The sequence below is a fragment of the Silurus meridionalis genome, chromosome 17, assembly GCF_014805685.1.
Source record: "Silurus meridionalis isolate SWU-2019-XX chromosome 17, ASM1480568v1, whole genome shotgun sequence".
Lineage (NCBI taxonomy): Eukaryota > Metazoa > Chordata > Actinopteri > Siluriformes > Siluridae > Silurus > Silurus meridionalis.
The window spans coordinates 12,628,087-12,730,525 of record NC_060900.1 but is presented as its reverse complement, the minus strand read 5'-3'; the positions used below and the strand labels follow the sequence as shown (position 1 = coordinate 12,730,525).

Genomic DNA, 102,439 nt, shown 5'->3' with positions numbered 1-102,439 from the left:
CAGGACCGAACAGACCTTTAGCGGGTCGTAGGCAGCATCCATGACGCCCGCTTGTGTGTCACCCAAGCCTGACAGGTTGAGCCACAACGCTCTCTCACCTGACACAGTTAAACCCATCACGCGCCGCAGCCCTGAACTGCGCCTCGTGAAGAGCGGAGAATTAGGTCGCTCACCACACAGATCTCGCCCCAAAGTACCGGGTTCGGTACTCCCGTGTCGAGCTGTCGTCCCATCTCCTCTAAAATCTCCGCCTGGTACGCGGACAGCAAAGTCACCGCTTAACGAGCACACTGACTGCGCTGCGTGTTTGTACACCCTCTGATGGATGGACGCCGTCAATCTCGATTTTCCCAGGCAGCGCAATTTGAGAGGAGGCAGATATGGAACGCCGATTCGGATGGAGGTGATAAGCCACTGAAGGCTCCACGGCTGGGGGTCCGCCAACCCCAGCTCCTCCATCCCTTGAATCTCCAGCTTGAGCACCCTTTTGCGGGAAGCTTGCTTTTGAAGGGCTAGACCAGTAGCGAGACATTTCCTTCATGCAAGCTGGCACGGCGGGCAGGAGCTGTCTAGCGGCGGGTTGAGCAGGCGGCAGCCTTTTCCCGTCGTAAAGGTCTCTAACAGCTCCCTCCGCGTCCTGGGCCGCGGGCCAAGCTAGTCCTAGCCGCGCGGCTCGTTTGCATACCTCGTGCAGGTTACCTTCGCCTGTGAGGTTGCATCGCCCGCGCCTGGGGTCTCGACTGTTGGGCCGGAAGGGACCACTGTCGCCCTCATCCTCGCCCTCCATATCCAAGTCGAGGAGGTCTGAGTTCGCGTCTGCGTCCTCGTCGCACGGTCGCTCCTCATCCTCCGCGAGGAGGTTATCAAACAGAGGCGGCATGACCGCGATTCGCCTCCATCAGGTCCGCCCAGCTCGTGGAAGCTCGCGGCTGATGTTCGACGACTGTAGACCTGTAGGCGCCGGACAGGCACGGGTCCTGTTAGTTAGCCACCGCTACTCTCAGCCGTCTCTCCAGATGTTTCACCGGCAGTGACGCGCAGTGAGCGCATGCTTGAGGGTCCGCGAGCGACGTTTGAGCGTGCTTCGGGCCCATTCACGTGATGCACATCGGGTGAGGGTCCCTGCCCGAGATGGTCGCCCACATGATGATGGACACGGGCGGATACAACCTCCTGATCTTCGACTCATTCCCTTTGGTGGGGGGGATGATCGTAGACATGGCTGAGTACGGGGTTAATATTAGACTCGTCACAACACGTTAGTCCGCCGATGTTCGCAGGGTAGTTAGCCCTCTGAAGGCTTCGCCTTGACGCGCTAAGCCTGCAATAGCTTGACGCTACTACGTCCCTACCGTGTAACTTAATACACAGCAGGTTGGAATAGGAATAGCTCGCCTCGACGCGGACGCTATTCCGTGATGTCGCCAGCACGATTCCGCACGACTGACCTCGCTCGGTGGCGGAATCCAATGACGGCCCGCACGATGAACAGTTAAGCGAAACCAGCCGAGAACTGGAAGTGCTGAGAGAGCTAAGTGTAGTCCCTCACGGGAAGAAAGCGCGAATGATGTTAGAAGGGGTCAACCTGAGGGATAAAGGTGGGGCGGAGCCTGATCTCAGGTCGACCTGTCTGTCAAGACAGACGTGGTGTCATTAGAGCTTCCGTAGTTGGTCACGCCCAAAGCGATTCCCATAGTGAAACACCGAGCGAAGTTAGAAAAAGAACCCACAAAACGCCACCCAGAGGGTAAATTGTGTAAAACATGGCGGATTTGGTGTTTGATTTGAGACTTGGCGCAGAAATAAAACAAAGGTTTACTGATTAAAAATATTTTTCGGTGGAGTTTATTTATTTATTTTATATCTAAGTAAAGAAGGGACGTCGCGAATAAGTGTATGTTTTGCTGGAGGTTTTAATTTCGCCTCTTTTATATTTAGTTATTTATTTATGTATTTAAATTTTTTTTTATGGTAAAAACAGAAATAACATTTAGTGCCGTTTACAATAATATTAATTTTGACCAATATATATATATATATATATATATATATATATATATATATATATATATAATTTTTTTTTTTTTTAATAAAAAACAAATTAAAAATGTTGTCACCTAATGAATGTATCCAGGCTGAAGATCCACATATCACATATAGAACACAAGCAGAGAAAAGATGATGATGATCATGAATGTGTCTGTTCTCAGTCATGTTTACATCACTGACTCCCTCTGTCTCATCCACATTAACCCCAAACTTCTTACTGCCTTCTGCTTCTTATCTTCGTAAAGAGTGAGAGTCAGGACTTTATACATTTGAAAAAGATGCGCAGTAACAGGAAATCGGTTGTTCGGCTGAAATCGGCGCGCAGTGAAAATAAAAAATATATATTTCACCAAATCAATGGATTAAAACTAAAGTAACGAGCCGGTTTTGAAAATGTAAGAAGTAAAAGGTACAGATATTTGTGTAAAAATGTAATTAGTAAAAGTAAAAAGTTAAAAATAAAATAGTGGAGTAAAGTACTGATACCAGAAAAATCTCCTTAAGTACAGTAACGAAGTATTTGTACTCCTTTACTTCCCACCTCTGCCCAAAGATACACTATACACAATAGCACTTCATTAAACTAAACCATTTTCACATGATGAGGATTATACAGTTTTTGCTTACCGTGATGGTTTCTCACCTTTATCCGTGACACCAGTGTCTTTTCTTTTCCTGCTGCCGGTGACCATGTTACTCTCCACCATTTTTAGGCAGCGGCTGTTATCCTACCGGCACGCAAAGCCGTAACTTGAGCACCTCAACTACTTATTTACCCTACACTACTTTTCATAAATATATATATATATATTGCAAGGGTGAAGCTGTTTTCCCCTCAGCTCTATTTCCTTTATGAAAAAGCGAGGAGGGTTATCACTATTTTTGAAAGTATCTTTTTAATGTACCTAATTATATTAGCCACCCATGTTATTAAAATAAATATATTGCTCTTCTTCTTCTTTCGGCTTTTCCCATTAGGGGTCGCCACAGCCGATCATCCGTCTCCATACCCCCCTGTCCTCTACATCTGCCTCTTTCAACCGAACTACCTGCATGTCTTCCTTCACCACATCCATAATCCTCCTCCTTGGTCTTCCTCTTTTCCTTCTTCCTAGTGGCTCCATCCTCATCATTCTCATACAGATATACTCCATGTCCCTCCTCTGCACATGTCCAAACCATCTCAATCTCGCCTTGTCTCCAAAACGTCCTACATGCACTGTCCCTCTAATAAACTTGTTTCTAATCCTGTCCATCCTCGTCACTCCCAACAAAACCTTAACATTTTCAGCTCTGCTACCTCCAGCTCCACCTCCTGTCTTTTACTCAATGCCACTGTCTCTAATCCATACAACATCGCAGGTCTCACCACTGTCCTTTAAACTTTCCCTTTCACTCTCGCAGATACACTTCTATTAACACAAATATATATATTGCTGTTAAAAGGGTTTAATAACAAATGCATGTTTTATGTTAGCAGATTTTATGTAGCACCATGTGTTAGTGGTTTATTTGTGTATTTTGTTTCTATTTTGGATACATCACACTTATCTTTGTCTGTAATATGCTGCAATTTTTTTTTCTGTGTTTCAGTGAGTTTGTGAACGATAACCCACATTACTTCCTGTTCTACTCTGTTTAATATATTGAAATTTTGAAGTTAATCTGAATGAACTAATTTTTTCTTTCCTTTGTAGGTGTTGCAGTGCTGGTTCTACTGTAAGAATGGCCCAGTTGGAAAAGGAGCCTAATAAAAGAAAGCTGCTCTGCTTGACAACAGTCTTGTAGACACATTTGGGGGAGCACCCGGATGAACAGGGTTACATACATATAAATGTGTATTTTATTTCGTGAAAATAGTGTAAACCGGTTGATCAAAGCCCACTCTGAAAAACGGATAATTCCAATGTACATGTAACTGTGCATCTGGCAATAAAAAAACCCTTAAACTTAATGAATGCTTATGTATTTGTTGTATATACAGTGTATTTTAAATGGCACTTCTGTGCTATTGTTATTAGACTTCCAACTCTACTTCAAAATATGATTTCTTCTTCTAGAATAATGTGTATATTATTTCAAGAATTTTAATAGAGATTATGGAATTATCTATTATATGAATTATCTGCATCATTTGTGACCTCATCAGGATGGGACCTTTAAGTCACCCAGTGATAGAAGAGACATTTCTTTTTTGGAAGCCTGCAACAAGAATATACTTTATGTTTGTTGTTAGTCAAAAAGGCTACATTATTAAGGGGGGGATCCTCTTTTATTTATATAACTATTATCAAAGGATACATCACTGATAAAAAAAAAATAATATAATCAGTGTTTCATCCTTTAATTTGCCCCGTTCTCAGAATACACACTCAGTGGGAAACAGAATACTGGACATAGAGGATAAAATGAATACTGGTTCATCCAATTGCTCATCAAATAAAAATCAAAACTTGGCATAAGCAGTACATTAACATTGGAATAGAACTGCATAAATTAGAAACCAATCTGGAGCAGGTTGAATTCTTTTTTCAGAAATCCATTTTTCATACACTTTTTGTAATTTCATCTTTGAAGCTAACAATATTCTCTAATAAATCATAATGGATTAATGGGCAATCTTGATGGGCTGATTTGGGCATATCATGTGAGGATGGTCTCATCAATTTCTTCATTGGAGTCAGGCAGACCTGAGATCTTCTTCAGCGATCGGCGAAAACACTCAGACAACAGCTCATTACTGGCGGAGTCTAAGATGGCACTGATGCTCTGAAATAATCATGCACACACATGAACAATTATACACTTTACTGACTCTAAGCATAAGCAACATTTTGAAAACTGTTAATAAAACTACTATTATAAATCATGGTAATGAATTACATCAACTGCAAACTAATACCAAATGGAGGGAAAAAAATGTAATCAAAATAAAAAAAGAAAGAAAAAAAAGGTGGATTGCCTTTTGCTTTGATAATGGCCTGATTTGTATAGAACTGTTTTGATAAGCTTATGCAGTGTTACATATATTTCTGTCCAGAACTGCATTCATTTCTCTCAAAGATATTTAATTGATGATAGGAGAGTCAGATAGGGTTCCCATGCTTCTTAAAAGTACTTGAATTTCAGACACGTGGATTCAAGGCCTGGAAAGTACTTGAAAACAAACAAAGGTCCTTATAAGTGCTAGAATTTAATTTAAAATACATTTTGTTTAATAGAATGGTGCTTTAATCTTGTTAGTAAATGATCTTTAGGAGTCTGTCTGGATGCATTGTAATGCCCTCACTACTAGAATATTTGTTTTTTGATTTTTAAACTTTGCATTGCTAGCAGTGTTCAAGTTTTTTTTCTGTCGCGGTACTTCACCTTGATATTTTACTGGCCAGGGGTTGGACATTTGAGCTGTGAATCTTGTTGTGTCCGAAAGGAACATACTTTTATTAAGAAGTATAAGACGCCGTATTAACACCGTATTAATAAAGCATATTAAATACAGTCAAGCATAAGAGCCCAAAATATGAACGCAATGCACATTGAGCTCATATTCTGTGTGTGTGTATATTGTGTACTGAATTTGTAATATCACTGCCTTTAATGCATTATAGTCACACTAAGCATTTTATTTAAAGCATTTTCTGTTTTCTACAGGAGGAAAACGTATGTATAAGCATTTTGCATACTTTATTTAAATATTACTATGAAAATTAAATGCAATGTATTTAATTCAGTTATTTTGATCAAGACTGCTGAAAACATTCTATATTTATGAAACCTACACATTCAAAACATCATTACTTATAATTTTTTTTTAAGTGTAAATGAAACATTTGGAACTGTAAGAGGTCTTTTCTGCCGATATAGATGATGGGGTGCGAATTTGGTAGGTGCTTGATAAAATAAATAGTACTTTAATGGTGCCTTGATCTGGTGTTTATGAAAGTGTGACTGCTATGTAAACTTTTCTACAGCACAAAGATTCTCAATGGGGATAACACCTGGCCCACAACTTGAGCCCAAAGAATCCTGGCATTGCCACATTGGAATATATCCAAGGAATCAGGAAGAAAATCCATTCATGGAAAAACCTGGTCATTCATTATATTCAATTTTGTAGGCACATAAAATCGCTGAACTTAGACCTGACTGAACTAGATCTGAACAACTGAAGCAATCCCAGATCATGACACTTCCCCCACACGCTTGTATGGTAGGCACTAGGCATTATGGGTGTATCTGCCTCTCTTTTACCCTGGTGACCACATAATTTTCTATTGCTCCAAAATCTTGTTGGTCCCTAGCAAATTTAAGCCCTTTTTTCTGATTAGCCTCACTGAAAAAAAAGCTGTCTTAAGGCTGCATAGCTTTTTAGCACCATTCCTTGAGTTGTCTTCCTGTTACACATAGACATGTTTAGCACTGTTTCAAGGAATAGAAAATCTAGGTAGTATCCTAGGGTACAATCAGCTGGCGCCAGAAAGCGCTCTCTGCCACCGCCAGCGCACCCACCCATTTAAATGATTTGCCTGTTAATATACAGCATATGTTTACATACTTGAACTGAGGCAATTTTGCAATGATTATTAAACGTGTTTAACCTTTTTATGAAAGGTTGTAAATGATTTGTATGGTATGGGGGTGAAGCATTGTGGTAGGAGGGCGGAGCCATTTGGGGAGGGCCATAGAACTTTCACCTAGGGTGCCAAAAAAGGCTAGAAACGACCCTGGCCTTGTTTATTTATTGGATTCATGCAGATCACGCTAATCTTTCAATCATTTTTCTCCTCGAAGATGAAGGTTCACCACTATCCTTCCAGGTTTTAATAATGTGTTGAACAGTTCTTAACCCAATTTGAGAGATTTTAGCCTTCTAATCTCCTATGGTTAAATCTTTTTCCTAAAAAAGTGAGAAGCTATTAATTTTATTCTTTGGGTTAAATAACTTGTTGCAGCTGAAACCTATTAATTACTGCAGTATTTATCTGATGGAAGGCTTCTAATTACTTAAGTAAAACCAGGTCATAATCTTTTTTTATTGTAATACACCATCAGAGGGGAATACTATAATGCACATGACAGAAGAAACACTAATTTCAGCAGGTGAAAGGGCTACAGAATTGTTATGATGAGCAGCCACAACAAACACTCACATTTTAATATTAGTGTAGCTAGTGAGTTATTTTGTGATTGTATTTTGAAATAGTTTTTTTGTAGACTTGAGGGGACTGAAATAATGATAGAATATTGTCATTTGAAAATCTGATCAGTTTGACTTTCATCTTATTGCATTTTGCATGAGATTTGCATCTAAGCAATACTTAAATTCAAAAAGCATTATATTTAAATGGATTAAAACTTTACTATAGTCACTATGTGTTTAAGGAATGTACCTGCATGATGGTATCTCCTTGGCGGAGTTGTAGCAGGTTGACAATGGTGTGTTCGCTCTGAGCACGAACACTGGTGTTCTTGTCTTTGGTGTTGTCCAGCAGGGCTTTGATGATTGGTTTAATCTGACTGGACTCTAGCACTGGGGTGTCTGATTCCTTCCACACCCACCACAGCACTCGCTCAGTCACCAGACGAATATCACTTGACTGATTCTGCAGACTCTAGGGGAGTATAGTATAGCAGAGAGATTAGCAGTAAGAATTTACTTGATTTATAATGAATCATGCAAGATTTCTTTTTCCTAATGGTACAAAAAATTGTTACCCTCCATTTTTCCTAATGGTACAAAATAAAATTGTTACCCCCATTTCCTTCATTATTATTGTTGCGGCAATATGAAGCGCTGATAACACAAACTACAGATCCCATAATGCAGCACTTCAGCTGCCTTACCGAATGCTAGACTACCTCGGAACATTCCAGCGTCAATCAAGTCGAGCTTCTGTTGATCTATTTAACCCTATTGTACAGTTATTGTGAAACAGCGCCTCACAGTGGCGAAGAGAAAAGTGGATTCTGAAAACAGAGCCTTTCAAAACCAATGGGATTCTGAGTATATGTTTACTGACACTGCCAGTAAACACGCGTGTCTTATTTGTGGAGCGAATGTGGCTGTAATTAAGGAATTGAATTTAAGACGGCACTACGAGACAAAACATCAGGACAAGCTGAAAAACCTGAATGCAGAGCAGAAGATACAGAAAGTAGAAGTGTTAAAGAAGAATCTGACATTTCAGCAGATGTTTTTTACCAGAACAAAATCACAAAGTGAAGCTGGTGTGAAAACAGAGCCGGTTATTTACAGAGGAAGAGTTTCTGAAGAGCTGCATGATTAAGCTGTGAGACATCTGGTGTTTGACAGGAGATATTTTTATGGAGACCAAAATATTAAAAGTTATTTAGGCCTGCGACCTAAAGTGTGCTTTGAGTTTTGTCCCCTGTGCAATTGAGTTTGACACCCTGATATAGATGAATATCATTAATTATTAATAATTACATATAATTAAACTTAAATTGAGCAAATTTGTTATTTCAGAATTGTGTATCAAACTGGTAGCCCTTTACATTAGTCAGTACCCAAGAAGTAGCTCTCGGTGTCAAAAAGGTTGGTGACCCCTGTTCTATACAAAGCAAAGCAGAATGGTTTACATATTTTTCCTTTTAAAGAAGCACTTTGATGAGAAGACTAGACACTAATTCATCTAAATTAAATCATTTTAATTATCACAAATAAAAGCAACAATATTGCAAAAACTATGCATAACAAATATAGGGCTTTCAGTTTACTGTTGCTTTATTACCATTGCAGACTGTAGCACTAACCTTGACCAACTGAGTGATAATACGAGGTGAAACAGCAGCATCTCCAGCTGATCTGAGTTGGTGTCTCATGAGGTAACCCATTGCTCTAATCCCACTGCAAGCTATGGGAATCTACAGAACCACCACCACACACAAGAAGAAAAATGGTCAGACAAATGTGCAAAATGTGTAAGGTAACATTTCACTGTCAAATACATGAGTGTGTAGATGGCAGCAATAATAATGAATAACAACTTAGGAGTTAAAATAAAAATAGGAGATAAACTGGAACGATTAGCATTGAACAATTGAATGAAATAGTTTATAACAACAAGGTTAGAAAAATGCATCTCTGCTTTGTAAACTACTGAATACCACTGAACTACAATGTACTACTGAATAATCATCACCTAAATATAATTTGGTACAAGTTTTTAATAATGGAAATAAAATAGCTAGTGGCTGTACAGTGAATCTATTGTAAGATATTCTTATCCGGATCATATATGTGCAAAATCATTTCAATAGTACACAAAATACACAAAGAAAAATGCACAATGCAGAAAATAATTAGCAGGAGGACATTACTCTGTCTGCAGTGGCGCTAGATAACACAGCTTCCAGTACGGTGGAGCTGTACTCTGGAGCACACAGCTGCTCAGGTGCAGATTTCACAGCTATAGCAAGAGCCATGGAGCGGCCATGGCGGACCATCCAGTCCACTCCTGACATATCAGCTATGAGAGATTTCACATTAGTCAGTAGAAATGCTTACATACAGAGTGCACTAATGCGATGCTTCATTTTAGCCTAATTTTGTGTTAACTGAAAAAGAATACAAAAGATGCTGACCATCACTGAATCAAGACCATGTGACCTAACAATATAACATAAGAGTGCTTTCCTGAGTGCATTTGGTTACAAACAGTGGGGCTCAACGGAATTCAATGGGGGCATGGGTTAAAAAGAAAGTACAAACAAAAAATATTTTTTTTTTTTACTTCTTAGGCTTATACAAAAAAGGCGTTATACAAAACTTAATCTGTGTTTGAGCTTACCGAGGACATGCTGTGACAGAACAGTCCTCAGCTCTTCTTCAGACAGGAAAGCACACAACACACCAACACACCCTGCAGAGGCCATTCGGGTAGCATCCCACGCGCACACACACACACACACACACACACACACACACACACACACACACACACACACACACACACACACACACACACACACACAGTAAAAGTTTCACAAAAAAAAAAATTAAAAATCATTTAAACATTAAACACAAATTTCTCCCTGCAATATTTGTCCCTGCATAGCAGGGGATTGATAAATTTAGTCCAACAATTTCTAAAAAATAAAAATAAAACAAATAAAGTTTCAAGTGCAAACTGAGCAACATTCCAGAAGACTCTGGAAGTGAATGAAACGACATTCCTCTGAAAGATATTCACACTTTTAATGAGAATTTTAGACAAAACTATCTAACATGTCAGTCTAAAATCACCAAGTGTATTTGGGTTGAGGTCCATGAACTCTAATGGACACAGTGTTTTATTTACATTATATGTATTATGTTCATTAACCTCTTTAATGGCCCTTTGTGTATGGGAACACTGCCTATAGTACGAGCAAACGGAGATACGAGCGACCTTGCTCGCAAAATTTTACCGTTTCACGAGCAAATTTCGAAGGCACGAGCAAACCCACAAGGCTGGTTCCCCGTTTTTGGCGGAGGGTCGCATCAGTCGCTTAGTTGATGACGTATCACTCGGTCGCTCTCGTTGTTCAGTGCAGCAAAAACATAACTATTTTTTAGTTTTATATTTTTATTTCACTAGAAATCTTGAAAAATGTCTCCCAAGAAAATCAGTAATGGTGCTGTGAAACCGAAAGTAAATAGAATTACCATGGAAGGTTATGGAGGTTATGAGCGTGGTGCGCGTCTCACACTCGCAATCAACCACTACCACATGAGTAAGTGTTAAATTATGTTTACATTATGGTAATTTGCTGTGTATTTGTTTGTTAAAATAGGCTACAAATACTTTTTAAGTGCAGAAATAAGCAATCGAATAAGATCTCGGAACGGATTAAATCACTTTTACATTCATTCTTATGGGGAAAATCAGTTCGAACATAAATGGACTTGCCATATGTACATATGCACCAAGTCAAGAATATGGTAAAGAATATCTCATACGATCATACCCGCATCACTATAATATTCCTCATAAAGTAAGAAACAGACTGCTCCTGCTGAGAGCATGATTATGTCGATATGAAGAACCTCTTTCAAAGTCCAAGTTTCGATGGACCTGTACATTTTTTTTTTTCATGCCACTGTGCATTTTACCTGCTTAAATGAATCATGCATGACACCTGTCTGGAAACAACAGCACGCATTTATTCAAGTGTTCCATGTAATTTGTCAACCATCTGCATCAAGCTTTTTATTGGCTTTGCTTTGATGTGTTTCTTTAATCATGCCATCCTTATTCAAATCAACAGAAATGTACTAGAAACAATTCATTATCTAATGTAACCTACTAAGGTTCATCACATGTATTTCTTAATTTCTCAATACTCGAGTATAAATAATTATAAGGTAGTCTGTTGATCCTTCGTAGAATAAATTGTGTGTACTGCTTGAGAATTTAAAGATCATACAGTTTTTATGCATGCTGATGTGGCTACATGTAAAAAAAGTAAGTTTTTTTAATCACTTGTATATCTGTCACATATATTCCTATAAAAGAAAATCAATCAGTAATTGCCAAATTACTGTAGTCCTTAACTCTGTGTTTAGTCCTAAACTCTGTTTTCTGTTATATAGCTTTATGTTGTTTTATCTAGCCCCAGGGATCTGGAGGAACATTGTCTCATTTCACTGTGTACTGCGTCACCTATATCTGGTTGAAATTACAATAAAAGATTCTTGACTTGACTTTATATTAAAGACAACAGCAAGCTGTCATACCTCATCATGTCCCAGCATGCCTAGCAATGTGGTGGTGATATTCTTCTTGATGGCAGGATCAACTTTAGCTCCAGCACCTTGAATGACAAACCTCAGGGCTTGCAGCATTGTCTCCCTGCAGCACAAGTCAAAACATTAAGACGTGTATAGTGTTTAAAACACTTTCAACTTTCTCTAAAAGACGGTCTGGTCTGTCAACATTTTTTAATTGCTAAACCAAACATGTAGCTTTATTAGCATTTTCAATAACTAAAAGACACCTCCTCAAAACAAATTAATAGTGGAGTTTGAGAAGTTGTAGATTAGAGGTTAAGCTGTTGGACTTCTGATTGAGTTTGAATCACCAAGCTGCCAAATCAGGGCCCTTGAGCAAGGCCCTAAACCATCAACTGTTCAGTTGTATAAATGACATACAAGTTTCTTTCCCTAAAAGTGTCTGCCAAATGCCATAGAAATAATAAAAATTGTTAAAAAACTGCCTTTATATATTTATATTGGAAAAAACCTCCCTGCTAAGCAAATTTATGAGTTTATTTATTTCTAGTGTACCTGACGCCTGAGTCCTCTGCATTGCGAATGGCAGAGAGCTGCTCTGTAAATAGTGGGTCCACTTTTGTATGAATGGAAACAAGTTGTCCCAGAGCCTCAGCTGCTCTGAGCCTCACAGGCCTACTCGTGTCCTGAAGGGCCTTTAGAAATGTGGTCTGAAGTTGTGGGAGAAACGGCTTCAGCAATATGCCCACCTACAGAGAACAAGATATTTACATTAGATTAGATATATAATTGTCATTGTGCAGAGCAAAAGTACAGGGCCAGTAAAATGCAGTTAGCATTTAACTAGAGGAGCAAACAGCAATGTATATAAACAAATGAATATAAATATTCCTATCCTATCATCCGTTATACATAATTTGATTCAATTCTCAGACTAGGTTAGGTCCACGGACTGCAACATAAGGTTAAAGTAAAGACCTTGCGAAGCAGAAGGGTTAGGGTCTCAAGCAGCGCCGTCTTCACAGTCCAGGCAAAACGATCTCCGAGTATACGAATGAGTGGCCCAGTGATATTCACAACAGAAGGCCGCAGAGCCTCAGCAGAGGTCAGTTTGATGACAGCACCTAATGCACGAGCTGCTTCCTCCTTCTGCTCTGGGCTTCCTGTCAGCACGCCCTCTCTCAGAACAGGCAGAATACATGTCACTCCCTGGGGAAAGAAAGAAAAAATTGTGAGTACAAAAAGTTCACTCAAAACAAGACTCAAAAGATAAGTAATAATGTTGGTACCTTTTTGGGCAGACAAAAGCCAGGCAGATGTTCACCCTTGACTTCAGATGCTGCTGAACGGATATCTCTGTGCAAATCATCAATCAGAGTCAGCTGACTTCCGGCATCCAACTTCTGTGTACAACAATTTGTGGGTATAAATGTAAATTGGGTGAACAAGGCAGATTCTTTCTACCATCTATCATTGGGTGTGGGTGCAAATGTGCTTAAGATGTTCATTTTAAAAGCATTTTCAAATGAAGCTTTAAATATTATGAATAAAAGAATGTTTAATGTCTAAGTTAACATTTTGTTTTCTGGAGCCTTCTGAGCAAGGACATATCAACTGCTTATTACAAAAAAGACACGAAGGATCCCCTGGCTGATTTTTGTTTCCCCGCACCTTGGTAATGGAGTTGATAGTGTCCCAGCTTTGCTGGAGCACCTCAGGGTTGGAGTCATTGAGCAGGCGCACAAGACCAGAAAGTAGTGTGCGTGTGTGGACGCTGTAGTCAAGCCGTGTTCGTGAGAAGTAGGCATTTAAAATGGTAACAGATGCCTCCCTGAGTCCGGAATCTGCACCCCGTGTTGCCTCCAGCAGGTCCTCGATGATGATTCTCTGACCCACTTCGTCTTCAACGGACAAAACAACAGTCTGGCAGTTGCTTAACTCCTGCACAGCAAAAATTCAGCCTTATTACAAAAAAAGTTATGTACAGGTCATTCAGCTTTATAAAATCCATAGTAAACTGTTAAGACCAAATATAAGTATAAAGACACTGGGTAACAATTTTTAAATTTCACTGAACATTTCTTTCATTTTAGACTAGGAAATGTCATTTATTAGATTAGTTTCCTAACTTGATATGATAAATATTACCAAATAAAGCTACATGAATATTTATGGTTTTTTTAAATATTTTTTTTTTATATATATAAAAAAAAAAAAAATAAAGCAATTTTCTGCTCTAAGGGTACCTGAGGTCCCTCCTCAGTTCCCAGCTTTTCTTTGAGAGATGAGAGCAATGCAGGCAGTATAACTCCCAGGTGACGTGTCAGAGCATCACCTGTCACAGCAGACAGGAAGGCAAGCACGCGTGTATTCACTGGGGGAGAAGTGAGCTACAGAGAAGGAAAGAGTAAGCCAAGAAAAGAAACATTTAATTACAAAGAGCAGGCACAATACACCACATTATTACAGTTTGTGACTGGTAACAGTCAGTCTGGTTTTAATACAGATGGTGCGAGGTACTGATTAATCAAGGGACAAGATATATAAAAAAAAAATTTGATAAGAGCGACAACCTTGGGCACCAGGTAAGGCAGCACTGATCGACTCTTCACAGCCATTACTTGCTTCAGTCCATCAAGAGCAAACTCAGCTGTTTCCTCGTCTTCCTGCAAACCAAAAAGCAATTTATCTCTTATTAAGGAAGAGTGACTTTTGTTATGCGAGACAAAATGCTTTAAAAAATAAAATAAATAAATATATATATATATATATATATATATATATATATAAGATATTTGAAGCCCCTTTTTCTACCAAAATGAAGCTCATTCTGCATCACAGGACAGCTCTAAGACAACTCTCAACACACTGGCATAAATGAGCAAACCATAAGCTATTGTTGTTCTGATGTGACTGATGAAGTCTCCCACTTGATGGCTTGCTTTTTTATCTGGGAACTCACAATCGTCCAAACAGGACAAATAGTATTCTGTGTCATCATTATCAGAACTTTCCATACTTGAATCCACTAGAAATTAGAGGTCGACCAATTATTCTTCACTGATACTAGGGTTACAGTGAGGGCTAGTACATATATATTGATATTTGTGGAACCATCTGCAAAAATCCATACCGTTTTTTTTTTTTTCCCGGCTTGCATCCGTGGCTGGAGCGACTGAGGTCTGCTGTCATTATGAGAGCGGCCTCTAGAGGTAAATCACTGACACCACGTGCTGTTCGTTTTTTACACACGAGACTGCTACTATGTTGCATTTCATATTTGTAATTTATTAATTATGATTTTACCTAATTAATATATTCATATTTATTTAATTTTCATGATTCAGTACTTTTTGATGTATGTAATAAAGTTCAGTATTATTTTACATGGAGTGTTATGTTTGTTTTTTATCCAGTATTCATTTAATCCATCGGCTGATTAATCAGTTATCGGCAAGTACGATCGGTATCGGTAAACTGCACTAAATCGGTCGACCTTTATTAAAAATGAACTCAAACTGCCTCACTTTACCAATCATATTCAGAATATTTATTTTGAATTATTATAGAAACTCTATAAAAAAATATTTGGATTTCAGATTCTAAATATATATAGAGAACCCCAGTCTTAAAAAAGATGTTAAAATTGTTGCCATGTGTACACTGAAAAAAATGTATAAATATAAAGGAAGATGAAAAGGGGCTTGGAAAAAAAAGTCTTGGCCTCACCAGTTGCTTAAGCAGAGCAGGGAGGATGTCATCCAGTGCTTGGTGGCCAATGGTGGCATGTAGCTGTTCAAAGGTTTTAGCTGCAGCTTCACGCACATCCTCTAATGGATCACAAAGAGCTTTACGGACTGTAGGCACTAAGGACTCGGAGAACACCAGCACCTGTTAAGCACACAGAAATACCACTAAGCACTGTAATTCAAAATAAACACTAATAAAATTTTAAAACTAAAAAGACTGTGCTACATACAGCATCTTTGCTGGTGGATTTCATAATTTCGCTGAGCCCGATGCAGACACCCTGCCTCTCATCACTCTTCTCAGAGCGCAGACCATCCTCCAGTATAGGGATAATTTCAGGAAGGATCTTCTCCCCAAGCTTCCTTACTAAATCTCCTAGAGTACGAGCTGCGATCTGGCCAAGGATAAAGAGCATCTTTTAAGTACTTCAACTAGTGACTAACACACTTTCATTGAATTAATGATATTTGTAAAATGAACAAAATATCTCAAATAAACTATCAACACTTAATAGAATATAAGACCTTAAAGTACAAAAATATAATGGTGTGTACCGTTCTCTTGTCAGGGCAGGTGGAGGCCAGGAAGCCTAGCAGAAGGGAGAAGAGTGTAGGCAGGATTTCTCGAAGTGTACGTGGTGTGTTGGACACCACAATCTTCCAGACATGCAGAGAGGCCTGTCTTACCACAAGCTGTGTATCTGAGCGGCCCATATAGAGACCAGAGAGCACACGGTTTCTTCTCTCTGCTCCCAGTGCGCCAATAATGGCCTGAAGAGCACAATAAACATTTTGCTTACAGCCATGAACTACCAAGGAATTAGTTCTGACCACAAGTTATCTTGAACACGTAATTTAGATTGAGTCTTTTTTTTTTCTTTTTTTCAAACAGGAGTCTTTAGAATCAGTGCTTTGTACTAGCAAACTAAGTAAAGTGGTTTTCTTTTTGAAAAGATAAAGCATTTGGAAAGGAAGCTGCTGCATTGTCTGTGCAAAAATGTGTCCTTTGTCTAATTAAAAGTGAACAGTGAAGCAATTGGTTTAAAATGGAATGACTTATAGGTGCTATAACGTAAGTGGCATCTGAACCTATTAATTTTCCTGAGGGTTTTATTAAATGGTGGCAAAAGTAAGTCAAACCTCTTGCTAGCACCATAAAACCAAAGTGTGTATTTCCTTACATAACGAGTGGTGATATATATCTTAACTGATTATCTTTTGAGCTGCTTTTCATCAGCTTAAAAAAGGTACTTAATGTTATTTTATTTTTTCTCTACCCAATCACTTGGAAAATGTGGAACAGTTAAATTCCCAAAATTGTACAATTTTAAAACTACAGAAATTGTTGGTGATGCAACTTAAAATAAATGAATAAATCTAATAATTAAAATAATACATTTTGACTTATCAAACATGGTGCATGTACCTTGTTGGACTGAGCTGTTCCAAAGTTGTCATCCTCAGAAGCAGTCTCTGTTGTCATCTTCCCTGAAACTCCTGAGATGTGGAAAAGCAGGTCTCCTAGCAACTGCACAGAGCTGAACCTGAGGAGGGAGATATTGGCAAATTTAAAATATGCCGTGAACAATGACTTTCTTGGTAGGCTACTGTTTAGATACAAGCCATGCAACAGGCACTGCCTTCGTTAAAGCCTGTGTAAAGTTCATTATTTTCAATGTAGGACCTGCGGCTTATAGACAGGTGCCGCGTATTTATGTTCAAAATAAAAATCTTTGTAAAATTCAGCTTATATTTGGGTGCGCTTAATAGTCCAGAAATTACGGTACTTAAGGAGCATTTGTGCCACCACTAGCAGTCTGGTCAGTCAGATTACTTAACACCCTGTTACCTCCTAATGCTTAGCTGGCTAGCCAAACTAGCACAACAAAATGTACTACTGCTAGTCCACCAAAAGTTTGTGTCTCATGTTTATTACTTATTGTCCTGAGTATTCATTTTATATAAGGTGTCCTATACTGTGTCCCCTCAACAGTATTATAAGAGTGAGGCAATTTTGTCCCTCACCTGATCCTCCAGAGGTCATCAAACAAGCCTTGTTCCAGCTCAGGCAGCAGCAGGGCAATAGCTGTCTCGGCATACATACTGATGATGCGCTGACCTGCTCTCAGTGCTGTATCTCTTACATACTCATTTTCATCAGCCAAAGCCTGAATACACAGAGAAAGAAAGAGAAGGAGACATTACTTTTCTTTTAACAAAATATGCCTTTCTATTAAAAGCTTTAGCAGATTCAGAAAATAGAAGAAAGAAGAAAAAGTTCTCATCTCTACATATCTGCATTGCTAGAGAACTACAGCATTTTATTCTTAATATTGTTCAGAGAGATTAAAAACAAGGGATACAGTGGAGTTTAAACATTTCTGATTAGCTCTCATCTCTTTAATGAATAGTTGTCTAAGTATGTTTAGTTTCCATACTCATAAGGATATTGATTTTTAAGAAATCTAATCTATCCATGATAATACAATAAATGTCTTTTGGTGAGCTTCTGGTCAGAGTAAATTAGATTGGACATTTGAGAAAATAAAGTGTATTACCTTAAGGATGCAGGGAATAATCGGGCCTACATAGGGAGTGAACCGTTCACCAAAGGTGAGTGGGAGATAGATGAACATCATGATGTAGCCATCGCGCACATGAGAAGCGATGTCCACTTTGCTTGCTGTCTGAACAACATCAGGCATCAGTTTGTCCAGCTTCTCAACACCTAACCCAGCCATCACCTCTGCTAGACCTACAAGAGAGAGAGAGAAAACTTATTTTAGCTTCATTATTATACTCAAAATTACTTCATCATTAATAAAAACATTGACAGCTCAACAGAAATACTAAAATATAGAGAAGACAAAGAAAAGCAGTAAAAGAAATATGCAATTATGCAAGATGAATTAGTAGCTGTTATCATATAGACAGATTTAATAAAGTAGCTTTTTCTAGAAGTTGTGGTAGTTTTCATCATCCACTGTGGCCATAAATAAACAGCATGTAATTGCCATTAAAGCAACCAAACACAGTTTGTTACATTTAAAATAGATTTAGAAAACTGGAGCAACGTGGTTTATAGTATAACATCTGGCCAACATTGAAGAAATCAGTATTGCAAAAGAGGGAACCATACAGACTCTCTTATCTCATAACTCTTAAACACTCTCAAACATGTTTTGCTAGGTCTTTGCTGTTAAAGTGATTCGAAAGATTGTTTCTCTCACCCTGTGCAGCTCCAGAGCGATCCACAGAACTCTGCTCAGAGGCTAGAGTCTCCATCAGCCATGGCAGCAGATCATCGAAGCAGGACTCACCCATGCCCTTGACCATAGCTCCAAGTGCTTTTGCTGACACGGTCCGCACCTGCCAGAGCAGAGAATGTGCACTCTTAACAAGGGCCAGGACAAAACGGTTCTCTGGTGATATAAAATGTATATGTATGTATACAAGGTTTTTTTTTCTTTTTTTAATAATACTATAAAAAACCTAGATACACGAGGGACAGAAGGTGTATGAAGATATATGCAGATGATATCTCCAGATTAGTCAATAAAGCATGGATAACCTCTGGTACAGGATCCAGCAGGGATGACTTGAGCCCCGGAATCACACTAGGCAAGTATGGAGAGAGATCCTGAACCAAGCACAAAATATCAAATAATTAAACAGGATTCACAAGCTTGGACAAACTAAAAAAAAAAAAAAAAAAAGACAACCATTTTTTGCTTAATACATGCTTAACAAATTAACAAGAAAAGCTAGAATCGAGACATTTTGAACAGCATCACATCAAAATGTTATCAGAGATCATGAGCACACCTTCTGGTCAGTGAGGGAATACATGTTGCCGATGATCTGTGCAGCCATTTTGCGTGTGTCTGTCGACCGGTCCTGAAAAGCCCTCTGGACAATGGGCATGATGAGAGCCAGTGAGGGAGCATCGATAAAGTGCACAAACTTGGTCTCAAGCAAAGTTTGTAGACAGTGCTGGGTCTTGTGTGATGGGTCCGTCAGAGCATCCAGTAGAATGGGAGTGATTGCTAAGAACCCAGGGAAATAAGTTAACAATAAGAGATTCCACCACTTATTAAACATAGAAATATGAAAAATTATGCACAAATCCATTAGAGTTAACTCATCACCTGTTTATCTCCTTTATATGTGAAAAAGTGTCCTGATTTCTTATTTTTTTTGGCATGTTTTTCACACTTTTATTCAAACTAATTTAAATATTAGTAAAAGATAACAAGTGAACACAAAATGTAGTTTTTTAATTGAAGGTTTTTATTTTTGAGGGAAACAAAATCCAAAACTACATGGCCCTGTGTGAAAAAGTGTTCGCTCCCTAAACCTAATAACTGGTTGGACCACCCTTAGCAGCAACAACTGCAATCAAGCGTTTGCGATAACTTGCAACGAGTCTGTTACAGCGCTGTGGAGGAATTTTGGTTCATTCATCTGTGCAGAATTGTTGAATTCAGCCACATTGGAGGGTTTTCGAGTATGGACCACATTTTTTTAAGGTCATGCCACAGCATCTCAATAGGATTCAGTTTAGGCTGTTACTTTTATGCCAGACAAAATGGGACACACCTTCTAAAAAGTTAAACTTTTGTCTTGTCAGTCCACAGAGAATTTTCCCCAAAAGTCTTGGGGATCATCAGTTTTCTGGCAAAACTGAGACGAGCCTTTATGTTCTTCTTGCTCAGCAGTGGTTTTCGTCTTGGAACTCTGCCATGCTGACCATTTTTGAACAGTCTCATTCTTATGGTGGAGTCATGGACACTGACCTTAACTGAGGCACGTGGGGCCTGCAGTTGTTTGGATGTTGTTGTGGGGTCTTTTGTGACCTCTTGGATGAGCCGTCGCTGTGCTCTTGGGGTCATTTTGGTCACTCATGGGAAGGTTCTCCACTGTTCTATGTTTTTGCCATGTGTGAAAAATGGCTCCCACTGTGGTTCACTGGAGTTAAAATGCTTTAGAAATGGATTTATAACCTTTTCCAGACTCCAGATCTCAATTACTTTCTTTTGGTCTACTTCACTTTGTCAGGCAGGTTCTATTTAAGAGATTTCTTGATTGCTCAACAGTGTGGAAGTAATCAGGCCTGGGTGTGGCTAGAGAAATTTAACTCAGGTGTGATAAACCACGTTTTTAACAGGGGGCAAACACTTTCACACGGCCATGTAGTTTTGGATTTTGTTTTCCCTCAATAATAAAAACCTTCATTTAAAGATTGCATGTTGTGTTCACTTGTGTTATCCCTCACTATAGTTTAAATTAGTTTGATGATTTGAAATAAAGTGTGACAAACATGCAAAAAAAATCAGACACTGATGAGCAAACTCTTTCACACCACTATATTTATTTATGTGCATTGCACAATATGAATGAGAAAAGATGCTTTAAGGGCTAGGGAAAGTGTGGAGGATGGCATTAGGAGCCAAACCAGAATGATAGAGGAAAAACATTCAAGAACAGGAAGCTCTTCCACAAGCTGCTGCCTATATTTAATTATCTGATAATATGCCTATTTTGCTCTTACCTTGGATCTCTGGGTTACGGATTACAGAGCCAATCTGGCGCAGAGCCTGCTGCCCGGCCTTCTGCACTTTGACGTGCGAGTCTGTGAGAACTTCAGTCAACTTGGGCACAATGCTGGGCAGACATGATGACAGCTGTTTAGGGGCACAAAATGCCATTGCACCAAGCAACTCCACTGAACCTGCAGAGCACAGAAACACACCCTGATTTAAAAAATGTATTCTTCGCATAAACTTTTCTACTATCCATAAATATTTAACGGTTAAATCACAGCTTGTGGGGACAGACAGAGCAATCACAAAGTTATTATTTCTAAGTCTATCTTTACTTTGCTGAAGGCTGCTCATATATCTAGAAGTTAGAATTTATATTATATATATATATATATATATATATATATATATATATATATATATATATATACACACACACACACACACACATATGTGTGTGTGTGTGTGTGTGTATATATATATATATATATATATATATATATATATATATATATATATATATATATATATACACACACACACACATGTATATGTATGTATGAGTGTGTGTGTGTGTATATATATATATATATATATATATATATATATATATATATATATATATATATATATATCTCTATATATATATATCCACACACACACACACATACATATATATACACACATACATACACATTTTATATATATATATATATATATATATATATATATATATATATATATATATATATATATATATATATATATATATATAATGCCCTCGAATGTATTGAAACTGCAACGCCCTTTATTTTATTTTGTATTTTTCTTTGATAATTTCTGGATATTTACAGCTTATTTAATTAAAAAAAAAACAGGTGATGTCACCATCTAATGCTTGTGCTGAATATTCCTTTTCAATCCCATAGCATGATGTTCATGTTGGTTTATTCTTGTTAACAACATAGAACCTTTAAACCAAGAACTGATAGACTTTACATATTTTAAGAGGGTACTCTTAAAGAACAAAAATTACCTGTTAGTCATATGCTGGATAAATGGGTAGAAACCCAATTTAAACCCAAACGTCTTTAATGTGTAACACAACAAAACAAAACACTAACCTTGCCATTGCTAAACTTTCAAAAAAGAATATAGGTGGTTGTAAGGATCACAGAGAAAATCTAAATGTTGAATTCAAACCTGCTTTGGTCCTCCAGGACTCTTCCTCTAGGGCTACAAGAAGAGATGGCAGGACCAACTTCACACCATGAGCACTTAGATTGCGCATTACAGCTTTGGCACAGTCATCTGCTGCCTGGGAGGCAAAGAAGAAAAGAACAAGACCAGGTAAAAACTGGAGAAAAAAGACAGAAAGAACAAGGAAAGCAGAAAGATACACGTTTGTGTATACCTCTCTGACATACTGGTTCCCATCTCCAAAGCAGAGGAGAAGGTGGGGCAGCACGTGTACTACATATGGCTCGAAAAGTTTCCCCAGCATGTTGCACAGCATTTCAAATGCAAACAGGGCACCTGAAAACAAAGAACATAAACTAGAACGGTATGCACAAAAAATAAGATAATATTTATATACTGCTATATAAATTCAGGAGAAAATTTATATTTAAATAAATAATTTAAATGGCCAGCAGCAGGGCATTTCCTGTTTGTTTGGACAAAATGTTCTAAATATTTGATTTTTTTTGTGAAGATTTATGTTTTTATGTATTTGTTTATTCAATTCAGCTGTACCTTGGAGACAAATTGATTACATTGATGCAAATAAAAAAAAAGATCTATTTTGAAAACCTTTATAATTTTACAAATACACATTTTAGCATTACTATTATCATAGCAACTATTAGCATCACTAATTTGTGTGCAATTTCCTTAATAACCAATCATTTATTATATTCAAATCGCATACCACAATAGCCCTTACTGACCAGTTTATTCTAAGGTTATCTGTACATCATTTTTATACTTTATCATGCATATGCAGATGAGATTTAAGAACTATATAAAATACCTAGAAATCGAAATTTGAGCACTCACCCTCTCTGCGTCTAGCATTCTTTTTGTCTTGAATGGCATCAGTGAGCGTGGTCATAATGTCCTGCTGTTTGAGAGAGAGGATGCCCAGGCCCTTTACTAAGCCGGCTAAGCCATAGGCAGCACCTTTCCTCTCTGCGTACTTGTCACTCTCTAGCAGCAGCTGCAGTAGCTTGCGCACCATGTCACCCGCATCCTCCTTTATAGCAGGCACCAGAGGAGGCAAGCAACTGGCCACAGACTCCTGGACCTGTAGAAATGAGTCACATGCTGCTTTGACATTCTGATCTCTGGTAATTTCCCCATTCCAATATTTAGACAAAAGTTTGGACTAGCACTTTCAAATTATTTACAATGCTCCACACAATTCTCATAGTAGGGGTGTAATGGTACACATATTCGTACCGAACTGGTTCAATTCAAGGACTTTCAATTCTGTGCACGTGTACTGAAAGCAATCTGTGTTTTATGTGCCAAACATAATTAAAAGCTGGGTTCTCTAATGAACATATTAAGTGATGAACTGCAAGTTTGTTTAGTTTCTGCCTCGCACTTTGAGTGCAGTGTCACTGTGGCTACTCACTCTGTACCAGAAACATGATTTGTAATGCACATGTGCAAAAAAACTCGCCAACGTTTTTTACGATATGGATTCTTTAGTGCTTTAAGTCCAGCTTCAAGAATATCTCTTCAAAGGACAAATTTCTGAGAATTCTGCACATCAAGTATGGAAGGAATGAATTCATTAATAAATAACTCTCTCACCAGTTTCTTAAATGAGGAACTTATTAAAGAATGCTAAAATAAGTCAAACAGTTAAGTAGAACATATCAAGAGAATTAAATATAAAATGTAAAATACACACACATATACACATCTGTATATGCACATACACTTATACTGTATACACATTTACCCAAAAGGGGTATAACAAATGTGAATTAATTTGATTTCTCTATGTATACAATTTATTTAATCAATTTAATTTGTGCCAATTTAATTGTAATTTTGGATTGCATTCATTTGATTTATTCGCTTTTATATATATATATATATATATATATATATATATATATATATATATATATATATATATATATTTTTTTTTTTTTTTTTTTTAACAAAGCAGCACATTTAATTTAAAATTATTATAAAAAATATAAACTGCTGATGTTCACAAATGTTAATAATAATAAACAACGTTAATAAAAAAATGAAAAGCGATTTTGTTTTTCAATTCTTCCTGTTCTTATCTGTAACTGAAATTTTTACTTAACAGTGACTTAAAAACTGAAGTACACATCGAACCATGAATTTTGTGTACCGTTACACCCCTATCTCACAGTCCATTTAACTTTGTTACATTTTTGTAACCTGCTAGTAAGTTGGCAACAATAATGTTAAGTTTGTAAGTAAAACAGCAAATACTAGCTGCTCTAATTAGCATATTGTTCCAACCCTATGATTTATTTGTGATTTAAAACTACAATTCTGGAAAAGAGACATTGTTAACCTGCTGAGAGGGAGTGGAAAGGGCAGTGATGAGCTTGGCGACTATGGGCTTGACTTTTGGGTCACTCTTGTCCAGATGTTTAGCCAGTGAGCCCATGAGGATGACCACACTCTGACGCACTGAGTCATAGCTGGCATCCTGTGGGGCGTTCTTCAGAAACTCCTCAAACACGGGCAGCAGAGAGTTCACATTGTCCTAAAATATTTACACATTTTTACATTAAAATCTTTTGGCCATAGTCTAATAATAATAATGAAGAACATTTATAGTAAGTATAGCATATACATTTACATCAAGAATTTAAAGAACTTGCAGTATTATGTATACAGTGTTAAGTTTGAAAAATCACTCTTCAAATCGTTTTGTTCCAGGTGCTAATGTTAACAGTTCAGATAAAAAGACGAAGGAAAAGTCAAGTGGGAAATTTTGGATGGTGAGATACCTTGCCATGGGTGTTGAGGACAGACAGTGCAGCATCCAGCATGCTTTGCCTCACTTCACTGTGTCTGTCGTTGAGAGCATCAGGTACAAAAAACAGAAAGATGGGAGTCACCTGATTCTCTCCCAACCACTGAGAGAGCTTATTGAGAGCCAGAGCTATCCCGCACCTGCAGACAGGAAATGTGTCATTCCAGTGCCCATCTTTGCAGACAGGAATAATATTACTCAATAAGCATTAGCTTTACCTTGCTTCCCACTGGTCAGGAGGTGCTTCTGAGATTACTCGTCCCAAAGCATCCAGGACTGGTGGTGGTCTCTGCAATTTTCAAGGTAAATGATGTGTTACGTATTGACCAATGTTATCTATTCTAAAATAATCAAGACATACAAACATCAGCCACAACATTAAAATCACTGACAGGAAAAGTGAAGAATACTGATTATCCTGTCACAATGTGAGTGAAAAATATTGCACAGTAAGAATGCTTTTAATAATAACAAATTGGAATGTAAATAAACAGAAACAGCAAATATATAAATATTACCATGAGTATCGCCACATTACTGTCTAGCGTCCAACGGTCAAATAAAAGACTTGCATTTTACAATTTAAAACATTTAGGACACTTAACCATAACACTGTAGTTTTGAACATCTCATTCCACTGCAAAGTAAAATAAAATGTATTCTTGTCATTCTGGAATAATCCCCAGACTGGGCCTTATTTAGGCAGAAGTAAGAAAGACAAAGCCTTACATAAAGTTTCTTCTGGTAAAGCTCAGTAAGCTGGGACAGAACAGTAGCTGATTCTTCCAGGTATTGGCTCACAGCACTGGATAAAGCCTCGGCTGCAGCTGCCCTCACTGTTTCCTCATGGTGTGTTACATCTTTGATAATCAGTGGACACAGCTCAGGAACCAGCTCTAGACACAGAGTCTGCCACAGCCTAGAGAAGTCAAAATATGCATAAAACAACAGAGTGAGAACAACCACAAAAAGCATTTAAAGAAGAAAAAGAATGGCTGAAGTATTACTGTCTGATTAATGACAAAAGTAATATAAGCTAAGAAGACAATTTCTTCATTTAAGCTGGTAAACTAATGCAGCTTGTAGGGCAGATATGAAATGATGCATGACAACTATAAAGAAATTGTATCAATGAGATGGAATAAAGACTCTCAAGAAGTCATTCATTCATATTACATACACAGGGCCGTTTCTAGCCTTTTTGGTACCCTAGGTGAGATTTCTATTGTCACCCCAATGGCCTTGCCCTCCCAACACATTGTTCCACCCCCACACCATACAAATCCTTTGCAACGTTTCATAAAAAAAGTTTAAATGTTTTTTTATGATAATGAGCCCCTGATGGTATTGACATGATGATTAAAGACTTTTAATGCAAGTAAACATGGACAATGTTCCCAGGGGGGTGAGGGTGGAAGGGCAGAGTCAGTGTTGACAGGTGCCCCCCAGCTGGTTGCACCCTAGGCAACGGCCTAGTTTGCCTATACCTAGAAATAGTACTGGCACACTCTAAAACACATACGTTTGAGTATCAGGGCATTTCAAACATGTGCTTATGAAGATGGAGAAACTAGCAGATTATAAGTACACTATAAGTACACTAGATACAATACAAGATAAGTGAGGTACATAGTAGTTCCTGAATTCTACTTAAGATTACACAGTACCTTTCAAAATAATTATTAGCATACCCAAATTGAGCAAAAATCTTTGTATATTATGTAAATTAATACTGAATAATGTTGTACTACTCAAACAACAGAAGAAACTATTTATATAAACAAATTAGTTATCTTAGTAATATTTATTAGTAATATAAACCCTTCCCCCCCAAAAAAACAAAACAACTTAGTTTTCCTTTGCTTAGTCCCCAAGAACACTGTCACACAGTCACACAGAATTCTACCACATATATAGTGCCTTCCAGAATTCTTGTCACCCGTTATTTAAACTTACAAATTAACTTATAAAAATATAAAGGGACTTAAAATATTCTGATCGTAGAAGTGGAGTAAGATCCCACTACATGCGTCTCTAATAGTTAAACATTATTAAATAATTTTAATAATGGGCTCAGCTATTGAACAAAATTTAACATAACTTGACATAAATAAATAAAACGTATTTATAAAACTATCCTGAATACTCTGAATCACATGCATACTATTCATTAGTGTCTGGAGAGAACTGTGAAATGTGTAGATTTTTGAGAAATGTTAGACAGTGATGTATATAAGTGATGCATTTTAATGTGAATAGAAATTACTAGACTGTATGTATCTTCATATGAATCAAAGCACCTCAATAAGGCAAGGAAAGCTACAAGAAGAGTAAAAAAAATGGGCCATGTAATAACTGGGATAACAGTATTGGTTCCTTTGATGCAAATAATTACTGAATTAAATAAATCACTAGCATCGTCAATGCAGCTGTTTAATATATTCAGGGATTTATTCTAAGGCTGAAACAACTAATCGATAATGAAATTTGTTAATGAATGCCATTATTGATTAGTTCAGCTGCTCAAGTTACAGGTTAGTGTGACTAAGATAATACAACCGCTCGCAAAATGGAGCAGAGTACCGGGTCAACCAGCAGCAGTAAAAAATTAAATGCAAGGCATGGGAGCATTCTATATTAAACGCAACAAAAACACTGTAACCTGCAAGTTATGCAAAGCAGAGCTTGTGTGACATGGAAGTCATGCACAAGCACATGAAAAGAAAACGCAGCAGTTTCAGATAAAGGCAAAATATCAGAGCACTGTAAGCAAAACTGTAGTTAGTCAAAGAAACTTAGAAATATCAGAGCTGCTCAAGTTACGGGTTAGTGTGACTAAGATAATACAACCGCTCGCAAAATGGAGCAGAGTACAGGGTCAACCAGCAGCAGTAAAAAATTAAATGCAAGGCATGGGAGCATTCTATATTAAACGCAACAAAAACACTGTAACCTGCAAGTTATGCAAAGCAGAGCTTGTGTGACATGGAAGTCATGCACAAGCACATGAAAAGAAAACGCAGCAGTTTCAGATAAAGGCAAAATATCAGAGCACTGTAAGCAAAACTGTAGTTAGTCAAAGAAACTTAGAAATATCAGAGCTGCTCAAGTTACGGGTTAGTGTGACTAAGATAATACAACCGCTCGCAAAATGGAGCAGAGTACAGGGTCAACCAGCAGCAGTAAAAAATTAAATGCAAGGCATGGGAGCATTTTATATTAAACGCAAGGCATGGGAGCATTCTATATTAAACGCAACAAAGAACACTGTAACCTGCAAGTTATGCAAAGCAGAGCTTGTGTGACATGGAAGTCATCATCATTTGAAAATGGTTTAGTTTAATGAAGTGCTATTGTGTAAACTGTTTGTAACTTCGGGACAGTCGCACTGTATATGTTCTGTCGCAATTCGCGAGCATCAGGTTGCGCAATGACCTTGCATGCAATATAGTGATGGATTCAATTAAAACAGTGCAAACAAAACACTAAACCTAAAAGCAGCAAATAACTGCAGCTGTAAATGATCACATTTCTAGTCACTGTTGTGGTTTCCAGTGAATGCTTATGCATTTGTACAAGAATGCATTTTTAATTTTTTTTAATCCAACCTGTTACTTTTACATTTTCCCGTTCCACTCTATTTTTATAGCATTTGTCTACCACAACAGTTAGATTATCTTTTTTCGAACGTGATTTACTGTGGTTTCACTACGTTCAAATTACCAATGTTTGTATATTTAATTTATGCATATATATATATATATATATATATATATATATATATATATATATATATATATATATATATATATATACACACACACACACACATACACATACACACACACACAGTAATTTCCGGACTATAAAGCGCACCCATATATAATCTTTGACAAAGATTTTTATTTTAAACATTAATAAGCTGCACCTGTCTATAAGCCACAGGTGTCTACACTGAAACTAATGAATTTTACACAGGCTTCAACGAAAGAGAGTGTCTGTTACACGGTGTAACGGGTGAAATATGTTGTGGCTCCTTTAAGAGCAGAGCGGCATTTTGGGAATAGGCTGCCGCCGCATTTTTCCGGTATTACTGCATGTGTGCAAGACCGAGGATTATGTCCTTATTATTTTCTGATGCTTATTTCTAAGTTTCTTTGACTAACTAGTAACGCTGTTGCCAAGAAAAATAAAAAAGCAAGAGTTTTGGAAACCTGTCTGTGCTTATATGATTTCTGTTGCAACTGTTAGCGAGCTCTCCCTTCACCCAGACTCAACGCACTACAACAGCTTGTATCTAAACAGTAGCCTACCAAGAAAGTCATTGTTTACTGTCTTTCTTCTTCCTTTCATAACTATTTCTCTCGGGAGTTTATCTTTTGGCATCGTCGTGCATTTAAAAATTGCCGTGCTGATATATATTTATATATATTTATATATATATATATATATATATATATATATATAACTTTCAGCTTCTCCCATTAGGGGTCACCACAGCGGATCATCTGTATTCGTGATCAACATGTTCGATATACAGTGGAACCCACTTATCTCGACCTCGGTTAACTCGATAACCCTATTAAGTCGACGTTTTTGAAGTGGAACCGCCAAATTCTCGCTTTGTCTAAGCATTTTTTTTATCGGTTATGTCGACACTGTGCAGCCGCAGAAGAACTTTGCGAAAGTGGCGGAAAAATCAAGCCTTACAGATGCTACAGGTGTTGTATTGTATACTAGTGAATCTCTGCTGTTAGTTAGTGCACATATGCCTTTTGTTGTTAAATGTTATGCGATGAACGGGAGGCGAAATCCGCTTGGTAGGAGCACGGCGCGGAACGTGGGATGAGCAGCAAAAGCATAGAATTAACACCGGCAGGATCGGTGTTAACAACGACCGACGTGAACCAACATATACCAACAATAACGGACAGTGAGAGTGTGGAAGATTAAATAGGAGCTGGTGATGATGCTAAACGAGCACCATATGTGCGCGATTGAAGCCGGGAGCTTCAGAGAAAGCGGCCAAGAAAGCACCTGACACGCTGAAGGGGGCGTGGCAGGTGGATTCCTGACAGTTAACAAACATGTATGTACATTTTTATAGCATGCCATCATCAAACAAATCATGGCAACGCTGTTGTGTAAAAAACCCCTCCAAATACACGTGTATGCACATTCTCATTTATTAACGCACATCATGTACATAAAGAAATTTCAAGCACGTTAATATATTGCCGCCATATTGATTTTTCGTTTATCTCGATCATCGGTTATCTCAATGCTTTTTGGCGACCCTCTAGGACATCGACATAACCGGGTTCCACTGTATATGCTTTTTGCATAATTTATGCAACAAGCAGATATATATAATTTAATTATTATGCAAAATTGAATTAATTCTATATTGTATATTATATTTACAAATTATCTAAATGTTTTTTTCTTTTATTAAAAATCGTCAAAACCATGTTGTATTATATTTAATATTGAATTTTTAGAGGCATACTTATTAACCTGCCATCTGCTAAATACAATACAAAATCTCACATGCACTCCACAACAAGCAACTGTAAGCTAAATGTCTTAATTAAAGATACCGTAATTTCCGGACTAATAAACGCACCCAAATATAAGCCGCACCCACAAAATTTTACAAAGATTTTTATTTTGAACATAAATGAGCCGCACCTGTCTATAAGCCGCAGGTGTCTACATTGAAACTAATGAACTTTACACAGGCTTTAATGAAAGACAGTGTCTGTAACACGGCTTGTATCTAAACAGTAGCCTAGAAAGTAATTGTTCACTGTCTTCCTCCTTCCTTTCACAACTATTTCTCTCGAGAGTTTATCTTTTAGCAACATCGTGCGTTTAAAAATCACCATTGGTGAAGCTTTTCTCCCGATGCCGTGCAGCTCAGAACACAGGTGAAGTGCGTTTTTTCATGCCCGGTTGTTTTCAGCGTGACGAATGATTCGCATTTCCTGTTGACAGTGCGAGTGAGCGGCAGGTCAAACGTCAGAGGAACATCATCCATATTTATGATGTGGTGCGGCCCGATTCAGTGGGAGCGCATCTGATTTAATATAAAGAGTTTCATTGGTTCACCTGAACCCGTTCGGCAATTTCATTGGTCTAATGTTATGGGGTTCAGTTTTTTGGCTTGAAGCTTGTGAAACCGGGAAAAACCCAGGAAAAATCTATATATTAGCCACTTAATTGTTTAAGCCGCGGTGTTCAAAGCGTGGAAAAAGAGTAGCGGCTTATAGTCTGGAAAATACGTTAGTTTAACTCAATATGTGGCTTTTGCTTTTTTTTAAGTACACTTTTATGCGCAAGTGCCCTGGATAAAGGTTTTATATAGTTATATAAGCAAATCATCTATAAAAAATTTATAATTATTTTTTTTTTTTATCTGATTCATTAAATTATTAAAATAATCGTTAGTTGCACCCCTTATTTATTCATTACTTTTTTAAAAAGCATATGCCGTAAAATAAGTCCACTCACTTGTCTGCCAGTGCGCTGCCTTCTTCCTCTACATCAAATCTGGACACCCAGAGTCTTCTGAGCACATTTAGACCATCTGGCTCAGCACTATCTGTGGGCAAAGCCAGCTGCAGTGCCAAAAGTCCCTGTGCGCACACACACACACACACACACACACACACACACACACACACACACACACAAATAAAACAATAACTAATAGCTTTGGTTTCAGACATACTTTGCATATAGTCACCAAACGCAATCATTTGAATTTATCCAGATTGTGCACTAGCAAAAAAAACTTTTTTGTTTTCTTGTGCATGAAAGAAGTTTACAAACTTATGTAAGACATTCTTTTTATATTATTACAGACTAAGCAACATTTAACTGAATGTCATTATTCCAATAAGTCTATACACTGTTTACTGAGCCTTTCAACAGTTGGTAAAATTCCAGCAAATTGTGTCGAGCTTTTAGTAACTGTGGGAATTGAATTTAAATTTATTTTGGTTAAGGAATTGTTTTCGTTGGACTTAAACTGTGCATATGCTTAGCACAGTTTCCTTTATTAATATTTATATGACAGCTCTAAGGTGCAGCTCATTTTTACTTCCAGAGCAGAGTGATATTTGAGGAAATATTATAGCAAACATACCCTTAGGGCTGCATCTCTAACAGAAAAGCAAGGAGAGAGCAGTGCTTCTAGCAGTACATCAATCTCAGCTTGATCAGCCAGTGCACAGCCCTCCTGCCCTCCAGCACTTGCACAAAGAGCTGTGAGACAGCCTGATGCCAACACCTATAAAACACATACACATAAAAAAAGTAAAAAAATAAACCACAAATTAACACATGACAGTGATAGATTCCACTACTGCTTACATATCAATATGATGCTAGGAACTCTACATACCTGCAGTCGTGGTGTGGCAGTACCAATCACTTTAGTGAGCAGCAACAGCATGTCCACACGGGGAAGGAGCTCTGGACCATCCTGACAAATAAGTTGAACATTCAGGATTAAATTTACACAACATCAGAAAAGAAATTTTCTCCATGTTAACTGTATGTCAAATTTTGTGAATGCAATGCCATAAAATTATGTATTCATATTATTTGCTATTATTATTCATTAGTTTTTCATTATTAAAAGCCCCAAATTTTTTTTTTTAATCTACTGCAGAAACTCCTGCCACTGAGTCTACCTCATCAATGAGATCATCACTGTCATCATTGCTGGAGCGCAACTGAGAGTGTGTGTGAATGATCTCTAATGCATGTGTCAGCATGAGCTCTGCCTCCTCAGATGTGCCACTGTTTAAAGTAAGGATGGCCTGCAACAATGGGAAACAAAACGAGAAAGCTGGTGCAGACAGAGGGCGTGTATCTGAAAAAAGAAATAAAAAACTTTAGCACAGTACATTAAAAATCTTTCTTTTAAAATACAAAAATTTCTATATTTCTGCAATGACATGTTCTTAAGTATTAGAAAGACCCTGTATTTCGTTGTTGTGTACCTGTACTATGCAGTGACAAAGTTCTAACTACTTGTCTGTCTGTCTATTAGACTTTAAAACCTAAAAGTAGATTAGAACCCAATTAAACTAATGTAACTGAATATTATAATTCAGTGTTTTATTTTAGGAAAAAGGTCCAATATTAAACATCTGCAAGTATGTGAGCCATTGTGTTAAATATTTGGTATCACTCGTTTTTTGCAGCAATAACGAAGTAAATGGTTCGGCCAACTGCTGCTCAGTGCTGCACATAGGCTTGTATTTGACCCAATTTGCCATTACAAAATAGCTTCAACTATAGGATATAGGTGGGTTTCCTCACGTGAACTGCATGCTTCATTGTCTTTATCAGCATTTTAATTAGGGTTAAGGGACGTTGACTTAACTAATTCAAAACTTTATTATTAACCATTCTTTAGTAGAGCTACTTTTGAGTTTAGGGTTGTGGTCTTGCGACTTGACCAACCTTATATTGAAATTCATTTTGCTTACAGATGTCCCGCGGTTTTTCTTTAGAAATTACTGGCAAGCTGTCCCAAAATAATAATAATAATAACAACAACAACAACAACCAACTTATTGGACCAATAAAATATTCTGATTGTTAAAACTAAGCAAAAATAAAAATATAAATAGGCCTAAAGCCTGATAAAACCACCAGTACTTATTTGTACTAGTACTTAGTTAGTACAGTACTTAGTTCTTATCTAATACCTACCTAAGTTCTTAGTTCTTATTCTAGAATGCTGTATTTTTCTTTCTCCAGAAATTGGCAAAAATATACATTTTGCATTTATCAGTCACAACACTTTTTTTTTTCCAAAAGCCTTCTTGCTTGACCGTGTGATCTTTGGTAAATGTGTCGGGCAGCTTTCAAGCAATGTACACATTTGTACACAATCCTGACTGTGCATTGGTTGAGTCCAAACGTTTTGTTTTCAATCAATGGGATGACAATAAAATGTGAGTGAGCACTATGTCTTATTTAAAGAAACAAAATCTCAGGGGAAAAAAAAAAAAACAAAGAACAAAACACTGTTGAGGCTCATTAGGCTGAAAAACGTTGCAAACTATGTCTCAACTCTAATTTCATCTTCATATTAACTACTAATCCAAGAAGTTTACTTACTTTTGCCAAGATATGTAATATTGGATCATTTTCCTCATTAAATAAAAGATAAAGTACAGTATAATAATTGTTTCATTTGTATTATTGAGTTGTGTCTACTTTTGAAGAACAGATTGTGTCTACATTGTATGATAAGTGACTAATGGAAAGAATCATCTCTTTTTCTTTAGTTAGTGTGGGTGGTCTCACCAGTTTTTCCCTCTCTATGTGGGACTGTGTTTGTGTACAGCAGCTGGACAGTTCGATGTGTAGCTGTGTTTAAGTCCTCCTGAGACCACGCTGGGTCCAGCTCACATTCCGGCTTCAACAAACGTAAGGTCACGTGACCCACAAGAAGAGCTAGACAGTCAAAAAAAACCAGTAAGACTACCAAAAGGAACACACAGCTCCACACGTAAACCTGTAAATGTAAAACTTGTACAAAAAAAAGTCTAAATAAACAAATAAATATATAAACTTGTCTGTCCAACAAAAAAGGCTATACTTTGCTAATAAACTATTAAAAATTTAGAATGTGAGCTCTTACCCATGAAGTGTAGTTGTTTCTGCATGACACATGTGCCTATATTCAGGAAGGTTTGGTGCACATGAGGAGCAGCTAATGGTGAGTGCAGTAGAGGCTGGAGCGCATGGAGGACTCCAGGAATGTGGTGAGAAATCTGAGGAGGGTGCCGAGCCATTATGGCCTCCAAAAGCCCCACTGTGCACTGCAACTCCATATCCAACTGAAAAAGAGAGAAATAAGCTCATTAAGAACACAATCTATGCTCACAGTCCACTTTATCAGAAACACTTGTACATCTATATAGATATATAACCAATCCCTGTAATGGGTAATACAGAAACATTTAATACCCTGATATCACTGACGTTCTTTTCTGCACTATATATATATATATATCTCATTGTACAACCCTAATTCTAACAGAGTAAAATTTAAATAAAAAACAGAATGCAATGGTTTGCAAATCTCTCAAAACCATATTTTATTCAGAGAAAAACATAGAATTATCAAATGTTTAAACAAAGAAAACAAAATTTTAAGAAACATGTATGGTAATTTTGAATTTGATTGCTGCATGTCTCAAAAATCTAATAAATTTCTTTTGTTTAAACATTGTTTTCTATGTTCTATTGTCAATTACATTCTATCTTTATTTACATTTCAAAAATAATCCTGAATTTTTTTAACTGGGAAAACTGGAGATTTTTTTAACTGGGAGTTTTCGCCTTGCTGCTGTAGTAAAAGATAAAAAAAGAAATTCTGATTAATACAAAAATATATCTGACCATCTAATTCATTTATTATGAAACTTTTACCGCCTAATTTTTCTCACCCCCTGCAGTTTCTTCCGTATAGCGGACTCCTTCTCCAGTTGGTTCTGCATCATTTCCCTTTGTTTGCTGGTTAGTTGCACCTCATCTTTAATTCCTTTTTTCTTTTTGATTTCCTAAACAGAAGCAAAGTAAAAATAAGCAAATCTTAACAAATAAAAGAGAAAAACTTGATAAAGTAAATTATATTCAGTCCTAAGAATCTTACCTCTTGTAGCTCAAGTTCGATGATCTGGTCTTTGAAGGAGTATGCCTTGTTTTCTCTCTTCATATTGCCCTTTTTCGTGCTCTCTTGCTGGGCACTGAATGAGCATGATGGGATGTAAAGGGTGCATAAATATATTATATACATACATACATACATACATACATACATACACGCGCACGCACGCGCACGCACACGCACGCACACGCACGCACACACACGCACACACACACACGTATACCGGATTTTCCGGCCTATAAGCCACTACTTTTTCCCCACGTTTTGAACCCCACGGCTTAAACTACAAAGCGGCTAATTTATGGATTTTTCCTGGGTTTTTCCGGGTTTCACAAACTTCAAGCCAAAAAACTGAGTGACATAACATTAGACCAATGACATTTCCGAACGGAAACGAAAAAACGCACCTCACCTGTGTTCTGAGCTGCACGGCATCGGGAGAAAAAACTTCCATCGTGGTGATTTTTAAACGCACGACGATGCCAAAAGGAAAACTCCCAGAAATAGTTGTGAAAGGAAGGAGGAAGACAGTAAACAATGACTTTCTTGGTCAGCTACTGTTTAGATACAAGCCGTTGTAACGCGTTGAGTCTGGGTGAAGGGAGAGCTCGCTAACTCCAGTTGCAAGAGAAATCATATAAGCACAGACAGGTTTCTAAAACTTGTGCTTTTTTATCTTTCTTGGCAACAGCGTTACGAGTTAGTCAAAGAAACTTAGAAATGAGCATCAGAAAATAATAAGGACATAATCCTCGGTCTTGCACACATGCAGTAATACCGAAAAAATGCAGCGGCAGCCTATTCCCAGAACACCGCTCTGCTCTTAAAGGAGCCACAACATATTTCACCCGTTACACCGTGTAACAGACACTGTCTTTCGTTAAAGCCTTTGTAAAGTTAATTTACTCATAGACAGGTGCGGCTTATTTATGTTTAAAATAAAAATCTTTGACAAATTCAGTGGGTGCGGCTTATATATTGGTTCGCTTAATAGTCCGGAAATTACGGTATATACATATACGTATATATTTATATATACACACACACACACACAGACACACACACACACACACATCTATATTTATATCTATATATATATTAAAAGTCTTTATACAAAAAAGATTTATCCCAATTGTCTCTGCATTGCTTCCCATCCCTTACCCCATGATGATGCTATTGTCAAACAGCACTCCCTCTGGTGTCTTCATGATGGCATATTCTTGACGTGTCACCTGCTTTAGCGCTGGATTGGACAGCCTCTGGATCACATGGTCCATTACACAAGAAAGCAGTTTCCCAGGAGAAAGGACTGACAACTCCCCAATGGCATTTCTTACAGCCTAGCAGCAGAGAGAGAGGAAGAGAAACAAACTTTTTTTCTTTCCACATTCATACAATTGATAAGCAACAGAAAAACACACAAAAAATCCTTTGTTGTTTATAGGACCATATGACAATGGGAGTCACACCTGGTTGTCAGCATTCCCCTCCAGCAGCAGGGGAACGATAGATTGTATATGTTGGTCAATAAACACTGCAGCATCCATCTTCAAGCTGGACAACAGCAAAGGCCACAAATCTGGTTTGGTAGCAACTTTGTAAAAGAAAAAAATATATAAAATAGTCACCTCGTGATGGTAGAATAACAGTATAAACAAGAACCACAGAACAACAAATGAACAAAGCAGATCATATAATGTGTCAAAGGTTTTACTAAATAATTTTACTTTTTGTCACCAATACACAATAACACAATTCAAATAAGTTTTTAATTTGCTTGTTTATAAAAGTTTGGGAGGACCACAATTAAATTCTGACACAAAGAAACTTTATTGTTTAAATTGTCCTTAAATACTAATTGAAAGATTGTGTACTACAGTTATTAGTGTTCTAAGCATGTATTATATGCACTATAAGCATATATTGTATTATAAGCATGTATTATATGTATTATATATCGAGAACTAGGTGTGTGCAAAATGATTTTAATGCACTCTGCAGAGACACAATACTCCACTTTGCTGTGTATTATCCATCTTACACCAGATATTTGCATGCCATTAAGTTGAATTCAAATCTGTAATTGATGTTTGCAGTGGAGAACTGAGAGAAAGTAGTGCCATGACATTTATTTTTATGGATTTAAATATTCATAAAAAAAAAAAAACTTTAAAGATTTTTTTTTTTATTAAAAAAGTGTGTATGACAAATGTGTGTGCATTACATGATTCTGTGTTGCTTCTCTTTTACTAATAATGAAAGGGTTATTGTGTTAACTGTGTGTTATTATTATTTATGTTATCCTCTCCAGTTCAGGAAATTTATCTTTTGCAAAATGGTTTAAACAAAAATACATTTTTTATATATATATATATATATATATATATATATATATATATATATATATATATATATATATACACACACACACACACACACACACACACACACACAATGGCTGCCAAAAGTTTAAAAACACCTATTTTTTGACACACATATGCATGTTCCTTTGTTTAAATGCAACAAACTTTAATCGAATGTCGATTTACTTTGACCAAACAAAAATATAAACAAGTTTGTTCAGTATTCGTTTTCAACATATGTATATATAACACCAGGCTCAATATTCTCTGGTGTGCAGCCTGTTCAAACAACACCTGGGGAAATCAGTAGACGGGACACAATCATGACGTCCTAACTGGTGATGATGGCAAAATTCCCTTCACTCACATTGTCACAATTCTTATAAAAGGCTTTCACAACGAATGCTTGCTGAGCACCACTCCACTGCTCCATTATAACTAATGGCAAGGAGTTCTAACTGAGCTCGCATTGGTCCAACCAACTGCCCACACCCCAGGGTCGCCAAAGATCCAAGACCCTAGATCCAAAATTTCCTGTTTCCCCGCGTCACCCTGAACATTTCACTGTGGTATAATGTATACGTGAGAAGAATAAAGCCCCTTACGTTATTTGTCTCTCAAAAAAAATACAACTAGGTGTTTCCAAACTTTTTAAAGGCACTGCAATAAATACAAATACAAACACACACGTCTACACGAGCACAGCCTTACACCTGCATGCTCATAAAAGTAACAAATATACATCAAATACAGTAAACAAACCAATAGATGGGTGGTGGGCTACAGTGATTATATCTAGAGCCAGTTTCTCAGCTTCGCTGGTGTCATTCCACTGGCCTGCTCCTGCACACAGCACTTTTAGAGCCTCTAAAAGGATCCAAGGATGGATATATAAGCGGCCCAACTCAGTCAATTCTCCTGTTTCAGTATGAAGAGCCTCTGTGGGCAAAACCTAAGAAAGATTAACATAAACAATAAAGCTAAATTAATTATTAGGAACCTCAATGGAAAAAAACTAAACTTTTCTTTCTGCTAAAGAAAAACTGAGACCTTGTGTTTGTTGATGATGAGAGACAGTTCTCTCAGTAGGCCATGGGCAAGGCCAGAGCTACCCATTGAAGAAAGAAGTTTCTTTACAGACTGATGGGCACGCTTCCGTACTTGATACACTCGACACACGAGCACAGCCACCATAGCCCGATGGTACATCCTACAGAGAGGGGGGGAAAAAAGCCTGTCAAAAGTTTGCAAATATCTAGTCTTTTATTATTTTTGAGGAAATAATAAAATTCATTTTCAAAAAACTGTCACCTTCTGCAGTAGGTTTTGGATAAAATACGTGTAGCAATGTCACATTCTACTTCAGGTTTTGTTTATATATGGAGAACATGCTAACTCATTAAATACACATAGGTTTAATGTTGGCTTAAAAAGGAATAATAAACCAATATGACTACCATTCCATAATTCATAGCCATGAAGTTCTGTATGGAATGCGGCTAATTGGAACCAACTTCGTTATATAAGACAACGACAACGGTGTTTCTTGTATGCTTTATTTAGAGAGAAAACGGACAGTGAGATTGTTATCCATCAGACCCAGACACTGGACCTAAATTTAATTTAACTGCTCTGGGAAGAACTGGACTACAAGGTCAGTAAGAAATGGCCAACTAGAGAATACCACCTTTGGCAGGTTTTACAAGAGGCAAAGCAGTTCAGCTGAATGCTTGGAAAAACTGTTTAGATTCCAAGAGTGTATATGTTTTTACAGCAAGATTTATACCTTTCTCTAGACAAAGTAAATCTTCATACCATTAAAGTACCTAGTTTGACACATGTAAAGATGTCAAACAACACATACTAATTACGTCACTCAGCTACTTTATTAGGAATACATGTATACCTGCTCAGTGCAGCTGCAGTGCAATAACGAAATCTGGCAATCATGGCAGTAGAGCAACAGATAAAATCATGTAGCTCTAAATCGAAATCTCAGCAAATGTTTATTTCAAACATGAAAATCTGGGGCGAAACATGCCATCTGACTTTAATCGTGAGGCTGGTTTGAGAATTTCATTAAATATTAACCATTCATTTGCACAAATTTGCTTTAGCATTCTTTTAGTATGTAGATATAAATATATTTTACCTCAGTCACAATAACAAAAAAACTTCTAAAACAATTCTAACATTACTATTCATACTCATTCTAGTTATTAGATTCGATTCGATTCAACTTTGTCATTGTGCAGTTATAGAGACAAAGAGAGACAAATGAAGGGAATACTTAGAATACTGATGCCTGTCTATCAAAATATGCATGTTTGAGCTGTAACAGAGTAAAACTCACTCAGCCTTCTTGTTGTTTAGTCTCTGTGGATGGTCAAGGAACAGTCTTTCACACAGCTGCAGTATAGTGCATAATGCTGAAAAGAAAAAAAAAACCACACATATTAGTTTTAACATACTGGAGTGGCATTCCAAATGATCAGTGGTTGACTGAGAGACACCAACCTTCGTCACTGGTCTGTATAAGAAATTTCTCAGTGGTGAAAAGAGTTTTTTTCTCATCCAGAATCAGGTTCCAAAAGGAGGTCAGTTTAGATTCTGCAAAAACATCAAGCCATATAACTATCCAAAGCCATAAAGTATCAAATCAACAGGTAAACAAAAAGCAACTTCAGATTAATCAATTTTAGAACAATACCACATACTGAAGCGAGATTACAGCTAGATCTTCCTCAAAAAGACGGGTAAACTAAATTATTATGGTCTGAATTCCCAAACTCAGAATTCCTCACCAGGAATTGAGTCCAACATGGAGAGATGACATAGCAGTACTGAAGCTGCCACAGCCTCAGACAGAAGGGTATGCTGGGAGCTCTGAGCAGCTGCTTTCTCTACTGTTTGGATGAGAAGAGGAACAAAATCCACAGCCTGGGCCAAAGTGTCTCCTAAATAAAGAGTTTAAACACAGAGCAAACGTGCCAAGAAAAATTAAGTGTAAGTGCTTCAGCAACAATCTAAAACTTGATCGTAGTAGTTTTAACAATAGCACTAAAACAAGTTAAACCAAGGACACTAAGCAAAACTGATGACCTTTGAAAGTTTTGAGCATGGCCTGCAAGTACGCATGGCGCACAGCAGAAGTAGAGGACTTCAGCGTGAAGGCTTTCTTAATCCAGTCTCTTATAGGAGACGGAACCTCCTTATTCAGACGTGCCATCCAATGAGACATCACCGACACAGCATGCACCAGTGTTCCCTCATGTACTATCACACAAAAACACAAAATAAGCAAGATATTCACAATCATATTTTTACTCATGCTTAGCTACTCCTAAGTCAGAGTGGAGTAGTTGCTCACCCTCCTGCTGCAGAAATGGAATAAACTGCAGAGCCACACTGGAACTGAGGGATTGGCTGGAGGACCCAGAGACTGCATGACAGCTACAGCTTTTAACCCCTAAATACACAAACATTCTAAAATTAAATGAATACATTGAAATCAATATGTTCATATTATATATTATAAATTGAAATAAGACAAAGAAAGGCTTATATGTAGCTCACATTATATGCTCTAGTCACAATTTGCTACATTTTACAATTTCCTCATTGTCAAATTATCAAATCTGACAATTTGATATCAATAATTGTATTGTAGAAATGCATCAAGTGACAAAAAGAATACAGAATAAAACTAATGAGCCTATGAACAGGGGATTTCTGACTATTAGAGGCAGGCAAGCTACACTTTTCACAAAAAATCCGATTTGCGATTTAAATCGATTTTTCCCCCCTGCTTGAAATCAATCTGCATATGACAAAGAAAATGTTCAAAAAAAGTTTTAACTTTATTTAATAAAGTTTATTTACCCTTCTGGCATTATAACTCACTTTGGTTTAAAGTGCAATCAGAAACAACAAGCCAAAAATACAAGCTGGTAGGCCCTGCCATTGTAAATTGTGAAAATAGAATGTAACATAACATAAGCAAACCTACAAAGAAAAATGTTTTATGAGTGTTTAAATGTGGAACATGATTGAAAATGCACCTGAGGTGGAGTGGATTTGCCTTTATTTTTCTCAAAAACTCCACAGTAAAATGAGAAAATTTAACAGAGTAATAGACAGGGACACTGTAAATTAGAAGTATTTGAAAGATTGAGCAAACCTATAAAAAAACAATTTTTTATGAGTGTTTGAATGTGGGCCATGGTTAAAAATGCAGTGATGCTTGGAGTAATTTTGCCTTTACTTTTCTTAAAAACTCCACAGTAACTCTTGAAATAAGAATATAATAGACAGGGAGATTCTAAATAAGAATTATTTGAAAGATTGAGTAAACCTCAAAAAAATGTTTTATGAGTGTTTGAATATGGTGATTCAAATGCTCTGATTTCTCTGTTTCTTAACGGAAACCCCGTTCTGAAGCGTCTTTACGTGTATTGTGACCGCTCCCACCACCCATACCGTATATAAAATCGATTTATCGCCCAGCCCTAATACAGTCGTACCTGAAAGTACATTCATCTTTTGGGCCACTACAGTAAGCTTCCCCTCTGAACCTGCAAAGAACAAGAGCAAAAAGACTTATTTTATAATATAATACTAACACACATATGTATGTATATATGAAAATAAAGACAACAATCAAATAATATTATAGTAATTGGTGTGCATATATCACTAACATTTACATATATTGTCAGACGTTTAGCAGCATTTTACATGAAAATGACCAGACCTTGATATTTACTCAAGAAAAATACGCAGCTACCCATATTGCAATCCATATAAAAAGTTGGCCCAATAAATCACCAGACTAAAGCCCAACAGACCAACGGTCTGTTTAAAAGACCTGCTCATCTATACACTATGAGCGATTATTTCCTGAAGTTGCTTAAAGCTGTCATTGCAAACAAAAGCTTTTCCATCAACTATTAAACACAATTTCAGTTAGCCCGTTTAATACTTTTTTCCCTGTCTGATTACACTTGAATAAATACAACTTTTCCTTTTTTTTTTGGTAAAGGTGTAGATTTGGAGGGATAAAGGCTATAGATCGTTTTCGTGACCTGGGATGTTTTGATGCGGTCTCCCCCACTATCACGCATCCAGTCAATTTTGCTGATGCATTGGGCCATCCTATTTTTCAGAGCTATTACACAACAATAAGGACACCTAATAATCCATGTTTCACTCTCTTCCTGTTGACTCACTCACTGTTGAGTTAAACACATGCTACTGAGGTACCAATGACCCTGTCCATTTCCTCTTTTTGGACCTGCCTGATCTACAATGGTGCAAGATCTGTGACTGGCAGGAAAACTATTGTAGCTATTTTTCGATAACCACTTCTCACCTCCAAGAATGCCAAAGAGGTGTGTTACAAGGTCCTGGATGGCAGTTGGGTCACTACACTGCTGGGCCAAATTCTGTATGGCTTGAACCGCATGTTCCATTAATTCAATGTTACTTGCCTTAAGCTGGCCTGAAACAGACAAACACATAATACTGTCAAAATACATAGGCAAACATTTCCATTTACTTGAAATAGTAGTATTAAACTTACTGGCAAGTCCTTTTCCAATATCCAAAGCATACTGGCTGAGATCAAGAGTAAGTGACACCAACATGGATGAGATAGCTAGACATGAGAGTGAGAGACAGAAAAAATATACACGTATATATACACCGTAATTGTCGGACTATTAAGCGCACCTATATATAAGCCGCACCCACTGAATTTTACAAATATTTTTATTTTAAACATAAATAAGCCTCACCTGTCTATAAGCCACAGGTGTCTACACTAAAACTAATGAAATTTACACAGGCTTTAACGAAAGAGAGTGTCTGTTACACGGTGTAACGGGTGAAATATGTTGTGGCTCCTTTAAGAGCAGAGCAGCATTTTGGGAATAGGCTGCCGCTGCATTTTTTCGGTATTACTGCATGTGTGCAAGACCGAGGATTATGTCCTTATTATTTTCTGATGCTCGTTTCTAAGTTTCTTTGACTAACCCGTAACGCTGTTGCCAAGAAAAATAAAAAAGCACAAGTTTTAGAAACCTGTCTGTGCTTATATGATTTCTGTTGCAACTGGAGTTAGTGAGCTCTCCCTTGACCCAGACTCAACGCGTTACAACGGCTTGTATCTAAACAGTAGCCGACCAAGAAAGTCATTGTTTACTGTCTTCCTCCTTCCTTTCACAACTATTTCTGGGAGTTTTCCTTTTGGCATCGTCGTGCGTTTAAAAATCACCACGATGGAAGTTTTTCTCCCGATGCCGTGCAGCTCAGAACACAGGTGAGGTGCGTTTTTTCGTTTTCGTTCGGAAATTTCATTGGTTATGTCGATCAGTTTTTTTGCGTTTGTAAAACCGGGAAAAACCCAGGAAAAATCCATAAATTAGCCTCTCCGTTGTTTAAGCCGCGGGGTTCAAAACATGGGAAAAAAATAGCGGCTTATAGTCCGAAAAATACGATATATAAAAATTACATTCTTCAGCAGTATCAGTTTTAGAGCAGAATGTGCATTAGTGTTTATCTTACTTTGCATGGAGTTCTCAGGGCTACGCAGAAGAGCTTTCAGTAAAGTCGGCAGGAGCTGCTCCTTAAACTCAGAGTGAGAAACATGGCGAAGCAGAGAACCACTTCTAACCTGAAGTGGAGATTGTATTTTTTTAAAGACAATGCTGAATGCCATCAGAAAAATGTGCCCCACAAAATGTTATAGTCCCACTCACCAGAATGTGCTTGAATGGTCTTGTTTTGCTCATCAATACACTCTTTAAGTACAGATCTAACATAGCTGCCTGAAAGAACACAAGTGGGTTTAAGGACAACCCGGAAAATAACAGATGTGTAAGCTCCACATGACGTTGTGTTATAAGAGAAAATCACCTTGTGCTTGTTGATGGTGGCCATGTCTTTCAGAGAGGCACAGAAGTCCACACATGCAGCAAGAAGTGGCAGGGAGGAGGGACTCTGGTCCAAGCTCAACAGGGTGCTCATGTACTGCTCAACCAACCCTGGGATCTGGAAATAAATAAACGCTGTAAAGCTTTTCATTTATCTTAAATCTTTTAAGTTCTCAGATACAGAACATAATTAAATTTTAAAACAGGAAACCTGGAGCCTCATTAATAAGTATTAATTAAACATATAATAGTTATTTTACACCAGATTATGTGGTATGTCTATAATTTTGAACAGTATCTTTTCTGAGGTATTCTTGCCAAGGTACAATTGAAGATCAAATTCAGACGACAAAAAAAAAAAAAAGGTCATATTCGCCCAAGAGTTTGTGTATTTATAAAGCCAGCTTACTATTGGCATAAAAATCTTACTTTTCTCTATTTTTTATCCAAATGTTAAAAATCACGACAGAAGTATGCAAATACCAAAGCCTGTAGTGACCAAATCAAATCATAACAGTTAATTATTAGGTAATACATGTTAATCCATTTTTGCATGGCAAATCACAAAATCTTGGGTTTTACGAAAGTGACACCCAGGTTTAAAAAAGATACAGTCCTGCTGTTGATGGACTTACATCTTTCCATAACTTGTCAAACCGCTTAGTGGTAGACTTGATAGCATTTCTGGAGGCTCCACCCAAGACCTCAGCGAGAAGCAGACTCTGTAACTCAACCTGTTCTCACACAGACAAACAGATCTTATAACTCATTCAATACAGGAATTTTAACTCAGTAACATACATTTAATGCACATTATTAGTACTGTCATGGTAAGATAATATGCAGAGAAATATGCTACCGTGTTTCTCGGACTATAAGCCGCTACTTTTTTCCCACGCTTTGAACACCGCGGCTTAAACAACGAAGCGGCTAATATATAGATTTTTCCTGGGTTTTTCCCGGTTTCACAAACTTCAAGCCAAAAAACTGAACCCCATAACATTAGACCAATGAAATTGCCGAACGGGTTCAGGTGAACCAATGAAACTCTTTATATTAAATCAGATGCGCTTCCACTGAATCGGGCCACACCACATCATAAATATGGATGAGGTTCCTCTGACGTTTGACCTGCCGCTCGCACTGTCAACAGGAAATGCGAATCATTCGTCTCACTGAAAACAACCGGGCATGAAAAAACGCACTTCACCTGTGTTCTGAGCTGCACGGCATCGAAAAGGAAGGAGAAAGACAGTGAACAATGACTTTCTTGGTAGGCTACTGTTTAGATACAAGCCGTGTAACAGACACTGTCTTTCATTAAAGCCCAAGTTCATTAGTTTCAGTGTAGACGGCTTATAGACAGGTGCGGCTTATTTATGTTCAAAATAAAAATCTTTGTAAAATTCAGAAGGTGCGGCTTAAATTTGGGTGCGCTTTATAGTCCGGAAATTACGGTACTTAATTTTCCCTTTACACAAATAGAAAAGAAAAAAAACACAACATTACAAATAATACAATAATAATTATTCAAAATATTAGACTACAGAGTAAAAGTGAAATAAATACAATATTAGATAGAAGTACATCAATCAATGTCTAAAACCTTAATGCAAGTCTGCTACACAATGTTATCTAAATAGAACTGTTCAAATGAAAGTGTAGAACTATGATTTAAGTCAGTATAATTAACAAGAGGTTAACTGATTTATATTATTTATAACTCAGAGAAAGCAGGAAAAGGGGCATCATTGATTTGTTATTATTTTATTTACATTTACCCTCTTTAGTAAACTTGCGAAAAAGTTTCTTGTATATATTTTCAGAAGAAAGCAAAATAAACTAACCACTTTTTCCCACTGGGGTCCCTTTCTGCTCTCTGGCATGGGGAAGACTATGCGCACTATTATGCACGTCCATGGCAGCGCACAACAAGCAGCCGATGCCGTACTCTTCCTGCATTAACAAACAAAAAATCATTCCATCAATTAAAAAAAGTCAGGCTCATCAACCATGACAAAGAAATTATTTTAATGGGAGGTGAAATGGAAATCAGAGGCAGAAACTGTTGACCTCAGATAAGGTCATTACAACCAAATGTATGCAATATAAACTGTACACAGCCTCTACAAACATTATGTTGTATATAGTGATATTTATGGTGATTTTCCAAATGTAAAAAATATAACAAAGCAAACATAAGAATGTTGTAATCATACCCTGGCATTATGCCCTTACTGACAACTCCACATGACAGCAGGGCAGAAGGTAGCTGGGCAGCAATGGCATCAGGCTGAGACTGGGCCAGCAAGTCAATAACAGAGAGCACAGCACGGCGAGATGCTGCATCCCTAAAATAAAACCAAAAATGTCATAACTCTCTGATAAAATATTTAGCATGGTCATAATCATCAAGACTGAGTTTTAAACTTCTGATCAAACAATCTGTTGTGCCAATTGAGCGTCTTAAATAAAATGTGGACATTTTGTTTCCCTCACCTGTATCGATGAAGAGTAAGACAAAAGAGCTTGCATAGACCTTTGATTGCTGGTTCAGGCAGATCTGACATGGGAACACACAACTGTTAAATTAAAACAAGGGGCATAAAAATAACTGCTGGATAACATGCACTTTTAATTCACAACTCACTTTTCCCAGTTATGCATTCCTTCAGTTCTCCTAAAATCTGTTTGCGCTCTTTAACACTCGATGTAGTCACTTTCACAGCAAACTTCTTGAGTGTGTCTGAAACCTGCCATGACAAAAACATATATACAGACATGTCATAGCAGAGTTAAAAAAGGTTTTGGCCATCATAAGATTATTGCTGTTGCTGTAAACAATAGACTTAAAGACTGACAGTTTCTACAAAGTACAGTTTATAGACAGAATAGTAAGTTGTGTGTGTGTGTGTGTATAATTTTATATATATATATATATACACACACACACACACACACACACACACACATATATATATATATATATATATTTGGGCTGCCAATTAAAAATATTTCATCGGGACTAATCGCATGATTGTCATGAGTTAACTCAGGATTAATTGCAACTTACATTTTTTCTGTTCAAAATGTACCTTCAATTAATACTTTTCAAGTTTTTAATACTCTAGGGTCAACATGGCCATGGACAAATCTGGATGCTTTATGCAAATATAAATTTATTATTAGTGAAACCCTAACCATAAAGCATGAAGACAAAATTTGTCTTCTAAAAAATGTTTTAAAGAAATTGTGTTTTAAATTACGCACAACTCAAATTCCGCAAAAAAAAACCCTTTTTTTTATGAAATCACATTAGCCAATATTTCATTCTCAATAGAAGAAAAGAGAACATAAATGTTTAAACTGAGAAAATTCCAAACATTTATGCACAAAATTAGCTAATTTCAAATTTGATGCCCGCTAGAGAGAGAGAGAGAGAGAGAGAGAGAGAGAGAGAGAGAGAGAGAGAATGTTACAAAAGTGAGTAGACCTCTTACATTTCAGCAGCCATTGTAATATATCTTCTCTAAGGATAAGACTATAGAAATTAAATTGGGATAAATTTAGAGTAGTCAATTTGCAGCTTGTATAGCAGTATAGATTTACTGTCCTCTGAAAATAACTCAATATACAGTCATTATTGTCAAAATAACTGGGTTTTACCACACATGCTGGACACTATCTGAGCCAAACAAGTTTATCTTAGTCTTATAAGACCACAGGACATGGTTCCAGTAATTAATGATCTTGGACCAGTCGTCTTCAGCAACTGTTTGCAGGCTTTCTTATGAGCCAGCTTCAGAAAAGACTTCCTTCTGGGACAATGGCAATGCAAACTGATTTGTTGCAGTGTGAGGCGTATGGTCTGAGCCCTGACAAGCGAACCTTCCACTTCTGCAACCTCTAAAGCAATGCTGGTGGCACTCATGCGTCTGTTTTTTAAAGCAGCTTCTGCACCTGACGCACAGCACGAGGACTCAACTTCTTTGATTTACCCTTGCGAGGCCTGTTCCGAGTGGAACCCGTTTTGTAAAGCCTCTGTATGACCCTGACCACTGTTCTGTAACTCAGTTTTAGGCAGTTACCGATCTTCTTATAGCCTGGGACATCTTTGTGAAGAGCTCAATTCTCAAACCCTCAGAGAGTTCTTTGCCATGAGGTGCCATGTTGAACATCCAGTGGTCAGTAGGAAAGAATTGTACTCAAAGCACCAAATTGTAACTGCTCTAATACAAGATACCCAAATTGGGATGGTCCTGTCATGCAGACAAAAACATGAACATGATGAATAGGACATGTGGATTTGCATGGTTACACGACGCAGAGCTCTTATCATTTAGAGTGTACTCACTTTTGTTGCCAGACAATACATGTGTATAAATGAGACAATAACTGCTGTACGAGTTATTTTTAGAGGACAGTAAATCTGTTTTACTATTCAAGCTGCACTTTGATGACACCAAAATATATCCAAGTTTCATTTCTATAGTATTGTCCCTTAAGAAGATGGTTTGTGTGCTGTTAATAGGCTTTTTCAGCCCCACTCTCTTCTGTCCATCACTGGAATAGACCAGTGAGGCAAACAATAAACTGTTGAGGCAAACAATAAACATACACCTAGACTAAAATTACTACATTTTTTGCAACTGCACACATTTTATATTAACAAACATTCCCTCTGTTAATTCGAATTAGGGTGATTTATTTTCATAAAATGTCATTTTAAAACAAAAGACAAGAGACCAAAGGTTTACACATCACCAATCAACTTTCTGGTAAAACATTCCAACAGTACAATTCTACATGCTGCCAACCCCACTCATGCTTTACAGCTGAAATCTTGTTCTTAGGATAAAAAGCTTCACTTATTTTTCTACCATACATACAAGGTGATCATGGCCAAACAATTCAACAACTAAAGCGAGAAAAACACTTATCCAAATGACTGGTGATGACCTGAAAAGTTCAGTTTGGCTATTTATGACCGTCATAGAAGTAGGGGCATTTGCTTTTTGCTACTGCTTTTCAGGCTACTTCCAACACTTAATTATGGATTGACTTATTTCAGTACCTGATGCTTTTAATTCATTTACCAATTTCTTTATTGCTGTCTTGGTTTTGGACTTAACTTTTCAGACCAAAGTACATTCATCTCTAAAAGTTATTTTAGCTCTTTTTTACTATAATGTCTATACTATCAAAGGGTCAAGATTTTTATATCTGGATGAGTGACAATCACACTAAGACACTAATGTCAATATTTGTCCATACCCTTCCCATCTGACTAATTATTGTATACATACATACATACATACATACATACACACACACACACACACACACACACACATATATATATAATATATAAAAATATAAACAAGGTAATAACGTAACATACATTTTTTTCACAACTCCCTTTTTTTTTACTTGGGTATTTAAAATAAAATAAACCCCACCGAAAAATCCCTTTTAATCACTAAACATTTGTATTACTGATGCATAAAGACAAATCAAAATCCAAAATCTGCCATGATGCACATATCCAACAATTCAAATCGTCCGTGTGAAAACATAGCAAAAGTTCTGTCTGCTGTCCTGATTTACATCATATATAAAACGCCATAATTACTTTATAACATTTACAACAATATTTTGTCTTCATGCTCTATGTTGAGACAGGTTTCACTAATAATAATAATTGTCTGTGCGCATGTTGATTAGAGTATTAAAAGTCCTTTTAGGTATTAATTCAAGGTACATTTGGAACAGATAAAAGTGTGTGATTAAGTTGTGATTAATCACAAGTTAACAATCATGCGATTAATCATGATTCAATATTTTATTTGATTGATAGCCCTAATTTATTTAAATATTACAATATATATTTATTTTATATTTGTATAGTACATATTTTTATACTTTATAGGTACACTTCATACTTTTATTATACTTTGATCATTTATATATTTTTTTATTTTATTTCCTTATATTCTAATATGTCATACTCTGTATGAATTGATTTGGGTGTATTTATTTAAGTTCATGGTTCCTTCATTTGTTGGAAATAAATCCTACACAAGGGCCGGATTGTAGATGAGGTTTCTCCACAGTTATTAAGGTTATTTTGAATGGTTAGCTTGGATTTTGCACAATTATCAAGACTCTGGTGTACTTTAAATATCTTTACCTATGAACCCTCGAAAAATCATTACACCCACGTTGGTTCTAAGAGACAGTCAATCGGGTGTGTAAACTTGTGAGAAACTGGGATTCTGATATAGTGAATTAAACCTGTTTCTAATAGTTTAACAATTAGCACTTATGTAAACCAAGTAGATGCGTTTATTTAACTGCGAATAGAAAATTCGATTGCGAAGAATATGTTTAGGCAGGATTTGTATAATTTTGTCTCTCAAACCACAGTATTGTACGTATTTGTTACTGGGCACGAGTTTAGATGAAATTGCTCGTGCTTTGTTGCTATAATTGCCAAACCCAAGCCAATAATCAATACTAACTTTACCTAGTGGTGATCATTTAAAGACACTACTTCAAGATGACTCGCTGAATCATAGCAGCTGATAGCAACCTCTCAAATTGGAGTTCTTTTAAAAATGAATATGACCCTATAGAGATGCGCAGGCTCACGAGCTCTGATAGCTTCATTCTACGTGTTCCATGTGGACATCTTTGTGAGTCTTCCAGTGTTATGGCCGGAAAAGTGATAGCAAGTCAGCTACATTAGCTTAGCCGCTAGCCCAGCTCTGTGCTCGCTTATATGCAATATGCACGAGTCACTTAACTTTATCGTGACATACGTAGAATTTGTTTTAACCGGCACTAAGCATACTCAAGGTCACTGTCCTTTAAAACATATATGAAAAACAAAACCTTTGCGGAAAACAATCAACAGCAAAGCATTAATACCATGCCACGACTCGCACACAAACCTGCGTGTCCGCTGCCATCTTGCCGGTGTCCAGTTAAAAAAAAAAAAAAAACAGAAAAAAGCCCTCACTTCCGTGTCATTACGTCGTTCTTTGCCCTCTGATTCTATAGGATGACCCCTAGAGGACACAGCTGGTATGACCAAAACAGTTCTTTATATATGGTGTCATTATTTTCAGTCAGTTAGTCAGAGAGCTAACCTGATTATGTAAAAGTTTTCACTTAATAGCTGGAACTACAGTTACAAAGTTGTCTTCTTCCTCTGCTTCTTTAAACCTATAAACCCCCTTCTTGGGCTTCCTCTTTTCCTCCTTCCTGGCGGCTCCACCCTCAGCATTATTCTACCGATATACCCTATGTGCCCCCTCTGCACATGTCCAAACCATCTCAATCGCACCTCCCTCACCTTATTTCCAAAATGTCCTACATGCGTGGTCCCTCTAATAAACTCGTTTCTAATTCTGTCCATCCTCATCAGTCCCAATAAAAATCTTCAACTCTGCTACCTCCAGCTCCACCTCCTGTTTTTTACTCAATGCCACTGTCTCTAAACCATACAACATAACAGGTCTCACCACTGTCCTATAAACTTTCCCTTTCACTCTTGCATATACTCTTATATCCCAAAAACACTCCTGCCACTCTTCTCCACCCACTCCACCCTGCCTGCACTCTTATCTTTACTTCTCTCCATTACTTTGCATTTACATTGGACTTCCTTGAGTGTTTAAAGGCTCTGGCATGAAGAAATTGGTGTTTGGTGATATTTTATGAGTTGCTCAGTAGCTCCTAGTTTTATAACCACAATGACTGTAAAAGACTGTAGAACGATCATTACTCATAATCTTATGTTAGTTCTCTCTCTCCAGTGTTCTGTGTTGTTTAAAGATTTATAATCACAGTCTTGATGTCACCCAAATAAGGATGGGTTCCCCTTTTTGAGTCTGGTTCCTCTCAAGGTTTCTTCGTCATAACATCTAAGGAAATTTTTCCTTGCCACAGTCGCCATGGCTGCTCATCAGGGATTAATGCACATCGTTCACCTTAACTGTTGATTTCTTTAAAGCTGCTTTGAGACAATGTCTGTTGTGAAAAGCGCTATAGAAATAAACATGACTTGATTTGACTTTGCACTGTTGACCCCAGGTACCTGAACTCCTCCACCTTCACCACCTTCTCCCTGCAACCGCACCACTCCACTGGCCTCCTTCGCATTCACATCGTCTACTAATCAGATTCCAGCATTTAAAGAATAAATCAATTCTTGAACAACTGCTTACAACCCCATATGCAATGGTAATTTTTTAGACATTTTAATATAAATTTAGTGGCCATGAATTAAGTGGCCAAAAATGCCACAGACACTGACTTTTACTTGTAATTGTATTACACACAAGTCCACTGGTTATACTTCTTTCTATCAATTGTTTGGCAGGTTTTTGAGGCAACCAGTTGATGTAATATTCAGCAGTGTTACGCAAAACTGTGATCTAACACATGGCAAGAATAGAAAAAGATAGCAGATAAGTGGGGAATCCACACCATGCAGGTTTATTACATATAGAAACTGTCCACTTTTGCGAGCCATTTTTTGCCACTAAAACAAAAAAAAAACTAAACCATAATTTGAAGCTAGTATTGAGTCCCTCCTAGGGTGCAAGAGTGTATCTCTAAATAATGTTCCTGCTTCTTGGCATGAACTTAAGGGTTTCTGAGTGAGTTTCTAGTTGGGAAGAGCATACTATTTCTGAACAATATCAACAGAAGCTGTCTAACAGTCTAATAGTGATAAACCACTGTCTGTAGCCTTTGAATTCAATATATGATTTCACTGGAGGAGGTAGTGATGTTAGGAGTCTAGAGCCTATTTCTGACTCTAGTAACATAGTGTCTGAACTAGTCCAGAGTAGTATGTGTTTTCCATGATGATATCAGCAGTTTTCTAGTCAATCATTGACTGGAGTGAGTGGGTTGGTAAAACCCGTCAACAGATCGATAAAGAATATATCTCAGTCAATAACAACCCTCAACCCAGTTGTAAGGGGTGTAGATATTTGCTAAAGGGTATGATTGGAGGTAACAGTGTTTCCGTACAATTCACTGTGTTAATTGTGTGTTACATGGGTTAAGTTTTCAAACGAAAACGTAGTAGTGTGGACATGGCCTGGATGGGCCTGATGAGCCTGCCAAAATCACTGTTCCTCTGAGTGGGAAACTATTTTAATGCACATGGCACTGGTTAGTGGTGAAGGGTCACAGCATGTAACCGAACCCCAACAGACTAAATTTTGCTAAGGTCAGGGTGGAGAATGTGGCTAGTGGCATTTATTCCAATGTATACTGTATTGTCCTTTTAATTGATTTGTTGTGTCCATATTTATTTAGGCATTTAATCAGATAGTGATTATGTCTTCTTGATTATACTTATGGAAGTGAAAGCACTCCAGGTTTACCAAGGGCTTTTTTTTTTTTTTTTTTAAGAATTTGACCTCTAATGACAACAGCAGAGATATAATATATATTAATCTACCAGGTGCTATTTGAATAGCTCCAACTACTTTACAGCAGCTGAAGCAGTCATGTTTTTTATACAGATATAATACATGGACATGAGTGAGAATGATTTATTCAATTCAAATATTTTTTCAACATCACTTTGCTTAGGCACCCTACTCTGTACCTTTCTTCACCTTCTTCTTTTGGCTAGTGTTGCAGCCCTTGAATACTCTGCAAAAAAATGTGAATTTGGACCCTTTTTGGAAGCTTGTTTATGGTTGAACCATGTGTCCACATTTTTATTTATTTCTACACTCATAATAACAACAAAACCCTGTGCTTTAGTGCAGGGGTGGCCAACCAGTCAGAGACTGAAAGCCACATTTTTGACTGTGGTACTGCAAAGAGCCACATCATACACATGGGCACACATGAACATCACCCATCCCTTTCTCTTACACACACACACACACACACACACACACACACACACACACCTCTGCTCAGCCAGATTTATTGTAAATGTCACACACCAACATAATGACAGAAATTGACTCCTACAGTTCTAAGACCACAGGACAGTCATTTTCAACAATGAACACTGCACTGCCTCACACACACAAACTCTGTTTAACCAAGTCCACAAACAAAAAAATATTAATTTACAATAGCGTTTTTCTTTTACTATGCATGTTTCTTAGTGGGACTTTTGGCATTCCTTGCCTTGAACAATCCTCTTCAAATCTGCCTCGTATTCCGTTGTTGCGACTCGAATCAATTCTTTCACGTGTGTCAGTCAGAACAGATTGATGCTTTGATTTCACGTGTTTCAGGGTAGAAAACAAGGACTTTGTGTTTTTTTTATGTGCGTGTTCACTTCGCTTGAGTTCAATACGGTATTTTTGTCAAATGCGCATGTGCGTGAGATGAATATACCGCAGGGGGGGGGCAATTAATTTTTACAAGGGGCCACATGAGAAACCTGAATTGTGTCAGAGGGCCACACCAACGATAATATTTTAGGGATGCACCGAAATGCAAATTCAATTCAAAAGGCAATGAAATCCATAATTTTTTGTGTTATGCCTTTTGCCTTGGCACCATCACTGAAAAACTTTCCTGCCTTTTCACAAACGTCCACTACAGACGGAGTGCGCATGCTCGGATTGACTACTTTTCTGCGTCGCGTTCTTCTCATATTTAGAAGGCAATCGGGATGTTTGGATTTCAGGTGATAAATTAAACCTGACTTGGAGAAACTCTTTGCAGATACACCCCCTCTTGAAATGTCTGCATTGCACGTTTTGCACATCGCTCTCCGCACACCGCAGACATGTTGCTCTTATTCAGATAACCGTGTGCTGCTGCGCTTTTTTATTGCGTCATTACAATTGTGTTTCTGCCGTGTTGTTTCGGTGGTTTAGGTATTTCCGAAAATTCTCGGTGCATCGCTGTAATTTATGATTGGCCTCATGCCAAGGTCTGATATACCGCAAAGTTTCCCAGTAGGGGCAAGCTCATTTAAGTCTTAAAAATACCGTATTGAACTTAAGCAAAGCGAACACGCACATTAAAAATCAAACACACACAAACGTCGAAGGGAAGAAGGTTTCATGAGCCGCATGAAACCAGCCAAAGAGCCGCATGCGGCTCGGCCACCCCTGCTTTAGTGAAATAAAAAAACAGACAGGGTGTCTGTCATCGATCTCTGTCATCTCTTTTCACAGACATATGAATAAAACAACCTGAATCTCAGTAAATATTTGCCTCAAATATATAATAATTATAGAAATAGAAATCTAGAAATGTCTACTTTTAAATAAACAAATTAACATCAAACAAAAATTCTCTAATGATGTAATACGTTTGAATGTTTGAAGAGGTACAGTGTCTCTGGTATCATCTCATTAACCGCCTGTGAAAACATAGCAACATTGAAACATAGCAAAGGTTCCATTTGGTGTTCTGACGATTTACATTTACATTTAAAACACCATAGTTACTTTAAAACTTTTATTAGAATATTTTATCTCCATACTCTATGTTGTTTGATTTCACTAATAATAAACATACATTCCCATAAAGCTTCAATATTTGTCCATGCCCATGTTGATTAGAGTATTAAAACTTGAAAAGTATTAATATTGAAATACATTTAGAACAGATACACATTTTTACTGAAGTACATGGTATAGCCCAAACTTCTTTTACTTATGTAAAAATAGTATAGTCAGTACTTCAGCTTTTACTGGAATATTTTAAAACATGAGTATATATACTTCTACTTAAGTGAGGGATGTGTGTACTTTTGTCACCTCTGACAGTCATTAGCATCATAGTGAACTGTATAATACAGGACAGAGCAACTGCCTGTATGTGTAAGCCCACCACCCGAATAAGCTAAAATACATTTTTTTTATTTAAATAGGCAAAAATCAAATAAGAAAGCATATAATTTTTGTTGACATTATGCTGAATGCACAATAATTAAATGTATTATTTTGTATGTACATTTACAAAAATAAAACATCTTGTAATAAATTCTGGCTTTTAAGACAGTATCCAACCGATCAGCCTCTGGAGATGTTGTGGCATGTGACAAAAAAAAAAAAAAAAAAAAAAAATTGCACCCTGGGTTCTTTGCTGTCGGTCGTTCACTTGATGGGTCTCCGTGGACGCGTGTTGTTTGACGTTGCAAACATCGCCATAGAGCTTACAGAAAAATCTCTCCCACATCATTTACAATTTGCCATGGACATATTTCCTCGCTCTTCCATTCTGATTTATATTTTTGCAGAAGTTCTTTTTCTTTCTTCTTTCAAAAAGAGGACTAATTCCCATCTTTAGCTACTCGCTGTAAAGTTCAACCTCCCGCGGCCGCGCTGTTAGCTTTAAATAGCATTCAGGTAACGTAGCAACATCCTATGACAGAGAACTCTCTGTCACGAGTGCGCACGCGTACACACACACACACACACACACACACACACACACACACACCCCAATTTTACATATATACGTTCACGCTTTAATTCAGCAACTGTACATATCGCTACCTTTGCACAGACATTAACTGCACATTTAACCTATATACACTTCTCTACTCTACAAATCACTCTTACAATCCCTTTATCTAAAGTTATGGCTCTCCCCCTGTGTGTTAGGCAACAGCTCTAGAGCATCTGTGAATGTGTAGCTCACAGAGTATCTGGATACAGATGTGAATGCTCCTTCTCACTACTCTAGTATGAGAGAATCACCTGGCTGGCTACGTTTTATTTTATTTTTTTCCACATCTATCCACTAATTTCTCCACTACATGGTAACAAATTCATATTTTGCATTTATAACTAGGATTTGAGTTAAAACTAAGTACTTTGTCAAATAATTAGGAATTTTATAATTTAACATCAGTAATCACAAAAAAAACTATTAATTTGCTCAGCTAATTATATATCTTAATTGTATGTTAATTCTGAGGATGTGTTTTACTAATAGTAGCATACAACTGATAAGATATCCATTGGCACATTGCATATATGAGCTAAAATGTATTGCTGCCACTGGGTAATCATTAAATGCATCCTACAGTATTTATTTATTTATTTATTTTTGCAACTTCATGAATTAGCTACTGAAAGAAGGGAGCAATTGAAATGATACTAGAACCGTATAACAACATTGATTTATGACTATTGTTCTGTCCAACAAAGTTGCAAAGAAAGTTTGGATCTTACAAACGGCACTTGCGTAATATAGGGTTGCACTCTGCTAATTCTGAAACAGTTTACACAAATCTGAATTTCTGGTATCATCAGTGTAAACCCTGAGATTAAAGTTTATTCAGAGGACTTGAGCTATGCTTATAAATGATCTACTGCTGAATTTCTATTAATATCCCCCTGATCCATGGAACAAACACAAAGGCTACGATTCAAAGTGCATGAAAACATCAAAGCATTTTATTGATAACGATATGAATTCAGCCAGTTACTATGACTTAGAACAAATTGAAAGTTATGAAAAATAATATTTACCTGCAGATTCACATTGGGTAAATAGACACAGTAATTGAAGGCACTGAAATAGACTGTAACAGTATAAACAAGAGAAGAAAAAAGCTCCTGTTATATCAGAAGAATCACATGCTAAAACAAAGGGAAACTTTTAAAACCAGTGTCATAAATAGGCTCTGAGGCATATGGATTATTGAGTCCTCTTGGCACCTAGCTCTCAGAATGACAAGAACAATAGGAACAAAATGAAATAGGAAAGATCTTTTTCACAGCATCTCCCCATTAAAGGTAATTTCATAAACATTACATATAAAAGAAGGCCATACGTTTGAACTGCATTCTTACACCAGTGATGAAAAATATGTATTGTCCGAGGATAATGCATACGGATAAACGATTATTAGCTACTTATAATTCCTTACATGCATTGTTACCATTACAATACACAAGCACAAGATTATTTGGCAAGCACTCAAGACTATACTGAAAATATATAGAAATACCCACTTTTAAAACCGGTGTTACATTTCTAATAATTCATCTTTCAAATACAAATTCTTAGAAATGTCACTCACTTAAGTGACACTTAAGACTTTCAGGCAAAAAAGAAAAAGAGAGAAGAGGAGAAAAATACATTAGATTTTCAGAAAATAATACAGCAGTTAACATTGCCCAGGTGTGTCCGAGACAGAGAAACACAATTACCCCTAAACCATTCATATACTGTGTTAAAGGAAAAGAAATTGCACAACATTGTCACAGCTATTCAGTTAAAGTTGCCCAAAGTAATCAAAGGAAATAAGTGGTTACTAAGTTTGTAAGAACATAGAAAATAAGGCCCAGTTACCTAAATACATAAGTGTATGAGATGTCGTATTTAAGTGATTTTAATGTGACTGTAAGGGTAAAGAGTTAAATAATGCATATGCCCCCCTGAATACAAAGATCAAAAGCCTTGGTGTCTCTTTGGGGAAAAAAAGTAGGATAATTCAATATGTACAGAATATTTAGAGTTTACTCGAATGGCACAATACTCATTACCACACCATCACACTACGACTGTTCACTATATGTAGGTGATTCTTGGCTGGTTTGTAATATGCTGGTAATTTTTGGCACACCAAAACCTCAGTCTCCATAGAAATGTACATATCAGGTACTATACTATTATTTTTGGTATAATTCATATATCTTAATTTCTCATAGAAAACAAGGCACAGTAATATAAATTGTTTCTTGCAAATGCTAAATACATCAAAAACAGTTGAGCTCACATCCAATTATTACTAATAGTGATCACATTCTGCCTGTTGTGGCATTTTCTATTTCGCTCCACAAAGCATTTTTATGGTGAAAATTTCACAGGTCAACTGATCCAAAGCCCAATTCCTATAACAGATTCTTTCACACTCAACCAGTGAGCAGATATTTGCACACAAATACCAAAAAACAAAATCAAACCTTCTTATTTTTTTAAACCTGAACTCTTTTCTCCATCATCACATAAGGCTGATACAAATCAGATTTTGCTGCATATTCCCCACACTCAGGCAAGCAAGCACACACCATGTTGACCCAGTCTAACTGAAGAGTTTGACGAAGCAACCATGGCAGTATGGCTTGTCATTCTGCTCCTTGAAGGTGCCCTTGTTGAGCTGCTTGAGGCAGAAGGCACAGACAAAATGCTCAGGGTGGAACTTCTTGCCCATAGCAGTGATGCACCGGCCTGTTATGGGCTTCTGGCAGCCAGAGCAGAGAGAGCCACGTCGTTCATGGTAGTGAACCTCACAGTATGGCTGGCCATCATGCTCAAAGAAACTGCCATTTACAAAAGGGGTAAAACACTCCTAGAGAACACACAAATGAAATAAAAATCATATGAGAATGTGGTACCTTTATTGCACATTAACAAGCCTACAGAATGGAAAGTTTAGTTGTGATGGATAAACAGAGGTGGAAAGTAACATGTTGCATTTACTTGATTTAGTGTAATTGAGTAACAATTAAATGGATTTTATTTTCTGAAGAATTGTATTTTGCGATATTTGAAATCACATCTGTTATAAAAATGCAAAGAAAAAAAATGTATTGCACTCCGGAAAATACTGCTTTTCTATCATATGAAACCCAGTCACATTCTGCTGAACATGAACTCTAAGGAAATGACGTCAACTCAGGGCCATAATTAAGCAACCAAATCATTGTTTGATAGTGGGGTTGTATGAGGTACTTGTGCCCGGTCAATGTACTTCTATGTAACTGATTTTCAGCCAAAAACTATTGTGGTTGCAGATAAAAAAAAAAATAAAAAGTTTCAATCCAAAGCATTGCATGCAAAATTGTTTCTTTGCATAGTTTACATTTTTGTTTGGCTTGCATATATAGTACTATTTTACAAATATATTTAAATGTTTTTGTTTGCTTTTTTTTTCATATTTGCTGTGAGGTATATATGTTTACATTATAAAAAACAAATAAAAACAAACAAAACAAAAAAAAACAACGGTGTGAAGAGGGATACTCACCTACAACCAGCAAATGCAGGACAATTAATCACCAGTAATTAAACATGAATATATTGTTACTGGGTGATGTGTTTTTTTAGATTTATGCTTAGGAGCAATTATTTTGTTTTAGTTCACAGGCAGGGCTAAAGCTGCTTTTTGAAAGGCTTTTGTCATTCATTCAAAAAACCATGCAGCACTCCCACTGAACCAAGATTATTTGTTTTATGTTTGGACAAATGTCTTGACAGCGATATTGAGAAGTTCACACACAAATTGTGTACATGTGCCTGAAGCGGTAATGCAGTTTCTTGCAAACCTGTGTTATTTGCAATCAACTAGACGCAAGGTGTACCTCATCACTTGCGTTGGATGAAATGGGTGGACCAATGGTACATTCCAAATTCATTATGTAAGAGCATAAGCTCAGACTGGTCTGACTGTACCTTTCATTTCAAAATTGCTTAGCCTGTCAACATGAACCATGGAATGGAGAATTTGTTTGGTAAAAAGTTTGGTAGTTTAAATAACAGGAAAAGACAGAGATGCCCTCACAACATGTACACGAGCAAGGTCCTCTCTTCATTCTCTAACATAAATGTGGTGGTGAATTTCTAATTGTAACCACAAGATTTTCTCTTCTCTCGGGTGACTATGTAACACGCAGTGTAATGTTAAACTCTAAGCTAAGCACTTTTGAAAAAAAAAGGTACCGTCAAGACCAGTCTGAGGTAATGTAATGATTTTGGGACATCCTGTTGGTCCACCCATTGGTCCTCCACCACAACTGTTGAGGTACACTTGTGTCTAGTTGATTACAAAGAGAACAGGTTTGAAAGATACAGAATTACCTTTTGGGGCATTTGTGCAAATGAAATATAAATAATCCTAGGGCAAGCACCGCATGGCTTCCTGTAATTCTGACAAGAGCCTCTCAAAAAGCAGCCTTAGCCCTGACTGTGAATATACACAAACATTTAAGTGAAATTAAAACAAATTGCTCCTAAGCCAAAATCCACAAAACAGATATATTTTGCTTCTCACTAACAAATTATTTAAGTTACCTGTGATTGCTTGGCATTGACCAACTGATGATGACTATCCATCTTATACATGTTATACATATATGCGTATGGCACAGTAGCCATGAGTCGCACTGGAGTGACGGCAACTCTCCTTTTCGATTCATTAGCTAGAGGAGGACACATCAATCTAGAGATAGTGGACCAACTGCAATACTTTTGGTGAAAAATAAATCCTGTGTATTATCCACTGTGAACAGTGCTATGCGCTTCTCTAGTTTGAAGGAGCAAAACGCAGTGCAAGGACAAGCTGCTCTGCTGATCACAGGGACATCAAAACAGCAACAAAAGCCTTATTTTAGGAGGATAAAATATGCTTTATGTTGCTGCGTTGCTCTACCTGGGGTCAGCAGCGTATCGCTCTGCTCCTTCCTGATCGGATTAAATTGACAGATTTGCAGTATGTCTGTTAGTGTTTGTTGGTGAAGAAAAATAAAATGGTTTAACACAATCCACAATTTATGCCACCTTCAATGGTTGTAAAAAGTTTTATGGAATGGTCTGCACTAAACCACATTATACCTCCCTTTAAATGCTGTGTATTGTAAAGATGTTCCCTTAATTAAAAATATCGAGTGTAAGATTTATATCTCATTGTCCTTTGTACAGTACACAGGAAAAAAGTATAAAAGGTAAAAGTACAAAAAAGTAGCAAAGTAATTGTTACTCAATTTTAAACGGACTACTTTTTACTTGAGTAGATTTTTTTTTAGATGTGTGTAAAATTTCATCAAAGTAATAGTATTTTTTTTTGTACTCTTTCCACCTCCATACATAAATATGCTTCAGATTTCAAAGTAAGCACGCATACCCTACAAACAAAGCATTCAGGGTGCCAGAGGCTGTTCAGGGCAGATATATAATTTTCAAGGATTGCACGGGCACAGCCACCACACTTGGGAGCAAACAGGTCGAAGTAATCTTTACGGCAGTATGCCTTCCCGTCTTTCTCATGAAAGCCTTAAAAAAAAGAAATACATGATGAGACATTTTAACCCTGCTGCAAATTAAACATTTGTGTGCAGAGGACAGTACAGTATCAGCAGTAGCTACTCACCCTCAGGGCCAAAGAAAGCTCCACACTGAGCACAGAAAAAGTGTTCAGGGTGCCATGTCCTATCCAGAGCAGTCACTACTTTCTGTAAATTTGAAATGGCAAATATATTTTCTAACTCTCTCTTCTCTACTTTCACATAATTTGTATCTCATTTTAAATACAGCATTTCCTCCAATTATAATAGAATACATCTAAATCCAGCAAAATATCTGATGTTTTATAAGATTTATAATTTTTGACTTTATTGAAATTAGATTTTCTCACATCAAGAATGGGACCATTGCAGTAGTAGCACCGAGGAGAGAAAAGGTGATGGTAGTCCTTCTCACAGTATGGCTGTCCATCACGCTCAAAGAAGTTCCTAGAACCGATCTCCTCCTGGCAGTGAGAGCAAACAAAATGCTCCGGATGCCATGTGCGGCCCATGGCAGTTACTACCTGTAGAAGTGCACACACAAATCTAAATCCACTCTCTAGCATACACTCAATTACATTAACTAGATCAACTGATAACTGACACACACACACACACACATATTAGGGCTGTTTAATCGTGACTAAATATTTTAGTCAGTTATCACGTTACGTTCCCACCTTGGCTAGGCCTAGGGGAGTGTGGGAACAATAACCATTTAGTTTAACAGGTGGCTCCACTAATAGATAGTAAAGCGTTGACGACAGAGCCAACAAAAGGGGGGAGGGGGGTAGCAGTAGAAAAAAAAATACAGCACACACGTAACACACGTCATGAGTTAAGTAAATAATCGCACAATTTTATCTGTTCTGTTAAATTACCTTAAATGAATACTTTAAGTTTTTAATACTATAATCAACATGGGCATGCACAAATATCGATGCTTTATGCAAATGTATGTTTATTATTAGTTAAACCATACTCAATGTAGAACATTAAGACAAAATTATTATTTTAATAGTTTTTAAGTAATTATGGCATTTTAAATGATGTAGATCATCAGAACACCAAACGCAACTTTTGCTCGGTTTCTACACGTATGCTTCTAATATCCGGATGTGTGCATCATGGAGTTTAACGGAAGGACACCTTGAACAAATGTGATCTGTTGATTTTATTTTCACCTCTTTTATATTTTCTATATATATATATATATATATATATATATATATATATATATATATATATATATATATATATATATATATTTTTTTTTCAATAAAAAAAATTGTCAAAACAGAAATGCGTGCATTAATTGCGTGTTAATAAAATTAGTTCCATAAAAATGAATATTAATTTTTACAGCCCTAATATATATATTTTCTTTGACATCCATACAGTCAGAGGTGTACTGCTGTATACTACTCACCTGCCCAACAATAGGTTTGCAGCAAGCCCCACACACTCCTTTGGCCACAGTTTTTACACCCAGCTTATGTAAGTCAGACTGCAGGCTTCCGAGCATGTTATCTAGTTTATTCACCTGTGTGTTTGGACCCTTTCCCTGAGCCATGATCTAAAGACAGTAGGAAAAAAAAAAAACCCAACAATAAATAGGTTTAAACAGGGAGATTTTCAGAAAAAAACACCCACACATATGAGGAGATTTATTTTTAAATATAAATATTCTTCATAAGCTTCCTCTGATGCCACAACGAATCTATGTGCAGGACAGCCTGGGAGGCACCATTTGTATGTTGTAATGTGGAATAACACTTTTGCATGCTTCTTTACCACAAGTAATGTTAGCAAATTAAATTCTTGTTACACCCAAAAGTGATGCCACCAGACCGACTGCTTATTTATTAAATATGTAATAGATAAGTAATTATATAACAATAAAACCATTTCTCTCAATACCAGCCTTTATTCATAGCCAACAAACTATTCTGGCTAGAAAGAGGGAAGAGGGAGACAGAGAGAGAGAGTTATATTCCTCCATCTTATATGAAAATGAGCAAACTTAATAGATTATTATTTTATATTAATAAATGTATAGTTTATCTTTAAATTGATTTTTGTTTTATACAATTATAAAATAAAACTACCAAAACCAATATTTTTTTTCACCACAATATTTTCTATTTACCAGAAACTCGTACAGTACTGGGCAACCATTTTAGGGAAGGGTGAAGAAACACTGTAAAGTATCAATGCTTTCAAAAATGTGTTAATTTACTTTTTATCAATTAAAAAAAATGCAAAGTAAGTAAACAGAATAAAAATCTAAATCGAATCAATATTTGGTGTGACTACAGTTTGGATTTCAATTCTTACACTTGCACACAAGGTGCATGATTAACCCATTTATACCAAGCAGGTGCTAATCAATAATCATCAGTTTTATATTAGTGCTGGGTTCATACTGAATACTGGTGTTTATTTAATGATATAAATGTTTTGTATAGCGCAATACTGGTGTAAATTAAACAATGTTCGGAACATGAATCAACACTGTATTAGAGGGGACCCTTTTCACTGTTGCACTGGTGAGGGCACAGCTGTATGCGTTCCTAAGCATGACGGTAAAGAAGTTCTGAAATTGAGGCTGATGTGATGACAGAAGAACTGCCAAAAAGAGTAGTAGTATCAGTTGTTTAGTCGACGATGGATTTGGACGATGGATAGCAAACTTCCCCCATTGCGAGGCTAGCTTGGCAGAATTTCTGCATCCCTGTCACCAGAGCTCCATCTGAGAGAGCACTCAGCACTGGTGGCAACATTGTAACATTTCATAGGGTCACACTTAAACCAGATGCTGTGAACCATCTGGTAATCCTGTCTCAAAATTTGTGATGGCTGAAATTCCTTATTGATGTAACCTGTCCATAAGGTTAAAATGTATAAATATTGTTTTTAGGCTACAGGATAATCCTGCAACCCAGGTTGCACTTTATATACGTTTTATATTTTCAATACTGGAATACTGTGTACTGCACCTGACCTGACCGACAATAGATGCAGTGGTCGGCCAAGGAAACAGATGAAAGACACCATGCTTACTTCCTTTTGACATGTGAAGATATCTAGCAGTGCCATCAGCAAAGAACTGGTGGAAACAAGTGGGACCTAGTTACACCCATTTACTGTCTGAAGAAGTCTGACCAGAAGTGGTCTTCTTGGAAGAATAGCAGCCAAAAAGCCAAACCTCTGACATGGGAACAAGACTAAGCGATTCAATTATGCACAAAAACATAGGGACTGGGGGCAGAAAAAATGGCAGCAGGTGCTCTGGACTGATCAAAATCTGAACTATTTGACAGTAGCATGAGGCGAGTTGTTTGCTGAAGAGCTGGAGAGAGACACAGTAATAAGTGTTTGCAGGCAGTGAAGCATGATGGAGGCTTCCTGCAAGTTTGGGGCTGCATTTCCTCTAATGGATTTGGAGATTTAGTCAGGATTAATGGTGTCCCTCAATCCTTAGAAATAGAGGCAGACACTTATCCATCATGCAGTACCATAAGGGAGGTGTCTGATTGGCCCCAAATTTCTTCTGCAACAGGACAATGACCCCAAACATAAGCCAATGTTCATTACGTGCCTTTTTCATACAAATAAGAAAAAGGAGACCTGGAAGTTATGTTTTGGTCCCCACAGAACCCTGATCTTAACATAATTGAGTCAGTCTGGGATTACATGAAGAGAGAAACAAATTTAAGGCAGTCTACATCCACAGAAAGTTTGTAGTTGGTTTTCTAAAATGTTTGGAAAACCTGCAGAGTTCCTTTAAAAACTGTGTGCAATCATAACAAAAAGAATTTATGCCGTTTTACAGACAAACTAAAAAAAATTTCATTCGAATTTTTCTGTTCATTTACTTGCAATTCGGTTAATTGAGAAAAAATTACTTTTTCCCCCTTCTATTTTATTTTGAAGTGTTACCCAGAAAAAGTGATTACTCTTGAAGATTTGACTCTTTAATGGACAATACACAATATGGACAAAAGTACTGACACCTGAGTTTTCAGTCATATGTGGTTCTTCACCAAACTGTTACCACAAAGTTGAAGACAATTGTAAAGAATGTAGTCAGATTCAGCAGCATAAAATTCTCTCTTCAATTAAACTGGGAGAACCAAACATGTTCTGTGCACCCCAGGCCTTCTTACTTGTAGATGAATGAGCACAAGCACACTCCAAAATCTACTGGTGCATCTTCCCAGAGTAATGGTTATAACAGCAAATAGGGACTAAATGTGGAATAGGATGTTTAAAAAAACACAAACTAATTCTAATGGTTAGGTGTCCACAAACTTCTGTCCATATAATGTATATGCTAGAAACAACTTAAAAACAAAGCAAAAAAACAAAGACACTTCTAGATTTATAGAAATGAATTAAACATTGTAATTGATGCCATATCATTTGTATAAGAGGAAATAATGAATATAGTATATGAGGAAAACTAAATAATAAACTTTGTTTAGCCTTTTTCATAATCTGGTTATCTGTAGATACATTTTTTGGGGGCTATATTTTTAGTTAAACCATGCTCAAATTTGGGGTGCACCCTCAGCACCCCTATTTCCCACATCCTTGTAAAGGGAGCTCCATGCCGGCACCTGTGTTGGAGGGAAGAAGGGATAATTTTCCGTCTGACAACCCACAGACACCAGCACTTTGGGAGGGTCAACAGGGGCAGGAGGGGGTGCCTGAGGTGGAGGTGGTGTTGGTGCAGGCTTTGCTGGCAGTTGAGGAGGAGGTGGTGTTGGTGCAGGCTTTGCTGGCAGTTGAGGAGGAGGTGGTGTTGGTGCAGGCTTTGCTGGGAGTATTGGCTGAGGAATAGGGGACTTAACTGGGACTGGAGGAGACTCACATTCTACAGGAAGTTGGGGAGGAGGTATAGATTCCCTAGGACGTTGACAAGGGACAGGAATAAGTGTAGTGTGGGTAGGAGGAGGGGGAGGTGGAACTGGTACAGCTTTAACTGTAGGCCTGGACTTTGGTTCCATGGCTGGAGGTGGTAGGCAAGGGCCTGGGGAGTTGGACTGGGATGCAGGTATCACCTTTCTCTGAGGAATAGGAGATTCAGGGGGAATAATAATCTAAAGAGAGACAGACAGAAAAAGAATACACGAGGAAAAATATAAAAGGTAAGTAAAGAAAGACTGATGGAAAAAGCAGTTTCAGGTCAATAGAAAGGTCAGTTGAGAGTATTCAAAAAGTGTAAAAATATATGTAGCCTGAATTGTCCATTGTTTCACAAATCTACCTTATCCACATCCCTGCTGTGGTCTTCTCGCAAGCGTTTTGGGCTTGACATGACAATGACACCCTCTGTCAGCCAATCATCTGGTTGTTTCTTGGGCCGTTCTTTGCGAGCAATTCCCAGCTTGCCTTGTAGCTCTTCTATGAGGCGATCCTGAGAGTTGCTTTTGTGAAAGATTACTGGGCCCACCTTTCTGCGAATAAGGCCATCCCGGTACATGGGATGGACATTGGGTGTCTCCTTTGTACGTCTGATCACAGACTTGAGCTGAGCCAGGGGTAGAGACTCAGTCAGATGATTCATACACAAATGACAAAACATGCAACAGTCAGGTCAGCAGAAGTAGATTCACCCATGTGAGATTAGATGCTGTTGAGATCGAGAGAGGATCTTCAGGCAATGGTCATCACCATAAAAACACACAGCAAAAGCTTCAGGCTGGTAGTTCTTTAGTCCAATAACTGTATAGAGGAAGATGTTAAAGTACGATTATCGTCATAACTACACGCAAAGCAGGTGTGTACTACAAAACAGAGCTATGATGCTCATGCTAATGTTGTTCATGCTTCATTCACATGCCAACATTCCAGACCTTGAGAATTAATTTGTCAATCCATTAATTCAATTCTTTAATTAAGCCAGCCTTTAATTAATAGTAACACTCCATGACCTCATTTTCAATGGTTATAATGAAAACACTGCAATTTCCTCCATACATGTCCAGATGCTGAAATCCTATCCATTGTGCTGACAGGATGTAATGCAGGCAGGTCAATCTGGGCATCTGGGGTTCCAGGGCAGGAGGAAGGAGTAAGGGAGTCATCCATCCAGCTAGCCTCAGTCGTAGGAGTCATTGAGCCATCGGCGCCATCATATGACAACTTCAACTCCATGTCAGCCCAGTCCAAAAGATCACTCTTACAGTCAGAATGTTCCTCATGAACCACATCTCCTGCCTCACTCTCCGTGTGCACGTCTGGCTGTACCACCCTACGGTCCACTGCAACAAGTGTCTCTTCAAACACTTCTGGGTGCTCTGCTAAATCCATCTTACAAGCTGATGAAACCAAATGTTGGGCCTCTGGCTTGCTCATGAAGTTTATGGTAAGTAGATTATCCAAAGCATCGTCAATAGAAGGCTCCAAAGCTAAAGCCTCAGGCCTCATAGGGGGAAGTGGTCTTGTAGTCTTGGGCACTGCTACAGAACAAATAGGAGGTGTGGTGAGATAAGGGGAAGCAGATTTAAAAGGGGATGGGGATTGCATAGTGGGTGATTCACTGGCAGGTAGAGGTGTAGAGATGGGAGATGTAACAGCAGATTTAGGTTCTAAAGAGGCATCATCTGGAGCTTGAATTATTAAAGAATTGTCTTTATGTGAGGTCTTCATATTTCCAAGTTTACTCAGTGAGCTTTGCGATTTTGGAATAGGCACAGAAGCTGCTTCAGTTTCGCTGCTGAGAAGCAGACTCTCAGGATTGGCAGAGATGTGCTGTTGATTGCCAGGACTGATGGTAGACACTTTTGTGGTGGTAGTAGTAATAATGCTTTGGGACAAACCCACAAGCGAATTTAGCTCTGTGCTCAGCATGGAGAGAGAATCATCAATGTCCGGGTCTGTATGTAGATTTGAAGGGGAGAATGGAGAACTGGAAAAGGCTGAAATTGAAGTGGTAGAGTATTGGGCAGATGGGGCAGATTTGGGGGCACTGGACTGCAGAGCAGCTTCACTGGAATCTTCCACTATGTGTAACTCTAAGGGTAGTGCAGAAGAGGGCAGTGGAAAGTAGCAATTTGGTTTAGAAGAAAGACTTGTTACTGGGGAAACTGTAGTAGGGACTACCAGAGTAGAAGGAGAATGAATATCTGCAATGGTAGAGAAGCTGTTGGGCTGATCTAATAGTGGCTCAGAGTTTAGGGAGCCTAGGGAGCTTTGCTGAAGAGAATAACAATAAGGAGGAAAAAGAGCAGGAAAGAAAACAGACGCATTAAAAGAAGAATGTGAAACAAATGACTTGACAGAATTAACAGAATAGCTAACAAATAAAAGTAAATCAAAGAAGTGGGTGTGAGGAGTAACTAAACTAGATGGACAGATTGCCCAGCAAGTCTGTTTGAGCACTGCAATCCAAGGAAGATTCGTCCATATAAGTTAAGTCACTTAATTTTACATAAAAGAAACTCATTGTTCTGTAGAGGCACACAAATATGAACTTACATTGCTCTGCACCTTGAAATCAGATAAACAGGCCATGAGCTCATCCAGTTCTCGTGTGGCTGAAGTGGCTGACATTCGACCAGGTTGATCAGAGTGTCCCTCAGTTTGAAGTCCAGTGGGTGTAGGCCTGCTTACACAAGTTAACATTGACATTAATCAGCAGTTATATTATAAAATATAGCCATATATCAGCATTCATAAAAATGCAGAAGAATTTGACTGTGAGGATCTTACGTTGGGACAGGAATAGAGCTCTCCAGTTCATTCAGTAGGCTCTCTACAGTGGGACGTCCTTCCTCCGGCCCTTTTGCTCCATTTCTCTGAGGTTTGTCCTTGGGAGCAGGGCTAATGCCTGAGTAGGCTCCATTTTCCTGGATGTAGTGTGCAGAACTGGAGGGAGGAAGTGGGGGAGCTGCTTCTTCTACAGATCAAAAATTGCAACAGGTTGATATCTAATTTCAATTAGAATATTTGCGTTGGCAAGAACATTAATCCAATTCGATAAGTATAACAATATGCCTTAGGAAAAAAGAAAACTACTAGTAGGGTTTGGTGATATTAATCTTTGCATCTGTGTAATGCATGGCACTCAGGTGTGGAACATATAGGTCTAGGCACCTGTGCTGGTGTAGGATGGTGTGATCTGCTGAACAGCATTGAGTTCCAGTAGCAGGCGGTCCAGCTCTGACAAGTTGCTGCCAAGTGCAGAGCTCATGGCTGCTGCTGAGGAGTCTGATGGTGTCTTTTGCTTGTTAGGGAAACTAAAATAACAATGGGAGAAAATAAAGCTTCAGCACAGTATAGAAACTGGCAATACAGGAGTTTGTGACCATGTAACTGACCTGTATACGTGGTCCTCTTCTGTATGAGGTAGTGGGGGACTGCTGCTTTCTAGAGACAATGTACTTTTTTGTGCTGAACCAAGAGACTGAAAAGAAAACAAAATAATAAGGGAAAACTTTGAGCATGTACACAAGACTGTACGTTAATGTCAAACATGCCAATCCAGATTTAATTAATGATATCAGATATCTCTGTGGAAGCTTTTGAATGGACAATTTTTATATTCAAAAGCTTACTGACACCAAAGAAACTATTAGTGCCACTCTAATCAACACTACTGTTACTCCTAATTCTGTTCTCCCCATGGATGGGTGTGGCATTGTACAAAAATCAATGGCTTGAATAAAACATCTTCATGTCATGATGCAACAGGTGCTAGCAAATATGTAAACCATGGCCTTGGGGCACACAAGAAATATGATTACCCTGGAGAGCTGTACACTGCACTATTTTGCAATTACTACCCCATAGGTCTTTTAATAAAACAAAGGGCGACCAAATACATTCATGGTTTCTTTTTGTACACCAGACCTGTTGTGAGGAGTGATGAGAGTCAGCCTGTTTTTGGAGAGACCCGTTCAAAGCCTCTGAAGATGGAAGAGGGGGCACAGGAGGAGGAGAGGGGTCATCCTGGAACAGAGCTTCACTATTGGGAAAAGAGTAAGGTGTCTCATCTGAGAGAAACACTGGACACTTTGAGATGTGAGCGGTGGATGACTCCAGGTCCGCCAATAACGCGTCTGCATAAAAGAAACATTTTTGGAATTTGTCATTTCCAAATTCAAATGAAAGTGAAAATTCTAATCTAAAACCATATAATTAGTGCACATTTACAGCAATGGAGATCATGCTAATTCATGCATCAACAAAGATAAACACTGGATGTCTGGGGAGGTGGTAGCTCAGTGGTTAAGGCTCTGGGTTACTTATTCAAGCCTTGAATAAGTAACTTTGGGCCATTAAGCAAAGCCCTTAACCATCTGACTGACCCTGTGCTCTGACTTCAGGTTCTGAACAAACTGGGATAGGTGAAGAAAATAATTTCACTGTGCTGTAATGTACATGTGAAAAATAAAGTTTTTTTTTAAGTTAATCCAAGCTAAGTGAAGCTAGTTACTTTATATGGCACAACTGTATACCGACTTATTAAAGCAATTACCAGTCAATATCCAGACCATTTTCGGCAGCAGTGCAAGGCATAAATCATGCAGTTTTGGGTCTTCAAATCAACCATTAGAATAGGAAAAGAGGTGTTCAATGATTGTGATGTTTGTTGGTGCCATTCAGGATGGTTTGAGCATTTCTACAACTGCTGATCTCCTGGGACCTTCATGTAGAAGCTTTAATGAGATAGGTTAAAAAAAAAAAAAGAGTATGGTCTGACAGGTTTGTGCTGATATAAAGGCAACCTTAACTCCGATAACCAAGTTTGGTGAGCTGAAAAGCATCTCTGGATGGACAGTCTGTTATATCTCGAGGCAGATGGGCTCCAAGAGCAGTAGACCAAAGCAGATTCCACTTCTATCCAGAAGTTTCATTAAAAAAAGGGACCTAACAAAGTTCAGTCAGCATTTATGAAATAAAAAAATAAAAAAAACCACTCTCCAATTTCCTTTAACATAAATACTCTTAGTCTGTTTGGAACAAAAAAAAATTGGCTGAATTAAGTGTCTAAACAGCCAGATATATTTTCTTGAAATAAGAAAAGGAACCAACATTGTTGGCCCATACATTGTATAGTGCATTCAACTGCTCGAATGGCTCGCTTTATATATCAAATAAAATAGATACCTTTTTAGAGCACCTGAGAGATTTCTTTTATATTATATATATTATATTATATTATATATATATATATATATATATATATATATATATATATATATATATATATATATATATATATATATATAAATAAATAAAATAATCTCTCAGGTGCTCTAAAAAGGTATATATTTTATTAAAAGGCTATCCAGCATCCAGCATCTAAAACCAGATCAATCACTGTTTTTGGTAGAAATTATATCCCTACATAGCAAAAATCTTACTAGTAGGTGTAGTAGAGTTACCGTATTTTTCGGACTATAAGCCGCTATTTTTTCCCCACGTTTTGAACCCCGTGGCTTAAACAACGAAGCGGCTAATTTATGGAGTTTTTCCTGGGTTTTTCCCGGTTTCACAAATTTCAAGCTAAAAAACTGAGCATGACATAACATTAGACCAATGAAATTTCCGAACGGAAAAAAAAAAAAAAAAAAAAAACACGCACCTCACCTGTGTTCTGAGCTGCACGGCATCGGGAGAAAAAACTTCAATCGGTGGTGATTTTTAAACGCACAACGATGCCAAAAAAAAAACTCGCGAGAGAAATAGTTGTGAAAGGAAGGAGGAAGACAGTAAACAATGACTTTCTTGGTCGGCTACTGTTTAGATACAAGCCGTTGTAATGCGTTGAGTCTGGCTGAAGGGAGAGCTTGCTAACTCCAGTTGCAACAGAAATCATATAAGCACAGACAGGTTTCCAAAACTCGTGATTTTTAAAATTTTTCTTGGCAACAGCGTTACGGGTTAGTCAAAGAAACTTAGAAATGACCATAAAAAAAAATAATGGCATATTCCTCGGCCTTGCACACATGCAGTAATAGCGGAAAAATGCGGTGGCAGGCTATTGTCTATTGTCTGTGTAAAGTTCATTAGTTTCAGTGTAGACACCTGCGGCTTATAGACAGGTGCAGCTTATTTATGTTTAAAATAAAAATCTGTCAAATTCAGTGGTTGCGCTTAATAGTCCGGAAATTACGGTATGTTTGTCACACTTTAATGTTTCAGATCATCGAACAAATTTAAATAAACCACAGTTTTAACTTAATAATAAAAACCTTCACTCAAAAACTGCATGTTGTGTTTACTTGTGTTATTTTTTACTAATATTTTTATTAGTTTGTTGATCTGAAACAAAGTGTGACAAACATGCAAAAAAAAAAAGAAAGAAATCAGGAAGGGGGTAAACACTTTTTCACACCACTGTATATGTATATACACACATTTTTATATACATACACAGTGGTGTGAAAAAGTGTTTGCCCCTTCCTGTTTTTTTTTTATTTTATTTTTTTTGGATGTTTGTTACACTTTGTTTCAAATCATCAAACTAATTAATTTCCAGTAATCAGTTTTTATTTTTGAGGGAAAACAAAATCCAAAACTACTAAAAAAGTGTTATATAAAGGTAGTCCTCTACTTACGATGGAGAAACGTTACAACGACCCTATTGTAAGTAAAAAAAAATAGACTGTGGCAGTCTTTCCTGCTTCATGCTGATTTATAATTATTTTCTGCTCTTAACTGATAGGTTCCTCTTCTTTTTTTCACTACAAGCAGCATACATATTTGGGCACTTGGAAGACATGCTTTTATCACTAAAATTGCTGTTTAAACCCAAAAGAAAATACACACTGAGACAACTAAAATCCGTCGACATTGTCGAGAGTAGAGCATCTCACAGAGTGAGAGATACGCTCATTCGTACATCATACGCTGCTGCTTGTGGCTGTTGTGTGAAATTTTAAATATTAGTAACATTTTGTCTTATTGCTATCGTCATTGTAAGATCAAAAAATTCTAAGTCGAATCATCGTAACTCGGGGACCGTGTGTGTGTGTGTGTGTGTGTGTGTGTATAAATACAATCTGCCATTACAGCATAAACACACAGATGTCAATCACAAAAGCAATACTTTTCATTATGTCTGCCATAAACTTTCATACATGGAAGAAGATGCTCAGGCTCACTTTTAGCAAAATGATTTATGAAGGTTGCCAAAAGATTAGTTGGTTTGCTAACATGAAATGCAGCAGACTTTTCTTGCTGCTGGCTTCTAGTGTCTGAAAGCTGGTGAAGGAAGGTGCTGTGCTTCATGTCATACATGTATCTTTGCAAAGTTTATACTTGTACATTCACTGTGGAGCTTTATAGTTTCATGTAAAAAATATTATACCCTCTTGTACTATACCTCTCCTGCACACATTACATGCAATGCATTAAATTTCTCTCTTTTTGTATGTTCCTTATGTAACTATTTATTTTTTGCCCTTCACTTTCCTGCTGTTCTGTTTTTCTGGGTTTGCCCTCACTTCTTTAGCTGAGGAAATGCCTTCAGATTGATGTTTTTTTTGTGATATTGGTCAATAGATCACATCATCAATAGCACTAAGTGGGACTCAAGCAAACTTGCTTTACCTTTATGCTCCCTTCAGGGGGTAGAGACACCTGAGAAAACAATACACCATCGGGGGATGAAGGCAAGAGACAATGACTCAATGCACAATAGATTATTTAAATAAAATGAATATATACTATCAGTCAGAGGCTTTACTAAACCCCAACATTTTTCCAGTTTAAGCAGTTCAAGTCAATTAAATTACCCAAAATAATATAAAGCTTCAGTTTCACATTATTAAGAATAAAACCCCAATAGTAAGCAGAACTGTGGGATGTGCACGCCATTAACTGAGAAGGTGTTGCAGAAACTGTAAATATCAGCTCCACATTAGGGGGACTATGAGTGGGGAGGACATTAAGGTTCACTTCAAAAGCATGCATACAGCATGAGAGATGCTGACTGACCGGGGCCATATACATTATACAAGATTCATGAAATGTATAAATGATTGGAATAAGTCAATTTAATCCCCAATGTTTAAATACACAAAGGATGAGCTTGTCAAACTTAAAGTTTTTACTAAATATTGTACATAAATTGTGCACAATAATGCATGAAATTAGAATTGATTGCTTGAGTACATGTTTGAGTACATTCCTGCAAACAATGCTACTAGTATGCAAAATGAATAATAGCAAGTCATTTATAGGAAATAACTGATAATTCATATGCAAAAATACATCAACAAATAAATTTAGATCGTCAATAACTGACCTCTAGTCTTATGACCAGTGCTCTAAATAACCTCATGCATGAAGAACAGAGCTAAACACAATTAAATTGAAACAGGAGAACATTCTCTCTCGCTCTCTCTGTGTGCCAGTATGAGTCATTACCACATTCCAACCAGACAGTCTTTACTGTAAGCAAAAGCCCATCAACTCGACATGCATTTCACCACCCATTACCTCCCATATAAAAGTAAAAAAAAATAATCAAAATAAATAAAAATTACTTTCTGAGCTGCATGCAAGTTTGAGGCATCTAATAGCAGGACTCAAAGGGAAGTGGTAGCTGCGTTATTAAGACTTTGGACTTCCAATTGGAAGTTTGTAAATTCAAACCGTAATATGAACAAAGTTCCACTCCTGGGACCTCAAATGCAAAGTTGTATTTATTAACGTAACAATGGAGGGAAGAAAATCAATAAATAAGTGACTATTCAAGTTGGATGAGATGTTAAATGAATCCCAATACATAGCAGGTGTGCAGAAGCTGTATACTGTGACCTCCCGCTACACGCACGATAGCCTTGAGCAATTTTTATTGTTAAAAGTTAAGCAGCGGCAAAGTGTAGATATTAATGAGGACGCCTCATCCCACTTCAAACCGGAGGTGTGATGGCTCTTTTTTCTGACTTTGACTAAAAATAAAAGGTGACAAGGTGGTAACAGACAAAACAGAAACCGGGTCTAAATACTGCTAGATGATGTTAATACACACAAATAGCACAACAAAGTGGTGCCGTCACCTCTGTGAGAATTTCCCGTCACCTCCATATGCACATAAAAAGTTATTAATAAGACAAACTACACTGACCGGAGGAACTGCAGTCCCACTCGTGGCAACAAGTTCATCTATGGCATACTTGGCAATGATATGACGCCACATTTTGTTTTTGAAAATAAAGAATTTTAGTTACTAGTCACACATTTAACCTTGTTTATATGTATATATGTTTATATGTATATTTGTTATATGTTTATATGTATATTTTCCTTTATATATTTGATTTTGGGGTTGTTTTTAAATTTCTATTTAGTTTTGCTATTTGACATGTATGCATTTAATTTTTTAGGAAGCATGAGCAGCATTTTAACTAAGGCATGATAAAACACTTTTGTCAAAGCTTGTTTGGTTAAGAAATTTGAAAATCTTGAGATGAGAGAATCGCTAATAAATCAAGTCTCTCTGCATAAGAGTGTCTACAAAATGCCATAGATGTAAATGTCAGATGCCTGCAAGAAAAAGAATGCAGCTTTTTATTAACAAGTATTTTTTGTTTTGTTTTCTAGCCTAAATGAAAAATGTTAATCAAATAAATACATAGACAATTGCTGTCAGCATTCAGCCCAAGATGATGAAAAGCATGCCCAAACATCATAATTCTGCTCCATTAAAAGATCTTATTCTTGCCTTGCTGGTCCATTCTATTGTGCATTTTCAAAAATAAGAGTAACTAATTCAAAAACTCTTGTGATTATTAACTATGTAGCGCACCTTTACAAACAATTGTAAAACAAATAACTCTGAAGAGCTCAGTGAATTCAAGCATTTGACTATGATAAGATGCCACCTATGCAAGTCAGTTTGTGGAATTTCACCCCTGCTAGATATTCCACGGTCACCTGTAAATGATATTACCGGAAAGTCCAATCGATTAGGAAGAGCAACCACTCAGCCAAGCAGAAAACTATGTAAAGTCTCAGAGCAAGGTCACGAATGCTGAGGCACCAAGTCAACAATCCTCAGCTCATTCCATAGCTGAATAGTTCCAAATTTCAAAGCCATTTTATCTATACTGACAATCATATCCGGCAGGAACTTCATGAAATTGGTTTTCATGGCCAAGCAGCTGCACGCAAACATAACATCAAGTACAATGCCAACCACCAAACAGTAGTTTAACCTGTTAGCTTTCGCCACAGATTTTGGGACTCACATCTGAAAATGCCCTACCTAACTTTAAATGTTAACAGTTCCTGATAAAAGTGGGCTACATACACAATATAAATATCTTTAAAAAGAACACACTTTGAGCTTTACTGTCAATCATCAAAGTTGATATTGCTCAAAAATATATTAAGTTATAGATAAAGTGCCATGGATATACATTTCCTGCATTGAACATTATTTTTATTTCATATATAAATACATGAAATCAGTCCTGGAGTAATTAATTAAAGTACTGGGTTGAAAGCCACATGTCTCATAAGTTTATATTTAAAATTCTATTAAGATTTTCATGACAAATGAGATTCCTACAAACATTTATCTAAAACTATGTCTGATCCTTTTCTCCCTCCCCCTGTTTGAGAGACAGCTGCTAAACTCAGGTAGCCATTCATACAGTCTGCATACAAATGAATGGCTGACCATTAAAGGCTATTGTTATACACGTTTAGCTATTGATATTAAGTTGGCTTTCATATTGATGGAAAGGTAGTCAGACAAGCTACTGTTTTACATTCATGGCCATTCATATTGATGTGCGGCCATTCCAATCCCAACAATACACACACACACACACACACTTAGGTTTCAAGCCTTTCTCTTATCAAAACAAACATTCAATGAAACCTATAACATCGTATAAAACTGTAAAGGGAGATACAGTGGTGTGGAAAAGGTGTTTGCCCCCTTCCTAATTTCTTATTTTTTTTGCATGTTTATCACACTTGAATGCTTCAGATCATCAAACTAATTTAGTAATAATAATTTAAATTAGGGTTTTTATTGAAGGAAAACTAAATCCAAAACTACATAGCAATTAAATTAAATAAAACTAAGATTCACCCACGTAGTAAATAAAATCCTCCCATATATCGTTAAAATCCTGCACTTATTGGCTACATTTTCCATCCGTAATGCTACTGAAATAAAAGGTTTGAAATGATAGGTGGTGCATAATAAACGTCACCTGGACACCTGCCTTTGGATTGTAAACTTAAGCTCGAGATTCCGCCTCTTTTGCTGTTTTTTAATTTTTTGTGTGTGGTCTCATTTTTTTGTAACACTCTTCTACCAGCCATATTTGTTTTTTTTACCATCAAGATGTTATTTTTTAATGCGAAAGTTATTCCGAAACACATACACACAATATGCCAGCCGAAGTTCTGTGAAACAAAATAACCATCTAAATTGTTTGGTTGGAGTAAAAATGCTTTACGGCATGTTGTTCAGTGGAGGCCTATTTTTCCAAATAAACCGGGATTAGCAGCAGTGGATGTGGTTGTGAGTCGTTATTACAATAATTGCGTTAAGTAGTTAGTTTTTTTATGCATGTTTGTGTGTACTGCTTACACAAATTCAGCAAATACATTCGTTATGCGGTTTCGATTGAAAAACAGTGATCTAAAATCGCTGCCTGAGGCTTAGACCTTTAGAATGATGAAGTTAGTCATGATTACTCTTGTCCCTTTGTATTTAATCTATTGCTAAACATTAACACCTGAGAACAATGGGGTATTAGTCGTGTTGGCACGGCGCTGACGACTAAGAGGTTAAAGCATGCTGACCTGTGGAAACATGCTCAGATGAGTTGCGAATCACACTTCTCTGTTTGAATTCAATTCAATTCATTTTTATTTGTATAGCGCTTTTAACAATGAACATTGTCTCGAAGCAGCTTTACACAGATAATGTGGTGATTAAAAGTAAATATGTTCTATGTAAGTAAGTTTGTCCCTGATGAGCAACTGTGGCAAGGAAAAACTCCTCGAGATGGCATAAGGAAGAAACCTTGAGAGGAACCAGACTCAAGAGGGAACCCATCCTCATCTGGGTTGCACCGAATGTCCATTTGAAGCAGATATACAATGTTGCGGGTTACAGTGATGATGATCAGAAGCAAACTGTATCCTGAGTCAGTGTAGCAGACTGTTGACATTAACTACAGTCCAATCCATCCTCAAAGCGCCTGTTCTTACTCTGGAATTTCATGGAACCACCCAAGGCGTTAATGAGAAACCGTACCAAGCTGCACAGTGGCCTTCAGTCGAAAAGAACACTATCCAGAGGCAGGCCTGGACAAAGTGGGAAGATCCACAGAGGGGAGAGAGGCAGGAACAGTGGTCACTGTTTGGCGGTCTAATGGGCGAGTCTGGGTTATGGTGAATGCCAAATGTAAAGTTTGGTGGTATGGAGCTACTTTTTAGGTGTTTAGTTCCCTTACATGTAGTCAAGAAAACTCTAAATGCTTCAGCATACCAAGACATTTTGCTGTACTTCTAACAGTTTGGGGTAGGTCCATTTCTATTCCAGCATGACTTGTAACAGAGACACAGAGACTTCTCTGGTGTATGAATTGATGGTTGAATGATATAGGTTGAATGATATTGGTGAGGAAGACCTATACTGGCCTGCAAAGAGCACTGACCTCAACTGCCATTAAACACCTTTGAGATGAACTGGAACAAAAATTGTGAGCCAGGCCTTCTATTCCAAGATTGGCACCTGACCTGAAGGAAAAAAAACACACTAATGGATGAGTGTTGTGGAAAGCCTAATCAGAAGCCTTTTTCTCTCTCTATACCCACTCCATTGGTAAAGTCATATTCTCACATATATTCTTACCAATGTTATGCAGATGACACTCAACTAATATTTTCTTTCCCTCCATCAGATACCACAGCTTCCGCTCGGATCTCGGAACGCTTCACAGACATATCTTCGTGGATGAGTGCTCACCAACTAAAACGCAACCCCAGCAAAACAGAACTGCTGGTACTCCCAGGTGATTCACCTCCAGGTCCAGAACTCCAAATAACACTTCATGACTCTCTGCTCTCCCCTTGAGTCCCTGACCATCTTCAAGCGTTGATCGAATCAACACAAACGTCTACATATTTGGAAAGCAATGCTATTACAGTTGGTGTAATAGTCAGGTATGCAAAGGCTTTTGTCCATATAGTGTACCTTCTATGTTATATAACAAAATATCAAGTGAAATTTTTTTTAAATATCTACGTAGATATGCAAGTTAGCTCCATGAAGCCAAATGGAAATCTCTTATAGCCTAATCCTGTTCAAATGGAAATGCCCATCAAAAACACACACGAAAAGAACCTGTATTTCCCTGTGGAATATCTGTTCAGTCAATAAATTAACGTGAGGTGCTGATAACGTATGTTTATAAAGGGTTGGTCTCAATAGAGTAAAGCAAAGCAAGAGTTGTGTTAGACATGGTGTATAAAACAGATAGGAAAGGGATACTTAACCAGTTAGTAATTCTGACAGTTTAACATATGAGAAATACAGATAATGAGAGAAGGTGATAAAAGCGAAGAGAGAAAATGAGAGACATACAGAAATAAAGTTAGTTTCTCAATTCTTTTACTTGTGCCTCACTATCAACCCTGCCACTAGTGGTCAAATATAGCTTTTTGCTTTGACCTACCATACTGGGGAAGAAGAAAATCCAGACTTGAAAGACTGACAACATGGGTGGCTAAAGTGAAGGTTTATATGACAGCTATATGCTAACCTGGGCCTCAGACATCTGAGCCTACTCCAATGTTACTTAAAGTTTATGAGTGTAAATACCAAAGGAGCAGAAATGAAATCCTGGGCCATATCTGGAGGTGTGGTGGCAGAGAATACTGATGAGTAAGTTTATGAACAAGTCACTGCATGAAAGTACAAATAAGCTAAGGGAAGGGCTGCACTTTGAAACTGTGCTATTCATAAAACAGCACAGATAAAGTGCCCAAGTAGCTCAGCAGTACAGCCTGAGCTTTTATTAGAGAGGTCAAAATAACAGTTAAAAATAGGTTGCATACAACGTAGGGATAGTTAATTTCTCCTACACAGAAGTATATACAAGGGAAATATCATAATTAAGAAGGAGCTGTCTTTTTTCCCTGTAAAGCATTAAACGGCTGGGAACTGTTAGTTGCCCTGTCTAGCAGCACAATGAGTGACATGAAATACATGCAAATGAAAGAAAATATGTACTGCAACACAAACATATTTGATAACTACAAAGAGACAAATGTTATACTCACGTTTTTAGGCGCAATTAGGTCTCGAAAGTATTCCCATTTATTTAACCAAATCTGTTAATCCTAGCAAGTCTGTCAAAGTGCGTTAAAGGAGTATACAAGAAAATGTGGAGTGTGTGTGAGAGAGAGAGAGAGAGAGAGAGAGAGAGAGAGAGAGAGAGAGAGAGAGAATACAATGAAGTGGGAGGGGAAATTAATGACATTAACCAACTCTTGACCAAACTTGTTTGTAGGTGTACACTTGTTTCTTTTTTTGTCCAGCTTGGCCAATTTTTCCCTTCAGGTAACACTTAAAACAAAGTAACGGACAATTTCAACATAATCAGGTTATAAAACAAAAAAATTAAATACAGGCAAACTTGTTACTTCTTTTGTAACCTAAAACGATTTAAAAATAGGCATTAGACAGTAGATGTGAAAGAATGATAACATACATATGCTCCAAGGCTAGCTATGTTTAACCCTTGCCATAAAACCACATGGGAGCATATAGCTTGGCTATTTTAGGTTTAAGGATCAGCATGAATGACAGTGCAACATGCTGAAACTAAACAACAGTAAGCATGCTTAAACCTGCTGTTAAAAATTTACAGAAGTACTGGCTTCATACCTTCTCTCAAAAACTCTCTCTCTCTCTTTTACTTCACTGCCCTGAAGGGGTGTTTATTAATTATAAGGTTCAACAAAGTCTCCAGAGTAACTGAATACAGATATAGATTACACCCACTCATGAGTGAAATGCGCAAGGAAATCTCAAATTAGACATCAGGTTAAAAGTCATACATTTACAAGAAGTTAAATAAGTCTGAGAAATCAGAAGAATAATAACATTTTTATTTCAAGAGTGCGCCTTAATATGAACATTAAAAATATTCTAGACCAACTTGTCTTTACAATGCTGTGCCTAGGACTGAACAGGAGGAGGCAGTAGTATGTTTAAAATGAACATGAACGTAAACAGCTAATGTGATTAAGTGTTCTCAATCCTTGAGTTTTAGTCATTTTCCCTTAAGGGGGTTCCACATTGCTTGCTCATGTCAGTTATACAATGTAAGGAAAAAAGATGTTCCATCTTACATACAACTCTATTCATTTATGTTGAATAGGAATGAATCATTTAGGCAGGAACACTACAGCAATACGTATGGAAAAGAGATATATATATTAAAAATGCAATACAGTATAGCATGCTAGTAAGCAAATAAAAAAAAAAAAAAACCTGTGTTTTTAAGACAATTTTTAATGCTTTCATTCCTGGCCATTCCGTGCTCTCCCCTCTTTGACACACACCCTTGTGTTAATATCAGAATGTGAAAATAAATTCCTTGCATTCCTTTGGAGACCCACCAAAGAAAGGAGCTTTAGTCAAGAAAGGTACAGAGCTGTGTGCTAGGAGCTAATACAAATTCAGTCTGACAAAAGACACTTCATTTGTGTCAGTTAGCAACCATGACTTCCTCCCACCCCATTATAGAAAAACAGTCAACACATTGACTGCAAAACTCATTCTGAAGTGGCATGTATTGTAACTAATACAGGAATGCTTTGTATATGCATTGCACGTTATTATGAATTTCAACTGAATATTTGAAATGTGTGTCTTATTAGGATTGCAACTACAACTAATTATTAAAAAGTTAACTACACAAATTAAATACATCTAAATATGGATCTTTAAATTTAAGAACATTACTGCTACGCCCAAAATGTCCAAAATAATTATTTAAAATAATGTGCAAATTTGATTTACAGCATGCAGCATAAAAATCTTCTCTGTATGGGTTCATGAGCCTTGAACCAAATTCTCTCTATTAATAGAGTGACAGTTCATGTTAAAATTTCTTGGCAGTGTGCCTGTAAATATATAATCCTCATTATTGTTTGATTGCTCGATTATGTGTTGTAACACTTCAGTAATATACATCTATGAGGAAAAATCTGAGTCTGATTGGAGATTGGGTGTGCTGCACAGAGTTTCCAAAATCCTTCAAGCTAAAAGATGCATATCTTTGAAATAGCAAAAAACAAGCATATTTTCCTGAACCAGTAGCAAGCTTTTACAATCTTCTGCATCAGACATGTAGCTACAAGTCAGTGATGACTGCCCTGTTAACTGTTGAAGACAAGACCCCTGTGCATGAAAAACACTATACCACCCATATTCATACTGGTGAAAGGCAGGGAGTGAAAGAATAACAGATAATTCAAGAACAGAACTGATAGATCACAATAAAACCATCAACAGAAAAGCCAGTTAAGTGCCAGTTAATGATATGCATCTGTAAGTGGAAGGGAAAGAAAGAATAAAGGAAGTAACATCTAGAGGTTCAGGAAAAAAAAGGAGGTGTGGGGGGGGGGGGGCATAGCAGTTAATGGGTTGAGATAAATAGCAATAGTTCTGTGCAGAAATATCACTCGAGTCTTCTTCAAGCCCAGCAGAAAGTCAACACTTCTCTGAAGAAGGGACAGAGCCCAAAATAAAAGCTCATCTACACAGACCTTTAGGCCAGCATACATAGAGCAGGGAGGAGACTATTATAGACACAGACACAGACACAGACACACACACACACACACAGACCAGCACCTACTTTAACTATGTGTTTGCTGACACATGGGTTAAGATCGAGGTGTTAGATTTTACACAAACATTGTTATATTCAGCTTTTTCAGTTTGCACACAGCTTTTAATAAGACTGCCGGGATCCACTGGAACATTTGACGCGCATAATGCCTTAGGGTGGGGGGTCTTCTTGTTTCGGTCATGTAGCAAGAATTCGGTTCAAACTCGGAGTCTAGAACTGGAACATCCACGGCCATCAGGAAAACAATCAGCACTGTGTCTTAGCCAAAACACATGGCCAAGAAAATAGTGTGCATTCAAAAGAGAGAAGAAATCTAGGAAGGGGAGAGAATATACTACAATATACTACTTCACTAATCTTTTAAACTAGTGTGATTGCAAGAATTAGATTAAGTTTGGTTGAGCAAAAAGGAAGATATAGATCATAGTCACCACATACCCAAATATTCATGATGTCTTTAAAAAAATAATAGCACCCATATAAACAAATCTTTCATTAAATAGTCTTTTGGTAAAAGACTTGCAACATAATTGTATATGAAAAGCAGAAATACTAATACTGGATACAGGATGAGTGTCAATATAAGAATGAATAATAATTTTTTTTCTGTTGAAAAACTATTGCTACAGTGAAGAAAAAAAAGGTCTACTTCCGCTTTCTGCAGTTTCCTGAGGAAGTACTATTGAATGCTTGGCTAAACTTAAGACAGGGTGTGAACCACAGTTGAGCTGTGGTTGCGGTGAACTTAACTTAGTCAGATAAACCACCCCCATACACAGGGACTAATTAGCAGCCCAGACAGCATGGGAAAGCTAAGAAATTCTCTCTCTCTCTTTTTTTTGTAATAAAAGAGTCTTACAAAACAAAAGCTAGCATGCATATTTGAACTTAATGCATCAAGATACCACATAACAGCAGAGTGCATTAACAATACCATGTACTTCTGAATTCCTCTACTTGCTTCACAACACACACACACACACACACACACACACACACACACACACACACACACACACACACTCCGGTGGAAACACTAACAAATTTAAGCTAAATTAAATCTGACACAAAGCCTACATATGACTCTCTGGCTACAACAATACACAGTCACCACACAGCCAAAATCAAATTGTATCTTTTAGTTGTCATGTAAGAAAAGAGCACAAATATTTATAAATCAAAATGCCCCTTTCTCACAGGCACAGGCACATCATGATAGGCAAGAAACTTTGTTAGAAGAGAAAATTGTATACTGGTTTATTTAATTTAACCTGTATAAATGCGCTTCATTGATAGCCATGTCACTGTACATAATGTTTGCTACCAACAGGGTTGGGGGAGGGAAAAAAAACCCTAGCAGCCTCTTAACCTGACATTACAAAATCCAAACTGTTCAGTAGTAACTTCAGCTATTTGAAGTCAAGTAACAGCCCTGTGAAAATATTTTGAAATAAATTTTAATTGTACAATGTGGTGTGTCAGCTGTATCAGGATTAAAGTGTCACTCAATGTGCTTTCTTCTTCTTAGCATAGGCTTATTGTTTTGTGCAATACAAATTGTGCATATTGCGCATGTAAGCTGTTCACTGTACTTTATACACCCTCAAGCACATAATTCAATTTAATTTAAATTCATTTTTATTTGTATAGCGCTTGAACATTGTCTCAAAGCAGCTTTACACAGATAATTTGTTGATTAAAAGTAAATTTGTTTTTTGTAAGTAAGTTTGTCCCTGATGAGCAACTGTGGCAAGGAAAAACTCCCCGAGACGGCATTAGGAAGAAACCTTGAGAAGAACCAGACTCAAGAGGAAACCCATCCTCATCTGGGTTGCACTGAATGTCCATTTGAAGCAGATATACAATGTTGTGGGGTACAGTGATGGTGATCAGAAGCAAATTGTAGTCCTGAGTCAGTGTAGGAGACTGTTGACATTAACTACAGTCCAATCCATCCTCAAGCGCCCGTTCTTACTCCGGAATTTCATGGAACCACCCAAGGCGTTGATGAAAAATAACATAAAAGTAAAACAGTGTAATGACTGAAACTGAACTTTCTGGTGGGCTATTGTGTGTGTGTATGTGTACCATAATTTCCGGACTATTAAACGCACCCACATATAAGCCGCACCTACAGAATTTTACAAAGATTTTGAACATAAATATGCCACACCTGTCTATAAGCCGCAGGTGTCTACACTGAAACTAATGAACTTTACACAGGCTTTGACGAAAGACAGTGTCTGTAACACGGCTTGTATCTAAACAGTAGCCTACCAAGAAAGTCATTGTTCACTGTCTTCCTCCTTCCTTTCACAACTATTTCTCTAGAGTTTTTCTTTTGGCATCGTCGTGCGTTTAAAAAATCACCATTGGTGAAAGCTTTTCTCCCGATGTCGTGCAGCTCAGAACACAGAACATATATCAGTTCACTAGCCATTTAAGATAATTCAAGATTTTTTTTTCTGACCACAAACCGTATAGCTCAAGGTTTACCAAATAAAGCCATAATGAAAAAGCCATTTGTGAAAGTACTCCTGCACTGCTCCTAAGTTTGATGAGCTTTTTGCTGTTTGCTGGTCTGAAGCATTCAGGTGTGTTAACAAGAAAGAACATAAGTCTATAATTTTACAGTGAGAAATATTAAACAAAATTCAGTTGCCAGCCTTTCCAGGTCAGAATTAAAACAAATTGCAAATAAAAGTTACATATTCGACTCTCAGTTAGCATGTTAAATGTAAAAAGTTAATGACAGTACAGTTAGAAAAAGACTGAACAAGCATTGGTTCTAAACAATGTCCTCTGAACAGATAAGACCAAAGTGGTGATGTGTGGCCATGTTTGTCTTTACAGCCTTGTTTTTTTTGGGGGTTTTTTTTTTTTACAACCGCCTAACATTTTTCACAGTAAAACACACACACACACACACACACACACACACACACACACACACACACACACACACACACACACACACACACACACACCTATGTAAATGTTTATACAGGTGTGGAAAAAATGCAATGAAATAGTAAGAATTCTTAAAAATAAAAAAATAAAAAAAAGTGTTAATTTATTTTTTATCAATTAACAAAACCGAAAGTAAATGAACAAATCAAATCAATATTTGGTTTGGCCACTCTTTGCTTGCAAAACAGCAATCAGACCCCTCCCTATTGGGAGAGCATGATGGAAAAGCATCTACCTGTACCAGGGTCCCACTAGTGTCCTCCAGTTCTTTGTTGTTGGCACTGCTGGACAGCTGGTGCTGAAGCAAATTAAGCATGATGTGTCCCATCAGCTACATAAAGTGTTCGTTTCCGACCACAGCATCTACTTCTAACATCACCTTTTTCATTGTGCTTTTTCAAAATAGCTTGAACAGCACATCGTGAAACTGCAGTCTGCTTTGAAATCTTTGCTGATGCAGAATAACTATCCTGTGTCTTGATGTGCTCAGTCTTGCCATGGTGAATGATCTATGACAAATTTTTTTTTCCACCACATCACCTTAGTAGCGCAGATTATAACAAAAGTTCCTCACTCAGTTCAAATGATTAATGATGATGTTTCAACCCATATATAAAATTAATAATCATTAACACCTGTTTAGTATAAATTACACCAAATTCTGATTTTACAGAATTCCTGAATTTGTGCAAGTGTACAAAAGTATGAATTGAAAGCCAAAAGGTTGTCACACTAAATATTGATTTAAAACTCTTTTGTTCACATACTTTCCATCAGTTATTTGATAAAAAAAAAATAATAATATTAACTAATTTTTTAAAGCATTTTTACTCAAAAGCATTCTCTCACAAATGCCTTTTGTACAGTACTGCATGTATGCACACATACACTAAACAAAATTATAAATTCAAAACTTGTGTTTTTCCCCCCATGTTTCATGAGCTGAACCCAAAGATCTAAGACCTTTTATGTACACAAAAGACCTATTTCTCTCAAATATTGTTCACAAATCTGTCTAAATCTGTGTTAGTGAGCACTTCTACTTTGCTGAGAGAATTATCCACCTCACAGGTGTGGCATATCAAGATGCTGATTAGACAGTATGATTTTATATATATATATATATATATATATATATATATATATATATATATATATATATATACACACACATACATACACACACATACATACACACACACACACACATACAGCAACATTAACTAAATAAAATGCAGAGGTAAAATTTTTTTCAATTTATATGTTGAAGTACTTTTTTTGTGTCTGCATGAATTACCGGCTCTACTTCAGACAAGCTGTGGCAACACTGAAAATATGAGCAATGTCCAGAAAGAATGAGCCATAGCTCACATGAACAATGACGCCATTAGCACTCTGCTTACAGAAAGATGACTTGGTTGCTTACTAGATATTTATAAAAAATAAAAAATAAAATAAAGGTTTGACAATGTAGACAAAGTGGTTTAGTAGTAATAACAGTCACTCCGTAGTTACTGTTTTTATATTTCCTTATAAGAGAGGAAGAATCAAAGGAGGTGGAATCACTCAGAGTTAAAGAGACAAGCTTGAACATGTACTGTAAAGTATGAAGGCATGAAGAGATAAACACATTATTTAAGAAAAATATTTGGCCTACAGCAACAATCACTGAAGTTTAGTAAAAGATGCCAGAGTATAGAATATTTAAGTGATGTCCATGTTTGCAATTAATTAATAAATTGATCATCTTTAAGCCGGACGCTCAATAAACGACATTCGATCACAGCCTTTTGGGATGAATATAAGGTAACATGCACACGACAAAGATTAACCTCAATTTCTGAAAACAAAATTAATGTTCATAAGGATGTACATGAAAGGACATCACTAAAGTCAAGCAAATGTCATTTGCCCTAAAATATAACCAGTAAAAAGCTTTTGTGCAATAAATTACCAAATTTTTTAATCTACACCACAATCTGTAAAACTACACCTACAAAAAAATTATCCTACAGAAAGATTCCCTTTATTCAGACACAAGAAAATTATGCAAATAATTTGAAAATATGTATATCTGCTCCAATCACAGCAAAAACAATAATTACTCTATATTGTAACATGCAACTAACAATAAATGTAACCAAGTACTTCAGTTTGATTAAATCTGAAAGGTTTCTTCCTTATGTCATCTCGAGTTTTTTCCCCCACTAGCTCGCTCATCAGGGACAAATTTACACTTTTATTCATTCTTTATCACCAGATTATCTGTATAAATCTGCTATTGGACAATGTTCATAGTTAAAAGCGCAATACAAATAAAAATGAATTGAATTTGTACATCAATGCATATTTTTCCTTTTTAATTAAACCTGTTAGCTTACTGCATTTCTCCACTTAATTCTCTTTTTTATTGCATTTGTCTACTACACTAGTAACTTTTCTATTTTTAAACGTGATTTACTGCGGCTTTACTATGTTCAAATGCTTGTTTTTTCAAAGTTTGTATATTAAATTTATGCATATATGATTGAATTAATATAGAAAATGTAATTATTACCTGTTTTAATTATTAATTCTAGATGCTTATATATTTATAAATGAACAAAATTCTGTGTATATCTTTCAACAGAAATGGTCAAAACAATGTATTATATCATGGTTGTCAACTTGCCATCTGCACTTATCATTAAAAACAATACAAATGTCTTTTTTTTGTTTGTTTTTACAGAAACAATCCAGCATGAGCGAATTTGTTCAACGGAGAAATCCCTAATGCACTCCAAAAGTCAGCCATGTTAAGCTTTAAAATATCTACATTAAAGAAAAGTTAAACTCAATAGAGGCATTTGCATTTTAAAAGTACACCTTTTACACATAAATACCTTGAATTAGGTTTTTATAGTTCTAAACATCTAATTAGTAGCAGCCCTAGAAATTAGTAATTAAAAGTAGTTCTAATTCATTTAGGGATTTGCATGCTAATGTAAAAATGCATCTACAAGAATCAGATATACAACATTTAATTTTCATTTTTTTATGATGTTAACAAATGACCGTTTCTACTTAGGAGGAGACTATTTGACTAGAAAGCATTTTTATCATTAGTATCCGTGCTGTTGTCCTCCAAGAGTCGCCATTTTGCCTAAAGTGGAGCTCAGAATTCTAATTAGAGCTACATGCAGCATATTCATGGGCCAAACACCCAGACCCAGTGAGCCACACATTCACAGATGCTATACAGCTGTTGCCTAATAAACCACAGAAAGCAGAGGCATTTATTATAATGTTTGTTTTTAATACAGACGGAGGGAATTAACTGAAACTTGGAGAAAGAAATATAGATAAACAAATAGACAGCTAGGTGTTAGCATTGTGTGAGCTAAATCGGAAAAAAATCTAATTTGAAGGAGTAGCAGAAAAATGGCAATTAGATGTAAGCAATTTAATCATATTACTGTATTTCCTGGCCAATTTGCCAAATTTGTTGCATGGCCTCAGCTCATGGTCCTGAAAATGTCTACTAAGTTTTGTTTCCTTGCACAAACTGAGAAATAGCTTTACATCCTGTTTCACGGTCAGATTCATTGCCAAAAAAGTCAGACAAAATCAGAGAGGACAAATGCAATTAGGCATAAACTGATGTCATAGGGTGTGCTGATTTCTTCTTGACCCAGGGTAGCCAGAGATGCCGTCTCTTTGATAGTTAAAACATTATGACTAGAGCCGTACTCCCAAATTAGGTACAAATTTGACCCAATGGCGGCGCTACATTCTTGGAGGCACTTTCTCCCCTTTCAGATTTGGTCAGATGTGTGGGAAGGATATGATCCTTACTCACTCAGTTCCTTCCTAATCTTTGTCCCAGATTTCACAACTTTATTTTTTTTTAACCAGACAGTTATATGGAATTAAACAGAGCTCTGAACAGAAGCAGCAGCAGTTAACCAGAGGAAGGAGGCTGAAGAACACAAAGTTATCCAAATAAAATGAAGGCACCTGGATTCCCTGGGCCGAGACGAGTTTACAGCACACTATGACTTCAATTTCTGCTTAATTAAATTACAATCCTTTTTATTACTTCACTTTACCTGGATTTAATATATATATATATATATATATATATATATATATATATATATATATATATATATATTATTTTTATATATTTTATATATATATATTTTTTTTACAGATTATAATAAAATGACGCATATCTTGAAATGTAATTAGTGTATATTCTAAAAATTGCCTAATTTGAGGTTCGGTATTTATACTTAAACGTGAGCTTGGTATTAGTTTGTAACTGCTGAGTTTATTCCTTTACAGTAACTCACTTTACTGAGATTAAGAGAACTGGAGGAACACCGGAATTGCAGTCGAAAACTCGAGCAGGACACGGAATAGTAAAACAGGAATCAACCGGTTGCGTCTTCTCATTTGAATGCCCAAATCTCTATAACCTGACAAAGACGCGGCTGTATTCGTGCCTGAATATGACCAAAAATGTATAATATTCAAAACATTTTTTTTGTATTCCTAGACCATGCGTCAGACATTCTAGCATTCCCAAACTTGCTAGCCAAGCTAGCTAACTGAATTGTTCTGCAAATACGAGTTACTGCAGAACAGCTACAAAATCCCACCGCTTTGGTACAGCGAAAACTAATTCACATGCGAATTAATTCGGTTTAAAACTGTGAATCGTCCGTCAGGAAGCTACAGACGAAGTAAAACGTTAGCGCTTCCCATTCCACCCATACTTTTCCGCTATGTTGTTTCCCCCCTCACCACCCAACAGGAAAGATAAAGGTACGGAGAAGAGAAAATGTCTTACCCAAATCGTCCATGCTGCGCTAAATTCTTCGCCTGTACGCGTCCACGTCGCTAGAATAATGCAGTGACGCGTAGGTTTCTATTATTATTATTAGAATATTTTCCTGAAACAAGTTCTCCTGAAGTTGTGTGGCTCCTCGAACGCGCAGGTCTGAGTTCGGCGCCGACATCAAAGACGGACACTCAGTGAGCCCACGCGCGCCCTCTAGTGCCCACGCGCACTTTCTAGTGCCCGCCTAAAACACAAAACACAGATGATTCGGAATGAACACACAAACCAGACCAGTGCACCTTCAACAACATGCTCATACTGTACTTCCTGCAGTGGTCACTGCTGTACACATCCAACATGCTTTATTTCCTTTCTTTCTCAACACAGTAACTTTAAATGAGGTCTTACTGCAAATCGTTTAAAAACCTTGGACATGAAAAAGGGAGATTCAAATAGGAAGTAAATAATTAATTCCTAATAGTATAAAATACTGTATTAGGAGATTTCCACTACTACTTATATTCATGTACACTCATTTCCTCTTGCTCTCTAAATGTCTAAAGCTTGCTTTGTAAATTAAATTCCATTACACCCCAGTTCATTATTTTATAAACATTATCCACCCATTAAAATATAAGTTTTAATTTAAATCAATAATTTGAAAAACCTAGATTGGATTTTTTAATGTCTGCCTATATTTTCAAGTTTAAACCCATAGATTAAACCTATTTTAAAGGTTAAACACGTTTAAATTAGAATATAATACAGCAAGTACCCGTGGTACTTTACTCTTGTATTACTGAACCAATTAGCCTTAGGTTTGCAATACCACACACACACACACACACACACACACACACAGAGACACAGAGACACACAAGTCACAGTTGTTCAAAAGAAATATTATAGTTTATTATAGACTAAAGATCCAAAAGCTAAAAACAATAATACAATGGATTACACCTGATGCCCGTGCATTATACATGCCACTTGCAGAAAAAAACCTAATTAAAAGTCCACTGCCTTTAGCTTCTTCTCCTCATGCTTTGTTAAAGCTTGCCGGGCCAAGATCTTATCATGGAGCTGGTGGCGTTTGCCTATCCCAAGTTTGGGCAGGCCTCGGTTCAGGCCCTCCAGCAGCACACAGGACTTGCACAGTGCCTGGCTGGAGATGTAACCACAGTGTGAGCATGTTCCTTGCACAGGCATCTTCACTCCTTCCCTTACAGAGAGGTTCTCACCCGAGTGTATGATGTCCATGATGGCGCTAGGCCTGACTGCCTCTAAGTCTTTGAGAAAGGTACGTGCATGGCCACGGTAAGCATTGGGTGAGTAAATACACTCAGTAGAGAAATAGTCTAGCTTCTTGAAGTAGGCATAAAGGACAATTTCTTTTTCATAAGCATATTTGAGGGGTTTGCAGCGTGGTATTGCTCCTTCACCATCGCTGGCTGTGCTAATCGCTGTGCAGCGCCGCAGACGAGCAATATCACCGCGAAGCATGTTCATCAGCACTGTCTCCGCCACATCGTCTGCATTGTGACCTTTAAACGTAACACAAAAGAGCCAATATGAATGATATTAGCAATACGAGAATGTAACCCATAATTAAATTTATATTTAGTGTGAAAATGTGAATTCGCTTAACTCAACGGAGAAGTTAAGATATGTTATAAAATACTAACTGTTAAATACTAATCATCTTCCCATCTTGAATAAGGAGAAACTATAGAGAGTTAAAGAAATCTCCAATCAACTTGTTCCCAGAAAAATAAAAATAAAATAATCAAAATAAAAGCACATAGCACACTATTCGTTCGGTCATCTAATGTTAAGCATATGATTGGATCATGCAACCTTTAAACTAATTTTTGTACTTTTAGAATATTGCACATGGTTATTTTCTGGTATGTTGATGTGCTGTGAATTGCTTGTTCAACCACATCCCAAAAGTGTAAAAATTATATTCATATCTGGTGAATAGGAAGAATTTAAAACTTTCAATTTATGTGTACTTTTCTTTTGCATAGTGCTTTCAACCAAAAGCACTGTCACCAAGCAGGAATTATTTCCCCAAAGTGCATTAATTTAGATTACAAAGTACATTATTAAAATTAATGAGTTACATTTATACAATTTTAGATTTTATGATGCTCTTAAAACCATATTGAGACCACTTTTGCTTTGACATGGTGGAAGCCATGCTGGAAACAGCATGTAACTTTTAGATGATGAGTAAATTGTAGCCATGAACATGCACATGATCAGCAACAAAACTCAAATTAGCCATGTCCACAACAGAAACCAAAATTAATCAAAACAAACTACATTTGTTCAGGCTTCAACTGTCCAGCTTTACTGAGTCTTTGACCATGGAGGCTTTCTGTACTTGGCTGACAAGATTGGAACCTAACATGATCTTCTGCCACACGTTTCAGCATATGCAATCTAAGATGCTTTTCCACAATTGAACAAAGTGGTTATCTTTTACTACAACCTTATTGTCAGCTCAAAGCAGTCTGGCTTTTCACCACTGGCCTCACTCATCAACAAGGTGTTTCTGTCTGCAGTGTGAGAGCCTATGAACCCCTGCACCCAATTTACCTGACCAGGTTGTTTAAGCATGAAAGTGCACTGTATAAATCTAAAGGAGTGTGATGCAATCTTGTCAACCTGAACCAGAATCTCAAAGGAATGTTTCCAAAATCATGCTAAATCCATACACACTGTCTTTGGTTTACACTTAATTTCAATCCCATGTTATAGTCCTCAAGTCCCTTGAGTGGGCAGTGGCTTCATTTTCTTCTAAGGGCCTTACTCAGAGGCCCAACAGTGGCTGTTTTGCTTAGTTGGAGCTTGACCCCTAGAACCTCTGAAGAGTAACACAGATCATTTATTCACAGATCATTTATTCACTGAGCTACCACTGCCATCTGTATACTTTGTAATATAAATTGTTACAATTTATATGAGATCACCACAAACAAAGGTGTCTCTCTCTCTCTCTCTCTCTCTCTCCCTCCTCCTTTATTGCTCACTATGTAAGTCAAGTTAATTGAATAAAACACTGCCTGGGCAAATATGTTAAAAATAAGCATGTGTCTGAGCCAATGTTTGTTTTATTTTTGCAATGACTAACATGTTTTGGAAATTATTCTTTTAACCTTAATTCAATGTACAGCTTCTCATTTTCAGAAACAACAATCTCAGAAGATGCATCCAATGTCTGTGGATATTACTTTGTTTGAATTGTAGAAGCCAAACTAAGAAAATTGCATCAAGCATCGAAAACAAGTAAAGAAATTAATTAAGAAATCACTAGGATTGGTTTAGGAAATATGCTAAACACATTTTCACATGTGAAATGGCTTTTACAGAGTCATGAACATAATCTTTGATAGTAGAATGTGCAGCCTTTTTGGCTAGTTATTCTGTAAAGCTGTGTTGCACTGTATTCGTATAAATGTTTTATAAATCCAACATTTTCTGTCTGTAAACCTTCTACACAGAACTTGTGTTATATGTTTAACTGGTGAGTGACAAAACGAGCTATTTATCTTATCAACAGATAACAGCCAAATTAATTACAGAAAATTATTCCTTTTTTTTGTTTTTATAGTGATTTTCCCCCTGTAATTACAGGCCACTGTAAAAGCTGTAGTGACGTCTGCACATAGCACACATATGCAAAGGTCTTACAGGAAGAAAAAAAACACAGCACCAAGAAAAACCATGCACCAAAATCACTAACCACTGACACATACAATATTTAATACCAATCGTATTGCATAACCTTTGAAAAAGATCTCAGATACAATACTCACTCGGCCTTCCTTCTTCAAACTTCCTTGACCACATGGTTATTTTCAAGCCTGGAAGGAAATTAGAGGTGCACCACGAGCACGGACAATGCAATCCAGTGCATTGAGCCTTATTCCAAAAACAATAATGAAATCAGAAAAAGGCGATCTGATTAACATCTACCTGTACATATCTTGTCCACGTTCAACATCATGGCTCCCCGATCAAGCGCCTGCCTCCGAAACACGCCGCAAAAGGTGCAGTTGTTCTTCATGCCCACTTGCTTCACGATGGCGTCCATGGTCCAGCCATAGAGCTCTTCATAGGAGACGATGGTGAGGGGCAGATCGTACTGCTGCTGATTTCTCTTCACCGTTTCTAGAGAGTCGTCGCGGTATCCCGTGATGCCCTCGTCCACTGAGAGCAGCAGCAGCTTCAAACCGTAATCATAGCGCTCATTCAGCACTTTCAGGACGTGAGCCAGTACCGTGGAGTCTTTTCCGCCTGAGGCTCCGATCCCAACCGTCTCCCCGCGATTAAACAACCGAGCGGATACGATGGTCTGGTGGATCTCTTCTTCAAAAGCCCAGAAGAAGCAGGATTTACATAATGAATGGCCGGTCTTCGGCCGTCTGAGCACTGCCCGATGTTTCGCACAGCTGCTACACTGGATTGGCATAATGATCCGGTCGAAAGCTGATCGTATTAAAAAGAAATAAACACCCCAAACCGTCTGCTTTTCACACAAGATATAAGCGCCGTGAGCAGATAATATTCACCAATCAATACCGCGATTATAGAATTGAATAGCTGTTCTTTTGGAAACAACCGCAAATCGAAATATTTACCAGGAAAGTTACATCTTCTTGTTGGTAGTGTATACGCAAATACACCATAAATGCTTCTTTAGGAACAGATCTTTAATGACAATGCAGGCTCACCTAAGCTAAAAACGTAAGATTTTTGTAGAAAACAAAGTTTTCTGAATGTAGCCTAATATATGCACAGTATTACTCAACGTCACAATCTGCTCTGTGCTACTTCGGGTTAAATCTGGAAGGCTTAGAAGAAAAAACTGCCCTCTAGTGTCCCGGAGTACACTGGACCGAGGAGTAGGTAGTCCCAGAGTTACGATGGTTCGACTTAGATTTTTCGATTTTAGGATGACCATAACGATACGATAAAATAAAAAACATATTAAGTGTCACACAGCAGGCAAACGTAACAGCGTATCAATGTCAGTGGGTTCTGCATAACTGGGTTACTTTTCATATCTTCTTCTTCTTCCCTCGGCTGCTCCCATTAGGGGTCGCCACAGCGGATCATCCGTCTCCATACCACCCTGTCCTCTACATCTGCCTCTTTCACACCAACTACCTGCATGTCTTCCCTCAGCACATCCATGAACCTCCTCCTTGGCCTTCCTCTTTTCCTCCTACCTGGTGGCGCTATCCTTAGCATTCTCCTACTAGTATAACTCATGTCCCTCCTCTGCACATGTCCAAACCATCTCAATCTCGCCTCCCTCACCTTATCTCCAAAACGTCCTACATACGCTGTCCCTCTAATAAACTCATTTCTAATTTTGTCCATCCTCGTCACTCCCAACAAAAACCTTAACATCTTCAGCTTCGCTACCTCCAGCTCCGCCTCCTGCCTTTTACTCAATGTCACTGTCTCTAATCCATACAACATAACAGGTCTCATAAACCACAGTCCTATAAACTTTCCCTTTCATTCTTGCAGATACTCTTCTATCACAAATCACTCCTGTCACTCTTCTCCACCCAGTCCACCCTGCCTGCACTCTTTTCTTCACTTCTCTAACACACTCTCCATTACTTTGCACTGTTGACCCCAGGTACCTGAACTCCTCCACCTTCTCAACCTCTTCTCCCTGCAACCGCACCACTCCACTGCTCTCCCTCTCATTTACACACATGTACTCTGTATTACTCCTACTGACTTTCATTCACCTTCTCTCCACCGCATACCTCAAACTTACTAGTAACACGTTACCGGTAACGCGTTACTTTTAAAAATAAAGTAACTTCGTTACCGTTACCGTAACCAGCATGGTCACCAGCACCATCCGATGCTGTCTAGCTACACTGTCCCCTGCCAACACTTTACAGTCTCCAATCTCCTTCAGGTTGCATCTCCTACATAGAACATAATCCACCTGTGTGCACTTTTGTCCACTTTTATACGTCACTCTATGATCCTCTTTCTTCTTAAAATAAGTGTTCACTACTGCCATTTCCATCCTTTTAGCAAAATGTACCATTATCTGCCCTTCCACATTCCTCTCCTTTAGGCCATACCTATCGTTACCTCCTCATCACCTCTGTTCCCTTCACCTACATGACCATTAAAGTCTGCCCCAATCACCAAATGTTCATTTCTAGGTACACCTTCTACCACTTCATCTAATTCACTTCAGAATTTTTCCTTCTCCTCCATCTCACAGCCAACTTGTGGAGCATAGGCACTGAATACATTTATCATTATCCCTTCAACTTCCAGCATCACGTTCATCACCCTATCAGAAACTCTCTTCACCTCCACTACACTCTTACTGTATTCTTCCTTCAGAATCACCCCTACACCATTTCTCTTTCCATCCACACATGAAAGAACAGTTTAAACCCACCTCCAATGTTCCTGGCCTTACTCCCTTTCCACTTGGTCTCCTGAACACACAACATATCTACCTTTCTCCTCTCCATCATATCAGCTACCTCTCACCCTTTACCAGTCATAGTGCCAACATTTAAAGTACCAACCCTAACCTCTACTCTCCTACACTGCTCCTTTCCCTGCCGTCTCTGTAGACGTCTTCCTCCTCTCCTTCTCCTCCTATGGCTAATAGTAGCCCAATTTCCACTGGTACCCTGTTGGCTAACGATACCTGTGGCGGTCGTTGTTAACCCGGGCCTCGACCGAGCCGGTATGAATTTCTTAATCGTGACCCGCATATTTGATTTGGCACATGTTTTACGCTGGATGCCCTTCCTAACGCAACCCTCCCTATTTATCCGGGATTGGGACTGGCACTAAGAGTGCACTGGCTTGTACCTCCCTAATGGCTGGGTTGGGTTAATTTTTATATAAACAACAATATTTAGTTCAATAAACATACGTTTATTTCATAAGGTGAATTTAATGCTGTTCAGTCAAGTGCAATGTCTTAATTTAGTCCAGCACTATTATGTTGATAAAATGTAATTATCGTAAGATTAACATTTTTACATTCAACGAAAAATGATCCAGTTCCTTGATGAGTTTAATCAATTCCTTGATGCAAGTTTAATGGATAAATAATGCATTTAGTAAACAAAAGGTTTCACTCAGTATGACATTGTTGAGTACGTTTGACATGCACTGACAGCATATAGTTTTTTTTTTTGTGTGAAAAGTGATTTCAAATGTAAACATTTAAATTTTAACACAAAAAGAACACTGAATAAAAGAAACAATAAATCAAAGCATTGTGCCTAAATTACTCACATACAAGTTTTCTTTAAACCCAACTTAAAATATGTGGAAAAGTCCTAGTTTGCACTCGCTGCCTCCTTTAAACTGAAGGAAAGAACAATGCATTATTTGGTTAAAACAAAAACATTACTGAAATAAATGTTCCATAACACAACCAACACTGGAAAAAAAGTCACCCTTGTTGATTATCTTATTTATAATGATTTGAATTCCTTCAGTGATTGCTATGTTCCTATTCCTATGTTCTTGAGGTTTGGGCATCCAAATATATTTAAATACCAAAAAAAGCCCAGATCATTGTTGAAGGGGAAAGTTTATTTTTAGGAAAACATTAACAGTTTTAAAGACACTTACCATTTCTCCCCTTTAGGGTAGTGAGTTCTTTATTAAATTGAACAGAAAATGGTCTCAAGACAAATTGATGTTTCTTATCAATGAGCATTTTGATTTGACAAATGACCAGTGTTCAAAATAAAGTTTTGCTAATGCTTTTCTGTGCTGTCAATGAACTCTACATTGATCGTCAATGTATGGAGAGAAATGAGCAGAGAAAAAGGGGTGTGAATAAATAATGACTGAACCTTAATTTTCTTGAATGATTCCTTTAATCAATTGTTAATTTTTCAGAGATTTAAAAAGATCATGAATTCAACAGAACATATCTGTACATTACAGACAAAATGCTTGTGATCGTCTGTCCTGCTGGTCCTTTTTTGTTTTGAAAATTTTAAGAATTGATCAAAGTGACATAAATTTGGCCACCAAATAGACTGTTGTAATTGTACTGAATTCCACACATACCTAAAAATATAAAAATGACAAATCAGGTTATTTAACATGTACCAATATATACCATAGTTTAAAGTTTTTTTTAACACAGATTAAATTGCACATGAACATAAACCTGAACTACATATAAAGGATTTATATGTAAACAAACAGTTAGCAAGTCGACATTTTATTCAAATAGAGAAACTTTTTGTAACTAGCAGTCTAAATAAAACAAGTCATTTGACATTTTTGTATTGTCAAACTTAATTATTACTAAGTCAAACAAATGTAAAATATCACACAAGAACGAAAAAACAACGTAATAAACAATGTGAAAAACAAATGAGAACTTTGATTCACACCAAACTGCATAATGTAAAGAGAGTTGCCTGAGAGGCAAGCCTGAGATTGTATTGACTGGCCAGTCCACACAATGACATAATGTTATGTTAAATGAGTTTAGATGAATACCACAGTAGATATATAAAAAACAAACACACTAAACAACACACACAACAACTAGAAACATAAAATAAATAAACATTTTGTGAGAGAAATAGGTTTAAGAGTAATTGTGAATATTGTAGGTGTGATCTGTTTAAAACCAATAGTTCTCAGTCCATATACTGTTATAGTTTCTCATTATTGTAACCTTATATATAGCACTTTTGTACGTCGCTCTGAACAAGGGTGTCTGCAAAATGGCGCAAATGTAAATTTATTATTTTATTTATATACAGTATATCACAATGACAGTTAAATTGATTCTAATATAATTGTGTGTGTGTGTGTGTGTGTGTGTGTGTGTGTGTGTGTGTGTGTGTGTGTGTGTGTGTGTGTGCGTGCGCACATGTGCGTGTCCTTAGCCCTGTGTTTTCTGTGATTGTTGTTTTATGTAGCACCAGGGTTCAGGAGGAATGTTGTTTCATTTCACTGTGTAATGCAGGGGTGTCAAACTCAATTGCACAGAGGGCCAAATCTCAAAGCAAACTTTGGCACACGGGCCAAACAGGATAAACATTCAATGAACACACTAAAACCTAATGTTTTTTTAACATAAATATCAATTTAAAAAAGACAGGAATATTATTCCAGAATTAAATCAACTTAAACTTTAAATAACTCAAAATATTTTGCTCTCCATAAAAATATATCCTGCCAAAATTATACAAGTTAGAAATATAAAAATGCTGCAAAAAAATACAAGTTGTGCTTTTAAGTAAACATTAAAATAACAACAAATCAAAACAATCATATTTATTTGCTCTTATGCTATTAAAAAAATATAAACTTAAACTTTAAATAACTCAAAATATTTTGCTCTCCATAAAAATATCTCCTGTCAAACACAAGATGTCACACACCTCCATCATGCAGCTCTTCAGAAACTCTCCCTTGGTAAATGGCTGGGCTGATTTGGCTCTGATTTCTCCTCTGCCACAATAAAACTTGCTTTCCCAGCAGCTTGATTTTGCTCTGGTGAAAAATGTCTGCTGAAATGTCAGATTCTTCTTTAACTCTTCTACATTCTGTATCTTCTGCTCTGCATTCAGGTTTTTCAGCTTATAGTGATGTTTTGTCTCGTAGTGCCAT

General features: G+C 37.2%; 4 protein-coding genes across 4 annotated transcripts; all 4 read right to left on the bottom strand.

The window, feature by feature from the left end:
- Nucleotides 1-4,299: 4,299 nt before the first annotated feature.
- Nucleotides 4,300-52,200, bottom strand: gcn1 (GCN1 activator of EIF2AK4). The gene is made up of 58 exons (XM_046870937.1): nt 52,058-52,200; nt 47,755-47,857; nt 47,604-47,667; nt 47,324-47,455; nt 46,952-47,060; nt 45,740-45,838; nt 45,088-45,222; nt 44,931-44,999; nt 44,737-44,845; nt 43,754-43,828; nt 43,544-43,672; nt 42,696-42,746; nt 41,543-41,641; nt 41,275-41,448; nt 40,977-41,129; nt 40,690-40,782; nt 40,526-40,601; nt 39,223-39,382; nt 38,935-39,124; nt 37,279-37,403; nt 36,971-37,149; nt 35,795-35,888; nt 35,589-35,702; nt 34,778-34,976; nt 34,441-34,590; nt 32,811-32,992; nt 32,519-32,599; nt 32,261-32,404; nt 31,624-31,748; nt 25,840-26,029; nt 25,329-25,399; nt 25,085-25,250; nt 24,643-24,837; nt 23,133-23,379; nt 22,489-22,610; nt 22,278-22,392; nt 21,083-21,262; nt 19,357-19,577; nt 19,103-19,171; nt 18,762-18,900; nt 18,090-18,286; nt 17,557-17,699; nt 16,958-17,075; nt 16,087-16,302; nt 15,762-15,926; nt 15,512-15,673; nt 14,356-14,448; nt 14,029-14,172; nt 13,454-13,723; nt 13,072-13,185; nt 12,761-12,991; nt 12,338-12,531; nt 11,789-11,903; nt 9,861-9,957; nt 9,391-9,539; nt 8,824-8,934; nt 7,440-7,661; nt 4,300-4,818 (listed from the first exon to the last, which is right to left on the bottom strand). Exons 1-58 carry the CDS (start codon nt 52,073-52,075, stop codon nt 4,693-4,695), a joined length of 8,013 nt encoding a protein of 2,670 aa, XP_046726893.1. The 5' UTR covers nt 52,076-52,200; the 3' UTR covers nt 4,300-4,692.
- Nucleotides 52,201-58,491: 6,291 nt separating this feature from the next.
- Nucleotides 58,492-97,560, bottom strand: pxnb (paxillin b). Its single transcript, XM_046870819.1, has 12 exons — nt 97,426-97,560; nt 92,786-93,020; nt 71,984-72,192; nt 71,452-71,537; nt 71,228-71,370; nt 70,844-71,030; nt 70,610-70,736; nt 64,554-64,700; nt 63,475-63,648; nt 63,211-63,292; nt 62,965-63,113; nt 58,492-60,414 (listed from the first exon to the last, which is right to left on the bottom strand). Exons 2-12 carry the CDS (start codon nt 92,796-92,798, stop codon nt 60,148-60,150), a joined length of 1,584 nt encoding a protein of 527 aa, XP_046726775.1. The 5' UTR covers nt 92,799-93,020; nt 97,426-97,560; the 3' UTR covers nt 58,492-60,147.
- LOC124399697 (formin-like protein 13) lies at nt 67,678-69,982 on the bottom strand. Its single transcript, XM_046870818.1, has 3 exons — nt 69,110-69,982; nt 68,397-68,660; nt 67,678-68,229 (listed from the first exon to the last, which is right to left on the bottom strand). Exons 1-3 carry the CDS (start codon nt 69,980-69,982, stop codon nt 67,678-67,680), a joined length of 1,689 nt encoding a protein of 562 aa, XP_046726774.1.
- On the bottom strand, nt 93,667-97,563 carry ctu1 (cytosolic thiouridylase subunit 1 homolog (S. pombe)). Its single transcript, XM_046870820.1, has 3 exons — nt 97,426-97,563; nt 96,761-97,273; nt 93,667-94,320 (listed from the first exon to the last, which is right to left on the bottom strand). Exons 2-3 carry the CDS (start codon nt 97,254-97,256, stop codon nt 93,785-93,787), a joined length of 1,032 nt encoding a protein of 343 aa, XP_046726776.1. The 5' UTR covers nt 97,257-97,273; nt 97,426-97,563; the 3' UTR covers nt 93,667-93,784.
- Between the last annotated feature and the right edge of the window lie 4,876 nt (nt 97,564-102,439).

Excerpts from the sequence above, each read along its gene's own strand:
- gcn1 (XM_046870937.1), bottom strand. Across the intron at positions 32,993-34,440 it reads ACATAGAGAGGGAAAAACTG|ATACACGCCCTCTGTCTGCA; the intron begins GTGAGACCACCC and ends TTCTTTTTTCAG. Across the intron at positions 9,958-11,788 it reads GCATGCTGGGACATGATGAG|GATGCTACCCGAATGGCCTC; the intron begins GTATGACAGCTT and ends GTGTGCGCGTGG.
- LOC124399697 (XM_046870818.1), bottom strand. The coding sequence starts at position 69,982 with ATGCTGAGCACAGAGCTAAATTCGCTTGTGGGTTTGTCCCAAAGCATT. Across the intron at positions 68,661-69,109 it reads GGATTTCAGCATCTGGACAT|CTCAAGTCTGTGATCAGACG; the intron begins GTATGGAGGAAA and ends CCCCTGGCTCAG. Across the intron at positions 68,230-68,396 it reads ACAGCAGGGATGTGGATAAG|ATTATTATTCCCCCTGAATC; the intron begins GTAGATTTGTGA and ends GTCTCTCTTTAG.
- pxnb (XM_046870819.1), bottom strand. Across the intron at positions 71,371-71,451 it reads GAAGAGGACCACGTATACAG|TTTCCCTAACAAGCAAAAGA; the intron begins GTCAGTTACATG and ends TTGTTATTTTAG. Across the intron at positions 71,031-71,227 it reads ACCATCCTACACCAGCACAG|AAGAAGCAGCTCCCCCACTT; the intron begins GTGCCTAGACCT and ends TTTGATCTGTAG.
- ctu1 (XM_046870820.1), bottom strand. The coding sequence starts at position 97,256 with ATGCCAATCCAGTGTAGCAGCTGTGCGAAACATCGGGCAGTGCTCAGA. Across the intron at positions 94,321-96,760 it reads CGTGGACAAGATATGTACAG|GTCACAATGCAGACGATGTG; the intron begins GTAGATGTTAAT and ends TTACGTTTAAAG.